The sequence below is a fragment of the Lotus japonicus genome, chromosome 1 (genome assembly GCF_012489685.1).
Source record: "Lotus japonicus ecotype B-129 chromosome 1, LjGifu_v1.2".
In the NCBI taxonomy this organism is placed as follows: domain Eukaryota; kingdom Viridiplantae; phylum Streptophyta; class Magnoliopsida; order Fabales; family Fabaceae; genus Lotus; species Lotus japonicus.
The window spans coordinates 129,153,392-129,277,431 of record NC_080041.1 but is presented as its reverse complement, the minus strand read 5'-3'; the positions used below and the strand labels follow the sequence as shown (position 1 = coordinate 129,277,431).

At 36.6% G+C, this 124,040-nt stretch overlaps 13 protein-coding genes across 17 annotated transcripts; 9 read left to right on the top strand and 4 right to left on the bottom strand.

Moving 5' to 3' along the window:
- Positions 1-5,909: 5,909 nt before the first annotated feature.
- On the bottom strand, positions 5,910-12,725 carry LOC130730658 (1-acyl-sn-glycerol-3-phosphate acyltransferase 2). The gene is made up of 11 exons (XM_057582722.1): positions 12,306-12,725; positions 11,266-11,388; positions 9,893-9,932; positions 9,653-9,726; positions 9,371-9,430; positions 8,974-9,051; positions 8,634-8,792; positions 7,677-7,802; positions 6,863-6,955; positions 6,618-6,704; positions 5,910-6,489 (listed from the first exon to the last, which is right to left on the bottom strand). The coding sequence occupies exons 1-11, from the start codon at positions 12,384-12,386 to the stop codon at positions 6,244-6,246; spliced, it is 1,167 nt and encodes a 388-aa protein (XP_057438705.1). The 5' UTR covers positions 12,387-12,725; the 3' UTR covers positions 5,910-6,243.
- A 12,927-nt stretch (positions 12,726-25,652) lies between these two features.
- LOC130732672 (uncharacterized) lies at positions 25,653-27,187 on the top strand. Its single transcript, XM_057584674.1, has 4 exons — positions 25,653-26,066; positions 26,151-26,212; positions 26,311-26,372; positions 26,480-27,187. The coding sequence occupies exons 1-4, from the start codon at positions 25,910-25,912 to the stop codon at positions 26,955-26,957; spliced, it is 759 nt and encodes a 252-aa protein (XP_057440657.1). The 5' UTR covers positions 25,653-25,909; the 3' UTR covers positions 26,958-27,187.
- A 1,840-nt stretch (positions 27,188-29,027) lies between these two features.
- LOC130730657 (adenylosuccinate synthetase 2, chloroplastic) lies at positions 29,028-31,879 on the top strand. The gene is made up of 4 exons (XM_057582721.1): positions 29,028-29,418; positions 30,008-30,700; positions 30,870-31,181; positions 31,381-31,879. The coding sequence occupies exons 1-4, from the start codon at positions 29,131-29,133 to the stop codon at positions 31,549-31,551; spliced, it is 1,464 nt and encodes a 487-aa protein (XP_057438704.1). The 5' UTR covers positions 29,028-29,130; the 3' UTR covers positions 31,552-31,879.
- Positions 31,880-34,476: 2,597 nt separating this feature from the next.
- Positions 34,477-38,596, top strand: LOC130730656 (oligopeptide transporter 5-like). The gene is made up of 4 exons (XM_057582720.1): positions 34,477-34,597; positions 34,877-36,326; positions 36,769-37,637; positions 37,800-38,596. The coding sequence occupies exons 1-3, from the start codon at positions 34,595-34,597 to the stop codon at positions 37,569-37,571; spliced, it is 2,256 nt and encodes a 751-aa protein (XP_057438703.1). The 5' UTR covers positions 34,477-34,594; the 3' UTR covers positions 37,572-37,637; positions 37,800-38,596.
- A 1,720-nt stretch (positions 38,597-40,316) lies between these two features.
- Positions 40,317-43,372, top strand: LOC130730655 (oligopeptide transporter 1-like). 2 transcript variants are annotated; one of them, XM_057582718.1, is made up of 2 exons: positions 40,317-40,553; positions 40,854-43,372. In XM_057582718.1, exons 1-2 carry the CDS (start codon positions 40,479-40,481, stop codon positions 43,098-43,100), a joined length of 2,322 nt encoding a protein of 773 aa, XP_057438701.1. In that variant the 5' UTR covers positions 40,317-40,478; the 3' UTR covers positions 43,101-43,372. The 2 variants fall into 2 exon arrangements, with proteins under 2 accessions (XP_057438701.1, XP_057438702.1); XM_057582719.1 differs by lacking the exon at positions 40,317-40,553 and having other exon boundaries at positions 40,869-41,008; positions 41,092-43,372.
- A 6,582-nt stretch (positions 43,373-49,954) lies between these two features.
- On the top strand, positions 49,955-52,240 carry LOC130730654 (probable pectinesterase/pectinesterase inhibitor 21). Its single transcript, XM_057582717.1, has 3 exons — positions 49,955-50,092; positions 50,187-51,239; positions 51,374-52,240. The coding sequence occupies exons 2-3, from the start codon at positions 50,225-50,227 to the stop codon at positions 52,108-52,110; spliced, it is 1,752 nt and encodes a 583-aa protein (XP_057438700.1). The 5' UTR covers positions 49,955-50,092; positions 50,187-50,224; the 3' UTR covers positions 52,111-52,240.
- Positions 52,241-52,821: 581 nt separating this feature from the next.
- LOC130730652 (uncharacterized) lies at positions 52,822-65,645 on the top strand. 2 transcript variants are annotated; one of them, XR_009016420.1, is made up of 15 exons: positions 52,822-53,044; positions 53,294-53,398; positions 53,661-53,729; positions 54,020-54,109; positions 54,202-54,285; positions 54,585-54,749; positions 55,143-55,330; positions 55,723-55,795; positions 56,761-56,814; positions 57,023-57,280; positions 57,849-58,055; positions 63,506-63,609; positions 63,931-64,075; positions 64,355-64,497; positions 65,141-65,278. XR_009016420.1 is itself a non-coding variant. In XM_057582714.1 (15 exons), the coding sequence occupies exons 1-15, from the start codon at positions 52,955-52,957 to the stop codon at positions 65,315-65,317; spliced, it is 1,944 nt and encodes a 647-aa protein (XP_057438697.1). In that variant the 5' UTR covers positions 52,825-52,954; the 3' UTR covers positions 65,318-65,645. The 2 variants fall into 2 exon arrangements, 1 of the variants encoding a protein (XP_057438697.1); XM_057582714.1 differs by having other exon boundaries at positions 52,825-53,044; positions 64,363-64,497; positions 65,141-65,645.
- A 535-nt stretch (positions 65,646-66,180) lies between these two features.
- On the bottom strand, positions 66,181-67,208 carry LOC130730653 (dehydration-responsive element-binding protein 2F). Its single transcript, XM_057582716.1, has one exon. It carries the CDS (start codon positions 67,027-67,029, stop codon positions 66,199-66,201), a length of 831 nt encoding a protein of 276 aa, XP_057438699.1. The 5' UTR covers positions 67,030-67,208; the 3' UTR covers positions 66,181-66,198.
- A 5,056-nt stretch (positions 67,209-72,264) lies between these two features.
- LOC130725286 (uncharacterized) lies at positions 72,265-72,651 on the top strand. Its single transcript, XM_057576532.1, has one exon. It carries the CDS (start codon positions 72,265-72,267, stop codon positions 72,649-72,651), a length of 387 nt encoding a protein of 128 aa, XP_057432515.1.
- A 4,815-nt stretch (positions 72,652-77,466) lies between these two features.
- LOC130730649 (uncharacterized) lies at positions 77,467-98,635 on the bottom strand. Of its 2 annotated transcripts, XM_057582712.1 has the most exons (24): positions 98,506-98,635; positions 94,593-94,983; positions 94,291-94,504; positions 94,076-94,157; positions 93,438-93,723; positions 92,716-92,818; positions 92,476-92,612; positions 91,591-91,764; positions 90,113-90,315; positions 89,867-90,010; positions 89,697-89,785; positions 83,915-84,059; positions 83,695-83,741; positions 82,431-82,486; positions 81,166-81,329; positions 80,118-80,305; positions 79,672-79,732; positions 79,508-79,580; positions 79,115-79,216; positions 78,897-78,993; positions 78,700-78,819; positions 78,393-78,604; positions 78,136-78,276; positions 77,467-77,895 (listed from the first exon to the last, which is right to left on the bottom strand). In XM_057582712.1, exons 2-24 carry the CDS (start codon positions 94,911-94,913, stop codon positions 77,710-77,712), a joined length of 3,345 nt encoding a protein of 1,114 aa, XP_057438695.1. In that variant the 5' UTR covers positions 94,914-94,983; positions 98,506-98,635; the 3' UTR covers positions 77,467-77,709. The 2 variants fall into 2 exon arrangements, with proteins under 2 accessions (XP_057438695.1, XP_057438694.1); XM_057582711.1 differs by lacking the exon at positions 98,506-98,635 and having other exon boundaries at positions 77,467-77,892.
- LOC130730650 (putative pentatricopeptide repeat-containing protein At5g52630) lies at positions 95,499-97,812 on the top strand. The gene has a single exon (XM_057582713.1). The coding sequence runs from the start codon at positions 95,748-95,750 to the stop codon at positions 97,542-97,544; it is 1,797 nt and encodes a 598-aa protein (XP_057438696.1). The 5' UTR covers positions 95,499-95,747; the 3' UTR covers positions 97,545-97,812.
- Positions 98,555-99,277, top strand: LOC130725278 (agamous-like MADS-box protein AGL62). Its single transcript, XM_057576524.1, has one exon. The coding sequence runs from the start codon at positions 98,555-98,557 to the stop codon at positions 99,275-99,277; it is 723 nt and encodes a 240-aa protein (XP_057432507.1).
- Positions 99,278-110,266: 10,989 nt separating this feature from the next.
- Positions 110,267-113,994, bottom strand: LOC130730648 (zinc finger CCCH domain-containing protein 30). 2 transcript variants are annotated; one of them, XM_057582709.1, is made up of 2 exons: positions 113,729-113,994; positions 110,267-113,112 (listed from the first exon to the last, which is right to left on the bottom strand). In XM_057582709.1, exon 2 carries the CDS (start codon positions 113,087-113,089, stop codon positions 110,900-110,902), a length of 2,190 nt encoding a protein of 729 aa, XP_057438692.1. In that variant the 5' UTR covers positions 113,090-113,112; positions 113,729-113,994; the 3' UTR covers positions 110,267-110,899. The 2 variants fall into 2 exon arrangements, with proteins under 2 accessions (XP_057438692.1, XP_057438693.1); XM_057582710.1 differs by lacking the exon at positions 113,729-113,994 and adding an exon at positions 113,569-113,710.
- Between the last annotated feature and the right edge of the window lie 10,046 nt (positions 113,995-124,040).

The window sequence follows — 124,040 nt, the reverse complement described above, 5'->3', positions numbered from 1 at the left end:
CTCATATTTTCTCTCTTACTTTTTATTTTTTTTCTATCTCTCTCCTCATTCCACCTCTTCAACCTCAAAATGAGGTGTGTAAGTAACATTTTTGCTAAAATTCTGTAATTCCTAGCAACAACATCAATCAAGATAAAGGGAAAGAGCCCCAAAACTATTGCTCATCAATTATGTTACAGGTGTACTAATTAATGATTATTTGTACTGAAATACTGCTATTAATTACTCCCTTTTTTATGTGACACTTTAACGTTTATAAATTTAAGAAATGGACTTGGATAGACAAAATTAAAATTAGATGAAATAAATGACATATAATTGATAAACTAATCATTGATGTCATCTTAAATTTTGAAAGTGATAAATAAATAGAAACTAAAACTTCATGAAAAATAACATTTAGATAGAAAATAGAAAAGTAGCAAGGAAAGTTTAAATTTTTGTTAAATTCAATGTGAATTCACGTTAAAAAAATAGAATTTATTAGATAAAAGATCACGGGGACAAGGTTCCCCCACGTGAACCCAGCAAAGAAGATAAAAATAAAAATAAAAAAAGAAAACAGAGAAAAGAAAAAACAGAAATGTTTAAGTGTCAAAATTTTATTTTTCTAATATATGTTAAACTCAATATGTTAAATACTCAACATTTTAACTTCTAATATATGTAAAATCACGTTTATTTTGACTTTAATATTAAAACAAACGTGGCTTCACGATGCTCTAAGCTCTAGAAAATTAAGTTCGCCACTAGAAAAACATTTTGAAATGGGAAACATGCATGCAGCGGTTTTTGGAGCAAATACATCGCCGTAAGCACAATTTTCTTACATGGAGAACATGGAGTGGGGGAAGCACTATATGCATAGGTCTGCCATTCAACGTAAACAATGTAAATACTTGAGAAGAGAGGTGATTTTTTATTGACTCTAGCGTGGTTTGGATGCATTTAACAAAAAGATAGAAGTAAAATTTGTGCAGGTAAAAGGGGACATAATCAAACAATTTTAGCAAAATAAGAGTATTTGTGTTGACCGGGAAGAGATCCCATGCTTATTTCAATCTTTATATTTCCAAGACAGCTCGAGTGAGTTTACATTGTAAAATGAGAATCATTAATTAACGAAAAACATCATTCTTTGTCTCTGTCCCCATGTCTTCTGAAAACTTCCAAATATCACTGCCCCGAAACTCCGAAAGGCTGCAATTGCCAATCCCCATAATCATTATGAAGAATAAATGAGATCTCTATGATTAAAAATGTATTGCTTAGAGAATGAGGGGAAATGATATAATGAGCTTAATAGATAAGATTAGAATAGTGATCTAACATCACACATCTTATTTTAATTTTTTTTTGAACGATAAAAAAAATAAGTTGAAATAAGATATGTGATGTTAGATCATTATTTCAACTTTAAGACAAAAGATTATGAGTCTTTACATTTATGTTGTTTTTTATTAACCTGTTATTAAACGTCATGAGAATTATTATTCACACTTGAAATTTTCAATATATACTCCTTCATTTTCTATTTACTGAAAATCATTTTTACACAAATCTCTTAAATTAAGAAAAATAGTATTTGAGGAGAACCATTAAATGGCGCGTGAGGCTTGGTGCATAATCTGTCATAATCATGATGAGTACATGTTATTTCTAGATTCCCATATTAATTTCTAAGATATTTCTAAGGCCGGAAGCGTGATGATGAAATGCAAGTGGAACTGTCCTCCAATTAGCATAGTAGTAAAGTTGAATGTTGATGGGAGTTTCCAAGAGCGTGAGACTTCCATGGGGGTGGCCTGGCTTGTGATGACAGTGGTCATTAGATGTTTGAGTTTGATTCTCATGATGTTATTAATAACTTCTTGCTTGTCGAAACTAAGGCTATATATGTGGGATGGTCTTGCTCTTGCTTGGAGACAAGACCTTAGGGGAGATCACTTGTGAGGCAGACTATGCTGACCTCTTAACTTCTTTGTTGGATGATGAGTTTGGGAGGTTCTTCCCAGTGAGTAATGAAATCAAGGAGCTTGCTGTAAAGGATTGGGTGGTGAATATTAATTGTATGCGGAGGGATATCAATGGTCATGTTAATTGTCTTATACTCCCTCCGTCCCTAATTATAAGCTAAAGTTGTAAAAATCACACTTATTAAGAAAGCCTTAATTGATGCATTGGTTTTCAAAAAAAATGTACAACTTTCTATGTTTACCCCTATTTATGATAACACTTTTTCATCATTGTACTCCCTCCGTTCCTAAATAACTGATACTAATTTGGTTCTTTTTTTTGTTCCTATTTAACTGATACTTTTACAATTTCAAGAGAGCATTAATGCTACTTTATCAATTGTGCCCTTCATTTATTGTTGGTAGGAAAATTGAAAAGTTAGAATTGATAAGAGAGATAAAGGGTATAATAGGAAGTTAGATAGTAATTTTAGTAAAACAAGAATATTAATTGCTACTTCTTAATATTTGTGCCACAACCTTAAAGTATCAGTTATATAGGAACGGAGGGAGTACTACTAATGGTGGTGCTCCACTACCAATAAATGCAAGGGTGAATATGGAAAGAAATATTAACTTTTGCAAGGTTAGCTTATATTTAGTGACACAAAAAAAGTCTCAATGTTAGCTTATAATTAGGGACGGAGGGAGTATGACATTGAGTACTTTTTTTTTGTCTTCATTGTGTGTTCGTTGTTTGGAGGCCGGCTCTCCATTTTGATTAAGAGACTCGTTGTCTCCTCCTTAATTTTATGTTTTGCATAATATATTATTTTCCGAACCATCAAAAATAAATTTGTAAAGTGATTTATTATCTTTTATAGATTACTCTTATTAATTTGTCTTTGAATTTTTCTCTTTAAATTAATATTTCAAAATTTCATTATTTCTCTCGTACCTTATTAATAATTGTCCATTTATAGAAAAATTTGTTTCTGTTTATCTGCTCATTTAGAATTTCAAAAGACCATTAGTTGCATTTATTAATGTGTGTTTTTTCTCTATCTGAAAGAGTAAAATGTGAAAATATATTATTTACGAGTTAATAAAATTAATTACATTTCTTAATATATGTGTTTCTTCTCTTTCTTAAAAAGAAACTGAGTAAATATTAAATATGAGTGTAGTTTTGAGAAAAAAAATATTAAACGCATTAGTATTGTAAAGCGACTTAAATATAAGGGGAAATTTTCATATGACATTGTGAAATAAAATGTTTATCACATACTTTTTGTAAAACCAAAGTATATTGATATAATAGTATTGAGAAATAATTTCTCTCGTCCTTCAAAGATAGTTAAAGCGGTAAGAGCTTGTGGACATACAAGTTGGGAAAGAAAAAGTCCAGAAATCAACTCTAAAGATCTACTATAATTATCTTTTCAATATAAAAAACAATCACTTTCAATATAAGTACAATATATTTATTGGTTTATTGAGCATCCAAACTCAGGGTATCAAAACTCAAGTGCATGAGAACGCATTTACCAATCGAAAAAGGAAGCTTCATAGTAATACTAACGTAGTGGGTCTAAATTAAGACGGTTGGTGAGGCTTAATCTAGGAAGAGAGAGATGGCAGTTAAATGGAAGCATGATGATTGAGAGACACTGTTTTTACAAACTAGTGACATCATTTTCTCCCTCTCTATCTCTAGGTTTAATTGAATACACTGTCCATCATGAGACAAAGATACAGAGCTCAAATCCATCTAAGGCTTTGTTTGTAGCAACACAATTAAAGACGCCAAATATACTGGGGCCTGCTTCAAGATTGAACTTGAACATCAACATGATTGTCTTTTGTCCCTGAGCAAACAAATATATACATTATAATTTTTCTGTTCATAGAAGGAATTATCGCTGAACTGATGTTTAATTTGGCAAGTTCAAGATAAAAAACCAATTAGTGTTTACTAATTATGGTGAATTTCCATTCCATCCAAGGATAAATCAACTGAAATTTATGAAACTTATTCAATAAAGTTCGATAATGTACGACATCTAATTGACATACTTGTTAAGCGACCATTTTCTACCTTCACTAAACATAAAGTGTAAATAAAAAAAATGTTTAGTAGGAGTTTTCAACTTCTGCAAATAAAATACGTAAATTTTGATGAGATCTAAAATCCTGCTAATTAAATGTATTACATTTTTTTTACTTCATATTTAGCGGCTCTTAAAAACCACCATTAAATGCGTCTCACTTGAATGTGCGTTTACTGGTAAAAAAAAACAATTTTCCAATCATAATTATCACTTGACATAGCTTTTGATCAGTATATTAAAATACTTCCATCTTTATCCAAATTTAACTTAGTAAATCACAACCCACTAATTAGTCACATATTTAGTTCTTAGGCTGTTTGCAGATATTTAGCAGCTAAAACACTCGACCTAAAAAAAAAAGTAGTTACTATGAGAGGGAGGGTAAGAGCATCTCCAATGCAATGTTCTTAGTTCTTATTTTAGAGTTAAGAACTAAGAACTTTACCATTGGAGGTGCTGACATGGACTCCTTAGTTCTTAAAAATAAGAACTCAGTTCTTATATAAGAAGTTTTGCTTTTTGCGTTTTTAGCTTAAAATATTAATTATTTCTCTCTCATCCAAATTACTTTATTACTTTATGAGTTTTGTTTTATTACTTTATAAAAATAAAAAGTATAAATAATGTGGTTGGTGGGACCAAATGAACAGTGTAAAGAACTAAGAACTCATGGTTGGAACAAAATTGTTTGAGAGTTGCTTAAACACATGTGGCAATACGGCCTCACATGAATAGTGCTAAGAACTAAGAAATAAGAACTAGCATTGGAAATGCTCTAAAAGTTGGATTTTGAGTCATCATTGTCCCCCCTAAAATGTCCAAAAATAAGTCATTTTCACAGCAACTTTAAGCTTTTGACAGGCCACAAATTAACCCCATACATGCATTTCTGAGATCATAATTGAGATGTTGTCCGCTTTGTGTTGTGTTCTTTAAATACTTTTGCAGCTAGTGTAACGTGCACATAAAAAAAGCCATGTTTCAATGCATTCATTTTCCTATGCTGATTTGGGGATTGATAAGAATTTGTATTTTTTTTGGACAATAAGAATTTCTTGGATAAGGATTGAATTAGTAGCAAGTGGGCCTACGACCAAAAACCTAATGTAGGAGAAAAACTTCCGCACTACCGTTGTACCGAAGATTTAGTATTCCATAGCACAAAACTAGTGTCAATTGTCCATTTTGGAAAATTTATAAATTAAGAATAGCTAAACATACATGAGTAGGTGACATGATTTAGTATCTAGAACTGATATTGACTTAATGTAAACAGTATCCACAAACTTAATGTAATCAGTACCCTCTCAATGGTAGAAAACTTAACCATGTCAAGTTTCATCATCTCACCATTAATTTAACTCATTTATTTCTTATTAAACACATAATAATCAATGGTGATTAGTGAGATGGTGAAACTTAATATGATCAACTTTTTTTACAATTGAGAGGATCCAAATCCAATTTTCACCCTCGTCTCCTAAAAAATTGAAGCTCTCCGTAAGTGTTTATTTATCATTAATACCTAACAAAAGAAAAAATTATGAATCTTAAAAGTGTTAAATACTTTGGCTCTTAACAACTTTAGTTTTCTAGATTCCTTACACTCAAGACAAACGTTACCAAAACTCATGTACACTAGGGAGAAAAAAAACACTGGAATTATGTGCACTAGGAATTTAAGTAAAAAATCGCCAATAACATCAAGAACCGTAATCCAGAACCCTGGAATCCATTGGTAGCATCACATTATCAGGTTTTGCCCTCAAGTCAAGGTACCTCACTGCCATCTTCAATGAAAAAAACTAAGCAAACTCACCCGTGTAGATCATAAAACCAGTAGTAAGTGGAATCTAGAAGAGCCAAATAATTTCAATGAAAAATAAGAGATGCAGCAGAATTTTTTTACAGGCCATCCAAGATCGTGGATACAAAGTTATCATAATTAATTTTTTTCTTCAGGTCCAATCCTAATTAAGTTGAAATCAGCGAATAGATAAGTATACAAGACACCGCATTGAAGAATTTAAGACATACCACGGTGAAGATTTCGAAGAAAATCATGAATAATATTACCTGAGTCACTAAACAGACATAAATGACAACACCAACTAAAGTTGTAGATCAAGTCCCAATCTATGTATGGAAGATCTGGATTTGGGAACCAAGTATGTAATCTACTGTTGTTTGTCATTCGTACCATCTAGTTGTTGTTCCCCGTTGTTCTTTGGCTTTGCAGGGGCCACCTTGGCTGGGGTTGAACGCTCTGACTGCGAGAATAGGATCAAGACGTGCATGAGGCCAGTAACAACAGCCAAACATAAAGTTGAAAATGCAACACCCTTCCACGACGATAGCAGTGAAGACCATTGTAGGAACTTCACAGACCCTGCGATAACCAGACCAGCCCAAGATAGAGCAACCTGCACCAAACACAAAATAGATGGGTCTTATTGGGAAAACATCATCAATACAAAAAAGTTTCTAGACAAGGATAACTGATAAATAAGAATGCTGGGCTGAAGAGCCAAACTCTGAGAAAGTATCTCACCACAAGAGACTTCATTGGTCGACCAGTATCTTGCAGCTCTTGATCGCTAAAAGTGTCGTCAGCTATGTGTTTGTCTAGCAACGCATCCTGGTGTCACAACAGCGAAAATGAACAACATTACCAAGAAATATAGAGAAAAAATCAAAGCACAAATAAATAGAATGCACAATCAAGCTATCTCTGAATATACTTTCTTCGACCCTATGAAAAAAATATAACAGGCAAAAAGTTCAATCTGCACAAACCTTGGCCACAAATATATCTCGACACCATTGAGAAACAGCTTCATCTGATTCCGGCAAGTCCTTCATCAAATGTCGCTTGATATGAACTTGCAACTGAGGTGGTAAACATTAAGTAAAATTTTAATTAAGAACAATGAAGAATAGTATGTAAAACAATTTGTGCATTTTTGCATAATAGGTATAATCACAAAGGAATCTCTTGTTTTTCTCTCTCTTCCCACACAATTATACCAATTGAAATCCCACATCAACTAGAAACATGGCCAAAGTAGAGCTTATAATCTTCAGCAATTCTCACCTGGCATGTTAGTTTTTTGGGATTGAGTTGGGCCTAGTTGAAATGCAAAGTAGTACAAGAGCCTATCTTAGATCCAATATTAGGCCACCTAATATTGTTGAAAAATCAACGTGCCTTGTGGTGGTACAATCAACCTGGCCCCGTGACTTATCTCCCCCCCCCCCCCAAAAAAAACAAGAGTCCTATGCTCTCCACGCTGAATAGGTGTCCAGTCCTAGGATTGGGCAATCCTACCTGATGAACTAGCTTTTGGAGTTGAGTTTGGCCTACCCCAAATTCAAGAACACCATTCGTCTTGTACCAAATAGTAAGGCTCTTAAATTAAACAAACCAACAACAAAAAATTGTGACTTGAAAGGAAGATTGCACTTCTGTCTTCCTATGAGAAGATTAGCTCTTTTATATAACCAATGGGATAACAGAGAAGTCGATGCATAATAATATGAGACAGAGACCAGAGAAAGAATTGAGAGTTCAGATGCAGTTATTTCTAAACGTTAACTTAAATTGGCTTACCACTGAAGGTTGCCCCTTGAAGAGTCTTAACATTGTGGGAGCAGGTGAACTCTTGGGGATAGCCACTGTTACATCATAAATGGCAGGAACGAATGATCGCATATGACTTACAGCTGAAACAAACCCCTGCAAGCAAATAAAAAATGGGTAAAAATGTCAGATCAAATGACAGAAAAGTATAAAAAGGGAGGGCCTAATATAAATCATCATTATCTAGAATATACAGAAAGGCATAGCAACGAATTAAATTTGGAGAAGAAACAAAAAAGTGAAAAACAGTGGGTCATTTTCACTATGTAGTTAGGATAGGAACTCAGGGAAGATAAATGAGAAACTAATACATATTACCTACAAAAGAAATGAACTGTTTTATTAAAAACTGAGAATATGAAAAACCTTTCATTTAAACTTCATAACTTTCTGAAGAATCCTTCCATTATGAACCCATATTTCTAAACCATATCCCCTCTCAATACTAAATTCTCAATCTGTACCTAATCGACATACCATAGGACTAATTCCTCTAACTGCCTCCTTCCCCTCTATCCTAATAGATCAAAATGCTTCAAATTTAAACAACTTATGTTTAGCTACTCCTCTTGAATCATTTCGTTTCAGACCTCAAAAAATTGCATCAATCGATTCACTGTGACCATATGAACCTAGCTAGCATGTGATTCATGAATGTATTATCCACAAAACCACCAAACTGAATTGAACTTTTAGCTAACCTTGCCCGCTAGAGTGAAATCAACCTAATCACAAGCAGAACAATAGTAACAGTTTCATAGACAATGCGGCTATGATTGGCAAGTGATAGATGATATGTATAGAACAGTTAAGCCTGGTAGCTATATCAGATCAAAATAGTATAGCTTCAAATCTACAAAACGTATAAAAAAGATATGCAAGGGAAGTTTAAAGACAAATTAAGTGGAAAAAATAGTTATACATCACCTTAGTTCTAGGAATCAAAACATTTCTGGGAACAGGCAATCCAGTGGAGGTTGCATATTCTTGTGCAGCTAAGAGTTTGGCCTGTGTAAAGCGTGTTCCTTCTACAAATAGAGCCAACCAAAATGGAAGAGGGAAATCACTCAACCGCTGGAGGCCTGACTGCAGATAGAATAATGAAACACTTAAATTCAAAAATACAAACTAAAAGCTTATTCGGGGGTTCCTAGTCATTTCATATATATTGCTGCATATGTAAGAAGAAAATAATATGGCAAGCACAAGTAAGTATCTTTATGATAAAAAAGGGTATAGCTTATAATTATAATTTAGAAACCAGTACCTTCAATGTGCTTTCATCCTTGGCCCAACTTCTCTCCAAAAAAAGATACTCAGAAAACCACATTGACCAGCCAATTACCTGCATATATAGAATTTAGCACAAATACCAATATTGAGAGAAATAACTGACATATCATACTTCTAATGCTTTACTAATTCTAATTACAAGCCAAAATTATTCCTGTGATCAGAAAAACAAGAAATAATCTTCAAGGCAGGTAAATTGCACATAGTACCGAAAGTGAAACATTCAAAAAAGAATTAAATGTTATTATTTCCAAGGACTAAATCAAAATACTCTAGAGTGCAGGGTACACTTTTGGTGATATCTTCTTAATCATAGAACAAAAAGACATCCAATCTTTTCATTTCGAAAGTAGAAGTCAAACAAAGCATACCGGAAGAAACTTTGATGATTTCTTCATCACAGCTAGAGTACTGCCAAGGCAACCTGAACGCTGTTGGATAATGTTAAATAAACTGTCAGCAGATGAAGGACAAATCAAATAAAAAATACCAAATTTAATTATACAATAGCATACACACAAGTAAGGCATAAATATTTGGCATATCATGATAGCATCAAACAATGAACACTTTAAAGCTGCCAGTGCAAACACAAATGAATTTTGTGTTAAATTTCTTGCACTGAAGAAGGTCATACCAAATAAAACAATCACCTGAGCTAAAACCCAACCAACAAGCCAATCAATATCACTTCTGTGATTGCATATGACAAGTGCATGCTCTTTACCTAAAAATCCACAACACAATCAGATACTTAAATAAGCAAATGTTGAACAAAGGTATTCACCCTTTCATTTTCCAGAAGCCATGTATAAAAGCACAACACAAGAAGAAAGAATGAAGAGGGGATAAAAGTACCAATTAACAAGTGCATAGGTTAATAAAAGACTTACCCATCAACCGAAAGGTTTCATGATCTGTATATACTTCAATCTGCAGACAGAAAGTTCCAAATGAAAGAATTGATTATTCCAAAATAACAGAATAAACTCTTCAATTACTATGCATAAGACATGCCTTTTAAATAACCATTTTTCTTTCTTTGAAGAACTTAACAATAGAAGATAAATGAAAATACCAAAAGAACATAATTTCTTTGAGTTCCATCCATGTGTTATGGCTATAATCAACCAACTATGTAAATGATTAGCATTGAAAAGTAAACAATTTCAAAAGAAGCTCTTCAAAAGATTGCCCGATGGCGTAGATACAAAAATTGGAGAAAGGAATTATCCTCTTCAGTTAAGATTTTATTTCTGAAGATAACTCTAACCAAAGCTTTCATTTAACAAGAAGAAGTTCTGGTTTGTAAACAGAAAATGAAAAACAAAAGCTTTACCAAAAAGAGAGAAAAAAGAAAATCTATGAATATATTGAATCATGCCTTGTGAGTACCAATATGCACTCTATCTCTAAATCTCTATCATTTTTGCATCCATTATGTATTTAAATTTACCCATGAGGGAGGGAAAAGATGAGAATAAGAATAAGATAATAAATCCACCTAATCTCTCCAGTCATATGAATTATACCACTATATATACATAGCATGTCAACGCATGCTTTTCCTTCAACTTTAATGCCAAAACTGCAAGTTATCCTAGAGTTTCAGTGCATAGTGTTGCTAATTGTGGAATGAAATAAACACCCTATACCATCACTACCAACTACCAAGCCCATGGAAATGAGAAATAGTCAAATGGGCACAAATACCAAAACTGCCATAATTTAAAATTCAGTTAATTGCTGCCAAAGGAATCATGGAGAAGTGGCGATAGTGTTCCCTTTGTTCAGATAACTTTAAAAAATAAGTACCGGCTAGATAGCATTAGCTTTTAGAGCTGGGAAGGTTTATTTCTCAATGAAACAACCTTCACATCTAATTGGACAACATAAACTAAAGGTCATAATATGTTCCTCCTTGTAGGTCACAAATTGGACAACATAAACTAAAGGTCATAATATGTTCCTCCTTGTAGGTCACAAATGCCTAAGGTAGCCAGATTACACAGGTCATATCTTACCATACCACCCTTTTGTGGAGAAGGTAGAAACGGTCAGGCCCAAAAGTTGTCCAATCCTTACAGGTTTGTAGCAAACAAATACTTTTTATGTATAACATTTAGAACTGATTTCATAACTTCTAGAATAACACATAGAGTAAGGCAAAGGGAAAACAAACTATGCACCCAGTGAACAATTAACTAAGGTAGAAAACGGAAATGGTGCTAAAAATGATTGGGAAAACTTGACGCTGGTTATATACCTTAACTCCAGCCCACCAATCAATAAGCCATACAAGTTCCAGCCACAACAGTTCTGCTATTTCCCGGTTGATCCGCCTGTACAAATTCTTTGACAGTGGCCTTACAACGACATAGCATGTTGCCTGTAACAAGAAATCATAAGGTCAAACTAAGTGATTGATGTAATTCAAGATGTTTCTTAAATTTTATTTTTAGCTTTTGCTTCACATTTCATTTGTCTTGCACACACACACATGCTTTCATAGTTTCATGCATATACATAACTAATTTTCTGCGCTCTGGATCTGTATCCATGATAAAACAAATTAACATACTTGAGGAATAGTGTTTAGCTCTTTCAGACCACCAGTTGAAAATTCCTTGGTGTCATATGACAAATTAATGCTACACACAATCAAACAGTTCGCCAGAGCACATGTAGCTCAGGGAAATGATTGTGGAACCTCCCTTCCGAATTTTTTTAATACATTCGAACACCAACACGACCAGATGGTTCCTCTGAACTACTCAAGCTACTCACAAATTGTTCCCTAAACATTGGGCAAATAAAATAAGCCCAGATATAAGGTAAAGCCCCCAATATTATCTTCTAATTAACAAAGGAATAACAGCACTGAGCCCATGCCGTATGATGAGGCCGCCATAATGGCTGAATCATATGAATGGCAATGGCAATACTATGAAATTTTGAAGTAACCCCAATGATCAGAGCTGAGATCCCTGGCCAGATTTGAATTATTAAACATCATTTCCCCTATTTAGCAGCAAAAACAAGTGCCCTATCATGACATACTCCCATTTTCATAACTACCCAACAACCAATAAACCAAAATCTAGTTGGGGTTAGAGATTTTCACACAAAGACCTTGGCTTTTGCATATAACAAAGTTCAAGAGACACCATATGCAAAGAGTAAATAAAACACAAGACAAGATTTGCATGTCCATACCCAGTTGTTAAAAAATTGAAAAAAAAAAAATCTTCTGGTGAATAAATCCTTGTTCATACAACACCACAATCAGAGAAGAAAATGGGTTACCTGAATGAGATTAACGATGAGGCCTGAAGCGAAGAACAGCAAACCCAATGGAACAACGACAGCTGCTGCTGCAATAGCCATACCCACTCTCTCTCTTTCTTTCTCTTCCCCTCCGACACAAACAACAACAACGGAAACTCCGAAAGGGAAAGGAACACAACACAGAGAGAGGGTGGGAATGAATGGTTTTTTGGATTGGATTAGGTTAGATGTTTGGATACGATGAAAGGGATTGTTGTGCTGATTCAGATTTGGGGATTTTTGAGGAATGAGGATAGTGTTTGAATCGAATTGAATTTTCGTGAACAGAGCCTTCAATTCAATTCAATTCAAACATTGATTTGGGATTGGTTTCATTTCATTACCGAGGAAGCGAATGAAATGAAACGCCACAAACTGGTTTGAGGCCTCAATTTTTTCTACTAATAACTTCAAGCCTGCACTCCATTATTATTTTTCCTAACTAATTAATTAACCGATATTTGTTATGAGTAAATAGTTGATCTCCTTAAGCATTTAATTCAGGTTCGATGTATATTTAAGCGGTGTGGACTGTGCTTGGAGTTTGATTTGTTGAGAGATTCGAGTGGATTAATCTCATAGATACCAAAGTTTGTTGCACGTTACTTCCTCCGTTCCTATTTAACTGTTCACTTTAGGGGAGACACACATATTAAGGGTGTAATTAATTTTGTTGATTTTTATAAAAAGTGAGGATTGTTTTCCTAGTTTACCCTTTAAAGTGTGTGTTATCTCTCCTCATTTATTGTTCTGTTAAAAACATTATATGTAAAAACATCATTTAATGCTCTCTTAAAATGCTAAATGAACAGTTATATAGGAACACATTTTTTTCTTCAAAGTGGACAATTAAATAGGAACGGATGGAGTATTACTTATTAGTACTAAACTAGTGTCCCCGAATGATAGCTCAAGTGGTAAGGGTTGGGTGAGATGAAGGGTGAAGGGTCTCGGGTTTGAATCCAAATGAGAGATTAATATACTAACATTTTTTTATGGATAGTTGGGTGAGTTCGGCTTCTTCTGCGAGACTGCGACCACTGCGGGATAAACCATGTCTATGAGATCATATGTGGCAAAAGTATTTAAATATCATGCACTAGCATAACTCTCACATTAACAACGAAAGTCGAACACACAACATTTTAAAAGAAAGTGACTCGTTGTTACCCGATCAACGCATTATTTATTTGTAATATTATAGAAAAATCTTTAATCATCCATTCACAAAATATTCACAATGATTTGATTTTTTATTTAAAAATATCCATAACTATTAAACTAAACATATGTATCCAAATTTAGGTCATGATAGGTATAGCGAACTTGGTTAAATTCTACCAAGTTGTTTGCTGGACATTTGAATGCTCTCTTCCTATTCATGTTGGAGAAATGAATTCAAACTTTTGGTAAATGGTTATTAGATGAATTTAATTGGTAAACTTTTGGTAGTTAGGTTGGCCAACTAATTTTTCTTCTTCATCTGCAGGTCTGTCACTCAAGCATTGTGGGAAATTAATGCCAACCTCCACCGACCCTTTCATTTATGTAATGAATAATGATGGATCATGGATGGAATGGAACCTCCGTATCTGTAGACCTGTGTTTCCTCCTCTTTGAGATGAGGTTAACACTAGAAAGTAGAGACAAGCAAGATGGAGTATATTTGAAGAAGAGTCTTTTTAACTTTAATGGCTTCCAAATTGATCAATACTATGTTCTTGTAAGAAAGAGTCCAAAAAAAAGGAGAGATCATTAGATTTGGCACCCCAATCATTAGAAATGTCACCCCACTTACGGAAACTCAGTTTCCGAAATATTTCGGAAATAAGGTTTCCGAAGCAGTTTTTTACTCAAAAGTATGGTTTTTTACTCAAAAGTGTGGTGTTAGATGTATTTTGAACTAAAAATCACGAATTAATTTCGGAATCTAAGATTCCGAAATAATTCGGAACTTGAAAATCCGAAAATTGGGGGTGTGAAATCTAATGGTTGGGGTGGCAAATCTAGCTCTCAAAAAAAAAGGGCTATTCGTGTTCCCTATGTTTACTTCCGCGAATTAGCTGCAACTACTTACTGCCTTGGTTGTTGTTTGTTGGAAGTATATTTTTGTTTGTTTGTTGCAAGTATAATGACCTTTATTAAACATTTTGAATTTTTAAGATAATTGGTTGTTTGAAAGAGTTCTATGTGACTAAACGGTATAGAGTTAGATAATTGTCACTCTAATTCTTCTAATAAAAAGTCAAATATCAACACATAGTATGTGAGCATCTGCATTGTCCATGTTTCAAGCTCAAACAGGCAAGTTCAAGCAGGCTTGTGAGTGTGTGTGTTTTTAGATACGTTGATTAATGATTACTTGAAGACAACTTTCGGCGATGACTTAATTGTTAGATGATTTGTTTTTGGCTTAATACATCAGAAGGCCCTTGAAATTATAAAGGGAATCAGTTCCAGGGCCTGTAAAATTTTCGCATCAAATTGGGTCCCTAAGAATTTTTTTTTAATTCAATTAAGACCAAATCTCAATTTTGTCCTAGTCATCAGTGACACCTGGCTTTTATAATTTTTTTTTAATTAAAAAATATTAAAAAAATAATTTTTAATTCCAAGTCAACAAAATCATCAGAAAAAAAATTTAAAAAACTTAATAAAAACCTAATCTAATAATCCTAAACTAAACAACCTAATAATCTAATAAACCTAATTTAAAAATCTAATCTTCAACACCATCATCTTCATCCTTCTCATCTTCAACACCCAACACCTTCATCTTCTAAACCCAGCAACATCCACCCCACCTGCAACCTCAACATCCACCTCTCTTTTTCCACAAAACTCTTTCTCTTTCGCTGAAACCGCTACCACCTCTCCGATCTGAAGACTTGAAGCGAAGGTGAGGATTCGATTTCCCCTTTCTCCCAGAAACCGCTACCACCTCTGAGATCTGAAGCTTCACGTTATGGTGATGGAGATTACATGAAGGTGATGAAGATCTGAAGCTTCGCAAATGTTCTCTCTGTTTCTCCACTGCAATTTCGTTTCTGGTTCTGGAATTCTCATCCCAACGTCACTTGAATTGTGGAATCTGAAATTTTCAGTTTCGTTTTGTTGAAAAATTCTTCAGAGAATCAGAGATAGAAATTGCAAGAGAGATAATAGGGTTTTTGTGCAGAAGAGAGAAAGGGGCATTTCCATTTCAATGTGATTTTAGCTGCATACTCTTGGTTGGGGTGGTGGTTGGGTTGAAGCTGCAGGTTGGTGGAGGGTTAGGGTTGAAGGTGGTGTCGGGTTGAGTTTCTTGGTGGGGTGGGGGTTGGGTTTTTTTTGTTAATTTATGATTTGGGATAAAAAATTTAAGTTTTCAAAATTTTCAATTAAAAAAAATTAGAAATGTCACGTGGAAAAGCTGAGTAGGCTAAAGTTCGAGCCACATCATCTGTTGGACCACTTTGTCCTTAATTGAATTAAAAAAAAAATTTTAGGGACCCAATTTGATGCGAAAATTTTTCAGGCCCTGGAATTGATTCCCTTTACAATTTCAGGGGCCTTCTGATGTATTAAGCCTTTGTTTTTTTACAAAGATTAGATTTTTTTTCGAGGATAACTTTTTGGATAAGTTGAATCCTCAATGATATATTTTAAGTGTTAGACTTCACATTTTTTATGGGGACCTGTGGCTACTTGTGTGGAGGTGGGGGTTGGGGATGAGGCGAAAATTCACCCCGCCACGAGGATGGGACAGGGAAGGGATGCAGGGACAGGGTGTGCGAAAATTCACTTTGGTTTGGTTTTTTCTCTCATTAGTGAGAGTTTTCTTTTTATCAATTTTATTTTACTTTGTTCTTATCTTTAGTTCTCACATTCTTCTTCCTCCAACCTCCACCAATTTTCAGGACCTTTTCACCACCGCCCTCTTCCCCTATACTTCCCCTCTCATTGCCAATAACCACTTGTTTTCGGTGAGGTGCGGATGAGCCGCCCTTTCTCCTAGCCAGAGGTGTAGCTGCAGCTCAAAGTGGGCAAACAATTAAAACATTGAAGTAGCAAAATGGAAACATGAAAAATAAGACATCTTTCAAGTAGTAAAATGAAGACATGAAAAATGAAACTACTTTTATTCAAGCAATGATAAATCTTTGGGTTTATAATGTGGGCTTTTCACTTTATTTTTGTTTTTCTGTTGTTCTTTGTTTGAGCATTGAGCAAGCATGCTATGAGTCTTAGGTAGCGTTTGGTGACGGAACGGAACAAGACAGAACATAACGGAACGGAACAGAACAAGATGGAATAGGAAAATAAAATAATGTTCTATGTGTTGTGTTCAGTGTTGTTAAATAGCGGCGATAGCAACCGCTACCCGCTATAGCGTAGCGGGAATTTGCTTCACCGCAATCGTTATGCCGCTACATAGCGGCCACCGCGATAATCGCGATCGCGGCCGCGAACGCCATAGCGGCGTTATGCCAGAAACGGAAATAAAGGATTTCATGGAATTCAAACGTTTTTCTGGCTAGTTTTTAGGGTTTTAAAAACATAATATAATGGGCCACCTCCTATTAACGCTAATTCCCATTAATTACCCTAATTCCCTAATAACTATTCCCTATATTAACGCTTCAACTCTCCTCTCCTCTCTTTCAAATTCTCTCTGGTTCTCACTTCTCAGAGACTACACTCTACAGCACGGTTGCAACTTGCAAGCAAACCTTCTCAGAGTTTCTGCTTTCTGGTGAGTAGATCATACTCTTTTCCGCATCCTCTCATTCCTCTGTTTTTTGTTGAAAACCTATACTCTGTTCTTCAATGTTTCTTCTTCCTTTACCCTGTTTCACAGTTTTCTTCTCTGTTTTTCAATGTTTATTCTTCCTTTAACAGTCATCTTCTCTTCTCTTTTTCTTTTATTTTTGTTCAAAACTCATGATCTGTTTTCCATTGTTTCTTCTTCCTTTACTAAACTTATAATATCTTGTTTCACGGTTTTCTTCTCTGTTCAAAACTCATGTTCTGTTTTCCATTGTTTCTTCTTCCTTTTCTCTTAACTTATCTCTTACGTATTCTTATCTCTTTAAATTGTGCTCTTTTGAGACTTGCATTAACATTATGTTGTTTTAAGTACTTTTGTTATCTGTTTTGAGCTGTTGGACAGCCTTGAATTATGTTGTTTTGAGACTTTGAGTTAAAATTATGTTGTTTTTAGCTGTTTTTTGTATAATATTGTACTTATTTTAACTGCTATTGATAAGTGCAATTTTAACGTGTTTTTCATTATCATTATAGGCACTTATTTGACCAGTATGCTTGCATTGTTGATCATTTTATCCCCAAAGTAGCTTGCTTAGAAAATATTTAGTTTTAGCATAAAAATAATGTAAATATTATGCTTTTAATATTTAATGTCTTAATTTTGATGTAGGAGTAAGATGATCACTTGAAGAAGGCTTGAATCTTGAGCAAGAAAATAAAGTGAGGAAAGTTGGCTCAAATTTAGCTTGAGCGGACTGGAAACAGAGCTGAAAAATAAGCAAAGGAAAGAGTTCACTCAAAAGTTGGCTCAAGCCACCACTTTACAGTAGATTTTCAGCATAGTTCGCTTGAGCCAACTTGAGTTAGCTTGAGCGGACTGAAGGCGGTCTTAACTACTTCAGCATGAAGAAAGGTTCGCTCGAGCCAACTTAGCTTGGCTTGAGCTAACTAGGGTCGGCCAAAAATTCTATAAAAGGCAGATCACGAAATCTCTTCCAATCTCTTCCATTTTTTTCCTCCCTAAAACATTCATAGGAGGCTGGGCTTCATGGAGGAAGGGTCCCTGGGTCTAGGATTGAAAGATTGAAGCTCCGGAGCGTGGTGGCGACCGCCGAAGGACCGTGACAACCTCTCGGAGGCGATGGAAAGCTTGGGAAAGCTTCCATCGCCGTAGATCCTTCGTCGTTCTTCTGGGTTTCATCTCTTCTTCCTTATCCCTTGTACATGTTGTTTCTATTTTTGTATTTAGATTATTGAAACTTGATTCTTTGATTTGTTATAAACTCTTTTCATGAATGTAAATGATAATCTTTCATGTATGGTGTTTCTTTCTATGCTTCATGCTTCTAACCAATCAATTGATAATCAAAAGAGTTCACTAATTTATAAATAGATCGGAAGGTTGATATGAATTAGTGTATGCTTAGTTCAATGAAGGTAGAACACCTATGTCTTAGGTCACAATTTGTGTGTTAAAGTTTTGCTTTATGTGCTTCAAGTATCAGTGATTTGCGTTAGATTTCCGAGGACTAGCATGAGATCGGGAGATAAATGCAGGTTCGGTTCAAGAGAGAAACCACTCACTGAACCAATTGTCTTAAGGTGAGAATATCTTAGGTAAGAGCAATAGTGGATTTCCACGTGATAGGTGGGGTTCTGAGTTCTAACAGGAGTTTCCGGGTGAGAACGGAGATTCGCAAGCCTAGGATACCTTGTATTAGGATAGATTGGTCATTGGGAATGTCTTTGAGAGAGAACTTGAGTTATATTATTCCTTTTGGGTTTTCTAGATGGTAAGGGATTACGTCTAGGAATTCCAACTTATAGATTCACCTAGGCTAGGGATAGTTAGGTGGATAGCTCTCGGCATCATAAGTGAAATGAACCATTACATAAGTGTTTGAGTTGAAAACAATCAAAGGACTAGGTGACGACATATCTAAATACATTTTCTTCTTTGTTACCTCAGTAAACCTTCTTTTACTGTTTTCTTTTATATTCAAAATCACAAAAACAATTTATCAAACATCTTTGTATCCGCTCAGATCAATGTTTAACTGGTAGAACTAATGTTCACACAATCCCTGAGGACGATAAACCTGTATCTGCTTTGCTATGATTGAATCATAAGGGTTTAGTTCCAAAGCAGTACTAACAAGGAAAAAACCTTTATCAAATTTGGCGCCGTTGCCGGGGATTGTGTTTTGAAATGTTGGTGAAACTAGTGGAATGTTGATTTGAGTTGTATATAGTGTACATATTCTATGTTTCATTCTTATGTGTCAATTTCATTGATTTGATCTTGTTCTTAATGCTTGTTGTAGCTTGATCACCTATAACATGATATGAGATTTGGAACTCTGTAAATCAGACCTAGAATGAATCAACTATTGAATCTAATCTCATTTAGGTTCATTAGTCATGAAATGACGATTTTGATACATAGGTTTGTTGTATATATGTTAATTGTGCATAGTTGTTGTTTTCTTATTCTTGTTTTCTTGTTTTTGTTTTTAAATTCCCTAAGGATTCCTCACTTTCGGTTCTTGAGCGATCTTTTGCAAGTTTTCACGATGAATGTCCTCTTTTGAGTTATTTGAATCGCTATATAACCATAAGTTTTGGAAATCATGAGTTTTTGTGTGTTTTAGAACCAGGGTAGTGATTTTGTGAAGTTATGCTGAAATCTGAGTTTTTATGAGCTTCACAAGTTTTATTTATCATATTGAGATTGTTCAATGAGTTTGGAACTAAGAAATGTGATTAAATCAAATTTTGGGGGTGTGACATGTTGAATTTGCATGTGGAATGGAATGTGAATTGGATCATGTGTTTTTGATGCTAACAATCTTCAATTGAGACTTTACACAAGTCCAAAATAGTGTTTTTCATACATAGGGATGAATGGAAAGCAAGGATGGTAAGTATTGTAAAATTTGAGGTATGAGGTTGTGTTAAAATGGAACAAATCCATGCCCCTAAGTGAATTTGCTGCATAATTATGCAGGTTGCTCTCCAAGACCTTTGAGTTTTCTTATGTTGGTGTTAGTTTAGTATATTTATGTATTATATTTTGTGTATTGTTGTTTTGGTTTGTTCAATTTCAAGTTTAGTGTGTTTTAGCACTTTTTGAGTTCATAAGTTGAGTTTTGTCTCTTAGACTTTAGATTTTGCTTTTGTGGAAAGTGAGCTTAATTGTGCATTTCTAGATGTTCCACAAGGTTCTCATGATCCATATAGAGGTTTGAATGAGTTTTGGGGAAAGAAACTTGAGTAAATCAAAATTTGGGGTAGTGAGTTGTGAAAAAGTGGCAAATAGCATGTGAATTGAACTTGAAGTGGATCTTGTGTTTTTGAAGCTAACAAATTGAAATTAAGATTTGTCACAAGTCCAAAATAGTATTTGAAATGCTTCTTGATCATTGATTAGCTTGAATTATGCTTGGAATGAAATTTGAGGGTTAAACTTGTGAAAGATCGGAAAATTCCCCTGCACCCTACTATTTTTCTGCATAATTCTGTTTTTCTCTGCATAATTCGCTCAAGCGAGGATAGTTTTGCTCAAGCGAGTTCCTCTGTGTGAAAATATAGCTCAAATCTGTAAAGTTCTCGCTCGAGCCAATCTCAAGCGAGTTATGAGCAAGCAGTCTCGCTCAAGCGAGAGCTAGCTTTGCTCAAGCGAAATTCTTGTTTGAAAAAATAGTTTTTCCTCTGGAGAGTCATGCCTTGAGCAACCATCGAGCCAGAATCTCGCTCAAGCGAGAGTGAATTTAGCTCAAGCGAAATGCTAACCCTGAAAATGAATTTGTTACTGGAAAAGGTTGGCTCAAGCGATGCTTAAGCGAAATACATACTCAAAAACATTGTTTTGAGTTTTGAAGTGCTAAAAAGGGTGTTGTTTGAAATTTTATTATGCTTAAGCTCATAATTTGATTATTCTTACCTCTCTTTTGTGTTCTAACATGGTTTTAAGTGACTTGAAGGCAGGTTTATGATGATATTTACATTTGGCTTGAGGACAGTCCATATCTCTTGAAGGGGGTGAGAGCTTTGATGAGCAACCTTGGATCAAATGCAAAGCAATATGAGGGAGTACCTTTTGTTCTTCTTTCTTTTATTTTTAATATCTTATTAGCATTTTGGTATATATATAAATTAACACTTTGTGTAGTCATTAATATCTGATTGATTTCATAGGGCATGGTTGATGAAATATCAATTAAATTGCATGATATGTGTTAAAATGTGAATTAAATTGTTTGATTCTCTGATTTAATTCGTGTTTGCACTCAGAGATAGCATGATTTGATATGATTGTATGATTCACATGGAATTCATAGGCATAACATGAAATTTTTTGAAAATCAGGGAATGCTTTGAATCCAAACCAATGTGAGGGAGTGTTCCTATACACTTGTGAGCTGAGAGACTCCTCATTGTGTTGCATGATTGGTTTTGTTTGAGTCTTCGATTATCATTGTTGTATGCAATTTCCTGGAAATGATCAAGGCATATTTTGTTCGGTATATACAGCCACTTAGCCATATAGCCTACCATTTACATGTTAATTCCATTGTTAGCCCTTTTAAGCCTGGAAAAGAATATTTTTCTGATTTGTTCTTGTTTTTAACCTTGAGCCTTAAAAGAAAAACAATGATCTCACCAAAGCTGAATGGGTTAAGAGAGCACTTGTTCATGATATGGTTGTATTCAAGTTGGGGGGAGAAGAATAAGTGTGCTATTTTTGTGTGGTTTGTGTATCAATCTGTTTGTACGTACTTGAAAGTAAAAAAAAAAAAAGAGAAAAAAATGAAAAAGGAGAAAAAGAGAATTAAAAAAAAAAGATAGATTGATGAAAAGGGTGAAAAGAAAAGAAAAGAGTGGTGAGTGAGAGAGTTGGTAAAAGCACTAGAGTAATTTATCATTTATGGTTGGTTTGAACTATGATTGCTCTCTTAGCTTGTTGAGTACCTTGCATATCCAGAAAAACCAATTTTCTTTGAAGCCTCACCAAATTACAACCCTCAAAGACCTTATAGATCCTTGATTGAACATGCAGCCTTGATAACTGCGGAGACAGATAACAAAATTGATTTCTGTGATTCAGTGAGTGAACTGAGTGAAACACTCACCTTAGTTTGAACATAATGAACTGATGAGTGAATGAGTATTCTTTGGTTAGATAGGAATGCATTGTATGCCTATTGATTTTCAGTGTGGATGTGCATTAGTATCGTTGTTGTGTTTTTCTTTTGTGGGCATCACATTTCTGATTTTGGATCCTTCAATTTGAAACTCTTAAAAAATCTTGCAATTTGAGCTTTAAATAATTCAAAGACCATGCCTGTTGAATGAAAGTCATGACCTTTTGTTTGAGGACAAACAAAGTGTTGAGTTGGGGGGAGTTGATAAGTGCAATTTTAACGTGTTTTTCATTATCATTATAGGCACTTATTTGACCAGTATGCTTGCATTGTTGATCATTTTATCCCCAAAGTAGCTTGTTTAGAAAATATTTAGTTTTAGCATAAAAATAATGTAAATATTATGCTTTTAATATTTAATGTCTTAATTTTGATGTAGGAGTAAGATGATCACTTGAAGAAGGCTTGAATCTTGAGCAAGAAAATAAAGTGAGGAAAGTTGGCTCAAATTTAGCTTGAGCGGACTGGAAACAGAGCTGAAAAATAAGCAAAGGAAAGAGTTCGCTCAAAAGTTGGCTCAAGCCACCACTTTACAGTAGATTTTCAGCATAGTTCGCTTGAGCCAACTTGAGTTAGCTTGAGCGGACTGAAGGCGGTCTTAACTACTTCAGCATGAAGAAAGGTTCGCTCGAGCCAACTTAGCTTGGCTTGAGCTAACTAGGGTCGGCCAGAAATTATATAAAAGGCAGATCACGAAATCTCTTCCTTTTTTTTCCTCCCTAAAACATTCATAGGAGGCTGGGCTTCATGGAGGAAGGGTCCCTGGGTCTAGGATTGAAAGATTGAAGCTCCGGAGCGTGGTGGCGACCGCCGAAGGACCGTGACAACCTCTCGGAGGCGATGGAAAGCTTGGGAAAGCTTCCATCGCCGTAGATCCTTCGTCGTTCTTCTGGGTTTCATCTCTTCTTCCTTATCCCTTGTACATGTTGTTTCTATTTTTGTATTTAGATTATTGAAACTTGATTCTTTGATTTGTTATAAACTCTTTTCATGAATGTAAATGATAATCTTTCATGTATGGTGTTTCTTTCTATGCTTCATGCTTCTAACCAATCAATTGATAATCAAAAGAGTTCACTAATTTATAAATAGATCGGAAGGTTGATATGAATTCGTGTATGCTTAGTTCAATGAAGGTAGAACACCTATGTCTTAGGTCACAATTTGTGTGTTAAAGTTTTGCTTTATGTGCTTCAAGTATCAGTGATTTGCGTTAGATTTCCGAGGACTAGCATGAGATCGGGAGATAAATGCAGGTTCGGTTCAAGAGAGAAACCACTCATTGAACCAATTGTCTTAAGGTGAGAATATCTTAGGTAAGAGCAATAGTGGATTTCCACGTGATAGGTGGGGTTCTGAGTTCTAACAGGAGTTTCCGGGTGAGAACGGAGATTCGCAAGCCTAGGATACCTTGTATTAGGATAGATTGGTCATTGGGAATGTCTTTGAGAGAGAACTTGAGTTATATTATTCCTTTTGGGTTTTCTAGATGGTAAGGGATTACGTCTAGGAATTCCAACTTATAGATTCACTTAGGCTAGGGATAGTTAGGTGGATAGCTCTCGGCATCATAAGTGAAATGAACCATTACATAAGTGTTTGAGTTGAAAACAATCAAAGGACTAGGTGACGACATATCTAAATACATTTTCTTCTTTGTTACCTCAGTAAACCTTCTTTTACTGTTTTCTTTTATATTCAAAATCACAAAAACAATTTATCAAACATCTTTGTATCCGCTCAGATCAATGTTTAACTGGTGGAACTAATGTTCACACAATCCCTGAGGACGATAAACCCGTATCTGCTTTGCTATGATTGAATCATAAGGGTTTAGTTCCAAAGCAGTACTAACAAGGAAAAAACCTTTATCAGCTATGCGGTAACCGCTATTTGCCCGCGACGCGATCCGCTAAACGAAATAGCGGATTTTTGCCTCGCGATTTTCCGCGATCGCGATTTGACAACACCAGTTGTGTTTGGTAACTCCAAGTCAATAGAATAGAACCATGATTTTAATTACATATATAACCCTGCATGTTTAATATTTGATTTAGGAAAACAAATTGAACTCAATTGATCATTTTGCATAGAAACCGTTTGTTATTGCTTATTTCATGAAATAATCACTTATTTCTTTAACTTATATATTGTTTAAGTTGTTTCAGTATACTATTGAAAAAAGCAGAAACCTAATTATCTATTTAAGCTATTTTAAGTGCGTTTATTTAGATTAAAAATATTGATTTTTAACTATAATTTTTTTAAGAGATTTTGAGAAAAGCATAAATTGATTCCTGTTCGACTACTCTAATTAAAATCACTTTTTTTTATCTCCCATCATCTATCATCATAGATTTTCATTATAAGCTAAAGTAATTGTTTCAAATAATTTGTTTTCAGCTTCAGCTGAAACAAACACAAAAAGTGATTTTTCCAAAATAAGTTGAATTAAACGCATTCTAATTGGCTCGTTTATCATTGCTTACAAAAACTGATTTAAATTTTGAAAAAATAATTGATTTTATTTTAATTAAGTTGATTCGTGTTTGATTACTCTAATTAAAATTACTTTTTTTTTATCTCCTCTCATCTATCATCATAGGTTTTCATGATAAGCTAAAGTAACTATTTCATATAATCAAATAATCTGTTTTCAGCTTCAGCTGAAACAAACACAAAAAGTGATAATTGATTAAAAAAGTGATTTTTCCCAAATAAGTTGAATCAAACGCACTCTAATTGGTTTGTTTATCATTGCTTACAAAAAGTGATTTTACTTTTGAAAAAAATAATTGATTTTATTTTAAGTGATTTTTTTGAAAAAGTAGATTTTTATTTAACTTTGTCTACAAATATAATAATTGTTTTCAATTTTATAAGTGATTTTAAACTGTTTAGATACATAAAATTTCAAATATACATTAGGGGTATTTTTGAACTTGCAAAAGTTTTAAGAGGGTGTTTCGTTCCGTTCCACCCTTTTCCAGGGAACCAAAGTGTCCCATTCCTGGAGCCTTTTGTCCCTTTCCGTTCCATCTTAAAAACACGACAAATACAGAACGAAACCCATGTGTCATGTTTCGTTCCCTTCCACCTGTCTACCAAACGCTACCTTATTGTTGCATTTTATGCATTGTAATATTTCTCTTTTATGAATTACTATTTATTTTATGTAAGTGTCATTGGGCTACCTTAAGACTTCAAATATGATCTACTTTGAAGAAAATAAACAATGAGTCAACGCTTGACCAAAAAAAGTGAACAAACAGTCAAGGTCAGGGTGTATTCATTTTATTATATTAAAAATAAAAATAAAAATTAAGAAAAAATAAACGTTTCAACAAAGTTGCCCCAACGGTCGAATTTGTGATAAACATCCACCGTGAATGCAATGCTCCAAACGTTACACAATCCTATGTTGTCTACTTCACTGCATATACAGTTGAAACCACAACACAGAACCTTCATTTCTTCATTCCAATCTCTTCTTCTACCTTCTAAGCTTCTTCTGCTTGTTCCTCTTGGAAACCATTCACCATTGCAGCAACTCTCACTCTCAGTTTTTCCTTTCAATTTTCATCCTCCAATTTTCATCTCTAATTCTCTGTTTATCTTGAACTTTTTCAGATGGAACCGGAAAACATAGACTGGGACACCATCGAATCAACGTTCGTTGAAGATGATACATATGAGGACTTTGATGCACCAAAATGGGTTGATCTCTCTGCTTTGGATGATGAGCTTCTTGTTGATGATGATGATGAAGCCTGGTTCTGCATTCACGGTAAGACCTTCTTCCTTCTCCTACATTGAAATTCCTTTCTGGGTTCACTTTCTTTTTGCTGAGATTCACTGATTTCACTTGCAGATTGCAAGCATCCCAAAACAGCTGAAGATTTTCTTAAACCCACAACCACAAGAAACCCCAAGGTTGGTACCTCAATTTTGGTTTTCTTGGTTAATTCTCACTTGATCTAATGAAAAAATAGGCATTGAATCCAATTTTTCCTCTTCATTTCATCTTGCAGGCAAAGCTATTGAGATTTGGAAGCTTCTCTGAAATTCTTCCCTTTAGGGACAGACTCAGAAGGTATGTTATGTTCAATCTCTATGCAAAAATGAAGAAAATTTGGGAGAAAAATCAATTAGGAATGCTTAATTGCTTATGCTTGGCCTTGGTTTCTTTGTTTATTTCAGGCAAAATTCCTCAGCTGTAGCAAGTTCCAATTTCAAGACTTGTGAGAAATCAAGAAGACCCAGTTGTTCAGGAAGCTTGAATGAAGAATCTGAGAATAGAAATCCAAACTTTTCTGCTGTGAAAGACAATGGTGGTACCAAGAAGATGAAGAAGCCATTGATTCCAAATGGGGGCAATCCAAAACAGTTGAATGGCTCAACTACAAAGGAGTGTCCTGCAAGGAGTGATCGAAAGCCGAAGCTGAGGAGTACTTTCTCGGCGCAAAATTTGTTGGGTGGCAGAGAGATTCTGAGCCAGATCACAGGGTTCTGCTCTGAGTTGAAGAGGCTAGCAAGAAAGGGTTCCAAGAAAGGGACAAGTGAGAATGCTCCGAGACCAAATGGGGTGTCAGAAGAAGAACAGAAGGAGAAGGATGAGGAAAAGAGGGAAAGGGTGCCCCTGCTTGTGCTCAAGAAAGGGACAACCTTGAAGAGTTGAATGTAATCAAGCCATGAAGTTGAGTGGATTTGATTCGGTTACTTAGGATTTTGATAGCTGAAATGGTGCTATAATCATATATTTCATTTGATTTTCTTGATTGGAATAACTAAGAAGATCTTGTCCAGAATGATTTGGACTTGTTTTTCCTTATTGTTGTGTAAGAAGGGGGTGAAAGCAAACCTCACCATTTTTGATAATTGACAAGAAATAAAATGTTCAATTCAGAATCTGTTTGTGTTTGTATTGGCTTTCTGAGCCAAAATATCTTCAGAATCGACAAAACAGATTAGAGTAGAAAGAACTATTTGTTCAATTGATATCATATTGATTGAGATATCAATTGCACTTTAGCTAGAATCGGTTTCCTTGGCATAGGCAACTTTAGCTACTCTAGCAGCGATATAATCCACTTCACTTCAGCTAGAGGGGGCCAAAGGCTAAAGGAAGTTCTATATACAAATCAATTTGTTTTTGAATATCATACAAACCAGTTGAATAAGGGAAACAAAACAAGGGAGTTATTATATGCTTGAAAGGCTCACTACATGCTTCCAAGTTCCAAGATCCTATTTAACAAAGAAAAAACATTGCGGTTGTCTAAATCACACAGTATTGGAGCAACATAGGTCCTCTTGAGCTTAAACTCCCTTTTGTTAATATATCTCATATTAATTAAAAACTTGGAGACTTAATATATAGTTAATGGTAGTTGGAATTTAAACTTGATTAGTACTTGGCTGCCTCAGGAATTCACAACGCTCTTTAACTCAATTGCGCCTATCTCCATTAGGATGTTGATGATGATTGGGTATGGAATAACAACAATATGAGCATCTATAAAGTGAGGGATGCGTACCTCTCGCTAGCTAGCTAGAATCATGATCTGAACACTTCTGAAGATTGGTAGATGTTGTGGAGGAGACATATTTGAGAGGTTTGTTACCATATTAAGTTTTTTATATAACGTTTGCATGATGCTCTACACATTAATACGAACAAATATAAATGTCAATTAGTTGCTTTCTAGACATGCTCGCGATGTTCATCTCCAATGAAATACGCTCTGGAGTTATGGATGAAAATGAGAGCTCTTGCTTGGCCTAGTTTCATGTACAAGAATTTCAGGCTTTGGGTTTATGAGCAAGTCGGTTCTTCTAACAGTAGGAAGTTATTAAGACTTTGGGGAGCTTGAAAATAGAGGAATAACATTATCTTGGATGAGGACCACTGGAATGTAATAGGAGCTTGGAGATTTACGTGTCGTGATCATGATGAGATTACTAAGTTCTTGGATCCTCATCTCCTTGAGGCTGGCTTGAGTTGCAGATGAAGGCCTCCGCTGAAGAACCATGTTAAGCTGAATGTCAGTGGGAGCCACTGCGATGATGGAGTATCCTGCATGGGTTTTGGCTGCATTGTGAGAGATGAGACTTGCACCGGGATGTTTGGTTTGGTTGGGCATGAGATATAGGGAGATCCCTCTATGGTGGAGGTGCTGGCCCTACTATGTGGCCTTTCCCAAACGTGGAGCTGTGGATTCAAGCAGGTGGTGTGCGAGTCAGATCGCAAAGACTTGGTAGATGCTGTGGAGGAGACATATTTTGAGAGGTTCGTTACCATAGTAAGAGACATCAAGTTCTCCTTAGGCGAGATTGATTGGCCACTTCACTGGATTCCAAGAAAGTGTAACCAAGCTACTAACTTGTTGGCTAAAACTAACGCTAAACTTACTAGTTCTTGTAGTACCGTAGTAGATGTTCCTAATTTTGGGTTGGAAACTCTCTTGCTGAGAGATTCATGTTCATTCCATAGTTGAGTCTTTGCTTGAACCTTTCTCCGGTGAATAAAAAAAAGCGTTTGTTTCGGTTTTTCATAAAAAAAATCGATTTCTTTAATTAAAAAAAAGACTTAAGGATTTGTCCTTGAACCCTCATCCCAAATTCATATATCAATCATCTCTTACCACTAAAGTTATCATTTCGAAATAATAATCGGCTAATCCTCACAAGCGAAGACATGCATTAAAAAGAAAAATAAAATAAAATTAGGGGATGTGGAAACAATGAAACGATGCGCAGCCATTGTGCCCTTTTTATGTCTATGTTTGTGTCTGTGTAGTTTCTTACTCTAACTCTTCTTGTCTCTCTCTGTTTGTGTGTCACTGTTAGCAATGAGTATCTCTTCACTGGCGCTGGATTCTCACGCAATATGCAACCCTAAACCTCAACGCCCCTTCTCCACCTTCAACCATTACCGCACCACCCGGAACTTCGTCGTTTGCTCCGCGAAGCCCGTCGCTCCTCCTGCCTCCAAGCTCACCGCCGCCGACTCCTCCGCCTCTCGCATCGGGTCGCTCAGCCAGGTCTCCGGCGTCCTGGGTTGCCAGTGGGGCGATGAGGGCAAAGGGAAGCTCGTTGACATCTTAGCTCAGCACTTTGATATCGTTGCTCGCTGTCAGGTTCTGCTACTTTTCCCCTTTATGACTCTTTCTAGCACGTTTTGAATCGTGGGTAGTTCTTGGAAATCGTTGAAATGACTGTGGTTGAAATGGGTCGTGTGTTGTATTAGGGTTTGAATTGGTTTCTGCTCATTGGTTAGTATGGAGTGTGGAGGATACTGTGTAATTTGTTTTTGGGGCTAGTATTGATTTATGATCTGTTGTTATCATTGGTTTTGTTAGAAATGTAGTATACAATACAACCATTAATGCTTCTTCACACAACAGTTTGTTTTGATATTGCTCTTGATGCTCTTAATCTTCTAAGAAAAAGTTTAATTTCAGCACTAGGTATATGAGCATGTGCAATGTCCTTACATCAAGCCCAAAGGATCTTGCTGAGAGAGCATCTTAGAAATATGATATAGCACTATTCACACTTACTCACTTGATAACTTGTGTTTTTGGATAGTTGCTTCTTGAGAGACTTCACTTGGTTTGGTCTTTGGTGGGCGATTTTTGTTCTTTCCCCTTATCCTTGCCAATTTGTCTCTAGCTTTTCTCTCCTTTGTTATTTTGTACTAGTGAGTTGATTATTATATGTCATCAGGGCGGAGCTAATGCTGGGCATACCATTTATAATGCGGAAGGGAAAAAGTTCGCCCTTCATCTTGTTCCATCCGGTATCCTCAATGAGGATACTCTTTGTGTTATAGGAAATGGAGTGGTGGTGCACCTGCCTGGCTTGTTTGAAGAAATTGATCGCCTCGAATCAAATGGGGTTTCTTGCAAAGGAAGGATATTGATTTCTGATCGTGCTCACCTTTTGTTCGACTTGCACCAAGAAGTGGATGGGCTGAGGGAAGCTGAGCTTGCTAAATCTTTTATTGGTACTACCAAGAGAGGCATTGGACCGTGCTACGCCAGCAAGGTTAACCGTAATGGCCTTAGAGTAAGCGATTTGAGGTACATGGATACTTTTCCTCAGAAGCTCGAGGTTTTGTTATCAGATGCTGCAGAAAGGTTCAAAAAATTTAACTATGGTCCGAACGTGCTTAAGGAAGAAGTTGAAAAATACAAGAGATATGCTGAGAGATTGGAACCCTTTATTGCTGATACAGTGCATGTCATGAACGAAGCTATAACCCAAAAGAAGAAGATTTTGGTTGAGGGAGGACAAGCAACCATGTTGGACATTGATTTTGGAACTTATCCCTTTGTTACTTCATCTAGCCCATCGGCAGGTGGGATCTGCATTGGTCTTGGTATAGCCCCAAGAGTAGTTGGTGATTTAATAGGAGTGGTATGTCGATATTTATTATTTCTTTATTGTTTTATGGAGTTATTGGTGATCTATGCTTCTTATAAGCTATTTTTCCTTACTGCAAAGTGCAAAAAGTAACTTTAGCTCAGGAACTTCAACAAATTTGAGCATATTTGACCCTGGTGAATGGTTTATTTTGGCTTTGCAGGTGAAAGCATACACCACTAGAGTTGGTTCAGGTCCTTTTCCAACAGAAAATTTGGGTTCAGGAGGTGATCTCCTCAGATTTACTGGGCAGGAGTTTGGCACAACTACTGGCCGTCCTCGACGGTGCGGTTGGCTTGATATAGTTGCATTAAGATACTCTTGTCAGATTAACGGTTTTTCATCATTGAATCTGACCAAGCTGGATGTTTTATCGGAACTTGACGAGATCCAGTTGGGTGTCTCATACAAACATGTTGATGGGACCCCAATCCAATCATTCCCTTCAGATCTCAGTCTTCTTGAGCAATTGAAGGTAAACTTTCCTCTTTTTCCCTTCCACACCATTCTTTCCATCTTTACTTAGTTCTGGGTCACATAACTGCATGCTTTTATATGATTGTACTAATATGCCAAAATGCGAAGTAATGAGGATTTTCAAGAATGACCAATGCCCTTATTGCTTGGGAATTTTGCGTTGTATTTTCTTATGACTTCTTATTTTCATGTTTTAGGTGGAATATGAAGTACTTCCTGGATGGAAGTCTGATATTTCTTCCATCAGAAACTATTCTGACCTTCCAAAAGCTGCGCAGCAGTATGTGGAAAGGATAGAAGAACTTGTTGGTGTCCCTATCCACTACATTGGTGTCGGGCCTGGACGTGATGCTCTCATATTCAAATGAGTCTGGACTTTCGTGCCTCCATTGGCAAGTTGTGTTTTTTTGCATAGAAGTATTAATTCCAACTAACTTTCGAAGATTTGGAATGAAAAGCTTAGTGACTAGTGAGGATTACCTACTTGATGTACTATGTTGTTATCCATCTTTAATGGCATTTTGGATTCTGCAGAAATTTGATATTGGTGTTTTTTTACCTTTAAATTTGCTGTGATTGCCGTGAGGCTGAGCATGACTCTAATACATGAATTAGATACATGATCATATAACATCTGTTTTTACTGTTATTCATATAACAGAAAATAATGTGCTTGCAGTCATTGTTAGGCTGTTACATGCGATCTTTTATCCTCACTTATTATTATCACCAATTTCACTTGCCTCTACTTGTATTCATTGGTGTTCTATGATTGAGATTCAGAATGATTTGTAACTTGCTCTCTTTTTTGTATGGTAAGCTTCAAAGAACACTGTTAACATAACCAGCACCAACAAGGGGAGGAGTTTTGCTAACGAATCAAAGCAATGGCAAGTGAAAAATCCTTCAGAGTACGTGTGGAAACACCTCTATTTGCCCCACCCCACAAGCCAATTTATTAGCATTGCTCCTGATCCAAGTTGAGTAGGCTTGCTCCAGGTCCAGGTTATTGTCTAGGTTCATGCAACAGCAACCTTGAAGACTTTCAATAGCTGCCCATTCTCCGCAAATAAATTCGTTACCACAACTTGATGTCAAGATTTTCAGAAACATAGCAACATTAAAGAACCCACCCGCCACTGAAACAAATGAAGAGGCCAAGACCATCCTCACCTCATCCTCTGAGAAGGGGATTGGTGAGATCCTGCCTCATCCCCAACTTAACCACGCCACCAGAACCAAGAGGTTTGGGCGAACCCTTCAAAACTGAAGCCTTCCCTCCGGTTTCCCAACAACATGAAAATGGGGAAGTGGGCTAGACGGACAAAAAGCGAAGCACCTTCTACTAGGATACCATCCAGGGCATTGATGGCCGCCGATGCATGATTCCATACTTTTTTTTCAAAATCAGGCATGATTCCATACTTTTTTCCAAAATCAGGATCCTGCTTGCTAAATCTTAACAAGAGTGGAATTATTAAATTGAATAAAAATATAAGATTTCTTTTTTTCAATATGAGAGGTGTGTGACATTTAATATGGCACATAAAAAAAGTTAACGTTTTAGTTTTGAGCTGTTGATGAATTTGAGTTGTTGGGCTTTGGGACAACTGAAAAAATTGGAAGGCGCACTCTAGTATATAAACTATCATATTGTGCTTGTTTGAATTCCTGTTAAAGTTAACATGCCAAAATTTTACTTTTCTAATTCATGTTAAATTTAACATGGCAAATTTAAATTTTTTTCATGGCGAAACCTTGAAATACATGAAATTATGTTTACGTCAACTCTAAAATAAAATAAAAATGCACTAAGTAATTGTTAGAGTTTTGTGAAGGCAATTGCCTGCCTCCTCCATGTTAAACGTGGCATCGCCTCTGCTTTTAAGTTTTAAGGATCAAAGTAATCAACATATATCTGTTCCTGAGATCAAAATTATACTCCCTTCGTTCCAAAACAATTGTAATTTAAGAGTTATGTACAAAGTTTAAGAGTTCATTAATTGATGTTATAATTTAACTGAAATACCCTTATTTAATATGAGTTATATGAAAAGAGAGAATGAAAATCATTGGTCAACTAATTGGTGAGAATTGTGATTGGTGGAAATAAGAGGTGGTACTTAGAAGATACAATATTAAATGAGGGCATGAGTGGAAGAGAATGAGATAAAGTGCTTTGGATATGTAAAACAACAATAGTTTTGGAACAAAAGAAAAAAGCTAAAACTGTGTACAAGTGACGGGTTGGGACAGGTTTTGGTTAACCCTAACCCGGCCCTAAATATTGATCGGGTCAATTCATAGAACCTAACCCGTCCTTAGACCCGAAGCAACCCGACATTATGCGGGTCCAATTTAGGATGAGTCTATGTAGGACGAGACCGGGTTGGCCCGAGGGACAATAAGTTTAAGACTATTTGATACTAATTGTAAAATTTAAAGATAATAACATACTAAAAGAGTTATAAGTTGGAATTATTTTTTAGAAGAAATAACTTGAAAGAATCCAATTCTTTCATAATATATTGCACTTGAGAGGTTTACATTTTGTTTGATCATTTCTTCACTTGTCTCATATATGCATAATACACACATGATTTTCTCTTGTTAGAGCATGAAAGTGTCAATAGTTTGACAAACATTTATTTAATTCATAAGGTAAATGTTAAACATTTTAATTTCATCTACATGATAAGATAAATTTGAGCACCATGTATCACATTTTAATCATTATAACAAATGAAAATTTTATAAAATATATATGTGGGACGGGCCGGGTGACCCGAGTGTCAACCCGACCCTACCCGAAGTCGGGTAACTCAAAGATCAACCAGAACCCGGTCTCTTTTAATGACCCGGCCCTAAAAGCTTGGGTCGGGACGGGTTGGCGGGTAGGGCCGAGTCTTGTACACCCCTAAAAACTACAATAGTTTTAGAATAAAGGGGAGTGGTTTTTAAAGGTATATGTTAATTATACTATTATTTCCGACATCATAATTATAGTATATTCAAAATTGAATGTCTACCTTAAAAAAAAACAGAAAGTCACATTTCATCGTTTTCTTTACGGCATGAACCTTTCAAGACAACCAAAAAATTATAATGATATGAAAAGTAAGTGTGACCATTAGGAGGCCAAAGCAGCTTCCATTATTTATTTAATCACTACATGACAAAAAAATTACAAAAATAGCAACCAAAGGTTATAGTAAATTATAATGTTAGGCGAAAGGACATGCAATGATACTCATTTAAACACGACACTTTATTTTTCTTTTCATGCTTCCATACACATTTCCTCTATTTAATTTGCTCGTGAATTTTCCTTATATATGGTAAAGCTACAAATAACACTGGTAGCATAACCAGAACCACAAAGGAGAGGAGTTTCTAAGGTGAATAGAAACAATGGTAAGTGAAAAATCTCCATAGTAATTAATTTGCAAAGAAGTTCTTTTAACTTATGAACCAGAATTTTTCTTGGTTCACGGTAGAGTAAGCCTAGCTTTATCAAATGATCTTGTTATCCTACCTGAAACATAGCTGATATTAAGGCTCCGAACTTTGAGACCTTGCGTCTGAAAATACAAATTTGTGCCAGTTTTAAGATCATTACTTTCAAATATGGGATCACTTCATAATGATGGTAGTTCATTTCAATTTTCTCTTTTGTTTTGTTTTTTGTATTAGGAAGCTACATCAAGTAGAGGAGTGTCTCAAAATAGGGCCACAGAGGATGCAGATAAAGACCAATACACTGTTAATGACTGTCCCATTGAGCAAGTGAGGCTAACAGTTCCAATCACTGATGACCCTACCCAGCCAGCACTGACATTCAGGACATGGGTTCTGGGGTTAGCATCATGTGTGCTCCTTGCATTTGTGAACCAGTTTTTGGGCTACAGAACCAACCCTATGAATATCACTTCTGTCTCAGCACAGATTGTTACACTTCCTCTTGGGAAACTGATGGCTGCAACACTTCCCACAAGACCAATTCGTGTCCCATTTACAAGCTGGTCTTTTTCACTGAATCCAGGGCCATTCTCTATGAAGGAACATGTGCTGATCACCATCTTTGCTAGCTCTGGATCAGGTGGTGTTTATGCAATTAGCATCATCACAATTGTTAAGGCTTTCTATCATAGGAGCATCCACCCTGTAGCTGCTTTTCTATTAGCACTATCAACACAGATGCTTGGGTATGGATGGGCTGGGATTTTCAGAAAATTCCTTGTTGATTCCCCTTACATGTGGTGGCCTGGGAACCTTGTGCTAGTTTCTCTCTTCAGGGCATTTCATGAAAAGGAAAAAAGGCCTAAAGGAGGAAACACCAGGCTACAATTCTTTTTCCTTGTCTTTGCAGCAAGCTTTGCTTATTACATTGTTCCTGGCTACTTGTTCCAAGCACTATCAGCTATCTCCATTTTTTGCTTGATTTGGAAAGATTCCGTCACCGCACAGCAGATTGGTTCCGGCATGAAAGGCCTTGGCGTTGGCTCATTTGCCCTTGATTGGAACACTGTTGCTGGCTTCTTAGGAAGTCCATTGGCTGTGCCTGGGTTTGCCATCCTCAATACATTAGCAGGGTCTGTTCTGCATTTGTATGTTGTGATTCCTCTTGCCTATTGGAGTAATATGTATGATGCTAAGAAGTTTCCCCTCATTAGCTCTCACACATTTGACTCCACTGGTGCAACATATAATGTTAATAGGATTCTAAATACCAAAACTTTTGACATTGATATGGATAGTTACAACAATTACAGCAAGACCTATCTTAGTATCACATTTGCATTCGACTACGGACTGAGCTTTGCAACTCTGACATCCACTATTTCACATGTTGTCCTCTTCCATGGAGGAATGATTCTTCAGATGTGGAAGAAGACAACAAGTGCAATGAAATCACAACTTGGAGATGTGCACACAAGAATCATGAAGAGAAACTACGAACAAGTCCCTGAGTGGTGGTTTCTCTCCATTTTGATTCTAATGGCTATGATGGCCTTTGTAGCTTGTGAAGGCTTTGGCCAGGAGCTCCAACTTCCATGGTGGGGAATTTTGCTTTCTCTAGCAATGGCAGCACTTTTCACCTTGCCACTTGGGGTCATTGAAGCCACAACAAACATGAGATCAGGTTGTTATTGTGTGAGGCTATCGCTCAGTGTTATAGCATGAGGGGAGGCATGAATATATTTTTACACAACGCATTAGATTAAAAGCTCAATAAGCTCAAAATGATTTGTTAAAATTCATGTGAGGTTCGCTCAAAATATGGACTCTACTACGAATTTAGTGTAACCTACATGAATTTCAATCAATCAAAGAGAGATTATTGAAAAGAGTGTTGTTTGCACGGCTCTTAGGAGTAAACTAAATTTCGTAAAAGACACCACATGTTTCACCCAATATCCTAAGGTTATGGGTGTATAGGTCATTTCCTTTATATACTGCTCATCACTTTCTTTTTCATTGAATGCGAGACTTATTATTGTTATTCTTATGTTTATTCACACTCTGAGGTTTCAACTTATTATTGTTATTATTATGTTTATTCACACTTTGAGTTTTCAACACAGGTCTCAGTGTGATCACAGAGCTAGTAATTGGGTACATATACCCAGGAAAGCCTCTGGCTAATGTAGCCTTCAAGATTTATGGTAGTATGAGCATGTCACAAGCACTTACCTTTCTTGGTGACTTCAAATTAGGCCATTACATGAAAATTCCTCCAAAATCCATGTTCATTGTGCAACTGGTAGGCACAGTGGTTTCTTCTTGTGTGCACTTTGTCACAGCATGGTGGGTCCTCACATCGATTGATAACATTTGTGATGAAGCATTGCTGCCAAAGGGTAGTCCCTGGACATGCCCTGGTGATGATGTGTTTTATCAAGCTTCCATCATATGGGGAGTGGTGGGGCCAAAGAGAATGTTCACCAAGGATGGTATCTACCCTGGGATGAACTGGTTTTTCCTATTTGGTCTTCTTGCACCTATTCCAGTGTGGCTTCTTTCTAGAAGGTTCCCCAGTCACCCGTGGATTAAGCTTATCACTCTTCCTATTATCACTGCTGGTGCTTCTTACATTCCACCAGCGAGGTCTGTGAATTACATCACTTGGGGAGTTGTTGGAATCTTCTTCAATTTCTATGTTTATAGGAATTTCAAGGCATGGTGGGCTAGGCACACTTACATACTCTCAGCTGCTTTGGACGCTGGAGTTGCTTTTATGGGTTTGCTCCTTTATTTTGCACTTCAATCTAATGGTGTTTTTGGTCCAACATGGTGGGGTCTTGATAATGATCACTGCCCTTTAGCTAGATGCCCCACATATCCAGGTGTATATGCCAAGGGATGCCCTGCTATGGAACTCCCCTAATAGCATTTCATATATATGCCAAGCAAATATATGATGTTGAATATTCATTTGCTGTTTCCAATTTCGGTAAACTTTCCTCTCTTTCTCTTCCACTCCCTTCCTCCATCTTTACTTAGTTAATATAAATCAAAATGTGAAGTAATGAGAATTTTCAAGAATGATCAATGTCCTTATTGGTCGAGAATTTTGTGTTGTATTTTCTTATGGCTTCTTATTTTCATGTTTTAGGTGGAATATGAAGTACTACTTGGATGGAAGTTTGATATTTCTTCCTTCAGAAACTATTCTGAACTTCCAAAAGCTGCAAAACAGTATGTGGAAAGGATTAAAGAACTTGTTGGTGTCCCTATCCGCCACAAACTGCTTGTATTGTGATAAAAATTAGAAGGTTTTGAAACCGCCAGAAGAGGCATTCTTGAAAGCTAAAAGTTAATTGTACACTATTTCCCCCTTGTGTCCATAATACTTGCACTAGGCCTCATCTCCAGTAAGAGCAAGAGCACCTGCTGGTTCTAAAACAACAAGATCAAGTTTTAGGTTCATTTTACAGATCTTTTAGGTAAAAATATATAATAACATACCATTAATTCCATCTGAAACCACAATTTGTAATATCTTAAACAAGATATTCGCAATAGGACGGACAAGCCATGATCCATAAGGGAGATTCCTATACTTAAGACAAGAAAAGAGGGTGAACATAACATAAATTTAGTAGATCAGCACACATCTAAAAATGTGTAGTGTCTCCATAGTAGTCAGCACACATAACATAAATTGCAGTGTCTCCATTTAGCTAAGTTGCTGCATCACTCTACACATTGATTCAATCAAATGAAAAAATAAAGAATGATATTTCATTTGTTAAAAGCTGAACAAGGATTCAATTTTCCTCTTTTAGGAGATAAAAATGTTTGATGCAAGTCATAGTGCCTTTCTCTCATACCATAAGACGCAAATTCCTTGCAGCAGATGCAGCAGCAGCTTGTAATTCAGGATCCATTGCATGATAACCTTGTATTAGTCGGCTATAGAAAGTTGAAACCTTCATTATCAACTAGAGCAACTATAGTTGATGGCATATAGTATACATATCTACTTTAAATTCACAAAACTATGCAGTGTACTTTCAATTACTGGGAATATATGGAATATGAAAAAACTGAGAATCAAATTCAAATAAGAAACAAGAAAAAACAGAAAACAAATTCAACTAAGAAGCAATAATAAAGTCATAAACAGAAAAAAAATTGAAATAGAGAAACCAAAGTACCTAATTGTATCATAAAAATTTTAAAAAGGAAGAAGAGATCTGCTCAAAAAATCATGATCAACTGTCAGCCAAAATAAATGCTAATGCAGAATTAAAATAGGGAAAGCACACAGAGAGAATGAGAATGAGATCAGGGAAGAAGCTGAATTTTAAGTAATAAAAATCTTTATTGTGGCATTTTGCGTCGGCTTTGCGACGTTTATTAGCGTCAGCATCAGGGTCGACACTAATTTTTTTACTCTAAATCAGCTCGATCTTGTATTGTATACTAGTGAGGATTACCTACTTGATGTATTATGTTGTTATCTATCTTCAATGGTATTTTGGATTTTTGCAGAAATTTGACACTGGTAATTTTTACCTTTAACTTTGCAGTGATTACCGTGAGGCAGAGTCTTACTGTAATACATGATTTAGACATTTGATGATAACATCTGTTCTTCCTGTTATTCATATAGCAGAAAATAATGTTGTGCTTGTAACGACTCATAACGACTCATAGGAAGAAAAAAATACCTTTTGTAGCTTGAGCTTGAAGTGTAAATTTCTTTTCTTGTGGATAACACTTTAGGAACTTAAACATCCGGAAGCAAAAGTTGTACACTTTCAAAAGAAAAAAAAAATATACTTCTAGAAGTTGAAAAAAAGTAGCTTCTAGAATTTAAACTTCGGAAGGTAATATTTTTTTGTAAATTTCAATTTTGGAAGAAAAAATATTACACTTCTGGAAGAAAAAAATTCATATTTTCACTTTTAATTGAATAGAGATATTATAAGAAATAAAGAGTTTTGAGGTGTGCTAATATTAACTTTAGGGTGTGCAAAAAGTAGTTCCCTATTTTAGAATGTGGGTCAGAACGAACTTTACTCAAAAGCTAGCTTAGATGTAACCGTTGCTCTACTTTTTTAAGGAATATTTTTCACCATATATGTAGTCAATGTGAGATTTTAAACGATGATATGAAATAGTAGAGAGATAATAGAAGAAGAGAAAGTGCAATCTAAATGAATCAAAACTCGCTAACATAACCAACAATATCAAAGGAGAGAAGGTTTTCTAATTTTATAAGCTCAATCAAAACAATGGTAAGTGAAATATCTTGCGGACTGGGTGTGGAAACACCTCTATCAGAAAAATGTGAAGTTGAAGAAAATGAATTCTCATGTGTTGATTCTGTTCACATTGCCACAGGTAGGAGAGTATTTACAAATTACACCTTCCGGCTTCCGGTCACAATTATAAGTAAAAATCAATTTTTATATTCATTGAATAATGATCACATACATCATTTATTCAATGAATCTAAAAAACTAATTTTTAAACGGAGGGGAGGGTGTACAATATATTTATGGTGGTTCGTGCTTGTCACATACATGGTAGTGGAGCCCCATATAATCAAAGCGGCTAACTAACTTACTTAACCAATCATGAAATCAATGGCACATGAGCTAGTTGACCTTGCTTGCTTCTGGTCGTGGATATTGTCCAGGTTCATGCAACAACAACCTTGAATTTCTTACTCAATTGAATTGACAGTTATTAATCAGGTTAAAATTAAGATTTGAGCAAGTCTCACATCAAAAAGTTCCAAAAAGCACCTTTGTTCTGCAACTGCAATCCTTACACAGCAGCAATGGAGGAGAAAGCATCACCTCATTCTTCACAGCAATTCATATCCATTACAGCCCCTCTTCTTGACTCAGAGAAGGTGCTTACTTTACTTCCACTCCCCCCCTCCAATTATCTAATGCCTACTCATAATTTTCATGTTTATTCATGTCTAATGTCACATGGGTTTATCTATCTCTGCTAAAATTAAAGCCTTGAAATTTCTGAGACCTTTGCACCTGAGTATACATATTTATGTCAGTTTTATGCAGTCTAATTGCAACTATTGAAATAGGTTATATTGGTAGATTAGAATGACTATGAAGATCATTTTACTTTCAAAGACTAGTTATGGCATTGCTTCATAATGATTGTTGTTCCTTTCAATTTTCTCTGTTAGGGAGCTACATCAAGCAGAGGAGTGTCTAACATAGAGGATGCAGATAAAGATCAATACAACGTTAATGACTCTCCAATTGAGCAAGTGAGGCTAACAGTTCCAATCACAGATGACCCTACACAGCCAGCTCTAACATTTAGGACATGGATTCTAGGGTTAGCATCATGTGTGCTCCTTGCATTTGTAAACCAATTTTTGGACTACAGAACCAACCCTCTGAAAATATCTTCTGTTGCAGCTCAGATTATTACACTCCCACTTGGGAAATTGATGGCTGCAACACTTCCCACAAGATCAATTCAAGTCCCATTCACAACCTGGTCTTTTTCACTGAATCCAGGGCCATTCTCTTTGAAGGAACATGTTCTGATCACCATATTTGCTAGCTCTGGATCAAGTGGTGTTTATGCAATCAACATCATCACAATTGTGAAGGCTTTCTATCATAGAAGCATCCACCCTGTAGCTGCTTATTTGTTAGCACTATCAACACAGATGCTTGGGTATGGATGGGCTGGGATTTTCAGAAAATTCCTTGTTGACTCCCCTTACATGTGGTGGCCTGAAAACCTTGTGCAGGTGTCACTCTTCAGGGCATTTCATGAAAAAGAAAAAAGGCCTAAAGGAGGAAGCACAAGGCTGCAATACTTTTTCCTAGTCTTCGTAGCGAGCTTCGCGTATTATATCGTTCCCGGGTACTTTTTCCAAACATTATCAACCATCTCCTTTGTTTGCTTGATTTGGAAAGACTCCATCACCGCACAACAGATCGGTTCAGGCATGAAAGGCCTTGGAATCGGCTCATTTGCCCTTGATTGGAACACTGTGGCTGGCTTCTTAGGAAGCCCTTTGGCTGTGCCTGGCTTTGCCATCATGAACTCATTAGCTGGGTTTGTTCTGTTTATATATGTTGTGATTCCACTCTCCTATTGGACCAATTTATATGATGCTAAGAAGTTCCCCCTTATTAGTTCTCACACATTTGACTCCACTGGTGAAACATATAACGTTACTCGGATTCTAAACCCCAAATCTTTTGACATTGATATGGACAGTTACAACAATTATAGCAAGATCTATCTTAGTATCACATTTGCATTTGGTTATGGACTGAGTTTTGCAACTCTGACTGCCACGATTTCACATGTTGCCCTCTTCCATGGAAAAATGATTTTCCAGATGTGGAAGAAGACAGCAAGTGCGGTAAAAGCGCAGCTCGGAGACGTGCATACAAGAATCATGAAGAAAAACTATGAACAGGTCCCTGAATGGTGGTTTGTCTCCATTTTGATTCTGATGGTCATGATGGCCTTGGTAGCTTGTGAAGGCTTTGGCAAGCAGCTCCAACTTCCATGGTGGGGAGTCTTGCTTTCTCTAGCAATTGCATCAGTTTTCACCTTGCCAATTGGGGTCATTCAAGCAACAACAAACATGAGCTCAGGTCTTAATGTGATCACAGAGCTGGTAATTGGTTATATGTACCCAGGAAAGCCTCTTGCTAATGTAGCTTTCAAGACTTATGGCCATATCAGCATGGTCCAAGCACTTGCCTTTCTTGGTGATTTCAAATTAGGACACTATATGAAAATTGCTCCAAAATCCATGTTCGTTGTGCAGCTAGTAGGCACAGTGATTGCTTCTTCTGTTCACTTTGCCACAGCATGGTGGCTTCTCACATCCATTGAGAACATTTGTGATGAAGCATTGTTGCCAAAGGGTAGTCCTTGGACCTGCCCTGGTGATGATGTGTTTTACAATGCTTCCATCATATGGGGAGTGGTAGGGCCAAAGAGAATGTTCACCAAGGATGGTATCTACCCTGGGATGAACTGGTTTTTCCTATTTGGTCTACTTGCACCTGTTCCAGTGTGGCTTCTCTCTAGAAGGTTTCCCAACCAAAAGTGGATTAAGCTCATTAACATTCCTATTATCACTGCAGGTGCATCCAGCATCCCACCAGCGAGGTCTGTGAATTACATCATGTGGGGCATTGTTGGAATCTTCTTCAATTTCTATGTTTATAGAAAGTTCAAGGCATGGTGGGCTAGGCACACTTACATACTCTCAGCTGCTTTGGATGCTGGAGTTGCTTTTATGGGTTTGATCCTTTATTTTGCACTTCAATCTAATGGTATTTTTGGTCCAGAATGGTGGGGTCTTGATGCAGATCACTGCCCTTTAGCTAGATGCCCCACAGATTCAGGTGTATATGCCCAAGGATGCCCTGCTCTGGAACTTCCCTCTTAGCATTCCATAAACATATATGCCAAGTAAATATATGATGTTGTATACTCACTTTCTGTCTCCAATTACTTTAAACTTTAATAATCTGTGCAGGTTGTGAGTAGAGCAAGAAAAAGAAAAATTGTTTAACAAACTAGGAAACTATTCTACTTTGATCTCTTTGTATTTAAGGTATCAGGAAATATATACTATTTCATTTTTTCTTATTTTAATTACTACTGTATATTTTAAGAGTACCAAGGAAAAGGAGCAAGCTTAGAGCTGATTTTTCTTCATTTCCTGTGCTATTTTCAATTCATATTGTATTCTTTTCTTGTACTGACCCCTCTTGTTTAATTAGAAAATAGACTATTGAAAAATCTGCATTAAAATGATGCAAGTGGATACTTTTCTTCAGAGATGTGGCACATCAAGGTTCAAAAAGATCTGTGGTCCAGACATGTTCAATCAAAGTTGAAAGATATAGGAGATATGCTGAGAGGTTGGAACACTTTGATGTTGGCTGACAAACAACCCTGTTGGACATTAATTTTGGAACTTATCTCTTTGTTACTGTTAGTTTTGAAGATAAAAAAAACAGAGGAGTTAGTAAAAGAAGAAGAAAAAAAGTTGTAAGGGAATGCAAACTGGGAGTTCTATTTATTAGTGATGCATCAAGCAGGATTTTCCTACATGGATATCACAGTGCAGGACTGCATACGACTTTTGATTCCTAGAAACATCATCTTCAAACCGCTTAATCTCCATTCCTAGAAAGTATGTCATTAATCCAAGACCTATGATGATGGTTCAAAAGTGGAAACAAAGAGCAAGAGGATTTTCCTACATGGATATCATAGTGCAGGACTGCATACAACTTCTCAAGTGTTTTTGATCTTATAACCTGCCCCACTCAAACAGGAAAAAAAACCTATTAGCAGATTATATAGCATCTTTAATTTTTTTCTTATGTAGATTATACATGGATTAAGATATCCTAGTTGGGATTGCGGATTTGGTCCATGATAACTATGTAAAATCTTTTGCTGATGTTTAATTCTTAATAAATTTATGTGCTTTAAAAAATACACTATTGTAAACAAGTCAAAATGCTCCCTATACACATGTGACTCATGCATTTCGTCTTTATTTCGAAAGGATATATTTTTTTTTTTATTCTTTATCATTAGCTATATTTAACCACATAGGTTTCAGGAAAAGTTAAAATTAAATTTCCACTTTTAACTTACTATCCTAGTTCTTACTTGTTAGAAATTGTGGTTCTAAATTCTCCCACTCTCTAAGCATGTTACACCTCATGCTTCTTGATCCACCTCCAGCTTGTGATACATCATGAATTTAGGTGACTAAGCAATTGCTAAATTGCTTCATATCATGCCACATCCAAATCTGCATGACTCACCTTTAATTCAGCAAGCATGACAAAGACAATTTTTGTTCTAAACATTACACCTCCTCCTTGCTATATTTCTACGTGGCAATTGTTGCCTCCTTTGCTTCACCCTTAAGGATTGGTTATATGCCTATATATATTGCTGCAAAGACAAGGCTTCAGAAGCATCACACATAGAGTGCATATACACGAGAGAGGATTCAAAGAAACATTGGCACACTTGTTTCGTGTCATTTGGTTTTTGGTGAGAATTCTAGTTTCATTTGAGAGAGTTATTTTGTGAGAAAAATATTTCTCTTTGTCCTCATTTCTATAAGAGGATTTGTTGTACTCTCCCTTTTACATAGTGGAACTTTGCTCGTGATCGCCCGTGGTTTTTTACCTCTCACATTGGGAGGGTTTTTCCACGTAAATCTTGTGTGTTCTTTTTCTTGCCACTGTACTTTTACTTCTCTTTAATTCTCAATTATCTCGATCCTGTGCTTCCGCATTGCACTGATACCCTAACAAGTGGTATCAGAGCTCTTATTGAGAATTTCAAAATGTCTCCTAAATTTGACATCGAGAAGTTTGATGGCAAGATTAGCTTTTCTATTTGGCGAGTCCAAATGAAAGCCGTTCTTCCTCAGGACGGATTAAAGAAAACCTTAGATGGAAAGGCGAAGAAGCCAGCTTCCATGACTGACGATCAATGGGACGAGTTGGATGACAAGGCGCTTTCAACAATCCAACTTTGCTTATCAAAAGAGGTTCTCCGCGAGGTGGCCAGTGAAGCGACCGCCGCCGCATTATGGCTGAAGTTAGAAGCCTTATATATGACGAAGAGCCTCGCAAACAAGCTTCGTCTCAAAGAACGCTTATACACCATCCGTATGGTTGAAGGTACTCCTATTCAATCTCATCTTGATGAGTTTAACTCTATAATTTTGGATCTGGAAAACATTGATATTAAAATTGATGATGAAGATAAATCTGTTTTGTTGGTTGTCTCTTTACCTTCTACCTACAAACACTTCAAGGAAATCATGTTGTATGGAAACAATGATACCTTATCCTTTGAGGATGTTAAATCTAATTTGTTGTCCAAAGAAAAGTTTGATCTTGAAGTTCATTCTGTGGACAAGGGTGAGGGCTTAAGTGTTCGAGGTAGAATTCAAGAAAAAGGGAGTACCAGTTACAAAAAGTCCAGATCCAAATCAAGGGGACGCAAATCCAACAAACTCTGTCGCTATTGCAAGAAACCTGGGCACGAGATTTCTGATTGCTTTATCTTGAAGAAAAAGCAAGAAAAGGGGAAAACTCCACAATCTCCTGAAGCTGCCAATATTGAAGCTGATTCTGACGGTGACATTACTTTATGTGTTGTCTCTTCTAATAAGAGGAGTAAAACAGAATGGGTTCTTGACTCCGGATGTTCTTTTCATATGTGCCCTTATAAGGACTTATTTACCACTTTTGAATCTCTTGATGGTGGTTTTGTCTTAATGGGTGATGACACCCAATTAAAGGTTGCAGGAATAGGAACTATTCGGATCAAGACCCATGTTGGTGTTGTCAGAACCTTTGCTAATGTCCGCTATGTTCCTGATCTGAGGCGGAACTTAATTTCTCTTGGCACTCTTGAGTCTCTCGGGTGCAAGTTTTCATCTGAAGGTGGGAGTCCTTGAAGTATATAAAGGTTCTCTTCCTTTATTGAAAGGTAACCGCGTAGGTTGCTTATATATCTTGCAAGGATCTACTGTGACAGGTTCAGCAGCTGTATCATCATCCATGCCTGATAATGATGTCACCAAATTATGGCACATGCGCCTGGGCCATATGAGTGAAAAAGGCATGCATCTTCTGAGCAAACAAGGTCATCTTGGTAAACATGGCATCGGTAAGTTGGAGTTTTGTAAACATTGTGTTTTTGGGAAACAGAAAAAGGTTAGTTTCTCCACTGCAACTCACCGTACCAAAGGTATTCTTGATTATATTCATTCTGACCTTTGGGGGCCTTCTAAATCTCCTTCCTATGGAGGACGCCGCTATATGATGACTATTATTGATGATTTTTCCCGTAAAGTTTGGGTTTATTTTCTGCGGCATAAAAATGAGACTTTTCCTACTTTCAAGAAGTGGAAAACTCTTGTTGAAACTCAGACAGGGAAGAAAGTGAAGAAGCTCAGAACAGATAATGGATTAGAGTTCTGTAGTGGTGACTTTAATGAGTTCTGCGCAAATCATGGTATTGCTAGACACAAAACCATTCCAAGGAATCCCCAGCAAAATGGTGTTGCAGAACGGATGAACAGGACTCTACTTGAGAGAGCTCGTTGCATGCTCTCAAATGCTGGGTTATGACATCGACGTGATTTTTGGACCGAGGCAGCATCTACGGCATGTTACTTGGTCAACCGCTCTCCACATTCGGCGCTTGACTTCAAAATTCCAGAAGAAATTTGGTCAGGTAATCCTGTTGATTATTCTAAATTAAGAATTTTCGGATGTCCTGCATATGCACATGCCAATGATGGTAAATTAGCTCCAAGAGCTGTTGAGTGCATATTTCTTGGTTACACATCTGAATCTAAGGGGTATCGTTTATGGTGCTCTAATTCAAAGTCACAAAAGTTAATTCTTAGCAGAGATGTGACTTTTAATGAGGATGCATTATTATCTTATGGAAAACAGTCTTCTGTGTCTTCTTCTACTAGTACAGATAAACTGCAGGGTACTAGCGAGAAGGTGGAGTTTGTATTAAAGCCTGCAACTCCTGATGTCGATGTTCCATCTTCCTCTACAAATGAATCAAGCATCGATGATCACCATGCTGATGATGATCGTGATGATAGTACCACTTCTCCTATTCAACAACAAGGAGATGATTATTCTATTGCTCGAGACAGAACTAGAAGACAAATCAGAAAGCCAGCTAGATACATTAATGATGACAATTTAGTTGCTTATGCATTGTCTATTGCACAAGAGGTAAATGATGGCGTTGAGCCTGCCAGCTACACTGAAGCTGTTTCTTGTGTTGAGTCTTCTCAGTGGCTAGTGGCTATGAATGAAGAAGTTGAGAGTCTTCATAAAAATAGTACTTGGGCTTTGACAGAGCTTCCTAAAGGCAAGCGACCCTTAAGGTGTAAATGGGTCTATAAGAAGAAAGACGGCATTCCCGGGGTTGAAGATCCAAGATGCAAAGCACGACTAGTCGTTAAAGGCTTTAATCAAAAGGAAGGTATTGACTTTAATGAGATATTCTCACCTGTTGTTCGTCACACTTCCATTCGTGTTTTGCTTGCTTTTGTTGCTTTGTTTGATTTGGAATTGGAGCAACTTGATGTAAAGACAGCTTTTCTACATGGAGAGTTGGAAGAAGAAATCTACATGGAGCAACTCGAGGGATTTATTGTTCCTGGTAAGGAGCATCTTGTCTGTCGATTGAAGAAATCCTTATATGGCCTTAAGCAAGCTCCCAGACAGTGGTACAAGAGGTTTGATTCTTTCATGATTGGGCAAAATTATTGCAGGAGTCAATTTGATGACTGTATTTACTTTCAAAATTTTCAAGATGGATCCTTCATATACTTGTTACTTTATGTTGATGATATGTTAATTGCATCACGTGACAAGTCTTTGATCCGGAAATTGAAAACTCAACTCAGTAATGAGTTTGAGATGAAAGAATTAGGTGCAGCAAAGAAAATTCTTGGTATGGAGATTCGCAGGGACCGTCAAGCTGGTAAACTGTTCTTATCTCAACAGAAATATATTGAGAGAGTGCTTGATAGGTTTAATATGAATGATTGCAATCCTGTTTCTACTCCACTTGCTGCACATTTCAAGTTATCTTCAGAATTTTGCCCAGACACAGAGGAAGAAATGAAGCGTATATCGCTTGTTCCTTATGCTAGTGCAGTTGGCAGTCTTATGTATGCCATGGTATGCACTAGGCCAGATTTAGCATATGCTGTTAGCATGGTAAGTCGGTATATGCACAATCCTGGCAAGAATCACTGGAGTGCTGTAAAATGGATTTTTCGGTATCTAAAAGGTACTTTTCATATTGGCTTGGTATTTGACAGAAGCATGGCTACAACCGATGATGTTGTAGGTTATGTTGACTCAGATTATGGTGGTGATCTTGATCGAAGGAGATCTCTTTCAGGTTACATCTTTACTCTCTGTAATGGTGCTATCAGCTGGAAAGCTACACTTCAATCTATTGTTGCATTGTCTACGACTGAAGCGGAGTATATTTCAGCAACAGAGGGTGTCAAGGAGGCTATTTGGCTTCGAGGTTTGGTCAATGAACTTGGTCTTACACAGGGTGTTCTTACTGTGTTTTGCGATAGCCAGAGTGCTATTCACTTGACCAAGAATAATCGTTATCACGACAGGACCAAACACATTGATGTAAAGCGCCACTTTATCCGAGATATTGTTGTTGCCGGTGAAATCTTAGTTGAAAAGATTCACACGTATGAGAATCCAGCAGATATGCTTACCAAGCCACTTCCATATTCCAAGTTCCAGCATTGCCTGGACTTGGTTGGTCTCTTCAGTACTTGAGCGCCCTTCGGGGCTTTATTTGGCGACGAGCACTTGTCGAATTCGAACCAAGGTGGAGATTGTTAGAAATTGTGGTTCTAAATTCTCCCACTCTCTAAGCATGTTACACCTCATGCTTCTTGATCCACCTCCAGCTTGTGATACATCATGAATTTAGGTGACTAAGCAATTGCTAAATTGCTTCATATCATGCCACATCCAAATCTGCATGACTCACCTTTAATTCAGCAAGCATGACAAAGACAATTTTTGTTCTAAACATTACACCTCCTCCTTGCTATATTTCTACGTGGCAATTGCTGCCTCCTTTGCTTCACCCTTAAGGATTGGTTATATGCCTATATATATTGCTGCAAAGACAAGGCTTCAGAAGCATCACACATAGAGTGCATATACACGAGAGAGGATTCAAAGAAACATTGGCACACTTGTTTTGTGTCATTTGGTTTTTGGTGAGAATTCTAGTTTCATTTGAGAGAGTTATTTTGTGAGAAAAATATTTCTCTTTGTCCTCATTTCTATAAGAGGATTTGTTGTACTCTCCCTTTTACATAGTGGAACTTTGCTCGTGATCGCCCGTGGTTTTTTACCTCTCACATTGGGAGGGTTTTTCCACGTAAATCTTGTGTGTTCTTTTTCTTGCCACTGTACTTTTACTTCTCTTTAATTCTCAATTATCTCGATTCTGTGCTTCCGCATTGCGCTGATACCCTAACATTACTAAATATAACATTGTAAAGTTACATATGAAAATGATGAATTAGAACAAAATTCTTTAGAAACAAAACAGAGAGGCTTGCCATATATGCAGTGTGCCTTCCGTGTTTCATCTATTTTAGAAAAATAGCTATCTGCCCTCATGGCTAAACAACATCACATTCATGGAATCTACTTTTGACCAGTGTAAAATAGCATGGTTCTTTGTATATAAATAATCAATCCACATAGATGCATTCTCCAAAGGACTTTCATTGTTTCCTCAGTGGGTTCATTTCCCTTCTCTTCTCTCTGTGTGCCTCCTAAATTTGCAGGAACCAATATACAAGTAAGAACAAACAAAAGTTACATATGGTTGTTAACTTGTTATTGTTCATTCAATTTTGTTTTTTGTTTACTAAAGTTAACTTGTTATTTATTAGTTTAATTTACACAGGAGCTATTAAACTCAATTGTCAAAATGTCTGGGGGAGATGCAAAGAAGGGAAGGAGAGTCATCATCATTGGTGTGTCAACCTTGCTATTGGTGGCTATGGTTGTGGCCGTCACGGTTGGCGTGAACCTCAATCACAATAAGAGTGAAGAGAACAACATGAAAAACTACAACCAGGTTTCTACCACGGTTAGAGCAGTCCAAACTCTTTGCCATCCCACTGATTACAAGAAGGAATGTGAGGAAACTCTTATAGCAGAAGCTGGAAACACCACAGACCCAAAAGAACTTATCAAAATTGCCTTCAACATTACAATCCAGAAAATTGGTGACAAACTCAAGGAAACTACTTTGTTGCATGAGATTGAAAAGGAGCCTAGAGCAAAGATGGCACTTGAGACATGCAAGCAACTTATGGATCTTTCAATTGAAGAGTTGACAAGGTCATTTGATGATATAGGCAAGTTTCAACTCCAGAATCTGGACAAAATCCTCATGAATGTAAAGGTTTGGCTTAGCGGTGCAGTCACATACCAAGATACATGTTTGGATGGATTTGAGAACACCACTAGCGAAGCTGGAATGAAGATGAAAGAGCTATTAACAACAAGCATGCACATGAGCAGCAATGCCCTTGCTATTGTCTCTCAACTTGCTGACGCAATATCAGATTTCAATGTCACAAAGTTAACTGGGCGTCGCCTCCTTCTTCAGAATTTTGAGACTCCATCATGGGTTGATCTTGATCATCGTAGACTCCTTGATGCAAAGAAAAACACACTCAAACACAAGCCTAATGTGACTGTAGCCATAGATGGGAGTGGAGATTTCAAGAGCATCAATGAGGCATTGAAGAAGGTTCCTCATCATAATAAAAAGCCATTTGTGATTTACATCAAGAAGGGCATTTACCAAGAGTATGTTGAAGTTAACAAGCATATGACTCATGTTGTCTTTGTTGGTGATGGTGGCAAAAAGACAAGAATCACAGGCAACAAAAACTTCATAGATGGAATTAACACCTACAGAACTGCAACTGTTGGTATGCCCTCTTCTAATTGAATAACTATCATACTTATAGCTTGTCAACATTAATATATGCATCTCTTAAATTAAAGATACATTTTAAAAAAATTTAAATCAATGAATTGTAAATTAATGTACAAATACATGCAGCTATCCAAGGAGATCATTTTGCTGCCATCAATATGGGTTTTGAGAACTCTGCTGGCCCTCACAAGCATCAAGCAGTGGCATTAAGGGTTCAAGCTGACAAGTCCATCTTCTACAATTGCTCAATGGATGGGTACCAAGATACACTCTATGCACACACCATGCGCCAATTCTACCGGGATTGCACCATTTCGGGTACCATTGACTTTGTCTTTGGTAATGGGCTAGTAGTTTTTCAGAACTGCACTTTTGTGGTCAGAAAGCCATTGGAAAACCAACAATGCATTGTAACAGCACAAGGCAGGAAAGAAAGACAGCAACCATCAGGAATAGTAATCCAAGGTGGTTCCATTGTGTCTGACCCTGAGTTCTTCCCAGTGAGGTTTGACAATAAGGCATATCTTGCTCGTCCATGGAAGAATTACTCTAGAACTATCATCATGGACACCTACATTGATGATTTGATTCATCATGATGGCTACTTGCCATGGCAAGGATTAGAAGGATCATCTGGCATGGACACTTGCTTCTATGCTGAGTACCACAACATAGGACCAGGTTCAGATAAATCAAAACGTGTACATTGGGCTGGAATCTGGAACCTCAATTCAAAAGCTGCACATTTGTTCTCCCCATCCAAGTTCTTCCACGGAGATGATTGGATTGAGGTTACTGGAATTCCCTATTTTACTGGCATTCCAGACCACCATAGGCACAAGAAAACATTACTTAATTGGTGATGGTGCTAGCAGAGACTAATAATTGTTTTCCATTTTGGTGATTTTTTGTGTAGTGGCTAGTCAATGGCCCTTTATGCATGTATCATTACATCTACATGTGTATTCCATTGTTTATTTAATTATATTTGTTTTTTTTTTCTATGTGATCTTAAGTAGATAAATGTTATTATAGGCTAAATATATAAAAAGGACCCGAAAAAATTTTAAATTATTAATTATGGAACATCATGAAGTAAGTAAGGATAATTCTATTATGAAATTTATTTAATAATTCATTCTATTTTTTTGAAAAATAATTAATAAAACGACTAATTAAACGTACCTTTAATTTATTAAAATTGCATTGTACACTTTTATTGAACTTTATTCTCTCTACCAAGTAGATGTCACTTTTGACTTATATATCATTGAAATCCCTTATAAAATAAGTTCAAATGCTCTATTATTTAACAATAGAGTCATGTTACATCACATCTCACTAGACATGTACGCAGTACGCATCTCACTTTCGAACAAAGGCAATTCTCTAATTGTAGAGATCAAATTTTAACTTTGCCAACTAAAAAAACCAAGATCGAAGTTTGCTACAAATGCAGGACCAAAATGATATTTAACCCTACAAAATATGTCCAAAATGTCTAAAAAGCAAAAAAGTGTTCAAACTTCAAATAAAATGAGCATGTCCCTAGTCCAATATACAAGGTGCTCCTAAAGTGCTAACTTGCATTTCCCCAACGTTCCCTCGCATCTCTCTCTCTCTCTCTCTCTCTCTCTCTCTCTCTCTCTCTCTCTCTCTCTCTCTCTCTGTTGAGCAATCCTTAGCAGCAATCACTGTGGTGTGGCAATGGAGGGAGGGACAAGCAAGAAGAAAGCATCACCTCTCTCTTTGGAGCAATTCATCTCCATTACAAACCCTCTTCTCGACTTGGAAAAGGTACCAACTTTCTCTATCTCTTCCCTTCTCTTCATCCATTTATCAAATCGAATTAACACACGCTGCAATCTAAAGTTTTCAACTTTCGGATACCCTTTATCTCAATTGTAAGTTTAGGTCCAATTTTACACCGTGTAGATGAAAAAGATGAAAACTTTCAAAGACTAGTTTTGTTGGGTCGTTTCAGAAAAGATGAAATGATGATGGTTCTGCATTTCAGTTTCATTCTTTGTTTTGTTTATGGCTTAGGAAGCTGAGATATCGAGCTCAATCGCCACAGGTTCGTCCAGGAATTTGGATACTGCTCAAAAGAGGGGTTCCACAATCCTCAACTTGAAGTGTGTGGATGTTCAGGTTACTTGATTTTCTGTTCATCATTTTTGTTTTCTCCATTTTCTTTGTGAATGTTTGAAACTGTTATTAAAGGGAATACAAGATGGCATTGAAAGTGGAACTTTATATTTATCTTATTTCACCAATGTTGATATTTTAAGAGTTTCAAGAGGAAATAGTTAAGTTTACAGTTGATTTTTAATGTTTTACTGTGTTGAATTGGAGCTTCAATTTACATGGTATTCTTATATTGTGCCCTTCCTCTTGTTTATTCTGAAAATAGTCAGGTCTTATGGGAAAGTCTCTGATCGAATTCCAGTCCACAAAAGGAGATGTACTTCCTCCACACAAGGTAAAGGATTGACTTTATTTAATCAGTTTCATCTGCTCAATATCTAACTGGCTTTACTGGTTGAGTCAGATATAAGTAGTTTTTTAATAGTGTTTTATGTGAACCTACTTTTATTGTATGCATTTCTTATTTCTTATTCCCACTAAAAGAACTCGCTTTGAGCACTTTGAGACTGGTATGAGTATGTCAACAAAAAGGATGCCTCAATAACATCTTGAAGCACCATGTATTTAAATTCAAATTCATATTATATTACTTTGAGGGAGTTAACGGGGTCTTCTTTTTCGCAGTTTGGTACTCATGACGTTGTTGTTTTAAAACTCAACAAGGCTGATTTAGGTTCTCCTGCTCTTGGACAAGGTGTAGTTTACAGGTTAAAGGTATATGATTGATTCACTTTGTATCTATAGAAAATGATTGTCCCGCCTTTAGATATTACTTTGACTTGACGTCTTGATACAATTCCTAACAGGACTCGTCAATTACTGTTGCTTTTGATGATATACCAGAAGATGGTTTAAACAGTCCCCTAAGACTGGAAAAAGTAGCAAACGAGGTATGCTGATTGCTGAAAAATTCATAGCTGCGTGTCATTTCTTGAATAGAATAGTAATGTGGTTTGAATTTACATATATTAGTTACTATTGAGAGATTTGGTAAAATTGACATATCTATAGGTTTGCATAAAATATATGAATTGCACCAATAGGACCTTAATTTGAAGTTTTGACTATCCCTTTTGGTTACTTAGTTTTCTGTTGTGTCAGCATCTTGCCTGACACTTTTATCTTCTTTTTTTAATCTTTTTCTTGATCCTGGGTTCTGATATACTGCAAATATTTATTGTTCATGCAGGTGACATATCGCAGGATGAAAGATGCACTAATACAATTGAGTAAAGGAGTGCATAAGGGTCCTGCTGCTGATCTAATTCCTGTCTTGTTTGGGGAGAAGCTGCCAACTGTGTCCAAGAAGGATGTATCCTTCTCTCCCTTTAATACCAATCTTGATCACTCTCAGGTGTGTAACTTAGTTTTTTGCACGACCATTGTATTTGTTATAACTTAAATTTTTTCTACTTTTTATAATCTATTTTTGTTCAATGTATTATTTCATCTAAGGGTGCATATGCCTTTGTAATTAACATAAATCATATTTCTCTATTAGTTATCTGTTTACGCATTTGATGCATGCTTATTCTGGCAGTAGAGTCACTTCTTTTAGGGGAATCTAAAAGAATTGTGATTTAGGAACATCTGTCAAATCTTTTCAATTGTGGAACATTAACCACTAGATTGTTAATTAGCATTCAAAGAGTATTTGATATTTCTGCTTGAGTATTTCATTGTTTTTTGCTTTGCACGTCTGCCTTATGTTCACAAAAAAAAATTCTTTCTGTTTTTATCTCCAAAGAAAGATGCAATTTCAAAAGCCCTATCATCAAAGAACGTGTTCTTGCTACATGGACCACCTGGAACAGGAAAAACTACAACAGTTGTGGAAATCATATTACAAGAAGTGAAACGTGGATCTAAGATTCTTGCTTGTGCTGCCTCAAATATAGCTGTTGACAACATTGTTGAGCGGCTAGTTCCACACAGGTGTAATTATTTTATTACCTCTTTGGCACTAGAATAATTGGCTGGTTTTGCTGTGATTTGTGTCATAACTCGTGATAGCAGCTTTTACATCTGACAGCACAGATAAGCATAGAATAACCCTGCGGAAAATTGTTCATAGAACCAGTAATATTAGAAGGAAAGGAATATGTTTTTTCATCGTTTGAAATTCTTCTCCCTTTCCTAGACTGGATAATAATGTCTTGTAAAATTTATAATTTGAAATCCTTTTCTTATGCTTCTATTCTTACTTATTTTTGGTTGTTAATTTATCCTCATTCTGCGGTGAGATATGTTCTCCACTTGGTTTAGTTTCATCAAGTGTGTAAAATCATGTGTCAATACTCACTCATGATGTCCGACTTTTTCATCAGAGTTAAGCTGGTGAGAGTTGGTCATCCTGCGCGTTTATTGCCTCAAGTATTGGACAGTGCTCTGGATGCTCAGGTACATGATGACTACTTGTTTGAATGCTAAAATATGTTTTCGTGATATTTTTAAAGCAAGAAAAAATCATCAAAAAAACTGAGAGAATTCTAAAGGAGGATAAGAGATTCTTTGATAGGTTCTTACGGTTATGGGTTAGTTAGGGGTTAATAGTTAGTTAGTTGGGGGTGGGAGTTAGTTACACTTACAGAGTGAGTCTATAAATAAGTGAGTTAGAAAGACTATGGGGTATCTTTGTATTCATTTTGGAATTCGGGTTTAGGGAGAGTGTTGGGTCTCTCTCTTGGTTTAGGGAGTGTTTGGTATATCTCTTGTATCTTGCTCTGATTCCCAAATTCGGAATTAGGGTTCTATCATTGAAATAATATCAGTTCTTGGTTGGGTTCTATTATTCTTCTAGGCTACAATAGAACACAAAACAAAGACAGAAAAATTAAAAAAAAGCTGATACGGTCATCTCATAATACACTGCAATATTTCTAGAGATCCATGATGGAAAACCCCTCTTGAAAAACCATGTGCCTGCACCCAAATAAAAGCCAAGAAAACCACTCTGTCCCACACAAGGTGAGAAGGGAATAAATTCTGGTTAAAACTTCTGGGATCATGCTCCACACGCAGTTCCAAAGAGCATTATATTCCTTGCTACAAAGACCTTTAATATGAGAACAAGATTTGACTCATAGATTCTGTACAAATCCATTGTTCCCAAAAAATGATAAAGGCAACTTCACGACTGCCATGCAACTTAATGACGCAAAACATTTTCTTTCAGCATGATTCCTGACAAAGTCTCTCCTGTGTTTATGTATGTTTTTCTTGTCATTTTGGGAGGTATCTATTTTAAAAAATTAGTAGTAAATTACTTGGTATTCCTTTGGCATATAAGCTTCACATAAAATGTTGTATATGTCATGGATCATACCTGTTGATTTCACCCATATTGATTTATTTTTTTATATTAGGTATTACGAGGAGATAATAGTGGTCTTGCAAATGACATTCGGAAAGAAATGAAGGTGAGATTCTGAAAAGAAGTTACAGAACTCAATCTTACGTATGATTTTATTATCATTTGTCAAGATTATAAGTAGGGGGATCTAGCTGATGTTCCTTATACAGTTACTTAAGATGTTATCCTTGGTGGAAGCATTAACATCATGCTAGTAAAATTAGATTTATTTATCGGCGCTACTTTTCACAGTATATAACCTGTTTTTTTTTCAGGCATTGAATGGCAAGCTGCTGAAAACCAAAGACAAAAGTACGAGGAGGAACATACAAAAGGAACTCAGGACTCTATCCAAAGAAGAGCGGAAAAGGCAGCAGCTCGCTGTTACAGACGTAATTAAAAGTGCAGATGTAATATTAACTACTCTAACCGGGGCATCCTCTAGGAAACTAGACCACACTTCGTTTGATTTGGTAATTATTGATGAAGCTGCTCAAGCACTTGAGATTGCATGCTGGATACCTCTGCTGAAGGTATTGTTGATAGGCATATGCACTACATTCAATGGTGTTCATAACACTTACATTCTGACTTCTTTTTATCTCCTCCTGATTCCTTACTTTTTTTATAAGCCCTGATTACTTACAGATGAACTAGGTTGGTTTATGTTGCACACAAAAAATATAATTCTTACAATCTAGAATTGGAAATTTACAAATATTTGAGATTTTTTGGCTTGAGTTGCATTTTGACTACTACTGGTTTTAACCTGATTCTTTACAACAATAACAATAATAAAGAGAAATGGTGTCATCCAACAGTATCCTCCATTAAATTTCTTTAAATGTCTGAAGTGTGTTCTGAACTCCATGCAACATGGTATTTCAAATATCAAACTGAATTGAATTGGAAATTATATAAAGGAAGTTGGATATTAAAATGTGCTATCTTTTACAAAAGAGTAGTTTTGAACTGGAAAAATTAAAAGCCTGATATTAAACCTGTGCTTGATCCTGCATTAAAATATGTGGCTTTCTAATTATTATATGCATGTTATCATTTGCCATTATAATGTATTAAATGAAGAGTTCATTGTTTTAGGGTTCAAGATGTATACTTGCAGGGGACCATCTTCAACTTCCTCCAACCATTCAAAGTGCTGAAGCTGAGAAGAAAGGCTTAGGAAGAACCCTCTTTGAACGACTTGCAGAATTGTATGGAGATGAAGTCACATCTATGCTTACTGTCCAGTACCGTATGCATGAACTTATCATGAACTGGTCATCTAAAGAGCTTTACAGCAGCAAGGTGCTCCTAATTTTCAGATATTGTTGAAAACTGTAAATGAGAAAACTGATTAACATTGATTTGTAAAAGCTACAGATTCAAGAGATTACATCAGTATTTATAGAAGAGCACTTAGCTTGTTGATCAAGCTAACAATCCTAACTGATTCTGTTATGACAGCTGTTATGACAGCTCAGCATAACTAACTATGACAGCTAACACTAACTAACCCTATAACTGACTGCATACACAGTCAGCAAGCTAACTAACAGTAGCTTCTCTTACACGTTACATAGTGTACTCTAATAGACCCCCTCAAACTCAAGGTGGTGAGGAAAGGATTTTCTCAGCCACATGGAGTTTGGAACGAAGAAGCTCAAACCGGGTTGGAGAAAGAGCCTTGGTAAAAATATCTGCAAGCTGGTCTTCAGAAGGAATATGGTGAACAAAGAGAGAGCCATTCAGCACCTTTTCCCTGACAAAAAAGATATCAAGCTCCATATGCTTTGTTCTGGTGTGCAGAACAGGGTTGTGTGTTAAAGCCACAGCCCCCATGTTGTCACAGAAAACTCTAGGAGAAGAAAAGGGGACCTTGAGCTCTTGCAACAAAGATTGTATCCAAAGTAACTCAGCAGAAGTATTGGCAAGGCTCCTGTATTCAGCCTCAGTACTGGACCTAGCAACTAAGGTTTGCTTTTTGGAACTCCAAGACACCAAGTTAGGACCAAAAAACACACAAGATCCTGAGGTGGACCTTCTGTCATCAGGGTCAGAACCCCAATCAGCATCACAAAATGCAACAAGAGGAACTGTAGAGGACAAGGAACAAGGATTGAGGTGAAGACCATGATGAATAGTACCCTTAAGATACCTTAAAATACGTTTGACAGCCTTCCAATGATCTTCTAAGGGCTGGCTAAGAAACTGGCAAACTTTATTCACAGCAAAACTGATTTCTGGCCTTGTGAGAGTAGCATACTGCAGGGCACCAACAATGGACCTGTACAAGGTTGGATCTGCAAAATAATCAGACCCATACTTGCTCAACTTGGCACCACCAATCATAGGAGTAGAAATACCCTTTGCTTCCCCCATTTCAGCTCTTTCAAGTAAATCATGTATGTACTTGGTTTGAGTTAAAAGCAAGGACCTATCTTTCAAGTGATGAACCTGAACTCCAAGAAAATAATCAAGCTGACCCAGTTGCTTCAGAGAAAATTCAGAGTCAAGATTCTGCACTACTTGCTGTACCAAAGGCAGAGAATTGCCAGTAATGATGATATCATCCACATAAACAAGAATGTATATGACTGAACCTTTTATGTAAAAAGTAAACAAGGATGGATCACACTTGCTAGGTGTGAACCCATACTTAACTAAGGCTGACTTTAACCTTTCAAACCATGCTCTAGGGGCCTGTTTGAGGCCATAGAGAGCTTTGTGTAGCTTGCACACAAGTGTAGTATCTGAATTCTGAAAACCAGTAGGTTGAGTCATATAAACCTCCTCTTGGAGAGCTCCATTAAGAAAGGCATTATTCACATCTAATTGGTGAATATGCCACTGCTTGGTGATGGCCAAAGTGAGAATAAGTCTGATTGTAATAGGTTTGACCACTGGTGAAAATGTTTCTGAATAGTCAAAGCCTTTAACTTGATGATATCCTTTGGCAACAAGCCTAGCTTTATACCTATTAATGGTTCCATCTGCATTCTCTTTAATTCTAAATACCCATTTGCATCCAATAGGCTTCCTATCCTTAGGAAGAGGGACCAAAGTCCAGGTACCATTAGCCATCAAAGCATCATATTCTGCCTGCATTGCAGTTTGCCATTTGGGATCCTTAAGAGCCTGTTTGGTAGTTGTTGGTTCTGCCTGAGTAAGAAGCAAGGTGGGGAACAATCTAGGCATGACAATGCCAGACTTGGCCCTTGTCTGCATAGGGTGAACATTCCCAACTGGTTGAGGAACAGAACCAGCAGAAGAAGATGTAGATGACTGATGTCCTTGGGCTGCTGAACCAGAAGAAGCTGAGGGCAAGGGAGAATGCATGGGCTGCTGCTGGACAGAAGAAACACTGTCTGCATTGTGCTCAGGAGAAGGTGCAGAAATAGCAGCAGCAGTATTAGGTTGCTGAATGTGTGCAGCAGCAGGTATGAGAGGAATAACAGAAGACAATCCTTGTCCAGAAGTTGCACTCTCATTAGGATTAAACAGTGCATGATAGGGGTATGTAAACTCATCAAAAATGACATCCTTGGAGATGTATATCTTGCCTTCATTGTCCATGCACTTGTAACCCTGATGTGTAGAAGAGTATCCAATAAACACACAAAGCTTGGATCTCAAAGACAACTTGGAGTGAGTATAAGGTCTGAGATGTGGATAACAAGCACAGCCAAAGACCTTGAGAAGCTTATAATCAGGTTGCACCTTGAAGAGCTTAAAGTAAGGACTAACATTGCCCAAAACTGAGGTAGGCAATCTGTTGATGAGAAACACAGCTGCAAGGAAAGCATGATCCCAAAACTGATATGGCAAATGAGCATGTGCTAGCAAGGAAAGACCTGTTTCAATTATATGGCGATGCTTGCGCTCTACACTACCATTTTGATGATGTGTGTAGGGACAAGTAAGCCTATGAACAATCCCTAACTTAGTGAAATAGGGTGTTAAAGGCTTAAATTCTGTTCCATTATCAGTTTGAACTGATTTAAGTTTTAAACTGAATTTTAACTCAACCATGGCTTGAAACTGAAGGAAAACAGAACATGTATCAGACTTCTTCTTAATGGGAAAAATCCAAGTAAAGCGAGAATAGGCATCAACACAAGTAAGAAAGTATGAAAATCCACAAGAGGACTCAATGGAAGCTGGTCCCCATAAATCAGCAAACACAAGTTCCAAAGGAGAATGATAAACAGTACTAGAAGAATGAGAAGGTAGTCTATGTGATTTAGAGAGACAACAAGCTGAACAAACTGTAAATTTTGCTTTATTAGGTACTGGAATATTACAACTATTGAGAGCTGAATGCAAAGCCTCATGATGAGGATGTCCTAGTCTAGAGTGCCATAAACCATAAGAGGTTGGGCATACAATAGTAGATGATTTATTACTAGAACTAGGAATAGTAGAACTAGGGAAAACAGCTGACAAGGCAGAAACTGAATCTGAAACAGCAACTGGAGGCAAGGAACTTGGAACTTGAACAGAAGATCTCTTGGAAAGAGAAGGAGTGTGCATGCCTTCAAAGACATACAAGCCATCTGGACCAACATGACCTTTAAGAAGAACCCTAGAGGTGACCTGACATTTCACAACACAAAAAGAGGAGTGAAACTCAAAGTAAACATTATTATCTCTTGCAAATTTACTCACACTAACCAGATTTTTGGTTATATCAGGAACTAAAAGCAGATTTTTGAGAGTGAGTGTGGTGTTAGTATGATAGGGAGAGGGAAAGGAAGCAGATCCTATAGAGAGGATTGGCAAACCTTGTCCATTCCCCATGAAGATGTGATCATTACCAGCAAGAGAAACACTATCTGAGACAACTGATGCATCATTAGTCACATGGTGAGTTGCACCAGAATCAGGGAACCAAGTGCTCAGATTTGCTGAGGCAGAAGAGCCTCCTGCTTGTGATGAACCTGTGATCATAGCTTGAGGTGGTCTTGCATTGTAATTTCCAGGTCTGTGCCCTACACTTGTGAACTGAGAAGAGGATGAATTATTCCAAGGTGTACCAGCAAAAGGATGAAAACCAAACTGCTGAGGACCAAAAGGAAATCCTGGAAAAGAGGAACCAGGTCCAGAGTATTGTTGTTGTCCAAACTGAGTTGGATTTCCAAACTGAGGAGAACCACAGTAAGGAGAGAAACCAAACTGAGGCATAGGAACCATAGGGAAATTAGGAAATTGCATTCCATAGCCTGAGTTCATGCCAGACATGCCAATAGAAGGAGTGGAAGATGCACGATGATAGCAGATACTGGCATCATGACCATACTTCTTGCAGATCTGACATTGCACACTGCGATTGTTGCCTCTGCCTCCGCCACGTCCATTGTAGCCACCGCGAGAGTTGTTGCCTCCGCCACGTCCATTATAACCACCACGACCACGCGAATCAGAGAAACCACTGCGCTCATCACCGCGCTCATCAAAGGAGCGCTCCTCATAGGAAGAATCGACGGAACTGGAAGCATAATTTGCCTCAGAAGGCACCGGCGACGGCGCCGACGATGGAGGTTGCGTCGCTGGCGGCAGCGAAGCCTGCGTCAGCAGCGCCGATGGAGGATTCGCAGTAACCTGACGAGATCGAGCGCGATCTAGCCGGGCTTCATGCGCGATAATCATTGCTTCGATCTGCGAGATTGAACTCGGTGTTTCACGATTATAGACAATCGTTTGGAGATGACTGTAATCCTCTGGCAAACCATCAAAAATTGCTTCCAATTGTTCACGATAGGAGATTGGATCTCCAATAGTGATCAACGCATTAACAATCGACTTGATACGTTTGAGATACTCGGAACACGACTTCGATCCCTTGGAGATGGATCGAATTTCAGATCGCAATTGCGTTGACTGTGCGAGAGAGTGTGCTTGGAAGAAATCGAGCACTGCCTCCCACACTTGCCACGACTGAGAACAGTTCACCACCGTAGGAAGCACCGATGGCGAAAGAGACGAGAGTAACCACGTGAACAGAGCAGAGTCTTGCTGCTCCCAGATTTGATATGCAGGATTCTCCACTGCATTCACACGATCTTCTTCACTGAGAAATCGTGGTGGAATCTCAGGACGAGCAAGATAACTCTGCAATCGATGCGTACGAACGATCCCTTCCACATGCTGCTTCCATGAAAGAAAATTCGTATCATCAAGCTTCAGTGAAAGCTTGTGAACAAGAGTTGAGGAACTCAACTGTGGTTGAGCCACTGCAACTGGAACGGGAATCGGAATCTCAGGAGCTTCTTCAGCCATGGTGAAGAAAATGAAGAAGAAAAATTTGAGAAGAGAGACCTCAAGGATCGTACCCTGCTCTTGATACCATGTTGAAAACTGTAAATGAGAAAACTGATTAACATTGATTTGTAAAAGCTACAGATTCAAGAGATTACATCAGTATTTATAGAAGAGCACTTAGCTTGTTGATCAAGCTAACAATCCTAACTGATTCTGTTATGACAGCTGTTATGACAGCTCAGCATAACTAACTATGACAGCTAACACTAACTAACCCTATAACTGACTGCATACACAGTCAGCAAGCTAACTAACAGTAGCTTCTCTTACACGTTACATAGTGTACTCTAATAGATATCGTCTTCATATTTTAACACTATAAAGCGTACCTTTTTTGTAAACCACTAGAAAAGAGAACCCCAATCCTGAACTGAAAGGTCAGATTATGCTGGGGCATTAGCATTTTGTTATATCATCATTAATTTATGTGATAACAGATCAAGGCTCATCCAAGTGTTGCTGCACATATGCTGTATGATCTTGAGGATGTGAAGAGGACATCTTCAACTGAACCTACGCTGCTTCTCATAGACATAGCTGGGTATGTTGGATTACTTGTTCAAATATCTATATTCTTAGAACTACCTGATTAGTCTGGACATGTGGAATGAAGACACAAATTTCATCATAATAAAAATTGCTATACCATATTCTCTATATAATGATTTTGCATTTTGGATTCTATATTCAGTCAGTTTCCCCCTATCTAGTCAAGAATTTGATTATATTATTGAACTTCTATGAGGAAGCTGAAGAGAGAAAGAAGTCTTCATATTTATATGATGCCAATATAGGTTGTTTGATATCAATAGGTGCATTCAGTCAGAAATATAATGAAACTGCATATATTGATTTGATTCAGATGCGATATGGAAGAGAAGAAAGATGAAGATGAAAGCACACTTAATGAAGGTGAAGCTGAGGTTGCTATGGCTTATGCAAAGAGATTAGTGCAAAGCGGGGTGCTTCCATCTGATATTGGAATTATTACCCCATATGCAGCCCAGGTATAGAATTGTTCTGTACGAACTTATACTGTAAAAGCTTTGGTAGTTTTATGCAGGGTTGTTAATGGCGGATAGCGTAGTGTAGCGGCAAGCCCCCAAAAAACGCTATTTTGAGCGCTATAGCGGCAAATAGCACAAATAGCGGTGAATAGTGGAGTAGCGGTGAACCCCCAGGGCGCTACGCTATAGGCTATTGCGCTGCTATAGCGCGCTATTAACAAACCTGGTTTTATGAAGGATGACCATACGGTAGGTGTTGTCCTAACTCCTTTTAACTAGTATGGCAGGTTGTTTTGCTCAGGATGTTGAGAAACAAGGAGGACCGGCTGAAGGATGTTGAAATCTCAACAGTTGATGGCTTCCAAGGGAGGGAGAAGGAGGCCATTATTATATCAATGGTTAGATCAAATTCAAAAAATGAGGTATTTCTAACAAGTCTGCTTGTTTATTTGCTTCATATAGGTTTTTCATTGGATCAGATTGACTGGATAAACCGAATATCCAAATCAAATCAGTTAATAGTACCAAAACTCTCTCATCTCTGCGACAATTGCCCTATGCCAGTCATGGAAACACCAGTTTTCGATTCTCCAACTTACACCTCACCATGCTACCAGTCACCAAACAATTGATATCTATCCCATTGGAATTATTTTTTTATTTACCCATGCGTACTTAACACTACGGACCCTGGCTTCCGAAAATAACAGTTAACTGGTAGTTTTCAAAAATGTATCCCATTGATAAAACTTACAGGGTCGCTTATGATGCTTCTTTCCAGAGGTATCACCACCAATCACTAATCTTGATAGATATCAATAGTTTGGTGATTGGTGCCGAGGTGAGGTGAGTTGTAAGTTGGAGAATCAAACACTGGTATTTCCAATTCCGTGGCTGCAGTCTGCATAGAGCCATTGTCGCAGAGATGAGAGTTTTCCTGTACCCAATTAAGCGAGACAGTTTTAGTACCATTAATTGATTTGATTTGAATTATTCGGTTTATTTAGAGAGAATTTTAGCATAACCATGAAGATTAAGAGAAGAGACTTGGAATATATGTTTCAGGTGGGCTTTCTGAGTGATCGTCGGCGAATGAATGTCGCTGTGACACGGGCAAGAAGGCAATGCTGTCTTGTCTGTGATACTGAGACAGTCAGCAGTGATGGCTTTCTAAAGCGATTGATTGAGTATTTTGAAGAGCACGCTGAATATCAGAGTGCATCGGAGTACCAGAATGAGTAGGCGGAACTCCCAAGGTTAAGATTGCTATTGCTCCTCTGGTGTGATCAATTTGTTGATTTTGGTGATGTTGGCATGTTGCTAATAGATCTTTGAAGGTTTCTCAAATCTCTTATGCTATTTGGAATGGAAGGAAGTTGATTGTCCATGGAAGAAAGAAGACCATTTATTTAGAAGAAAAAAATTCTTGGTCCTACATTTTATTACTTTGAGAGTCATACCGAAGTAAAATTTACACTATCAAGCTTATAAAAATATCATTTTGATACTTAGTTCTATACTTGTTGAGTATCTATTTTATACTTAGTATATGAAGCTTATAAACATGTCATTTTTAGTCTATAATTCTTTTCCCAAACTTGTTCAAATTTGTTAAATTATTGCATGAATGAGATCTATGGGGGGAAATAGTGTTTGTTATACTTGACTAGGTCAAGTTTCTGATTTTGACTCAACTGATGATTTTAACAGGGACTAAAAGTTAGAAGTTAACACTCCCCCAAAGTGCTAATAATAAATATTTCTATTACTACTCGCCTGATATTTTTCTCTCCATTCTCTACCAATTACTGAACTAAGCTCCTTTCTAGCTACTTTCCTACTCTTCATTGCTGCCAATAGATTGAAATTCAGCAGACACAAGACAAACAGCAATATTGTAGCAGTAGAACCAAAACCGTCTCATCTATAGCTTAGGCTGATATACTAACAACCCATTTGGATGCAAACCAAAATGCACTTATTGGAGCTTATCCCGTGCTTATTTCTAGTAGATAAGCTCTAATAAGCTCGTATGCAAACGGGCTCTAAGTTATCTAACTAGGTTTTAACTGCATAGAAGCTAAGGTAGTTCTCTTTCTTTTCTTGACAAAGCTACAAGATTCTTAAAAGTTCCAAATGGAAGTTGAGAAATTAAGCTCATCATTCATGTCATATGCTTCTTCAAGCTGGATGATGTCTTCTGATTCCTGAATACCTGCAATTAATGCCTCCCAGTTAACACTGTTGTCAGAAAACACTCCCAGTTGATCATTGTCATCTCTTGACACAGCTTCATTCACCGTTGAACTTCCCGAGCTATCAGCTCTTTCTGAATGTCTTTCTTCTTTCAGTATTCCCAGCTGCTGAAGAAACTCATGGAGGTCTATCTGGGGTTTCTCCTGAAGATCTCCAAGCATGGCCTCGGGCAACGTTTGAGCATCTTTTTCTGCGGAAGGCTTTTCGGCATTATTTTTGCTGCCAACAGTCATAATTTCTTCCTTAGAAGGTGGTTGAGTAACAACTGCATTCTGCTTAAGCTCTTGCAACCTCTGATGAATGAAATGAACACTAGGTTGAGCATTTACATTGAGTGCTCCACAAGTAGGAAACATTGACATGAAGTTCTTGGAAGGCAACCATTTGAACTTTCCTGATTTGATAGGTGCAGCATTGGAGCTTGGTTGCAAGTGGGGAAGGTTAAGGTATGCATCCGGTCCATAAAGTCTCCTTGCAGCCTCATCATAAGCCATGGCGGCTTCTTCAGCCGTGGTGAAAGAACCGAGCCAGAGCCTGGTTCTCTTCTTCGGCTCTCTTATCTCAGCAACCCATTTGCCCCACGTTCTTTGCCTAACGCCTCGATACTCGCACGAAGCGTTCTGGGGGCCACCTTTCCCTCTGGTTGGCCCTTTCTTCCATGGCTTCAAGGCAGAGGACCTCTTGCAAGTATGATCCATGGTTGATTGATAGTTGGAAAAGGGAAGGTAGTGAGTGCTGCTGGGATATCTCAGTGTTTGGTGATACTTGGAAGTGCATGAGAATGTAAGGCGCGGAATATGTAGGAGCAAGAGTGTAGGTCGGTATAAATGTTTTCACGTTTAGAGAAGTAACAAAGCCCATGTGACCGTTACTTAGTACGCAGATTGTTTCAAATCCTGTTTCTGTTTTTGTGAAAAATAGAACATGCTAATAAATTGATTTTGTTGTTAAAACAATCTTAATAGTTATAACATGTTTTGATAAGCTTATTTTTGCTAATAATCAATTCTAGTAGTTAGAAGCTACTTAGTGCATGTTTGGATTGACGTTGTCAAAATTGATTTTGGTAAAATTGATTATAGTAAATGTGAATTGAAAGTGATGTGATTTATGTTTCGATTATTTATGAGAAAAAAAAAGTGGCTTTAGTTGGGTAATGTGAAAACCAATTTTAAAATCTAAAAATTGATTATGTTCAATGCAAAACTTACTCACTCTAACTTTTAGGAGAATTGATTTTGGGACTGAATAATTTTGCAAAATGACTCAAACATCCACATTGTCATCCAAGATTGATTTTATTCTTAGAATTGATTTTATTCTATTAGAATTAATTTTGAATTTCTCAAATGCAGACCAAACACTCGTAAAAGCTTCTTTTCATAATTAATTTTAACTTTAAAATCAATTGTAGAAGAATTTTCGTGTATAGCGCATGATCTTTAACACATTGAAGATAATTATATTTTGTTTAATACACAAACAAGGCAAACATCCGTTTCTTTGTTTTCGTTAAGTGAAAGAGATAAGGCTTAATCCTCAAATTGGTCCCTGTCTTTGTGTCGCCGTCTGATCTAAGTCCCTCACCGGAAAAATTTGTGGAAAAGGTCCTCATCAATGCAAAACGTCTAGAGCAGGTCCTCGCCGGAGCCCGAAGCTCCGGCGAGTGATGATTTGGCACGCTGACTGGTTTAATGATGCTGACTTGGCATTAAAAAAAATAAAAAATAAACAACACATCAGAATTTTTATTTTATTTAAAAAAAATTAAAACCAATTGACAAAACTAACCCTAAAACTTAATTAACCAAAACAATTAACAAACTAACCCTAAAATAAAAACAATCTACAGAAGACGGTTCTTCCTCCTTTGAACACAGCCAAGAGCTGCTTGCAGATCAAAAGAAGAGGTTGAGAGAATGTCATTAGCAGCTTCCATCTCAACCTGCGACACCTCCTTCGCCTTGAAACCCTGAGCCAGACTCTCGTTCGAACCCTGCAACCGGCTCACCAATAGCATTCACGGTCAGATCGAAGAGAGGAGGAAGAAATCCAAATCGAAGAGAAGGAGTAAGAAACCCAGATCGAAGAGAGAAGGAAGAAACTCAAATCGAAGGGAGGAGGAAGCAAGACAGATCGAAAAGAAGAAGAGGAAGCTTTGTTTCATACCCATACCAAATCTGTCTTCTACTTCTTCATCTTCTCCTTTGTTCTGGATCTGATTTGTGGGCTCAATATTTGGGTGAGGGTGGATTTCTGTGGTGGGTAGCAGTGGGTTTATGTTGCGGGTTGCGGGTGAGGGTGGGGTGGGGATGGGGGTGGGTTGTGGGTGAGGTGCGGTGGGTTGCGATGGGTTCTGGATGGGGGTGGGTTTTAGGGGTGGGTGGCAGGTGAGGGAGGGATGGGTTCAGAAGCTTTGTTTTGAAAGAGGAGGAGAAGGAGTTGTGTGTGGTGGCTGCTGCGCTGTGCTTCAGGTTGAGGAAGAAGGAGAAGAAATTGGCAGCCATGAGTTACAATTTTCTATTTTATTTTTTCCCAAACTGATGCATCTCTTCTTGTTCTTTGTAATTGTTCTTTCTTCCAGGCTTAAAAAAAACTAATCGAGTGTTGTTTCTGTAAAATTGGACCAAGTCATGATGAAAAGTTTATTAAATATTGAGTGATTTTCAAACTGACAGTGAAATAATCGTTAAGGCTATTGTCTTTTTAATGTCTTAGGCTAACAATTTGATCACTTTCTAACAAAATGAGGGCATAGCCCGGTTGAAGAAGCTGGAACAATAGGAACAAAGGAAGGAGGTGATGAGGAAGAAGAAGAAACTGGAATAGGAAGATCTCCATGGTTGGTTCTGATTTGAGGATTTTGATTTTGGGTTTATTTTGATTTGGGGAGTTAATTAGATTAGGTTAATTAATTTAGGGTTAGGATTAGAAATAGTTCATTTATGTTAATTACTAAACCTTAATTTAAAAAAAAATGCCACGTCAGCATCATTAAACCAGTCAGCGTGCCAAATCATCACTCGCCGGAGCTTCGGGCTCCGGCGAGTACCTGCTCCAAACGTTTTGCATTGATGTGGACCTTTTCCACAAATTTTTCCGATAAGGGACTTAGATCAGACGGCGAGACAAAGACAGGGACTAATTTGAGGATTAAGCCAAGAGATAAATCAAAATGTCCCTTTAAATAAAAAGGGGTATGCCAAAATATGCACATGTAATGTTATACTTTAGAGGCAAATTTAGTTTACAAAAACTTTAATCATGGGTTTTTCACTGTCTACAATGCTGCTACCTCTCAAAACTCTTATTTAAGAGAATGTGATCAACTTTATAGTCCATGCAAGACGCTTCAATGCAATAATCAATATTTTCTTACCCGTTGTGTTTCATTGATTGACCATTTCATTTTAGATATCCTATCTTGTTTTGGTGCTCACGGGTCATAATGTGTGGAGCTTGGATAGCAGGCGACGATGATTTTTTTTTTCCGCCTATATACTTATTTAGCCGGTCACAATATCAGGTAAAGAAGGACGGTTGTGTTAGGTCTTTAGCAGCCAATGTAACTTGTTGATTTCTTTAATAAGGATTAAACACTACTGTATTTTAATTAAGACAAATAAATAAAAAAAATAAAAAAAACTCATTTTTAGGATAAATGATATAGCTAAACTCTAAGCTTAATTATCCTAGGATAATTTGAACTGAATAGTTGGTGGGATCACGTTTTGGGCTGTACATATAACATATTTCAAATCAACTTCTTTTTTCTTATAATTAATTCTAAAATTCATAAGTTACTCATAATTTTTTCTCCTTAAAATTAAGTATACTTTTAGAATCACGAATTTCAAATATGCAGCTAGTAGAACATTTCAATGTTGACAGACAATACTACAAAGCCTTGGGCAAGAGAATGTCCTAGTTATGTTGACGGAAAAGGCCGTCACTAATTCCATTGCTGGGCACTTAAAAATTAATTTATGATGTCTCTATGGAAATTTGCAGCTAAATTCGTTAGTATTATTTACAGATTTATATCCGTCACAAAATTCTGTTTTTTTAGTAGTTTGACTAATACACATCAAATCTCTTATTTGACACTATAAAAGTTTAAAATCCCCCTTTTTTTCTTTTATTTATCTTGTGTCTGATCTTGATAAGTACAAGCAGTGATACAAGAGAGAAAAAGGAGAATTGAATGTGGTTGAGGTGGTGACTAGAAGTAGAATATTTTGCAAGTGATTGTCTTGAATGAAATCTGACACTGATCCTTGGATTCTATTTCTACAACTGGAGTTGAATTAGTCCTCGAGGAAGAAGAAGATCTTAAATAAGACTCACCTCAACATTTTTCCAAGTCACGAACCTACATTTCACATGTTGTCCTGTCACACACATCCTGATTCTCGAGACTCACTTCACCTTTATCCCATGCATTTTGTCTTTATGTCTATGTGCATGTCACAGTGACTCACTCACATTCTTCAGGTACTGAATAAGAATTGGATCAGTAATTTCAATTTTCTTCCAAGGAGGAGTTGCTAATAAGTTAAATTGGAGTAAGATAAAATAAAAGAATAACTCCTAAACAAAATCTTGTAAACATTTAAAATATATAGTGAAACAAGAGACATAACCAGTTAGCAGAACTCGTTAACAGAATCAGAGTGCAATAATCACTCACAATGGGAAAAGATTAGGAACGCACTTTGAAATAAAAGAATTTTCATCTTTGTAATTAGATTTTTTTAATCAAGTACACAGATATTCTATTTTGAGGTAGGAGTGGCCTGTGAAACATCCCTAGATAGCTTCTCCACAATTCACACTTATTTATTTCATTACGCTCTGCATGACGGTTATTGCTAGGTAGTGTGTTTGAGTAAGTAGTTAGTATAGTTTGGCGGCGTATTAAGGCCCCGTTTGGAAAAACAGCTTAATTAAGCACTTATGGTCATAAGCGCTTATGACATAAGCGCTTATTCATAAGCTATTTTTGAAAATTTATTAAAATAAATTAAAAATAAGCTGTATATAAGCATAAGCTGTTTTCATAAGCTATCCTGAGTAGCTTATGAAAATAAGCTGAAAATAGCTTATGGCCTGCCATAAGCTGTTTGTATAAGCTCTCCCAAACACTGGCATAAGAGCTTATGCTGTCAGATAAGCTCAAATAAGCTCTTCCAAACTGGGCCTAACAATTTAAGGAGTATCTTTAGTCTTTATAGGAATCAATAAATAAGATATTTATATTGAGGGACCTGATTTAATTATTATCGCAATTTTGAGGCTTTTCTAATCTCAACACTTTCTCATTTTAATTGCATTTATTTAAATTCGTGTATGATCGCAACCAACCAACTTTCAATTGAGTAAACAATGAAGTCATCCTTTGAAACCAAGTATCCTACCTTACATCCTTGGATACGATAACATGAGCTTAATCTTATATTATTTTTGTGATATAATGCACTTGCTCTTTTACATTTCTATTTAAAGCGCAATTGATCACATCAAGCATATGAAGAAATATTCGAGATGAGACATGATGGGCCTTTGGAGTACGTCCTCAAAGCCAAAGCTTCTTTCAAAGAAACAGAGTAAAAAAAAAAAAAAAAAGTCAAATATGAAAAAAGACGTGGACAAGGCCAAGGAAGAGGGACTAGAGGAGGAAGAAAAGTTCGTGACAAATTTAATGGTAATGATAGGAGTCATCAACCATTTAAAAGCAATTTTCATATTACAAATGAAAGAAGGTATGGCAAATTTAATGTTGAGGGTTTTAATTGCCTTAAATAGGATCATTTTGCTTTGGCGTGTAGAGTTAATGTTGAAGAAAAGACTAATCTTGTGATGGGAGTAAGGGAGGCTCGCCAAATCGCAGTGGGTTTGGGGGTTGTCTGCGTAACAGTTGCGGTGAGTGGATCATGGGATTCTTGGGTAGTGGTGGCTGTGGATCGGTTCTGGAGATGGAGCTCATGGCTATCTTCCACGGGTTGAGGGTGACTTGGGACAAGGGGTTCCGTCGAGTGCTTTGCTCGTCGGACTCTTTGCTTGCAGTGTCCTTGATTCGGAACCCTCCTTCGAGTTTTCATGTGCATGCAGTGATCATTGCCTGCATCCGTGCCATGTTGAGTCGCCCGTGGATGGTTCGCCTTGAACATACTCTCCGGGAAGGGAACGCTTGTGTAGACTACATGGCTAAAGCAGGAGCTTTGCAGGATCATCGTTTTGCTTTGGTTCAAGAGCCTCCGCCGGACTTGGTCTTGCTTCTGTTAGCCGATGCGAGAGGCATTTCGTTTATTAGGCGCTAGTTAGTTCTTTTTTCGTTTTCTTTGTTCTTTTTATTAGGCGCTAGTTAGTTCTTAATGAAGAAAAGACTAATCTTGTTGTTGACAAAGAAGAAAGTAAAGAGCCAACATTGTGGCTAGCACTTAATAATGGTGAGATTAATGATAAGCACTTATGGTACCATAATGAAGCAAGAAATCACATGTGTGGCTACAAGGAGAAATGTGTGGGTAGGGGTGGGAATAGGCCAGGCCGTTCGTAGGGGCCTATGACCTAGCCTACCACAGGCCCAGGACAGGCCAGGCCAAATCGGTAAATAGGTAAGGCTTAGGCTTTTTGAAAAGCTTATTTTGTTAAAAAGGTCAGGCTCAGGCCATTCAAAAAGTTTTATAAGCCTTATAGGCTAGCCTATTTAAGTAAAAATGATTAGTATTTTGTGGTGCATTGTAAATATGATTAGTATAAATATATTTTACCATTCAAAAGGTTTTTATGTCAAAGAATAGAATGTTCACTTTGAATAAAACCATTAAAGCAAAATGCTTGAAGGCTTGTATAAAAAATGAAGTTTGGAATTGGGAGAAGAAAAATGACACGTGATTTCTTGCCATATTTTGAAGAAAATTATCAAGAAGTAGTGGCAAATGATTTTTCTACCCCACCTCCTTCAATTATAGTGGTGATTTTTTTCATACATAAAACTTGAATTTAACCACCAGATTTATATTTTACCATCTTTTGTAGTAATGAAAATCCATTTTTTGCTCAAAAGCACCGGGTGTGACTTTGACTAGACTAGCCTCATTCACTTTGTTTGGTAGGATAGAGATAGAAAAGAAAGAAGTTGAGTAGAGATAAATAGTTGAGAAATAGAGTAGAGAAAAAATGATGTGGAATCTCTCTCCTCTAATTTAGTTGAATAGAGAGGGAGAAGAGAGAGTTAATTTTGTATGAAATGACATTTTTACCTTAAAATATATATTATAAATATAAACTATTTTTTTTTGATAGGAATAACTTAATAAATTCATAAAACACATCTGTAACCACTTTCTATCTCTCTTTCTTTTGAGGAGAGCTTAAAAATGTGACCCACCAAAAAGTTCTCTCTCTTCCCCCTTTGAGACATACCAAACACGGTTGATGAATATATCTCTCCTCTATCTCCCTCTCTTCTATCTCTCTCTTCATTCTCTATTTTTTTTTTTTTTTTTTTGCTCATTCTTCATTCTCTACTCTAACAAACACACGCTTATCAATTAACATAGGAAAATGTTACTTACACACCTCAAAAAGAGGTGGAAGAGGTGGAATGAGGTGAGAGATAGGAAGAAAAGAAAAAGTAAGAGAGAGAAAGTATGAGATATGATAGATGATAAGAAGAGAGAGGTAGAAACAAAAATAGGTGGAAATGAAGTGTTTAAAAAATGAGGTGTGTATATATCATTGTTGATTAACATATGACACCTTTCCTTTTCTTTCTAGACATTTATAAGAAGAAAGAGAGTATAAGTCATGAACTATTATGGGATAAAAGTGATTATTGTGATTATATTCAGCATGATGCCACGCTACTACTTCTTCAACGATAGACCTCATAAGATGTGTCCACGTTTACTTTCAGGCGAGGCAAGCACGTGATGCTCACCTATTATTTTGCGGAGGTGTCCTGGTTTGACTGAACAAATGGCTAACAGTAATACCTTCATGCATCCGCTATTTGTCCTCTTTTTCAGCCATGGCAAATTTATGAGTAAACCATAATCATGAAAATTATTATGAAATACTATATGGTATTTATGTTAGTAATTGATTATTACTACAACATAAGTAACTAAATGCAATATATTATTTGAGATATTCATATGATGATATCTCATGTTTAACTTCAATTGGATGCTCTTGTACTACACGGATATCTATTGAACATTTTACTTATTGAAGTTCTAGCAGGTAAATGTCACATCTTTCCACTCCATCAAATTTTGTATTTATGGCAGTAAAACATTCCACCAAGTGTTATCAAGAAGATAATAAGTTTCAAAAAAAAAAAAAAGAAGATAATAACATACTCTTGCTGCACAATTCTAGTTTTTCTGCCAAATTGTTGGTCTAGATCTAGCAGGTAACAACTAACAGTCATCTACTAGATGAGAATGATAGTTGGAAATTAATCAACACTATCCTGATCCCTAATACTACCTTCCAGCAAGAGAAAAGGTCAGAAAGGCCAACTACCAATCAAAACCACAATAATAATAGTAATACAAGGAAAACTAAAAAGGAAACTGTTAAACTTAGGAGACTCTGAACAGCTAGTTAAAGAGGTGATTCTTCACATATAATAGAATTATGTTAGTTATATCTCTAGTAAATGTGACACTTCTTAACACACTTTCTCAAATCTAAGACCGGACATTTGGAGTATAAAATATGTACTAATGAACATTTCGCGGGTAGCCATATACAGTGTTCTCCACTTAACGAATCTAAAACACAATCTAATGTAATATTAAAATTGAAGAGGTCTAACTTTACTAACTTTACCCAAAAAGTAATTCAAGGGATGAAGATTGTTATCTCATATAAAAATTATCCTTACCACATCTTTTGGGCAAGAACCCCCAACTGAAAAAGAGAAAACACAAATGAAAAACTAAAAGGAATTTTTTTCGAAACCTGAAATAAGCATTGAAATATGAGGTATTGTTAATCCATATGAAATTTTATTGATCAGAGTATAGAAATAGAACCCCAACCAGAAAAATTACACCGGATCAAAATTGCAAAAATCCAACATCAAATTCATTCTGTAAATCAATACAACTCCCTATAAAAAGAGGGAAATTAAGGCTCTAAATGGCAAAGATAGTTCTAGACAACATCAATTAACCAAAACAAAGAAGCAATTAATACTTGAGAAGTTAATGGTTATTCATTCATCGATCAATCCGTGAACACACAATGATACATGATACAACACACCCAACCTAGAACTAGAAGCTCAAAATTTTCTTAGGATTCAATCACAAAAAAAGAGACCCAGAAAAATTTACACGAAAAGGAGAGGATCTACTACCAGGTCATGTCATGTCATGCGGAAGAAGCGAGAGAGAGAGCGAGTCTGATGCGAGGAAAGGCACTGAAGGAGAAGAGGGAGGAGTCTCGTAGAAAATTCTGGATGGTTTGGACGAAGAGGTTGAAGCTCCGTATTGGCGGAATGTACAAGGTGAGTGGCACGGCGGAGAAAGCCACAGCAAACATCAGTTGCAGCATATTCTTTTTTGTCTTGTGACTTCTTGTAAGAGAGAGGTGTGGTTATGGTTTATGATGATGGTGGTATAATAGAGAGGAGATGAGATTTGTCTCAATTCTGAAATCAGATTGAAAGAAAAGACAGAATCAATCAAACTGTGAAAACTGAAACTGTGGTGGGTCACCTTTCTTTCATAGTAATCCTTGTCTCGTGCGTGGGAAAGGGGAGACCCGGCAATTTATTCGTCACATACCATGACAAACAAGGATAAGATGGGGAAATTAAAAACTATATAGAGATTCCTAACTGTAAATGGTACTTGTATTACAAAACAAATGGATACATTTGATTTTGAGATATCATTTTAATTCTGACATTCTATTAAATTCCGATCACATCACCTCATATATACTAGTGTTTACTGTTTATTATAGATAAAAGGGAGTCGGTAAAATATTGATTAATATATATGTTTTTTATGATGAATGAGGATTTGGGTTCCTATACTTTTTTAAGTTTGGTTTTGTTCAAAATTATAGAAATCATTATAATCCATTTAGTATTGGTCGCAAGGGACCCAAACAAACAAAAAATAGGCTTAGATTCTCTCCGGTGACAGCAGCATCATCATAATTTAATCCATTTAATATTGGTGGCAAGGGACCCAAACAAACAAAGGGACCCAAACAAACAAAAGATGATTAACCTATGGGAGTTGGGTTTGGCACCCCACCTATGGGGCTTGGCACCCCACTTTATCAAATACGGAATTTAAAATTCCGTATTCTCCCTATTGAATACGGAACTTAAAATTCCGTACTGTATTTAAGCATGCGTGTCACATTTTCAACCACTCATTATATACTAAAACAGATACAGAATTTTATTTTCCGTATTGATACGGAACTTTAAATTCCGTATTTAATAAAGTGGGGTGCAAAGCCTAAGAGGTGGGGCACCAAACTCAATTCCCTTAACCTATGGGCTTAGATTCTCTCCGGTGAGTGGCATGATTATTATAGTAAAAAACAAATTATTTTTTCATCATATTTTAGACGGTTGAGATCGCTTTGGTGGTTGTGTCACTTGAGAGAAGTTGATTCCCTAAATTATGGTGATTTCTAAAAAAGTCCCTAAATTATGGCAATTTCTAAATAACTAAGAATTAAATTGTCATCTTACTTCTAAGTTTCTAATCTTTTGGTTCAAGTGAAGAGCTGCGAGGCTCCTAGTAGCTAGGGTAACTAATATGTTTTACTTTTTAGGGTTACCAAACTGGTCTGGTCAGTTTTCGCTGCGTTACAAAGGACAGACCCGAGCCGACCATGTCTACCCACTCCTAGTTTTTTCACCCGACCCGACCTTATCCACCCACTTTCATGGAGGGTTATTTCAATATAATCATAAGATTAGAGGCTAAGGTTTCTGTATTTGTTTATGTAAAGTTGGCAAATAACCTGTTTTTATTAAAACAAGCGTGGCTTGTAATCTTCTACCTTATTTGAGGCTGCATTGTATTGATATATTATAATATGAACGTCTATCTACACCCCTAAAATATATCAGAGTGGGTGGGCGGGTGTTTTGAGGGTACATTAATCTAATAATAACAGTTACACTGTACTGTATATATACAACATGCTCACGGTTATAACTACTTCTCATGACCATTCAACAAGGCAAGCCATGAAATCTGTTTCAAATATTTTAACTGCCCATACAAAGAGAATTTATGTACAATTTAAAAGATAAAAAATAACAGGGAGAGTGATACCGCAACTAAGTGAGATCTTCTATAACATACTCAGAAAATGTTATTCGCAGCTCATGGAGAAGATATGCATGCTAGCAACTTGGAGCAAAGCTGTCGTAATTCAAGTGATGGATCTGATGAGGAAACAGTTGAAAGTACGGACCTTGCTTCTAATAGTCCACCTGATATTTTTTCCAAAATCACATCTTCGCTGGCCATAAGAGATGCTATTAGCTTCGCACCTGCCATCCTTTCCTGCTGAACATTAATCATAAATGTTATTATGCGAAGAGGTTGGTGAAAATCTTAGTATATGCCTGGTAATTCATTTCACGTCACAGGATTCACAGACACCAACCAAGAATTAAATTTGATATATTGAACCCTATGTTAGATCTAGCATGTAAATAAACAATAGGAGAGACTTTTGCATAATTGTTTATCCTGATAAAATTACATACATCATGCTATTAATGTAGAAGATCAAAGTTAATTTACCTTCTCTGACTCCTTTCTTAGGGCCTTTAGCGAGATTTTGAGAAGCTCAGATGCATAAGGAAGAACTGCATATCCTAGATGATAGACAGCTGAAAATAGAACCTGGATGCATGCTGCTCTAATCTCTGACTTCATTTCAAACTGTTGACAAAACACTAGTTTTTCATAACCCGGGAAGAATGATCGTAAAGTTTCAAGAACTATATTAAAATCATACTAAAAGGTAATCAAGAACTAAATATGCTATGGTTTGGTACCTCAAGAGAATGAAGAAGAAAAGGAAGAACTTGTGCTGCAAAGCGCTTCTTGCAAGACTTTGAAATCTTCTGGCTAGCGCTGATGAGAACATTACCCATGCACAGACGAAAAGAGAGAGGAACAGCAGCAACACCATCACCCAACTCAGGAATAGATGCCTGCTCCTTGTCATTCACGAACTGGTGTATCATATAAGTGACAACAGAATTCCCTGCAGAAGAAGAATACAGGTTGGAGATGAAGAATGCAAATTGAACTACACAGTAGAATTTCCTTGCTTATATTCAGGATACACATAAATGATACCTTTCTTCTCAGCAACCGTAATTCTGTCTGGCGTGGAGTCTTTGATTGATTCCTTAGCTTGTAGTTCAGCACATATCATCAGTGCTAGACAATCAATGCATCCATGTTGTGCTTTAGAAACTGAAATTTATATTCATTAAAATGAGTTTGCCTTCACGTCAAATTGAAGGAAATTAGAAACTAAAATAGTTTCAGACCTGAATCAGCATTCAGGCAAGGCCATAACAGCACTGTTTCAATCATCCTTCTAATTGCAAGCATAGAAGGATGGGAAAGTGACTCCCAGCCTCTGACCTATAAATCCAAAAAAGCCACTTCACCGTAAGCTAAATTGAATCAGATAATGCAAGAAAATGAAACAGACTTTTAACAGCAGAACATGGCAATCTATATATTGATGGAGAAAAATAATTACCACAAGGGATGTGCATATTGAAAATAAACAGGCTTTTATCTTCACTATATCTTTAGAATCCATTGCCACCTCTAACTTGGAGCAAACAAATGGGATTAAGACCTAAAAAATCAAACAGCAACGAATAGTTAAAGTAATCCCTAAAAACTGCCAAAATAAGGTTTCCTGAGGTGCCATGTGATTCAGAATGCATCTGTCAAAAAGAGGAACAAGTGTAATCTAAAGATTTATATAATTTTACAGAACTGAGAACTACATCCAAATGAAAATTCATCCCTGGTGATTTTGGAATTGCTTCTAAAAGTTCTCAATCAAGGTAGCACTACTTCTTTAAGAGAAAAAAACACTGATGTGTTCACCAAAAGTTCAATATTTGATTAAAAAAGTCATTACTTGTGGATGAATGCGTCCGCACAGCTCAGCAGAGAGCTTCCGAACATCTTCAAATTCAAATTCACAAAATGCCCTGAAACAAATGAATAGCATGAAACATGCATCGGGCTCCTGTACTGCTTAATGGAAGGATATGACTGTATGCTAATTGTTCAAGGACCAACCTGTTTAGAAGGAGATTTGCAATACACTTGTAACTAGTCTCAGTGTCCCCGCTGTCTGAATCTACCTTACAAGAAGAAAAAAAATTGTAACGACATCACATGAAAATTATGATGGGTTAAAAGGAAAAATATGTATACTCGAGTCTGATAGACAGGTTTATGCATGATATTCAAGGAACTGAGATAGATAGGTAGGATTGAAATCTAGATTCCAGAGTCATGATTTTGTAACTGAACCTTAAGTATGAAATGTTATAGTAGTAAGATTTCTCTTGTGAACCTTTTATTATCTTTTCCGTGAAACGTCAGTTATTGCTATAGTTTCAAGTACCTAAAGTAACGGACCCACTAAATCTTGGCATGCAAATAACTAGAAGTATGAAGTGATACAACAAATATCCATCACAACAATCAGAAAGGAAAATAAATGAGGCATGAATATATACCATGAATCACATTTTGACCGAGTTTTCCATACATAATTGATGAATTCAGGTCATTGAAAGTTTTCATGGGAAGCATCTTAATTATGAGCAACGGGCAGAGACGCTCAAACAGAGATCGCTGCATTTCTTCAAACTCATCACTGGTATAGGTTCTAGACTCCCATCTTGATAAGAAACTTTCATGAATCCTGCAACAAATGATCGAACCATTGAGTCATGTATGCAGCATCATAGGAGCGAAAAAGAACTGCTACAAAATCCTAATTTTCCAATGTAGGACAAAGACAATTTAAATATATCCATATCCACAACTACCATACAATCAGTGAATATTTTTTACACTTTGCTTTTCATGCATCCACAGATTAAAGTGACCGCCGGAAGATAGTTTGAGGACTTTTATGATGTTTCTTTATTGTATGTGACTAAAATAACAATGCGAGCCAAGGTTGAGATATGAGGACGAAAGTAAGGGTGTACTCATGATCAAACACAATTCATAGAGATTAGAGCTCACATAAGCTTTAATGTATTATGAGGCAAACCAACCAAGCATCATAAAATAATATGTACGCCCCCAAACCAATCAGCTCCATAAATTTAGCACAACTCAAATATAAAATATTAATATACAGTCCTCAAAACTGTATTATTCCCAACCCTTTTCTTTGGCGTTGCACAGGAGCATACAAAACTATTTCCACGTGCAACTGAAGACAAATTCTGAAAACTGCATCCCATTGATATCCCACTCTAAGTTTCTTCAATTAAATCAATATTCTTTCTTTATCAGCAGTTGGCTTTACAAGTACGAATTTACCTGTCTTATTATATGTCCCATCATTGCATCCCAGATTTGACACAAACAGATACAGCTCTTTCAGGTTATAGTTAAAGATCTGAAGCTCACAATCATATATAAGGGGGAAATATAACAGCTACACTTTTTAATAGTAATTAGGTTAAAGGTAACATCACTTATCTTTAACAAGTAGTTAGAAGCACTAAGAAATTTTATTATAACAAAAAATGTAATACATAGACTCACTTCTTCTGTTCTCTAACATGCAACATAACATGATGCAATACAAGATCAGCAACATTTGCCAGGTCTTCACTGATATAACTCAAGAATTTCACAACAGTTGCATTTGATGGATCTGTGAACATCTTGTCAACCACTGGTCCAATTAAGGAGTTCCAGTCCTGGACCTGTTATATATCACATTTAACAAATAAGAATACTTTATCTAATCTATAATATATTATCTGTATCTGAACTAAAGGTACATTTATTGAAAAAAATTACAAAAATTTCAGAAAAATCTATAAAGAACAAGACAGTAAATAACTACAAAGTGCGCACAAAATGTTTACTGCTATGTTTATCTAAATGTTACGTGCTTTCCAATGTCAAAGGAAATATTGAGATGTGTTGAGATAAACATAAGTTTGAGACCCTACTGACTGGTTCCCAAATGTACACTACGAGCATGTTTGCCTTGATGTCCTGAAAACGTAAACGGATTTTTTTCAAATGGGACAAAATTGATCCTTTAGAAAAACGTGCACCGGAAAGTTGAATTTTGTGTTTTCCACCTCGCTAACGTCTAACCAAACACATTCTACATCATCGTAAAATTGTATTACAAAGAACCAACACGACATAGACAAAATGTAAATATATGGTAGGCCACAACTCCATATCAAGGGGGAAATAGATATATCAAAAGATAAAGAACAGCTACAAACAAAAAAATGAATGTCAAACCTCAACTCTTCAAGGATTGAATTTGTTAGATATAAAAGAAACCATTTTGGGCCTCTAACCAACATCATAAACTTTGGAATGATTTGGTTCTTAACGTGGGTCAGAGCAACTTCTCCTAATCAGTTGAGAATTTATTTGTAGCAACCCATACTATTCATAATCAAATTAAACTTTAACTAGGTTAGGTGGGTAGTGCTGAGCCGTTGTCAATGCCTTGAGAGCGCAAAGGGCTTTCATGTAAGGGCACAAATAAAGATATGAACAAATATTTGATGTGCTCAAGCTTTTGGAATTATTTGATTCTGGACAATATTAAAGGATTCTGGTATAACAATATTGCTTTACCAGTCCTTAAATGTTAAAGAATCTATCAGCATTTATGATTGGTATGAAGCCTTAGAAGTCTGATTTTCCTACACCTCAATCAAGTAAACCGGTTTACTTTCTGAATTAATTATCAGTCAATTTTTTCATGATCAGATTCGCACGTCAGAAAAGAAAAAACATGCCACTACACAGTATACTTGCATAATCATTCTTACACTTTTAGACCATTCTGGAACCAGTTTGAGTACTCGGTCAGCATCCAACTTTGATCCTGACACCAAAGTAAAAAAACATGATAACATAATGGATGCAGTATTTTTAACGAACAAAAAAGGAAAATTGAATTGCATCACCATAACAATGTTGCTCAATAATATAGTCACAGCTGTAAATAAAAATGGCTAAGGATCTCAAAGTTTTGATTACAACAAATATGAAGATCAAGCCAAGTCTAGCTAGCATGAAGCTTTCAAGTGGATTGGTCATATATACTACGTATAGCTTGTAAAAGCTCTACATGCTTTAAGGCTCAAAGAACCGCTCAAAGATAAAGTAAAAAGGGCAAAATAAAATTGATTCGTGTTAAAATAGTCCATCTCAAGGAAACTAGGATCACATGATTATAAGTGACATGTGTGTGTCTTGATAACAAATTAAAATGATATGTCCATATAATACCTTTTTTTTACATTCTTATATACTCCGTTAGGATCCATAAGCACCAACGACACTAGGCAATCACACATTAACAGTTAAAATGCTCTGACTGTTGAATACTTTGATTCCAGTAAGTTCAAGTGTGAACTTGCACAAATGGAGCAAGCATTCGTTTCCTACATTAAACTGTGAGAATTTGTTCAATTTAATAACTTGAGGTTTAGCTTTAGATAATGTTAGCCCAGGGTTGGTGGTAACCCTAATTAGCTTAGTTCAGAACCCATCCAGGTCATTAAGTGTTTCTGTCTGTGCACAGTTGCGTCAAAATTGTCTATATTTACAATTCCTTATATAGGGTGTACAAATAAGGAATTCAAGGAAAGTAGCATTTATGTGTACCAATTAGAAATTAGGAGATGTCAGCATTTATTAGTTGTAAATGGGAAAATTCCAATATTTATACCTGGATCTAGTAATTAGAAATAATGTATACGAAAGACCATTGGGACAATTTGACAGGTTATACTTACAGGCTAACATCCATGAGTATCCTTTTGAAATTGATATGAAATTTTAGAAAAATGGTGTACAAATCAATGGCGTCCAATTAATGGAAGATTTCCGTGAGAAATACATCTTCGAAATGTTTAAAATGGTATAAAACTAATTTACTTTTATATAGGTGCCCACTGTCAAAAAATACTGAACCTACCGTTTCTTAAATATATTGATATAGAAAATAGAAATAGCAAAGCAAAGAAACCAGCTCATGCATATTCTGTCAAATTGTGATGTAGAAAGTGCAACACACACACATACTACCTTTATCTCCGGTGGACTCTGAAAGATCCGGGCTATGGCTGATGTTGCTGCAAGGATAACGATGTAAAACTTATTGTCAAGAAATGATATCTTTAACATATCAAGACTTTTTCAGTTTTTGAACTCCAGCTTTAGAAACAGAAGCTTTCAGTTTTGTGCTTTCGTAAGTTCAGCTCCGCAACTTTAAAGGCCCAGTAGGAGTGAAGAAAAGAAAGCATACCTAAGACAGTCAAGAAGCAAGAATACAATTTCAATTCTCTGGTTGTGTCGTTTGAGGACGCCAATGATGGCATCACTAGCAGATGATTGGCTCTCACCAGAAGAGTAAACAAGACCAACCAATGCAGGCAAGTACAACAATGGGTCTGCAAGAGTAAGTTAAGTTAATTGGCAAGATAATGTGTTACTGTAAAAAAATAGTAATGAAATTACCAAAAAAGACAAATATATAAGTCAGTACTCAGTAATGACCACCAAATCTTTATAGGACAAAGCAATAGGTGTCATAAACATTCATACATGTTAGTTTAAATATTTTTGTGACAAGACCTTTAGTGGATCACCAAAATGTGCTATGTGATTAATAACAACTAATGACAAAGAATGAAACATTTGATTAAGGAAATAAAGGATAAGAAAAATAAAACCAGGAAATAGCAAAGAAGTAATGAACCTAAAAGCTTGTGTTATTTGGTGCAAGTTCAGGAATGGCTTTAAATACATCTCACACAAACCTCCTGACATGAAAGTCCTTTGGACTTGAGAAGCACGGGCCCAATAATACATTATGCTTGAAATTTAATAATAAAACAAGAGTGACAGCAAGCACGTAATCATTTGGACAAAAGAGGCTCCAAAACCAGTAAAGAAACACTTATCCAAAAACCTTAGCCATTATATGTGTCAACAGACTGTGAAATAGAGCATTTAATGCTCTTAATTAGCAGTTATATTTTTGTTTGTATATAATTATGTTGTTTCCTGTTTGTACTTAGTTTATTTTAGGTAGTTTCTTATTTTCATTCATTCTCCCTAATTCTCTCTTTAGTCAAGGATTTCCTTCTTTGACTTTGATCAATCACATTATGTAATTCCCTCTATAAGAAGAGGAATCCCTGTACAGTTTTTCATATCAATAATATTACCAAATATTTCAACTTGGCATCAGAGCAAAGATCTCTGCGCATCTGATTTGCATCCATGGCTGACAGTTCCTCAGCCAGCGATGATCAGAATACGGAGGAGATTGTGGTTCCCAAAGTCTCGCAGCCTCCAAGGCAGGAGCAGCGAGTCCTGTTCGGTGAATCTCATTCTGTCCAAATCACCACTTTTCGACTCAATGGGTCGAACTATTTCCGGTGGTCCCAATCTGTCCAGTTGTATATTCGTGGCAGAGGAAAACTTGGGTATCTCACTGGTGAGAAACCCATGCCAGATATTGCTGATCCACAATATGCTGTTTGGGACGCTGAAAACTCCATGGTGATGACATGGCTGGTAAACTCCATGGAGGAGGACATTAGCAGCAATTACATGTGTTATTCCACAGCCAAAGAGCTATGGGATAGTGTCACGGAAATGTATTCAGATCTTGAGAACAAATCTCAGATCTATGAACTCACCTTGAAAGTCAGAGAAATTCGGCAGGGAGGTAATAACGTGACAAAATACTTCCACTCTTTGAAGCGAGTTTGGCAGGATCTAGATCTCTTCAACACTTACAAGTGGAACTCTGCAGAGGATGCCAAACACCATCGACAAACCGTGGAAGAAGGTAGAATATTTCAGTTTCTTGCTGGTCTGAATGAAGAGCTAGATGAAGTTCGTGGCAGAATCATTGGGAGAGCAACCTTACCTTCATTGGGTGAGGTCTTTGCTGAAGTTAGAAGAGAGGAAACTCGCAGAAGTGTGATGATGGGAAAGACCAAAACGGATGCACCTCCTTCTGAGACCAATGCTCTTGCTGTAGAAACTGCTGCCCTTAAGACTTCTACTAACCAGAAGAACTTCTCAAACCGCTGGTGTGATCACTGCAACAGACCCGGTCATACTCGGGAAAGTTGCTGGAAAATTATTGGGAGGCCAGCACATCTAAAGGGTGGCAAGTCAGGTCCTAAAAATCAAAAATCTTTCCCTACAGCTCATGAGGCAGAAAAGACTTCCTTGAAAAAGGAACAAGTTGAGGAACTCATAAGGTTGTTAAATTCTAATTTTTTATCTGGTACTCCTAGTGGGTCTGTGGCACAAACAGGTAATTTTTCTACCCCTAGCTCCCTTAATTGCACCTCAAATATTCATGCACCATGGATCATTGATTCAGGTGCTTCAGATCATATGACTAGCCTTTCTCCTTTATTTAAAACCTATTCTCCTTGTTCTGGAAATGGAAAAATTAGAATTGCAGATGGTTCTTTTTCCGCAATTGCAGGGAAGGGGAAGATTACCTTATCCAATAACATTGACTTAGGAAAAGTTTTACATGTGCCCAAACTATCTTGCAACCTTCTTTCTATTAGCAAAATCTGCAAAGATTCCAATTGCAGTGACATTCTTTGACACTCATTGTGTTTTTCAGGACCGGATTTCGGGGAAGATGATTGGCAGTGCTAAGATGAAGGATGGACTTTACTACTTTGAGGATACTTTCAGAAATAAAGCAGCTCAGGGTCTTTGTGGTATGAGTTGCACCTCTGTTAGGGACCAAATAATGCTCTGGCATAACAGACTAGGGCACCCGAATTTTCAATATCTTAGGCATTTGTTTCCAGATTTATTCAAAAATGTTAATTGTTCTTCTCTTGAATGTGAAAGTTGTGTTCTTGCAAAAAATCAAAGAGCTCCTTATTATTCTCAACCATATCATGCATCTAGACCTTTTTACTTAATCCATAGTGATGTTTGGGGGCCTTCAAAAATTACAACTCAATTTGGAAAAAGGTGGTTTGTAACCTTCATAGATGATCACACCCGGTTGTGTTGGGTCTACCTTATGCATGAAAAATCTGAAGTTCCTAATGTATTTAAAAGTTTTTCACAAATGGTAGAAACTCAATTTGATACAAAGATCTCCATTTTGAGGAGTGATAATGGAACTGAGTACTTCAATCAAAATCTCAATGAGTTTCTGAAAAATAAAGGCATTCAGCATCAATCGACATGTCCAAATACTCCTCAACAAAATGGCACCGCTGAAAGAAAAAATAAACATCTCCTTGAAGTAGCTCGTGCCATTATGTTTGAGAGTAATGTTCCAAAGTATTTGTGGGGAGATGCTGTCCTAACAGCAGCCTATCTTATAAATAGAATGCCCACTCGTGTGTTGAATTATCGCACACCTTTGGAAAATTTCAAAACCATTTTTCCAGCATGTCGATTACATACTGATATGCCTTTAAAGGTGTTTGGTTGTACAGTTTTTATGCATAAACCTTCCACATCTCGGTCCAAACTAGACCCAAGGGCAGAAAAATGCATTTTTGTTGGTTATTCTCCAAACCAAAAAGGATATAGAGTCTTTAATCCTATCACAAAGAAGCTTTGTGTTAGCATGGATGTTACCTTTCTTGAACATCAACCTTTTTTTCAAAAAAATTCCCTTCAGGGGGAGAATAATAATGTGAGTGAAGACAATTTTTTGCATGAACCGCTGCCCATTCCTATTGTAGACACAGAGAATACAAATTTTATTGATGAATGCAACAAGGAAGAACATGTGGAAACAAGTTCTGAAATTTCTAAAGAAAATCTTATGCCAGACTTAGGTGGAGCCCAAACAGAGAAAGAAATACCACAGTCAAAAAAGGAGTTCCATGTTTATACTCGGAAGTATCCTAAAAGGACCAAAGACCAATCCATCATCTCTGCACCAAGCCAACCAGAAATCCCGGAAGAAGGCCAAGTAAGAATACCACAAGAAATTCGAGGTAACACTGACATTTTCACTTCTACTATTGAATTACCCATAGCTATTAGAAAAGGAACCAGAACCTGCACCCAAAAATCAGAAAAATCTAGCACAAACCATCCCATTTCCCAATATGTTTCCTACCAAAATCTTTCACCGAATCACAAAGCTTTTACCTCTAAAATAACAGATCTGTTTGTGCCTAGAAACATTGAGGAAGCACTAGATGATCCCAATTGGAATTTAGCAGTCTTAGAAGAGTTGAGTGCACTGAAAAAGAATGAAACTTGGGAAATAACAGACCTGCCACGTGACAAAAAACAGGTGGGTTGTAAGTGGGTATTTACCATTAAGTGCAAGGCCGATGGAAGTGTAGAGAGGTACAAGGCGAGATTGGTGGCAAAAGGGTTCACTCAAACTTATGGAGTAGACTATCAAGAGACGTTTGCTCCAGTTGCTAAACTTAACTCTGTTCGGATTCTTATATCCCTTGCTGCAAGTTACAACTGGCCTTTACATCAATTGGATGTAAAGAATGCTTTCCTGAATGGGGAGTTAGAGGAAGAAGTGTTTATGAGTCTTCCCCCCGGATTTGAAGAAGAACTTGGAAGAAATAAGGTGTGTAGACTAAAGAAGTCATTATATGGGCTGAAGCAATCTCCAAGAGCATGGTTTGAGAGGTTTGGAACAGTGGTAAAAGGGCTTGGATATATCCAAAGCCAAGCTGATCACACATTGTTCTATAAACATTCAGCAGATAATAAGGTTGCTATCTTGATTGTATATGTTGATGATATTATTCTGACAGGTGATGATAGCTTGGAACTCAAAAATCTGAGGGAGAAACTTGCTAAAGTTTTTGAAATCAAGGAACTTGGCACATTGAAATACTTCCTTGGAATTGAGTTTGCAAGATCAAAGGAAGGTATCTTTATGAACCAGCGAAAGTATATTCTGGATCTTTTAAAAGAAACAGGATTACTTGGATGCAAAGCTGTAGAAACACCCATGGAGCCCAACTTAAAGCTGCAACCAGCTGAAACAGAAAATATGGTGGACAAAGGAAGGTATCAGCGACTAGTGGGAAGGCTAATATACTTATCTCACACCCGTCCAGACATTGCCTTTGCTGTAAGCATGGTAAGCCAGTTTATGCATGCACCAGGTCATGAACACTTGGAGGCAGTTTTTAGAATCTTAAGATACTTGAAGGGATCACCTGGGAAGGGGCTTCTTTATAAAAACCGTGGGCACCTTCAGGTAGAAGCCTACACTGATGCAGACTGGGCAGGGAGTGTGACAGACCGAAGATCAACATCAGGCTATTGCACCTTTGTTGGAGGAAACTTGGTTAGTTGGAGAAGTAAAAAACAAACCGTTGTAGCAAGGAGTAGTGCAGAAGCTGAATTTAGAGCAGTTGCTCATGGAATTTGTGAGGCATTATGGGTGGAAAAGCTTCTACAGGAATTAAAGGTTTTCAATTCTCCTCCAATAAAGCTTTATTGTGACAACAAGTCTGCAATATCTATTGCACACAACCCGGTCCTACATGATAGGACCAAGCATGTCGAAGTTGATAAACACTTCATCAGAGAGAAGATAGAAAGTGGGCAGATTTGTATTACATATGTTCCCACTGCAGAGCAATCGGCAGACATCCTAACCAAAGGATTACCCAAGAAATCCTTTGACAACATAACTAGCAAGCTGTCTATGGAGGATATCTTTAGGCCAGCTTGAGGGGGAGTGTCAACAGACTGTGAAATAGAGCATTTAATGCTCTTAATTAGCAGTTATATTTTTGTTTGTATATAATTATGTTGTTTCCTGTTTGTACTTAGTTTATTTTAGGTAGTTTCTTATTTTCATTCATTCTCCCTAATTCTCTCTTTAGTCAAGGATTTCCTTCTTTGACTTTGATCAATCACATTATGTAATTCCCTCTATAAGAAGAGGAATCCCTGTACAGTTTTTCATATCAATAATATTACCAAATATTTCAACTATATGACAGCCCAATAATAGTTTTTAATTTATCTAACATATACTAAGAAATAGTAAACAAAAATACACCGTATATTTCAGTTTTAATGCTAACCTATCAATGGAAGCAACTTGGATGTTTGCTCACGAATCAAAATTTCTTCATCTCCAAGCAGCCCAAGCAATTTGTTGGCAATATCTTGCCTAAAATAGACGTACCAACAATTAAATAAACAAACAACTAAGAAATATGGTATAACAATATGACTATATGAGCAATCATACCAAGCAGAATAAGGCAATAATTTCTGTGACTCTGATGATATATTTAAGATCTCTGATATAACGTCCAAAGCATTTCTTCTCTGTGAAATGTTTCCAGAAGCAAGGCGCTTTAGAACTTCCATAAGGCACTTATCATCTTTGCTCCTGTTCAATCATGTATATCAGTTCTGATTTAAAAAAAGTAAGGATTTTGGACTTAAAAAGTATTATTACTCAGTATCATATGAGAAAGAATGGACTAACTACATTGAGCAGTATTCTGCTATCAGCAAAACAACAGCTCTAGCTGGACCGTCCTGTTCATCTAGAAGGTGAAGCAGAAAAGGTATCACAAGATTCGCCTGTCTACTGTCAGTGAGTGTGTCTTCTTCTGAGTAATCTGGCTTCAAAATAATTGCCTTGAATATTGAAACAACCCCAACTACCACATCTTCATCACTGCAGTTGAGCTATACATGAAAGAGCGGAAAGTAAATCTAAAACATTATGTTCCACTGTCATTCTGATAAGAGAATCTAAACCCAAATTACTAAACTGATTAGTAACTGACTTCTAAATCCATCATAGTCATAGCTCAAAAAAGAAAACTAGATAATATATAACTCATAATCTATACCACAGTGCAGTAAAAGCCCAATTAGTCATAACAGATGGCAATATCAGTATCACCTGTTAAGGAAAACCAGAAGTCCTGCTGAACCTAGAAAGACTTCTACGAAGTAGGAATGTGTGTATTAAACCATAATATATTGATATATTTTTCTCCTTGACCTCAAATGACAATTGAGCAAGCTTTGCCGTAACATGCTCTTTAACTTAAGATCAGTATCAGTACACTATTTAATCATTTGATCATTGGAATAGGGGTTATGAGAAGTGAATGGAGTATAAGTGTGATTGGTAGCTACCATAAAACCAAAGAAATTCCTATTCCATTTAAGTAGGGATAAGAAATTTATAGTATACCCTTTGTCTTCCTTTGAAATGACAAAATCCTCATCTCCTACCCACAATTGCTCCCAGGGTCTCCACCACTTGGCACTTGCTACGGCTGTTGCACATACCAAGCTCCACCAACACAGTCTACCATTTTGTTTCTTGTATAGTTTGGTATTAAGGGATAAAAGAGAATAGCCATTTCATTTTTTACAATATCAAAATTAATATATTCTTGTGGGGATGATAATCCCATTCCCATTTCTCCTTTAAAATCATTTGACCAAACTTAACTCCTAAAGTAACTTCAGCAGGATCTTCATCCCAAAAGATCTCTATCAACTATTTGAAACTGTAATTTATTAATGTTAGGTGGTGCTAGAATTTATAAAATTACACAAAAGTACTCTGCTTTGACAGGGCAACATAGGGAACCAACAATGTTAATTATACTATGGAAGGTTTTGAGAAAAAATCAGTGTCAGTGTCCAATGCAAGTTAACCTATTCAACATTAGATCTTTCTTTCAAATACCAAGGGCACTATTACTGCACTTAGAGCATTGCAAATACCACATCATACAAGGCCAGAACTCACAAAACAAAAATAGTAACAAATGACATGTTTATTCTAAGTTTCTAGCAGTAATAGAGTGCTACAAAACCTGATGCAAGGAAAGCATATGCAAAATTTTAGGAAATAGAGATAACATATTCATTAGCAGAATCAAATGGTTGTGCAATGGCCATGTTATAATTAGATATGCAATATATTTCCTCAAGAGGTACCTGTGGTACTAGAATGCGTGAGATATTCATTCCAAATTCTGACACTGTTCCTTCAAATCTCTTGCTATCTAGACGTCCCAGTAGTAAGCATAGACAGTTCAAAAAAAACTTCATTGTCTCCAACCCACCATCCTTGTTGTCAGTATACCCACCAGCATGGTTGTCCATATAATACTGAAATTTCATGGATATCATATCAGCAACTAAACAATTCCATCACACAATCATATAAAGCATGAAGAATTGAACTAAAAATATATCTATTTCTAAAACAGTAACAAAAGCCTTTTCCCATTAGCTGGGGACAGCTACATGGATTCAATGATGCCACAATGATCTGTCCTAAATCATATCTGACGACAAATCATTTAAATATAAACCCTTCTTAATGGTTTGGCAAATGGACTCTCTTGGTCTCCTTCTACCTCTAAATTTTGAACAAACCTCAATTTGATCTACTCTTTACTAATTACTAGGGCTTCCATAAGTTTTATCTGCACATGCACATGTCACCGAAAAAAATCTACCATCTTTTCCACAATAGATATGCTATCCTGACTTTCTCTCTCATAGTCCTATCTAGTCTTAAGTGCCACTCATCCATCACTGCATTTCCATCTCCACATCATTGAACTTTTTTCTTGTTGGCTCATTACCATCAAACACTAAATCTCATAAAACACCACAAGTCTTGCAGTTGAGTGAGAAAATTTTCCCTTAAGCTTAAGTGGTACTTTTCAATCACAAATAAGACCAAAAGCACTACTCCATTTCATCTACCCTGCTTGACGACTCCTATGGTTTACATATCCCTCTATTTCCCCATCATTTTGTATGAAGAATACCGTCAAAACATCATAGTAGCAAATTTATACTGCATAAAACCTGAATTCCAGATAAATACTGGTCCAAGAGTTCCTTGTAATGCTGAGAAAACTTATGATCTTCCAAGTGTAATAGCATGCTATAATGCTTCCAGCAAGAGCATAGTAGTAAATCCCCAGACTTCAGAGCATTACAATCTGTTTTAACATTGCAAACAATGAGAAAAATTCCGGTTAATAGAAAGCTACGCGAGTGAATTAAATATGAAGGAGCAACAAAAGAATACAATGATTCCAGAACCTGCCTCAGGTAGCAAGGACCCATAGTGACCCTTTATCTCCTCCAGCCATTTCAGAACTTGCTCCAATCCTTGAGCATGTAATAAACGGCTTTTTTTGCTCCACTGCAATGTAGGGTTACTCAATTAAGTTTGGCGCAAATTTCAAAGAAGGCAACAGGGAAAGGTTAATGCTCAAACCAAGTTATTACATTCTTTTTTCATATATGCATTCATGTTAGTAATTTTGATGAAAACAACTGAAGCATTTGCTGGAACTGGAACCTATGGCATTTAGAATTCAGTTTCGATTTCAAGACTGATATAATAGTCTTCGCAGTAACAGATAAATGCACACCAGATAGTTTGTGGTGGTTTTGTATCAGCATATCCTCTGACAAAGAATGTGTAAAAATAGCATGATAGCTTCTATGTTCATTTAATTTATTCAGCATGCAGATCCATATGATGCTAAGTATGCAATAACAGGGCTTAACAGTAATCATAATCCTGAAATCAAAACAGGCCTTTGTTTCCAAATTCAAGATGATAGAGAACGTTCCCAGTCCCACAGCTAACCTTCTAAAACTCTAGTCTATGGACTGTGGGGTTAAAAAATGCAATGACTTTCTAATGTTCACCGATTCAATATAATTTCCAAATTGGATATTGCATCACATGAATATATGGCACATTGTTTAAAACGTAAATGATTCAGATAATAATTAAAAGAGTATTAACTTACAGAAAGGAGTCTTTGCACCAAACATATAAGGTGATCTAAATGGTTCCAAAGAATATAGTCCCTTTCAAACTTTGACATCAACAAAGATTTTGAACCCATTTTCACCTTCTTTTCAACACTAGGAGATTGTACAAAAGCAATTGCCTGATCTTTTGCTCTAGTATTTAATCTTGACTTCTTACCATCAAGCTCAGCCACTTTTGTTAATGCTCCAGAAATGGACAACAAACAGTCAGCGGCAGACACTCCAAGGCGAGATGGCAACTGAAAACCATCCTGCAGAGTGCTGAAGAGCCCGTGATCAGTAAACAAAGTTGATGGAATAATGAGAGAGGAAATTTTAGAGATTATAACCCATAAAGGAGCGCAAAAGGAGGAAATATAGAGTTGACATTATCGTAAAAATTAATGCACAGCATGCCACAAGATCAAATTAATATTAAGAGCAGATTATTGAAGACGAGTAGCTGTGCACAATAATCATTAAATTACACAACATCAGTAATCAGCCAAATGCTTCCAGCCAAACAGATTATTGAAGATGAGTAGCTGTGCACAATTAATCAACAGCATTGCGAAATCAACCACTAAACAACTTTCATTAAAATGCAAAACAGGTTCATCAGAAATGACAGTACCTTTCATTACTTACAATGCCTGCCAAATCAGGCAAGCGGGTCGATAGTATCTTCAACAAATCACCATATCTCTCCCTTATTCCTATCACACAAGTTATTAAAAGCACATTAGAACAAGACTTAATTAAGAAAGAAAAAAAAATCAACTTTTCTAGGCCATGAAGGTAAATGTGATAACAACAATACAATAGCACGAGCGAAAACTGCAAACTCACCAGCAAGCATGGATTGATGAACAGAACTATCATACTCTACAAGACTCCGAACAAGGAGACACCAACCAAACAACACATACCGGTCGTCGCGCTTTCTGGCAACAATGCCAGCAAGCGCTTCAGCAACGGGCACGAAGAGAAGCTCGTCCTGGAAGAGCCAGCTGAGCAGAATCATGGCTTGGCCACCGCGTTTGGTGTCCTTGGACTTCAACAACTGCAAATCAAGAAGGAACATGAACAAAACAACAAACACTGAATCACGAGAACGAAATGAAGAAATCAAATTGGGAGAAATTGAATACGCTGTGGATGATGGGAAGGAGGAGTTGGTCGAGGGAAGTGAGATTGTTGGCGGCGGCGGCGTCGGTGACGAAGGTGTGGAAGAAGCGGAGGGAGTGTTCGAGGGAAGCGGTGGAAGGAGGAGTGGGGGAAGGTGATAGGCGAGAAATGGAGTCGTGGAGTTTGGTGGGGCGGGTTGTGAGGAGAGAGGTGACGGCGCGTGCGAGCGTGACGGAGACGATGGATTCGGGTTGGGGGTCCGATTTCCATAGCAGTAACTCTTGTTGTTCACTGCTACCACCTGATGATGATGATGATGATGATGATGATGATGCTTCTTCCATTGTTCTCTTCTCTGCTTCTGCTCTGCGCGCACTCTCAATCTCAAGGGGCTGACTCTGTTTTCTGCTTACTCTACCAATAAAACCAGATTTTAGCTTCATTCTTAAAAGAACGAGGGGCAGAAAATATAAAGTCATAATCAAAAGTCATAATCATTTTGATAAATTTTGTAAATTATTATCACTTGAAATCTAGTGGGACGAGTTAGGACGAGTTAAACATGACTTTCACCCGGCCCTAGATATTGATTAGGTCTAATTTTTAAACTCAAACACGTATCTAGACCTGAAGAATCCCGATTAGATGCGGGTTTAAGGGACATTGGTCAAGACGTGTCAATGGACAAGATCGTGTATTGTACCCCTAGTGGATGGGATGTAATTCATGTTGAGGTTTGGTGTGTGTTTATACTGAAATGGGGTGAGGAGTGGGGGAAGATAGTTTAAGTAGAGGAGAAAATTTAATTTTCCAAGCTATATATAAGTAGTCCTTCTAAAATAAATAAATAAATGCAATCCTTTAACTGACACGTTCATTTTTCAAGTCATAAGCAACTCAAGCTTCTATCCGAACTAAAATTCAAAAAATTTAGAAAGTTTAAGGACTCAAATACAACTTTACTCTGACGGGTTAAATTAGGTCGACCATATAGTTAGAGACTTAGAGAGTTAGAGGGGAAAAAACAATAGTTAACCCTAAAAGTAACCATGCTATTTGAAAATTGAAACAAATTACAAGTGATAATTTACAAAAATGTTCCCACCCAAAGCCCTTTTCAATCACTCTTCCCTTTTCCTCCGGCAGCCGCCGCAGCACCACCGTCTAAAGTCAAAGTAATGCACGATCCTCCAATCCCCCTCCCACAACTACAACCTCTGCAACTCTCCCTCTCAGGGAACTACCGCGCCATCTGCAACCACCTCCTCGCTCTAACCCACTCTCGATCCCTCCGCAGAGGCCTCCAACTCCATGCCCACATCATCAAAACCGGCCTCGAAACCATCCCTCTCCTCTCCCACCACCTCATCAACTTCTACTCCAAAACTCAACTCCCCAACTCCTCCCTCCAAGTCTTCAACTCCTCCCCTCACCGCTCCGCCACCACCTGGAGCTCCCTCATCTCCTCCTTCGCCCAGAACGACCTCCCCCATCTCGCCCTCGACTTCTTCCGCCAAATGCTCCGCATTGGACTCCTCCCTGATGATCACATTCTCCCCACCGCCGCCAAGTCCTGCGCCGCGCTCTCATCCATCCACGTCGGCCTATCCCTCCATGCCCTCGCCCTTAAAACCGCATACCACCTCGACGTATTCGTTGCCAGCTCGCTTGTTGATATGTATGCGAAATGCGGGGAAATCGGGTATGCCCGGAACGTGTTTGATGAAATGCCCCACAGAAATGTGGTGTCGTGGAGCGGGATGATATATGGGTATGTTCAATTGGGTGAGGATGAGGAGGCTCTGAGGCTGTTTAAGCAGGTGCTCGTGGAGGAAGACGTCGGGGTTAATGATTTCACATTGTCTAGTGTTTTGAGGGTGTGCGGTGCTTCCACGTTGCTCGAGCTCGGGAAGCAGATACACGGGTTGTGTTTCAAGACGAGCTTTGACTCGTCGTGTTTCGTGGCTAGTTCTTTGATTTCGTTGTACTCCAAGTGCGGGGCTGTTGAAGGAGCTTACCAGGCTTTTGAGGAGCTGCAAGTTAGGAATCTTGGGATGTGGAATGCGATGTTGATTGCGTGCGCTCAGCACGCGCATACGAATAGAACCTTTGAGCTGTTTGAGCAGATGAAGAGTGTTGGCGGGGTGAAGCCTAATTTCATCACGTTTTTGTGCGTGCTTTATGCTTGCAGCCATGCAGGGTTAGTGGAGAAAGGCCAGCATTACTTTGAGTTGATGAAGAAGGACTATGGTATTGAACCCGGGTCACAACATTACGCCACCATGGTGGATTTGCTTGGCCGTGCTGGGAAATTGCAGGATGCGGTTCAGGTGATCGAGGAAATGCCTATGGAACCCACAGAATCTGTTTGGGGGGCTTTGTTGACAGGGTGTAGAATACATGGGGATACTGAACTTGCATCCTATGTTGCTGATAGAGTTTTTGAGCAGGGTCATGTGAGTTCTGGCCTTAATGTCCTGCTTTCTAATGCTTATGCTGCTGCTGGGAGATGGGAGGAAGCAGCAAGAGCAAGAAAGATGTTGAGAGACCAAGGAATAAAGAAGGAAACTGGTTTGAGTTGGGTGGAGGAAGGGAATAGAGTTCACACATTTGCTGCTGGGGACAGGTCTCATGCGAAAACAGTGGAAATTTATAACAAGTTAGAGGAGTTAGGAGATGAAATGGCCAAAGCTGGTTATGTTGCAGACACTTCGTTTGTGTTGAAAGAAGTGGGTGGCGAAGAGAAGAATCAAACCATTAGGTATCATAGTGAGAGGTTAGCCATAGCATTTGGCCTCATTACTTTCCCTCAGGAACGACCAATCAGAGTGATGAAGAATTTGCGTGTTTGTGGTGATTGCCACACTGCGATTAAGTTTATTAGCAAAATTACTGGAAGGGTACTCATTGTGAGAGACAATAACCGGTTCCACCGATTTGAGGATGGAAAATGCACTTGTGGAGATTATTGGTGATTATAAGGTGCTGACTGCTGAGTATGCGTGTGATTGAACATTGAACTTAACACTGCAGAATTCTGCTTCTCCATTTCATTCATGCGCTGGGATCTTAGAATCATCATGTTTGCAATGGTGCAAATAGGGAAACAAAAACAGAGTAAAAGATTATTTATGGGGCAGTAAGTAAACAAGAATAGCATAAGCTTACTATATGACACCATTTTTTTTTTCTTTTCAATCTAGAGTTCAAGTAATGATGGACGGGTTTTGATTTTTTTCCAAAGGGTGACTCATTTCTTGTGTCAACCTATAAAATTATATCATGATGTTGGTTCAAATATATTTAGGTTTACGACAGTTGTGTGTGGCTAAAAAATTAACGTAATGATTTTCTAAACAAGTGATTACTCGATGAAGGTATTTTGTTCCTTAATGTAAGTTCTTTAGACATTTCAAAAGTTAGTCACGTGGGGACCATTTCCCCTGTGAAGACCGGTGGCCAAAAGACAAAAAAAAAAGTAATTTTTCTTTTCTAATTAATCTTGAGAAGAAAATGTAATTAGGAAATTAATTTCACCAAATCACTCATCCATTTTTTTCTTTTTTACCAATCGCCGATTTTACGAGCTAGTATTTATATGATCATTAAAAATGATTTCCAATTACTATCCTAAAAAGAGATCTCATGTAATGCAAATTTTCAGATTTAAATTTCTTAAAAGAAAAAAAGAGATCGCATGAAATAATTCAATATATTTTCATTAATGATTAAGATTGTTTTTTTTTTCACACGATTGCTGAACCAAAATAACTCTGACTTGGAGATTAATTAACTCTATTGAATTTGTTTTCAAAAAAAAAAAACTCTATTGAATTTAAGACAACTAGAGAACTATATATATATATACAAAGCAAATTAGTAATTACAAAACCCAAATTATTGTAAGAGTGTGCTAAAAGTTAAGTTAAAACTTACTTTCTTCTTCTTCCCCACTCTGTTTTCTTGTTCTTGTTCTTGAATTGCAATGGCACCTTCACAACCACGATCCAAACGAAACACCACCACGGAGAAGAAGAAAACGCAAGCAGACAAACGACGCGATCAGTTGTCGTTTTCCAAGCGGAAGAACGGGCTCTTCAACAAGGTCACCGAGCTCTCCATTCTCTGCCAATCGGAAACCGCGGTGATTGTAACCTCAAAGAACAACGACGGCGGTGAGATTTTCACGTGCGGCTACCCCTCTCCGGACGCCGTCATACAGCGGTTTCTCACTGGAGGGAAGGCGCGGCGGCGGGAGGAGGTGGGGGAGGAGAAGGTGGAAGCGCTTAGTTCTGAGTATGAGGCTGTGCAGGAACGGTTGAAAGAAGAGCAGAGGAAGCTGCAAGCGATAATGGAGGAGAAAGAGATGAAGGGTTCTGTGTTTCCTTCTTGGTGGGAAACCCTCATTGACGACATGGATTTGGATAGTGTTGAGCAGTTCAAGAATTCCATGGAGAATTTGAAGCTTAACCTGATTGCGCGCCAAAGATACTGTGAGATGATTCCTGGGCCGCCACAGATGATGGTGGCTCCGCCTCCTTCGCGGCCTCAGGCGATGGCTGCTCTGCCTCCGCCGCCATTGAAGAACTTGCCGCCGGTGGATGCCAAATTTGGAGTTTGGGTTCCATGTGGTCAAAGAGTTACTACACGGGTCGTAGAATCGGACTTCGGAAGTGATAGTATTACTTTCATGATTCCTCCTATATGATGTGACCTGAAACAAAGAGAGATGGATGGAAAATTATGGTGTACATGAGATGTCTATATTGGTTAGATATTTGAATCTCATGATTGATATTATTTTAAGCTTAACATGACTTTCTATTTTTTTTATACAGTAACATGACTTTCTATAAGCTTGTGCTTCTTTTGTTTTGGTAGATTATAAATTGTGCTTCATTGGTACATTTGAATATAAGTGTTTTTTTGTTCTTTTTTCAATATCTTATGTGATGGAGACATATTATTACATGTTTTGAAGTACTCAACAACATGTTACTGGTTTTTATCTTTTCTTTTTCATTATTACTGCTGAAGGCACTTACTATACTCAACAAAATTAGAACAAGTTGTTTTGTTGGTTTGGTTTCTGAGTGACAGTTCAGTTTACTCCTTATAGAAACTGCTTAATATTGGGGAAAATATAATTAATTGGCTTTGTTTCTTCAGATAGACCAAACTAGTTACCCAGTAAGTACTTAGATATTACTTCTCTCAGTTAATATTGGAGAAGCCAAATCAATATCAGGAAGGAAGATGTGCAAGCTAGCAATCAATACTAATTGTGATCCAAATTGAAGCTGATAACATTAACTCATAGGACTCTTTAGCATTTAGATGTAGAGATAGACAATCTATTTCCTAGAATTTTTTATATTGCAGTTGGTTATACTAAGGACTACGTTTTTTATTTATACAAAGACTACCTCTGAATGTTAGTTTCTTTCTCTTGTAAGTGTTAGAATATAATATTATAATAGCATATTATAACATTTATTTTTGATTTATTTTGATGTAATTATGGATGAAATTATCTCGCGTAGATTTATTTCCTAGTTGACTAAATCTACGCGAGATTACATGCATAATTACATTAAAATAAATCAAGAATAAATATTATAATATGCTATTCTAATATTCTATTCTAACCATAAGTTCCCTTACAAGCAAGGCCCAAGACAGTTGTGCTTCACACAAAGAGCCTTACTTCATGTAACTGTTTTTCGTTCTTGGACCTTTCATGTTTCAATAGATAATAGATTAAGGCTCCGCTTGGAAATACAGCTTAATTAAGCGTTTATGGTCATAAGCGCTTATACATAAGCTATTTTAAAAAAATTTATTGAAATAAATAAAAAATAAGCTATATATAAGCATAAACTCTTTTTCATAAGCTATCATGAGTAGCTTATGAAAATAAGCTCAAAACAGCTTATGGTAGGTGGTCATAAGCTGTTTGCATAAGTTCTCCCAAACACTGGCATAAGAGCTTATATATTATCAAGTAAGCTCAAATAAACTCTTCCAAACGGGGCCTAATTCTCTTACCCTCCCTAAAGATGTCTCCTCCCCTCTCATTCATTTGGAAGGTATGAGCACTTATATAAGTTAGTGTTTATTGACCCCCCAAAAAAAACTTAGTGATTAGTTAATTTTATGAAAATATCTTATGATCAGTCTATAAATTTTGTTTAGATTATTTTGATAAATTTCCCATATTAGTTTATTTATAGCACAACTAGTGTTTTTTACCCGCGCGTTGCACGGGAAATATGTCTATTGTATTTGATACATTAATTAATACTTTAATTATTAAAAATATATTAAACAACGAATGAAATAGAAAAGTCAGAATTGATGAGTAAATTAGAGATAAAGACTTCTCTTCTAAGCCCGATTGAGACCAAGAGGAACTCGTTTCACATTCTTCGTAAATATGAAGACGATAACACAAATCATAGATATAAGGAATTATCAACATATTAATCAGGATTGTGTAAGATATATCATAAAGTATAACATTATTGTGTTTATTCCAACTAAGTAGGGATGACAATGGGTAGGTACTATAGTACCATCTCCATACCCGCGTTTTTAAAAATTACATGTAATCGTCTCCATACTCACGTGGGTAGCAACTCGAAGCTCCCCACCTTTAGACAATTCAATGTCATTACAGGAAGCTATCCATCTTTGCCAAAATCTAAATCTATGGATGACAATGGGTCTCAAAATCATAGGGTACCCGCAAAAAATACTCACTATGGGTATGGTAAAAAACCGCTAAATGGGTATGAGGTTGAGTATAGATTATTACCCGCAAAAAATAGTGGGTATGGGTGCGGGTATGGGCACTATAGTACCCAAGCGGCCCATATCCGCACACATATGTTATTATTATTATTATTATTATTATTATTATTATTATTATTATTATTATTATTATTATTATTATTATTATTATTTGGGAATATATTAAAAAATTAACTTAAGCTATAGCTTTCAAACTCACTCTTTTTAAAAAAAAAGTTTGGGATATATTAATTAATACTCTAAAAATAAATAATAAATAAATTAAGAGAAAATCAAGAAATAAACCACCTAAATCCTAATCAAATCTAAAATTTAAAAATGTATTTTTTTTACTCTAAAAATAAATCAAAAATAAATTAAGATAAAATCAAGAAATATACAATATAAATCCTAATCAAATCTAAAATTTTAAAATGTATTTTTTTTATGAGAATTAATCTGAGAATGACACGTGTTTTTTTTTTCCAATTAGTGAATATTCTGCACCCTGAAAGATTTTTTTTTCCTCAATCCTTTTGCTTTTGATTAAGAAGAGAAAGCAGGAATCGTTGAAGCATATGACATCTTACAATTAGTTGAAGAACAAAATCAATAAGAAGATTGAAAAAGAAACCCAAAATGAAGTCATGAAGAATAAAATACCCTCATTCACCAATTTGAAAGGACTGTGGTGAAAGAATTGTATTTAGTGTATTTGTGAATCTTGGGGTGGAACCCTTGTGAAACAAAAAATCAAAGGCACATTTCAGTCAAGAGAAACAAAAAATGGTGTATTGTCTCATATGTGCGCACCCCAACAAATTATCTATATATGTGAGAAAAAAAACAAAATAATTCTCCCACCCAAAATAATTGTGGTTACTTCACCAATAAACTTATACTAACAATCAATTTAAATTGAACTTAAGGAAATATATAGAGCAAAGTAAGATAAGTCACCCAATTGGCATACTAAAACATGAGTATATGCAAAACTAATGAATTTGAGGAAAACATGAACCAACCTTAAGAATGGGCTAAACATACTCATGAAGATAAATGTGAGCTCTTCATATGCTTTCATCAATTTGACTGACATGTGCATCATTAAAAAAAACTAGTAAGATGTGCATCATTCACATACAGTGCAAATAGTATGCTTATACACACAGCTCAAACATGAAGAATAAAAACGGGCAAATTTTGAGAAATAAATATGAATTCAGGCTATCCTAAGTTTCATAAATTTCTATAAATTATACCAAAATCTGGTTTAGAATGGTTTCACACGCATGGATTTCTACAAACTATACTAAAATCTGGTTTAAAAAAATACAAAAGCGGAAGAAGAACAATAGAAAAAACATTACATCAGAATCAAAACATTACGTCTTCAACAATGATTCGTCAAAGGGTCTACGCAAAAATTTGTAAACTTTTGGATCAAAACACACAAAATATGTGAAATTTAAGAATCCATGATTGAATTACGAACAAAGGATAAATTGAAATGACACAAACCATCAATTACAACATGATAAACTCTTCTTCACGTATCATCATCTTACGACATACCTCTGTCCTGATCGCGACATGTGGCAGAGGTAGAAATAGCAGCTATCAAATCTCTGTGTGTCCATGGTAGCTTTGTGGACCCTCAGCACCAAATCAACTCCCTTTTATTAGAATTAGCATTAAATAAATAATTAGATAAATTAAGATAAAATCAAGAAATAAACAACCTAAATCCTAATCAAATCTAAACTTTAAAAAGGTACTAAATAAAGATAGATAAAAACTACCAAAATCTAGCAAATCACAATAAAAAAACTCATAAAATCCTGAATTAAATAAAAATATGAAAATTCAATAAAAATACCATAAAAATTCATTTATACTCTAAAAGTAACTCAAAAATAAAATAAAATATTTCATGAAATTAAAATTAAAAATAAACAATAAATAAGGATAGATAAAAACTATCAAAATCTAGCAAATCACAATAAAAACTCATAAAATCCTGCATTAATTAAAAATCCGAAAATTCAATAAAAAACTAATTATTATACTCTATAAATAAATGTAAAATAAAATAAAATATTTCCTGGAAGTAAAATTAAATAAATAATAAGATAAAATTAAGAAATAAACAACCTAAATCCTAATCAAATCTAAAATTTAAAAAGGTACTAAATAAAGATAGATAAAAACTACCAAGTCTAGCAAATCACAATAAAAACTCATAAAATCCTGAATTAATTAAAAATCCGAAAATTTAAGAAAAATTAATTAATATACTCTAAAAGTAAATCTAAAATAAAATAAATTATTTCCTGGATTTAAAATAAAATAAATAATAAGATAAATTAAAATAAAATTAAGAAATAAACAACCTAAATCTCAATCAAATCTAATATTAAAAAAGGTATTAAATAAAGATACATAAAAACTAATAAAATCTAGCAAATCACAATAAAAACTCATAAAATCCCGAATTAATAAAAAATTCGAAATTCAATAAAAATTAATCAATATATTATAAAAATAAATTTAAAATAAATTAAAAGACCAAATCTTATCTTTTAAAATAATATCAATCAATTATTTTAGAATATATAAAATTAAAACATATATCAATTGAAAATTATATCTTCTAAAATATTATCAATTAATTTTTTTTTTGAAAATGAAAAATATATTATTAATAGGAGTGCTCGAGCCAATAGCAAACCAAGCGAGAATCAAGTACAATCTGAACTGAACTCGAACAACCTATGAACAAGTTGGCCGAACAAAAATTAACCCACCACCAACCCACCAAATGGCATAAACGAAATCCCAAGATAGAGCCTCATTAAAACCTTGCTAGGCAAAACCCAATGGGAAAAAAGCCAAGCAAGGAAAAAGAGAACTACAATCATGAGATAGTCATTCTGTACCTGAGTTCAATGATAATACAACCTTTAGCTCAATGCATTAAAACAAATACTCAAAAACTAAGACGGCCACTAGAAGTCGAAGCACCAACAGGTTCATCCCCAAGTATCCATTACGACCTCAACCTTATTAATCAGCAAAACCAGCAGCAGCATGTATAAAAGACCTTCCATTTTCGCACCAGCAGTAACAACAATAGTAGTTTTAATTTGACCTCCACAACATCTGGTTTATAACAGCAACAACAACATATTTCTTTTGACAGCAACAACAAGTATCTACATCCTTATTAATCAGCAAAACCAGCAACAGCGAGCTTCCATCAATTAGGTTAGAATATATAAAATTAAAACATATATCAATTGAAAACTATATCCTATAACAAATTGACACGTGGAATAATTTTTATGATAATTAATCTGGTGCTGAAACGTCACTAAGAATTAATCTGGTGCTGACACGTCACTATGAAAGTTCTTCTTTTCTAATATATATTGATGATTGATATTGATATTGATATCTAGATATAAGCTCTTTTTCTTTTAAAAAAAATCTAAGCTCTTTTGAGTTCATTTAAATATTCTTATTTCATTTCAAAAAAAAATATTCTTATTTAGTAAGGTTATAATTAAGCGTTTATGTGATAAATTGTCTATCAAAATACACTTTAATGGTGTACTCCGAAAAGAATCAAATCAAACAATCAAATATCCGTTTCAAGCATGCTCTATTTATATCTCACTACAGTCTTTTTTTACTTTGCATTTATTTTAACATGCAAACGGTAAACTATAGTGGTTTTTTTATTTCTTCACATAATCAAATGATTGTTTGTGTAATTAAGCTTTTTTTTTTTGAAAAGTAGTAAATTCAATTAAGAAGAAACATTCGGCATGGAAGCCGTTACATCGGATTGGACAAAGCCAAGCAACTGTTGAGGAAATTCCTCTAGCCAAACAACATCACCAAAACTAAAAGAGAGTTTAGCCAAAGCATCGACGACACTATTCTCGGTACGCCGCACAAATGAAAACGAAAAAACATCAAAACTAGAAAGCAAAACACGACAATCCAAAATCAAGGAATCCAAAATAGTAATCAGTGTAAAGAAATCTTAACACTAATAATACATGAACATTACTTTTCCGATGTATCAAAAAAAAATATGAACATTAAACTCGTAAAAGACCCTAGAATTATTCGGTGACTGATTTTCATGATTATTTTATATTAATTTTCTTTATTTATTTGAAAGAATTATTAAAACAACAAAATCATGGTCTAGATTTAGCTCCATAATGTATTTTAACTAGTGTTATTAAACTCATGCCATTTCTCAGCTGAGTAATGATATATATACACCTCATTTTTTAAACACTTCATTTCCACATCTTTTTATTTCTATCTCTCTCATTTTATCATCTATCACATCTCGTATTTTCTCTCTCTTACTTTTTCTTTTCTTCCTATCTTTCTCACCATTCCACCTCTCCACCTCAAAAGAGAGGTGTGGATGAAACATTACTCCTTCTAGTTATTTGTATTAAGTTTTTTTAAAGCTACGTGCAATATATTAAACTAAAGGCTTATTAGCACTTTTGGTCCCCCAGGTTTTACAATTGTGCAAATAAGATCCCTAAACTTTAAAAATAGCATTTTGCATCCCCGACGTTAGTCTCCGTTAACAATTTTAGTCCCCCACCATAATTCCGTCCAAAAACTAACGTTTTTTGCTGATGTGGATTTTTTAAATGAGTTGGCCACAAATTAGGAGAGAGAATGGTAATTATGAGAGATAATCTAATTATTAAATTTATTCAATCTAATTTCTGATTTTCCAGAATCACGTGACTGAATCCATCCTTATTTCTCCTTTCTCCTTCAGCGTTCTTCTCCATCACCATCTCTTCTCCCCCAAATTCTCCCAAACCGGCAATTTAACCAGATTGATATGATCAAACTTTGGTCTTCTAAATGCCTAATGGACCTTATCTTATGAAACAACAAAATAGAAAATTTGTTTCTCCAACAATGCAGAGTGAGATTAAGGACAGATTGATATAGTGGCCAGCAATGTTCTTCCCTTTAATCATGATTGTAATATACGTTGCTCATCAATGATACAAGAAGAGAAGCATCTAAATCTTAGATTGATTCTAACAGCAAAAAGGATTCATATCTTCCACTTCATCTTCATCTTCAAAAGATCCCCATCTCCAATCTTCTTGAACCCAGAAAACCTTTCCCCCTAATCTAGTGAGAAACCTTGAAATCGAACCCCAAACCCAGAAACCCAAACCAAAAAATCAACCTAGAAACTGTTGAACCCCAAAACCCCAAATCCAGAGAAAGCCGAAACTCCAACCTAAAAACCCCCAATCCAGAGCAGTACTGAAGAAGGGTCTAAAGGGTCATTGATTTGGGGATTTTCCAAGAGAGAAGATGGATCGAGCATGGTAGAGGTGGTGGTTGGAGCAGGATTGAGCTCGGTGAGCATAGTTTGAACCCAGGAATGCAGATCGGCTGGGTGGTAGTGAACGGTGTCATAAGCTCCGCTGGAAACGCCATCGGCACCCATGGAGCTCCGTCGCCGCACCCCTCCACCGCATCCCTTCTTCTTCTTCCACTGTTCCGTTTTCCTGCAACTCTTCTTCATCTGTTGCATGAATTAGGGATTTAAGAGTTAATTGGGATTTAAGATTTTTTTAATGTTTATTTTTAATTAAATGATGTTATTTCATTTTAATTTTTTAATAATTAGACTCACTCTCCTAAATTACCTTTTTCTCTCCAAATTGGTGGCCAACTCATTTAAAAAAAAATCCACATCAGCCAAAAACGTTAGTTTTTGGACGGAATTATGGTGGGGGACCAAAAGTGTTAACAGAGACAAACGTCGGGATGCAAAATGCTATTTTTAAAGTTTAGGGACTCCATTTACACATATTTGAAACCTGGGGGACCAAAAGTGCTAATAAGCCTAAACTAAATGGCACAGAGGCCACAAAATTTGTTGATACAAAAGAAAAAGAAAAGACTTTTGGAGAATATTTTTTTGTACCAGTAGGATTTGAATCCAAGACTTGGGAAATTTTAATCCATCAAGTACCATTTAAGCTTTTTTTTTTTGTCAAACAGTACCATTTAGGCTATCTATACCAGTTTTTGGAGAATATTATTAAGTATATAGAAATATTAAAATCAGCCCAAAAATACCATAACACCATTCTTTCCAAATTGTCACAGTACTGCAAACTTCTTAAACCCAAGTTTGAATGCCATCTAGCGCAGGTTCAAAAAAGATAATTCGCTCTAGACCTAACATTGGGTGAGGTTGACATTGTGGAAGAATTTGGCCTAGTTGATCGGGCCAAGTTTGATCGAGTTAATACCGTATCTGATCTAATAGGCCTAGTTTCTGGTTTAACCGGTTGATCATAAACTTGATTTTTGAGTTTAACCGGTTGGATCGGCCTACCCGCCTGATTTTCATAATACTTATTGTAACATTTACAAATTTTAATAATCACATCATTTATCTTTTGTTTTTTAACATCCCAATCATTTTACATTTTTTAAGCACCGATTTTTTACATTAACCACAATATATTTTCCTTTTCTTCTTGGAAATAGTAAAACAACAAACTTACCATATTCGATTTGTTCTGATCGCCGAACAAGAATTGAGTGCTAACCGAAGTCAACCTCAATTTTCGATTGTTCCATGTCTGAGTCGACTAAGTCTTTTATGCCGACCATGTGCACGATGAACCAACAACATTCCAACGTCCCCCAAAGGGATCGACGATGTTTCGACGTCCCTTGCCCTGACCTAGAAGTCACATGGCCTTCTGCTCACTGTGTCACATAAAGTGGCAACGACTCAATTACCAAGTTATGGGTGTGAAGCTCAAGAGCTCTGCGAACAGTACATTAACTCACCTCCCATCGTTGGATCCACAGTCAAAGGATCTGACAATCTACATCACAAACCGCATTATGCACTCATGACAACCTCAGATCGCGCATAAGCCACCCCTATAAAAAGACAAGTCATAGAATACGTGAAGGTACACACCATTCATCATAATTACAATCTTTCTTCCATGCCAGCTCCATATCTCTCTCACTTGGGTGTTAGAGTGTCACCACAAGTGCCCCTCGCAGGCGCTACTCGCGAAGGAATCCTCTTCTACCAAGATCAGAGTTCCTCACCTACTTGAAAGCTCAACATTCTCCCCTAGTCCGATCAAGATTCTTTAGAATAATGTTTCATTCACAAACTAAATACACTTCCACCTAGTGAGAAAAAGAAGAAATGAGAGAAAAATGAGAGAGATAGGAAGATAAGACGAGTGAAAATGAAATGAAAGAGAAAGTGAAGTATAAAGCAATGAATAGTCAGTTCAATTCTATAAGGTACTTTGAGTGTATTGATTCTCTATTGTGTGTGTTGACTTCACGTTTGGAGAACCAACTCCAGAATAAAAAATGAACACTTCAACTAATCCACCGAAATTGATCAATAAAATAAAATAAATCTACTTGACATAGCAATGGTAAGTTAGTCGCCATATCAAAGTACACATCAACTTTAGTTAATGCATTTCTATGGAGGATATGATTCCCTCTTTTTTCTTACTTCTCTTACAAGGCATTGAGATATTGAAAGCAAAATATTCATGAGGGAACCATTCATCAATTGTCTAATTGAGCAAAGCACTAATGGCAAAAGCCATTTTCATTAGATAATGCTCCCAAAAAGCAAGGTGCAAAAGCAAAATAGACAATGACACATGACAAAACCGATCAACAAAAAGAATTTTTGTTTATGACTATGTTACAACTACCCTTCATCAGAATAGGATTAGAAGAGCATATAATTATTCCTTGATAGGGAAGGTCGGTTATACCATAAATACTTATGGAATGCTTGGTGAAGCATTGTTATTCCTTCTTCAAAAGTGGGAAAGAAAAGGGGAACACATAATAGGATAAATGCAAAATACTTGTCCAAAAGGAGGGGGAGATCTGTGGTTGAAAATCTAATTACTTTAACTAATTCCTTTGAGATCAGTTTTATTCATGAGAATTTTACCTAACTTTAATGATATGTTGATATCCATTTGATTATGGGGATCAACTCAGTTCCAACTTAAAAAAGCATACAATGACACTCACTACATGTCAAAGACACCATAGATAGTGAAATGATAATGACATCAGGGGATGCTGGATGCCACACAAATTACTGTTTATGTTCCCTTTTCTATTGTTATTATTAGAATTTTATTTTAATTTCAGACAATACTATACTAAACACTTTATATTTCTACATAATGGTATACATTGATTATCTTTTTCTATTCTTTTTTAAACAGTCTTTATGTAGCAAGTATTGAATTCTTGGGCTATTGTATTTGGGCACCTCATTAAATTTTATACCCTAAAAATTTCTCCTTTTTCCAAAGAGAAATGCTAAAAGTTAAGAAAGATGGGTGCATGAAATGGCATGAATGGAAATATGAATATGAGCCATAATAATAAGTTTCCACTCACCCATATTTCTCACAAACTATAATTTAATTGATTGGGTCGCTCTTCTTTCTTTCTTTTTTTCAGAAAAGGAGCAAAATGTTAAGGTTCATGTCTCTTTTTCAAACTTTATAAGTGAAGAATAGAAACAAGCCAGGCATGATCAGGTCAAGAAGAAACTGAACAAAGTGAAGTTCTGACATTCACCCTCTACTTAATGACAGGATTGAGAAATACAATTCATGATTAAGATCATCTACAGTTTACAAGGATTGAGAACCGCACTTCATGATTGAGATCATCACCAGTTCATAAAAAATTGCATGTCATCACCGATATAATTATATAAACAAATGATTACACAGTAAGAAAATTACAAGTAATAACCAGGTCCAAATAAAAATGGGTACAATAGTAGGATCCACTTGAAAAATAGAAACAAAGGTATTAAAATAATATATCAAAAATAATATATCAATAAACTTCAATTGAATGTTACATGCCCAAAGGAAATCTTCAAATATCCCTAATTTTCCCACTCCCTGGCATCTTAGCTACAATTATTGATTCCAAATTACATGAGAAATATCAAGGCCAATACATTGTATTTCCATCCCCAAAACTGAACCAAAATGGAGACTCAGGGAAATCAACTCCAATGACCCTTTTGTAACTTCCTTTTCTACCCAAAATAAAAACAAATAAAAATAAGATAGGTAAAACCTAGGAATAGGACTTCATTTTGATAGAACATTTGCTCCTCCTGGAAGCAAAAAATGACAGCAATGTGAACCTAAGAATTGAAAAGATTGGCAGCCAAAAAAACCCTGCACTGGCATCAATTGTTTCAATGCCAACCTAGTGGTTTTCTGACCCTTCTAAGTTACTTCTTTGTAATACTAAACTTGAAAATGAATTTCGCCCCCTCGCTCTTTTTCTTTCTGCTTCCTTTCTTAGTTACTGTAATCTTCTTCCATCAACAAAAAACTTTAAAAAAGCATATATAAATATAGTATTTACTGAATCCATTTTGTTGTTAACTACCTCAGGATCAGCCAAACTCCTTTCAGTTTTGCTGAGCCACAAGATGATCAAGCTGCATCTGTTCAAGCCATGTTCCCAGTACAGCATGATCAACGGACTCCATTTGGGTGTTCATATTTGATCCCTCAGCGGAGGATCCAGCAGCTGCAACACTTGAGACAGCAGTTGACGATTTCTCTTTAGTCTCATTTGGAGATTCTTTAACAAGTGACTGCACCCATGATAAATCAGGCTCCTCGCCATTGTTCCCAAGCTCAAACGAAGATGATCTCCGAAGCTTACCTAATTCATCTGCACTGACTGCCCAATCCAGCTTACCATTGGGGGAGTCCCATTTTGACCAAGAATTGGCTGAGGCCGCAGCAGCTGCAGCAGCAGAGTTGGAGCCAAGTTCCCGGAAGCTTAGGCTACGAAACTGGTGTTGTTTCTCATGTTGAGCTAGCATAGAAATCCTAGAGCTCATTGGAGAAATAGGTTCGACATTCCTTGGAGACATTCTGCCTGGCGTCTGAACCCCAAAAGAAGCCTGCAGAAAAGGATGCTCAGCATTTTTGGGAGAAAAATTTGTATTCACAGGTGACAACATGCTTTGCTGCTGCTGAAACTGATTAAAGACAGCTGATTTGTGAGTTGGAGAAAAGACAGCTGAATTCAGTGTTGGATCAGCATATCGAGGAGAAGAACTCTCAGCAGAAAAGAGCTCATCAAGATTAGAAGGAGTCAGGGGTTTCATCCGTCCGGAGCGATTTAGAGGGTTAGAATTCATAGGCCGGGGAGAGAGGCATGCTAACTCATTAAGCAGCTGTTGTTGATCATAATCAGATAACATGTCAAAATCATCAAAAGGAATATCTCTAGCATGGAGTGAAGATCTCAGACGACTGGACTGAAGATTACTTCCTGGAAGATGCAATGCAGGGATGTTTGGCTGAGGCCAAGCAACAGAAGAGTGTGAAATGCCGTTGGCAGAAGGTGACATAGGAGGAGTGAATGCTGAAGGAGACATCACAGACATCGACGAAGGGGAGCCAGGCAACATGCTCATGGCTGCAGCAAAATCCATGGCAGAAGATGCGTTTGCTCGAGGAGAGGGAACAGCAGAACCAGTTGAAACATATAATGGTCTAAGCTCTTCAGCAGTATGAGCAAAGAAGCAAATTCTTCTGGAGCAATTTGTCCCATCCTTGCAGAGACGAGTTCGATACTGTGCTGGATGCAGCCAGCACTCAAATACCCCATGAGCATATTCACACATATCTCCTCGCCGGCAAGCACCCTTACGAAAATCAGGACAAGGGACACAGCTGTAATGGTACTTTCTGGGGTCCCTTCTACGAGCATTCTCCCCTGGATGAACAAAAGGGCACTCTGTCCAATCATGTGAATAAGCACGGGAGCAAGGCCGAACCTTGAAAGAATACATCCGGAATTCATCAGTTGAATATATGCTGTTCTTGATGTCTGGAAGGGATGGATCAACAGGATATTCTTTCTTCTCAGATACAGAAAAAGCAGGGACATCACTTGACTTTGACTTCAACTGGAGATCCAGTGCGGAAGGAGACCCGTTCTCAGGTGAAGTTGATAAAGGAAGTGAATATGCATTCAATGAGGTTGTGATCACCCTAAGATTACACCCTCCAGCATCAGAATCATCAGCTTGAAGAAGCTCTTCAAGACTGTTTTTGACATGTTCAAGCTTGGGAGGGAAAACAATAACATCTACAGGTTTATGCCCATTGGCATCCACAGAATTCGGATCAGCCCCTGCAGCCAGAAGCAGTCTCACAGCTTCAACCGCGTTTTCAGCCCCACCTGATGCCGCACAATGAAGGGCAGTGCTCTTGTCAAGACCACACGGTCGGTTGATGTCAACATCAGATACAGCAAGAATCAGTTTCATGATATCAATGCTACCATAGGTAGCAGCAACCATCAAAGGTGTTCTTTGCTCATTGACCATCTGCTTTGATCCCTTCCTACGACCATACCACAACCCAACCTCATCCACAGAGGAAGGATCACACTCGATCAATCTTTTGAAACCTTCAACATCATTATTGGCTGCAAGCTCAAGCAGGCTCGCGAGAGAATCTCCAGTGTCAACAGTAAAGTGATTCATCACGTAGTTTCTCGATGCAACGGCGCGTGTCAAAGTAGGAGATAACGACAGAGACGGTGCAGGATTTAACCGCTCAAACTCACAGCACATCCTTTCATTTGCAACAGATTCAGCTGAGAAAATAAAAAATGACATCAAACAACAGATTAAAGGTCTTGAAAGACAGATAACCAAAATTGCATTAAACAAGAAGTAGAAGCATGATACATCCAAAATCCAAATGCATCAAAACACATCCCACAGACACATTACATAGAGATACTGCAGATAAGTAAACACCAATTGAAACATCTAAACTAAACAAGGTAAAGTACTTCAAAAAATAGTGTTTTTCACAATTATAACTAACTCATCTATGTAAAAGGTTCAATTTTTCTTCACATATCCAAAAACCCACAAAGACCAAAGTATAAATTTTCACTTTTTTTATAAAATCAGCAGAAAAAATAGAAATTGGAAAAGAAAACAAACTTCTCATGAAATCAAACCCAAACCCATCAAGTGAACTCAATCCTTAAACTACAAATTAACAATGAAAACAAAAACAAAAACAAAAACAAAACAAAAACCTAGATTTACGGAACAGCATCATTCGACGAAAAAAGACACGAAGATCGATTAAGGATCACGCTAACGTGTAGCATGTTTTGCGCAGAGCGAGATGGAAGAGGCGGGAAAAGGGGATTCGGAAACCTAAACTTGAAAGTGATCTGAGCAAGTGAATCTTACCAAGCTATATTCACTGGCAAAGGATGAAGACGACGACAACAACAACAACACGTGAGAGAGTGAGGGGCCCTCGGATCTCACGGGTGAGGAGTGAAGAAGAAGAAGAAGAAGAAGAAGAAGAAGTTGAACAGCGTTTGTGTTTGGATTCCGAGAAAATCTGACGAGAAAATCTGGCGAGAAAATTAGAGGAAATCGTGAGAAATAATGAGGAGCCAGCGACTAAAAGAGACCTTCTGCTTTCTTTCTTTCTCCACTTCCTATGCACTCTCTTTTCTCATTCTTCTCCCCCAATTTAAAAATAAAAAAATATATACATAATAAAGAGTTAATCATCAAATTAGTTCCGGAGAGTTTAGGCGCTAGAAATATCATCCTTAGATTTCAGAATATACCTCTGTGATTTCCGATAGTGTAAAATGTCGGTTAAATTAGTCAATGTGATTGGATAAAATGTCGGTCAAGGAATTAACTTTATCGACATTTTACGCAATTAAGGACCACTAGGCTCATTGTCTTCTTTTATGGAAGAATTTATCGGCACTAACATGACCAACACTTTTATGGGGCAATTTTATAATTCACACGATAAATGAATAAAACACAGAAGCGACACACAAAAGAGCATTTATATATTCAATTGGAGAAAGGCAACCAGGTTGCGGATTGTTTGGCCTATTTGGCTCATAGTTTCCCTATTGACGTTCATTTGTTATGGGACATTTGTTCAAAGAAAAATACGTAAGATCAAAGTCAGGTAGTCAAGTATATTATTTTTTCCTTAAGAATTCAGATGGACACGTACAAGTATGTGAGGGTTCCTTTATATAATTATGACCTCTTTAAAAGTGATTAATGTAAGTGATAATAATGCAATTACAATGACATGGGGAGAAGAAATTGTGTGATTACATTTATGTAGGGGGTAATCAGCAGGGAGGCCTACTGATGAAGTCAAATGGAAGATTCAATTGTACAACGGTCTCATGGCTAGCTAGCTGACTTGTTGCACGTATCTCTTTTTGAGATGAGACAAAGTTGTTTGGTTCATTCTAATTCCTCTCAGTTAATCAAAAATTAAGTATTCCAATCTTCCTGAGATATGTTAGAGTTTTTTCTATAATTATTGTACAAGACCTTCTTTCCCGAAGTCGGTAATGGTTAATTTGCCTTTTATTCTGGGCTTAAGCCTCAATGAAACAAAAAACTACCATATATTTACAAATGCACGCAGTCAGGACACGCACATACCTAGATTTGAAACTACTCACACTAGCTTTAGAATCTTATTTTACAATTAAATAATGTTTATTTTATCATTGGCCTAAACGCAATATTAAAGATACTATTTCAAAATGAGTGTGTTTGTATTTTTGTTAGCTCACATTTTGAGAAATTTTGAATACGCTTTTGACTAATTGATATCTATTATGTAATACATTCAAATTAATGTGCTTTTACGTAATTTGTACGTAAATACAAATACACATAATTGAATTTTTTTTAAATGGATATGGAAACAAGCATTTCATTTTGTGAACTTGATCCTTGAAATATTTAGTCGCCGACAAGTTAGGCACTCGACTCGGATAAGGAAATATGTTCGAAATCTCATAAATATGTTAATCGTCGGTCAAGTTATTTTTTACCGAGATTAACATGAATGATGTTTTAATTTACCAAATTTGGCTGTGTGAACTAACTTGATTAATTTTTTACACTTATATTGACTTTCTAACGTATTTCCTTCTCCCATAGCTTAAATTGTAAGCGCAAAATTTTTTAAGGTGGGTTTGTGAAATTTTAAGGAAATGAAAGAAAATTGGGAAGCTTTATAAGAAATCATCCCCTCATTCAAAGTCTTTCACTTCCTTTTCCCTAGCTCAAAAGCTTCTAAACACACACACCATAATGATCATTCACTCACTTATTAATATTCTAATAATTATTACCGGTTAGGTATGTTAGCAGAGTGGAGGTGACCGGACGAACCGGTCAAATTGAAGTGGATTGGATTATTGGAATGAGATGAGGTGTTGGGATCCGGGTGTACGGAAACGGATTTGAGGTACTAGCCAAATGTGGTTAATGGAGGAAATGGAATTTATAATATTCATGATTCATGATGAAAATAAATTAAATAAAGGTATTATTAGGTTAATCAATCATTTCAGCCGGATTATATACCTTATAAACCTTGATATTCTCACTTTATATGCCATTTTGTTTTCTATTTCTTATTTTCTTTTTCGTCTATTTTCTTTTTTTTATTAAATGTGAAAATAAAGTATTTATGAAACATTAATGATATCATTTTTCTTTCCTGTAAAAAAAATGGTATGTTATCATTTTTCTTCAAGAAAAAAATGATACTATTTAAAATAATTATATATTTATTATTATTATTATTCTTATATTCTAAAAATTAAAGATATGTTTAAATATTCATTGATGTTATTAAAAAATAAAATTAATTGTTTAAAAAAAAGAGAATTAATATGCAAAATAAAAATACACAACTTTTTAATAAATTGGAATAAAAATCCATTTTCATTTCACAATTATGATATGGGTGTGGTGAAGATTAGGTCTTCTCAAGAGTGCGGCTTATAGGAATTAAACTCTCAATTTAAAATTTAAATAACTATTTTTTACAACTGCGACCAACAAAACTTGTTGGATCTTTGAAAATATTTTTTGAAAACCAATAATGACAAAAAATAATAATCATGAACTTTTTTTTACGGGCAATCATTCACCTTTTAAAATAGAAAACTGTTTTAAAATAAACTGAAAAGGAAGAATTTTCTTTTGGTTACATGAGGGGAAAAAAAATAGAACTTGTAATTACATTTTTTAAACACTTTTAAATTATTAAAAGAACTTTATTAAAATGGTGTCACAATCTTTCTTTATCACTATGATTTGAGCATAATTTCCTTGGTGTGATGGGTGATATAGCATATTTTATGATCTTTGTTGTTGTACATATCACATTATTTGAGCATAATTTCCTTTGTGTGATGGGTGATATAGCATATTTTATGATCTTTGTTGTTGTACATATCACATTATTTTTTCTTATTCTTATTCTATGCAGGGTTCTTTTAATTTTTTTCTAGTAATTTCCGTCCAAATATTCTCTTAGGCTAAGAACACTATTTTTTGTAACGTTTCAAAGTGTAGTCAAAGAAAGATATCAAATGCAAAATATTTTTTAAACTTTAAGTAAGAGTTTCTAACAGTTTCATCGTTACAGGGCCGGCCCAACACTAAAGGAGGCTTAAAGCGAACTTTAAAGTGATGCCTTATTACCTAAATGAATGCTAAAGTAAACTTTATTTTTGGAGGCCTTTTTTGCTTAGTAAAAAAAATTGGGGGCCTTTTTTACTTAGTAAAAAGAAAAGAAAAAATTGAGGCCTAAAGCCCTTGCTTGGGTGGCTTTACCCTTGAGCCGGCCTTGCATCGTTACCTTCGCTGTAATAATTTCTCATATTCTATAATAACACTATGAGAAACTGAGAAAGTGTAACATATTGTGTGAATAAACAATAATTATCACGTAATAACCGAACTCTATTTAAAATACAAAACACTTATTTTATGAAAAATTGTATTGCCTAGAGCGAACTCTTAATCATAACGAATTAATTCATGAAGCATTTTTAAGCGCACGTTGTAACGATTACATAAATCAGTGTCACTAAAAGTAAAAATAATGCGTGAAAATTGATCCTATATAACAATTCCTTTCATAACCTGTTTTTCCTTCACCTCCCCTCAAACTAAACACACCATCAACGATAATTAAAACTATACTTAGTTCAAACAAAATTACATCCTATGAAAATGAAATATAGATATATGGTCACTAATTCAAAAAGTAGCCGCCCATGTTGACTTAATTAATTACAAACAGAAGCTAGGGTCTACCATCATATTTAACATAGTTATAGATAATTGACTCTTCAAGTATTTAAATTCAGAGTTTGATTTTTGCGGTGAATATGAAAAAAATTGTTAAAAAATGTTTACTCACTTAATATATGATTCTGTAGCCTAACTATTAATTAAGACAATTAATCTGATGACAACCAACCACTAATAATTCAGTGAAAAAAAAAAGTTGAGGTCTAAAAAGGGTAAAGAAAGGTACACATACATATAAGCACTGTTGCAATAGATTAGAAATGAGTGTGATGAGTAAGTGTTAGACCAAGTGCAATGGTATGTTGAGAGATATGTTGAATTTTGTCGAGGGTTTGTAGTGGACTAGTAGTTGTTGAGGTTTTATTGAGGATGAGGTGGATGAGAGAAGTGTTGAGAGTGTTCAACAAAGTTGAGAGAGCTGCTCGGTGTCACGTGGCGGCTTCGAATTGGTGGTAGCCAGGCGCGTGGGAGACACGGGCAGACAGGGCGCGTCAGCGCTAGTGGGGAGGAGAGAGAAACGACTGGAATGGATAGGGGGACGCGTGGCAGAAGGTGAGCCAGATTTTTTATTTTTAAATGTTTTAAACTCAATTATTTCGTTGAAAAAAAATTTGGAACATTTTTTTAACCAAAATTCATAACTTTTTTTCCTCTATAAATAGAGACTTGGTTCGTTAGATTTGGATACAGAAAAAAAAAATCAAGTTTTTCACTATTTTATTATCTTTCTCACCATTCTATTGTGTGCTTAGTTTGTTGTCTTCCATTTTAAGTTAAGGAAATAAAATAAATTATTGTCTATATTTAAAAAAAAATTAAATTGTTAAGTGTTTATTGTTTTAATTTAATTTAAATCGATAATTGTAATTTTATGTAAATAATAAAAATATAAAATTAAATAAAAATATGAAATAAAAAAGTGGTGGGGTAGAGTTATGTTGTGTGTTGATGACTTGGCAGTCCAATAGCCACAAAGCAAGCATGCGGATAAGAATAACACAAGACTAGATTTTCATCCCTCTGATTTTACAGGTATGTCCATGCGTGCGTGTATCTATCAGCTTCGCATCCAGAGACTTCTATTTAATTTTCCCCATTTTTTTCTTGTTCCCTTGCTAAGAGTTTAGTTAAAACTAGTAAAAAGCAATTCATAAAATGAAATACAGGGAGATAATGCAAAGGAGAAGACTTCCGTACAGTTTTGTAAGTGCTATAGGTTGAAAATATAAAAATTAACACAATACTAAATATTAAGAAATTGGGTAATTGAGGTTTTCATTGGGTAGCAGCTCAAAAAGAACTAATGAATATGTTACAGAACCGACCATAAAAATCGAGCTAACTAAAAACATAAAAGTAAGAATTTGTATTAAGTGAAAAAGACTAAAAGAGTCTGTGTATTGAGGATCCCATTATATAGATGACCAGTCCTCAAAATCCTAGTTTAATATATATTATTGAATCTGGATGGCTAACTTAGTTGACTAAGTTACATGAATGAGAGAGGAAATTAAGGGGAATAATAACTAATTCCCTTTGGTAAGATATTGTCGGTAATTATCGATGACTTTTTTTGTCGTTATAGATTACTGACAGTTTTTTTCATGATATTTATAGGCTACCAATGATTTCACCGTTTTTGAGTTTTTATAAAGTTCGTAGTAGGCAGAAATTTCAAAATTTGAAATTAGCAACAGATGTCGATGTCGGTAAAAGTTGTCAGTAACTAATTTTCAATTTTTTAAAACCTGCCTGAATACCAACAATCAGATTTACTAGAATATGTTGTTGCCACCATGAGCATAACGTGATCAGAATTAGATTCTACCCCTTGTGCTAAGTAGGCTGCATCATTCTTCGTCTTCTTCCCTTTGTTGTTGTTTCAATCATAATACAAATGGCCCCATTTTTTGGCAAACATCACACTGCATGTTCAATTTGTTCCTGGAGAACCCAAGGTTGGGCGATCAAGGCCACCACCAAAAGCATCACTCTCAAGCTCATGCTCCACTTGGACAGTGGACCCGAGCTGGGGGACTACTGTTCTGGGAACCTAATAGGCGACCGGGAGTGATTCCCAGAGATTAAGGTCGAGCCGGGAATCGCAACTTGGGAGACGATCACTCACAGAGGGACGACCCTGATCCTCGCAGTGGCCGTTGGGCCCACCAGGGCAAATAAGGACGCGACTGGGCCCCACCTCTTAGGAGTGGACCTATGTCAGCCACCCTACGGAACTAGGGTGGTTGGGTGCAGACTCTCAGAAATCCTGGACCGTTGGATCTCTGTGCCACAGCAGAAGGAGCAGGGGATCCAACGGCCCGGAACCCGCCAGTACGAGCCATGCATGACATTGCATGGCTCCAACCCTAACTCTTCTACGTGTATAAAAGGGAGGCTCCATCTCCATGACAAAGGTAATATATTCACTTCACTTCATCACTTCCACTCCAATTCCTCTACTGACTTTAGCATCGGAGTACCTTTGCAGGAGCCCCTCCCGGGACCTCGTTCCGCCACCCCAGCACCACCGGCTCACCAACATCCCCGCCTATCTCCGCTACGCCCCTCCGCCGCGCAGTCTGGTCTCCTTGATCACAATTCTTCTGTCAAAATATCTCTAGCCTCCATTCTTGAGTTTCGAAAACCTCCATTATTGCCACCTTCATATTGATAGCCACCATGCTGGAATCTACCTCCACCTCTTGCATAATTTCTACCTTGCTTAAAATCTTGCCTTTGATAAGATCATCATTTTCTTGGCTCGATATCGAGGTTGATGGATACTTCCCCTTCTTTCTCCACTTTTCTTTCCATCTTGAGAAACAATTTCCAACGCCACCGCCTCTTCTGTTCGATTGGGTGGGTTCTACCTAGACTTTGTATTTCTGCACTTGAATGAGTTCTAACCTAGACTATGTATAATGTATTTCTCTGATTGAGCCTCTGTTCATGGGCTTCAAGCGATCCCTGCAATTCTTTCACTTTCAACAATTCAAGGTTCTTTGATTGCAACAACGATGTGATCGGATCTTGGACTCAATGTCTTCAGGGCTCCATTTGTGTTTGATCAAAGGGAATCTCCAACACACACATTCACCTGGTTGGAGAGAGATCTCACTTTGTTTGCAACAGATCATATTACCTCCTCAGTGCAACTGCACCTTCTTCAACTTATCTTCTCCTACACAACATTTTCCAAAATTTCCCAGGCTTCATTCGAACAAGTTGGTGAAGGGGTTATGGTTCAAGTCCGGGTGAGTGAACTAATTTACTAACATTACTAACAACTAACATTAGTCCATAAAAAATTACAACAATTATTATATCTAGAATTTAATGGTTGTACATGGTACCATCAACTTAAATAACAAATGTTATGAAATGAAGATAGTAGCGGTCAACATTATAATTAACTGTAATTTCCAACAAATTAATATGAAATCCTCACTATGCCACCGCCGGCGCCAAACATTGGGAGGGACAGAGTTATTTGGGGCCTTACGAGTGATGGTAGCTTCTCATCAAAATCAGCTTATGATGCCTTGAGCACCTCGCAAGTGAGCACCCAGTCGAGGGAGTGGAATTATGTGTGGGGTTTGAAGGGCCCATTCAAGGTCTGCAACTTTGTGTGGAGACTTCTTCATAATGGGCTTTGGGTTAACTACAGACGCTGGCAATCGAACCTGACGACCACACCGACGTGCCCGCTTTGTGATGAAGCTGATGAAACTCCTCTTCATCTATTCCGGGATTGCTCTAAGGTGAAACCGCTATGGTTGCATTTGATTGATCAGCAGCATATGAGTGAGTTCTTCGCCGGTGACCTGAAAGTTTGGGTAATGAGGAACCTGCAATCGAATTGTCTGCACTCGATGGGCAGGAGTGGCCCTCCAGAGTTCGCTCTCCTTCTTTGGGCCATCTGGAAGTCGCGTGCTAATTTTGTCTTCCAGGGAACTCCGTTTGATTTAAGGTGCATGATACCTATGGCCATGAAAACAAAGCTGGACTACGCTCATAGCTTGCGTGTTCTCCAAGATCCAGTCGCGGCTAGTGCTCGTCGTTATGAGATGATTCAGATTGGTTGGAAGCCCCCGCCGGATGCTTGGCTAAAATGCAATACTGATGGCTCTGTTCGTGGTCCAACCAATTCGGCGGGTTGTGGAGGTGTGTGTCGCGACCACCACGGCAACTGGGTGTTTGGTTTTAGCAGAAATCTGGGCTCTTCTAACGTTCTTTGGACTGAGCTCTGGGCGATCTTTACCATGGTGACTCTTGCCTGGGATAGGGGTTGGCGTAGGATCATGGTTGAGAGTGACTCTCTTGTTGCTGTGAATCTGATAAATGAGGGTTGTGCTATCCTTCACCCGTACGCGTCCCTTGTGAATCAGATTCGTGTCTTCCTGGCTCGAGATTGGAATGTTGTTTGTGTTCATATCCTACGTGAGGCGAACCAAGTTGCAGATTGTCTGGCAAATGAATCTCATGTCCTCAGTTTGGGGTTGCACTGCTCTGAGACCCCTCCTCCTAGCTGCTTGAATCTTTTGTTTTTTGATCGGATGGGAATCACTTTCCCTCGCACTATCTTAGTATAGTTTCTTTTCTTTTCCGGGCATAGCCCTCCATGTAACCAAAAAAAAAAAAATATGAATTAAAGTTTTTAAAAAATGAATTTGAGTTTGAAAATTGCACTGAACTGATGGATTGGTAATGGGAAGTTACAACAATCAAGTAAAAGAAAAACCTCGATCATTTTTCACTGAATATATTCTCACCAATCAGTATATATATTCTAATTCCACGTGTTTGATGTCATTGTTTAATCAGATACAAAATGAATTATTAATCAATAATTTTCTATTTGATAATCAGTCTCTCAAAGCAAGCTCATTATTGTTGCTCTCGTTTTCAATGGTGGATGTCGCGGATAAGATAGAAGCAAGACGCACATGTGTTGTATATGTGCAAAACTGCAAACGTATTCACTCACTTGCATACATAACAAATTAAGGTAAGGAGATACGCTCCATATAACACTTTATTGATACATCAAATGGAGAGCTAAGATTGACAATCAAGATACTAAAAGATATTGACATCACATCTTAACTCAGAACTTAAGACATTAAGTTTATGCGTCACGTATTTTATAAATTCTTCTTATCACTCATACTTAACCAACTCTTAACAATCTCTCCTCAAGCATTATATTAGGAAGACTTTTGACACAAGGAGTCGTTACCATATGGTCACACGAACTATCAGCTCTGATACTACTTGTTGGGGGAGACTGTGGAGCCCATGGACCGATGAGCAAGACACCAAAAGTATCGACGCCACATCTTAACCCAAAAAATTAAGGCAATGAGTCAGTGAGTCATTTCCCTTATAAACCGCTCATCTCTTGCATATTCATCCAATGTAGGACTGTTTCCTTCGTTCACAATTGTGTATACTTCAACAACATTCTCATGGAAAATGATCGAACTCCAACTTCATAGTTTTTATTTTTTACTACAAAAGTGGTAAAACATAGAGAAAACACATTATGACAATTATATAGAGCGTTAGTGACGTGTAAAAAAAGATCATTAACGGAGATTTTACTTAATATATGAGTCGAACTCTCAACTTATGAGAAAATGAGAGTTAAATCTGAAACCTATTGATAATTGTACTGATTCAAGTTAGCTCGCCTTCAAAAGCGATGTTCATGAATAAGCATCACCCCACATCTCATAATTAATGGATCGAGGCTAGGGCTCATATATGTGCACTTTTCAATTTATTTTTCCTTTAACTTTAAAAAATGGGACAAGAGGGGATGCAGAAATTGGGAAGGAAGAAGGGGCATTTTAAAAGCAGAAGTCCCTATCTGTCTGAAGGAAGAAAGTGACATTTGTTTACTTTGATTTGGTGGTGAGAAGAAGCCAAACAAGAAGGTGAAGTAGACTCTTATCTCACACCTCATTCTTATTGGATTGTGACATGGAAATTTGGCCGGCTATGATGGCTCCCTTTCATTGGGACCAAATGGGACCTGCCTTATTGCTTTACGGACACTTGTCCTGTTTTGCTTGCATCGACGGCCTCAGTCACAATTTGCTACCATCAAGTTCCATGTTTGATTCCCAAACTCAATCAAAAAAGCTAGTATATTATAATTAGGCCTTCGTCACAGAGAAAAATATGGTTTAGAAATTAATAAAAAAGTTATATGTTTTAAATTTTCATACATAAATTAAATCTTAAACGCTTTAAATTGAATTAGCCTTGATCAATTTTTGGGTATCATATAAACTATAAGACTTATACTGCATGAATTTTTTGCTAAAATTTATCCAAATGGATTCTCAAAATTGAAAAAAAAAAGGATTCACAAAAT

Bases quoted from the DNA above. Each gene is read 5' to 3' on its own strand.
- LOC130730657 (XM_057582721.1), top strand. From the start codon at position 29,131: ATGAGTATCTCTTCACTGGCGCTGGATTCTCACGCAATATGCAACCCT. The intron at 29,419-30,007 runs GTTCTGCTACTT...ATATGTCATCAG, and splicing joins ATATCGTTGCTCGCTGTCAG to GGCGGAGCTAATGCTGGGCA. The intron at 30,701-30,869 runs GTATGTCGATAT...TTGGCTTTGCAG, and splicing joins TTGGTGATTTAATAGGAGTG to GTGAAAGCATACACCACTAG.
- LOC130730655 (XM_057582718.1), top strand. From the start codon at position 40,479: ATGGAGGAGAAAGCATCACCTCATTCTTCACAGCAATTCATATCCATT. The intron at 40,554-40,853 runs GTGCTTACTTTA...TTTCTCTGTTAG, and splicing joins CTCTTCTTGACTCAGAGAAG to GGAGCTACATCAAGCAGAGG.
- LOC130725278 (XM_057576524.1), top strand. From the start codon at position 98,555: ATGGCACCTTCACAACCACGATCCAAACGAAACACCACCACGGAGAAG.
- LOC130730648 (XM_057582709.1), bottom strand. From the start codon at position 113,089: ATGTGCTGTGAGTTTGAGCGGTTAAATCCTGCACCGTCTCTGTCGTTA.
- LOC130730658 (XM_057582722.1), bottom strand. From the start codon at position 12,386: ATGGCTATTGCAGCAGCAGCTGTCGTTGTTCCATTGGGTTTGCTGTTC. The intron at 9,933-11,265 runs GTATATAACCAG...TTCTGTCTGCAG, and splicing joins ATTGGTGGGCTGGAGTTAAG to ATTGAAGTATATACAGATCA. The intron at 9,727-9,892 runs GTAAGTCTTTTA...GTGGATTTTTAG, and splicing joins TGAAACCTTTCGGTTGATGG to GTAAAGAGCATGCACTTGTC.
- LOC130730653 (XM_057582716.1), bottom strand. From the start codon at position 67,029: ATGGATCATACTTGCAAGAGGTCCTCTGCCTTGAAGCCATGGAAGAAA.
- LOC130732672 (XM_057584674.1), top strand. From the start codon at position 25,910: ATGGAACCGGAAAACATAGACTGGGACACCATCGAATCAACGTTCGTT. The intron at 26,213-26,310 runs GTTGGTACCTCA...TTCATCTTGCAG, and splicing joins CAACCACAAGAAACCCCAAG to GCAAAGCTATTGAGATTTGG. The intron at 26,373-26,479 runs GTATGTTATGTT...TGTTTATTTCAG, and splicing joins TTTAGGGACAGACTCAGAAG to GCAAAATTCCTCAGCTGTAG.
- LOC130730654 (XM_057582717.1), top strand. From the start codon at position 50,225: ATGTCTGGGGGAGATGCAAAGAAGGGAAGGAGAGTCATCATCATTGGT. The intron at 51,240-51,373 runs GTATGCCCTCTT...AAATACATGCAG, and splicing joins CTACAGAACTGCAACTGTTG to CTATCCAAGGAGATCATTTT.
- LOC130730652 (XM_057582714.1), top strand. From the start codon at position 52,955: ATGGAGGGAGGGACAAGCAAGAAGAAAGCATCACCTCTCTCTTTGGAG. The intron at 53,399-53,660 runs GTTACTTGATTT...TTCTGAAAATAG, and splicing joins TGAAGTGTGTGGATGTTCAG to TCAGGTCTTATGGGAAAGTC. The intron at 54,110-54,201 runs GTATATGATTGA...AATTCCTAACAG, and splicing joins GTGTAGTTTACAGGTTAAAG to GACTCGTCAATTACTGTTGC.
- LOC130730649 (XM_057582712.1), bottom strand. From the start codon at position 94,913: ATGGAAGAAGCATCATCATCATCATCATCATCATCATCATCAGGTGGT. The intron at 94,505-94,592 runs GTATTCAATTTC...CTTGATTTGCAG, and splicing joins TCCTTCCCATCATCCACAGC to TTGTTGAAGTCCAAGGACAC. The intron at 93,724-94,075 runs GTACTGTCATTT...CGGGCTCTTCAG, and splicing joins GGCATTGTAAGTAATGAAAG to CACTCTGCAGGATGGTTTTC.
- LOC130730656 (XM_057582720.1), top strand. The intron at 36,327-36,768 runs GTTGTTATTGTG...TTTTCAACACAG, and splicing joins CACAACAAACATGAGATCAG to GTCTCAGTGTGATCACAGAG.
- LOC130730650 (XM_057582713.1), top strand. From the start codon at position 95,748: ATGCACGATCCTCCAATCCCCCTCCCACAACTACAACCTCTGCAACTC.
- LOC130725286 (XM_057576532.1), top strand. From the start codon at position 72,265: ATGGGATTCTTGGGTAGTGGTGGCTGTGGATCGGTTCTGGAGATGGAG.